This window comes from Zootoca vivipara, chromosome 13, assembly GCF_963506605.1.
Source record: "Zootoca vivipara chromosome 13, rZooViv1.1, whole genome shotgun sequence".
In the NCBI taxonomy this organism is placed as follows: domain Eukaryota; kingdom Metazoa; phylum Chordata; class Lepidosauria; order Squamata; family Lacertidae; genus Zootoca; species Zootoca vivipara.
The window spans coordinates 12028948-12150843 of record NC_083288.1 but is presented as its reverse complement, the minus strand read 5'-3'; the positions used below and the strand labels follow the sequence as shown (position 1 = coordinate 12150843).

At 47.1% G+C, this 121896-nt stretch overlaps 4 protein-coding genes and 1 non-coding gene across 10 annotated transcripts; 3 read left to right on the top strand and 2 right to left on the bottom strand.

Moving 5' to 3' along the window:
* The first annotated feature begins 262 nt into the window (after window positions 1–262).
* On the top strand, window positions 263–10084 carry CWC25 (CWC25 spliceosome associated protein homolog). Its single transcript, XM_035136560.2, has 10 exons — window positions 263–369; window positions 2664–2836; window positions 4185–4421; window positions 5181–5250; window positions 6144–6259; window positions 6810–6879; window positions 7002–7165; window positions 7935–8021; window positions 8669–8833; window positions 9651–10084. Exons 1-10 carry the CDS (start codon window positions 352–354, stop codon window positions 9763–9765), a joined length of 1215 nt encoding a protein of 404 aa, XP_034992451.2. The 5' UTR covers window positions 263–351; the 3' UTR covers window positions 9766–10084.
* Window positions 10085–13103: 3019 nt separating this feature from the next.
* On the top strand, window positions 13104–44734 carry PIP4K2B (phosphatidylinositol-5-phosphate 4-kinase type 2 beta). 3 transcript variants are annotated; one of them, XM_035137252.2, is made up of 10 exons: window positions 13104–13832; window positions 20482–20579; window positions 24117–24213; window positions 26388–26540; window positions 27940–28086; window positions 29022–29060; window positions 31757–31870; window positions 33506–33764; window positions 36436–36539; window positions 37970–44734. In XM_035137252.2, exons 1-10 carry the CDS (start codon window positions 13656–13658, stop codon window positions 38048–38050), a joined length of 1269 nt encoding a protein of 422 aa, XP_034993143.1. In that variant the 5' UTR covers window positions 13104–13655; the 3' UTR covers window positions 38051–44734. The 3 variants fall into 3 exon arrangements, with proteins under 3 accessions (XP_034993143.1, XP_034993146.1, XP_034993145.1); XM_035137255.2 differs by having other exon boundaries at window positions 13747–13855; XM_035137254.2 differs by lacking the exon at window positions 13104–13832 and adding an exon at window positions 15986–18122.
* Window positions 44735–46476: 1742 nt separating this feature from the next.
* PSMB3 (proteasome 20S subunit beta 3) lies at window positions 46477–52722 on the bottom strand. Its single transcript, XM_035137251.2, has 6 exons — window positions 52598–52722; window positions 51188–51372; window positions 49853–49960; window positions 48649–48826; window positions 47107–47201; window positions 46477–46694 (listed from the first exon to the last, which is right to left on the bottom strand). Exons 1-6 carry the CDS (start codon window positions 52598–52600, stop codon window positions 46646–46648), a joined length of 618 nt encoding a protein of 205 aa, XP_034993142.1. The 5' UTR covers window positions 52601–52722; the 3' UTR covers window positions 46477–46645.
* A 4003-nt stretch (window positions 52723–56725) lies between these two features.
* On the bottom strand, window positions 56726–56799 carry TRNAN-GUU (transfer RNA asparagine (anticodon GUU)). The gene has a single exon. It is a non-coding gene; the product is annotated as a tRNA-Asn (tRNA).
* Window positions 56800–65112: 8313 nt separating this feature from the next.
* On the top strand, window positions 65113–105034 carry PCGF2 (polycomb group ring finger 2). Of its 4 annotated transcripts, none has more exons than XM_035137248.2 (10): window positions 65113–65266; window positions 88875–89017; window positions 89860–89956; window positions 95084–95139; window positions 95594–95644; window positions 95780–95888; window positions 99833–99881; window positions 100733–100831; window positions 102398–102478; window positions 104391–105034. In XM_035137248.2, exons 2-10 carry the CDS (start codon window positions 88906–88908, stop codon window positions 104748–104750), a joined length of 1014 nt encoding a protein of 337 aa, XP_034993139.1. In that variant the 5' UTR covers window positions 65113–65266; window positions 88875–88905; the 3' UTR covers window positions 104751–105034. The 4 variants fall into 4 exon arrangements, with proteins under 4 accessions (XP_034993139.1, XP_034993141.1, XP_034993138.1 ...); XM_035137250.2 differs by having other exon boundaries at window positions 65113–65393; window positions 100736–100831; XM_035137247.2 differs by having other exon boundaries at window positions 65113–65393.
* Window positions 105035–121896: the final 16862 nt, after the last annotated feature.

Here is a 121896-nt window from a genome sequence, read left to right as displayed (position 1 = left end):
AAGAAAAGACTGCCAGAAACGACAGTGAGGAAGAAAGCAAGAGAGAGAGAGAGAGAGAGAGAGAGTTGTGCGCTTAGAATTCATAGAATCAGAACGGTAGAGTTGGAAGGGACAACCAGGGTCATCTGTTCTAGCCCAACCCTCAACAATGCAACAATGAGGGAATCGCGCGCCTCTGCGTGTGTCCTTAGCGTCACCTTGCGGCCAAAAGCGCAGGGCCGATTTATTGGAGGCGGGGGGGGGGGAGAGGCGAGTTGGGCGACGTCATCACGCCGCGACGGCTGAAGAAGAGATCGGAAGGGGCAAGCGGCGAAGAAGCAGCCGGACGGTGCGGCCTCCTCCGCAGTCGACATGGGGGGAGGCGACCTGGTAAGGACGGGGGTGGGTGGGGGCGGGGGGCGGGTGAAGAGGGGGAGGGTGGGGGGAGGACATTGGGGATAGTTCTTCCTCCCAAAAAAGCTGTGAACTGTTGACAAGGAAGGGTGGTGTGGGAAGTTCGAGCCCCAGTGGAAGCACTGAAGTGTTGTGGGGTTTGTTTCCCCCCCTAGGGGTCGGACTGGATGACCCCCGGGTGTCCCTTCAGACTCTACAGTTCTGAGTCTATGATGCGAAGGCCCTGGAGGCCAACGCTCAGATGGGGGGGGGGGAGACCCAGCTTTGAAAGGGAAGTGAGGTATTATTGTAAGACGCTAGGCGTTCACACTGGGTCACAGATGAACGGCAGAGCACCTGCTTTTGTCTTGTGTGTAGTTATCTAAATCTTTTCATGTTGTAAGTTGTATTTTTATTATTTAAAAAAAAATATTTAACTTACAATTTTAAATTTTATGAATTTCAATAATTTCACAATCATTTTAACATTTCAAAACTTGACTTGCTGCCAGTGTGGTGCATTCTCTGGTTATCTCCCGCTTGGACTACTGCAATGTGCTCTACGTGGGGCTACCTTTGAAGGTGACCGGGAAACTGCAGCTAATCCAGAATGCGGAAGCTAGACTGGTGACTGGGAGCAGCCGCTGAGACCACATAACACCGGTCCTAAAAGGCCTACATTGGCTCCCAGTACGTTTCCGAGCACAATTCAAAGTGTTGGTGCTGACCTTTAAAGCCTTTAAAGGCCTCAGCCCAGTATACCTGAAGGAGCATCTCCACCCCCATCGTTCTGCCCAGACACTGAGGTCCAGCTCCGAGGGCCTTCTGGCGGTTCCCTCACTGCGAGAAGTGAGGTTACAGGGAACCAGACAGAGGGCCTTCTCAGTAGTGGCGCCTGCCCTGTGGAATGCCCTCCCATCAGATGTCAAGGAAATAAACAACTATCTGACTTTTAGAAGACATCTGAAGGCAACCCTGTTTAGGGAAGTTTTAATGTTTGATGTTTTATCATGTTTTTAATATTCTGTTGGGAGCCGCCCAGAGTGGCTGGGGAAACCCTGCTAGATGGGTGGGTTATAAATAATAAATCATTATTATTATTACCCCCTTTTTCTGTGGTACCTTAAATTTATTTTTAATATTTTCTGCATATCCAAATTAATTCATTTACTTAAAATATATATTTACTCATTTATCCAAATTTACTCATCTACTTTAAATATATACACATAAAACTGCAGGCTATTTCAATAATCCTGCCAATTTTCTTATCTGTTTACAGTTTATTTGTAAATATTCAATAAACCATTTCCATTCTTTTATAAAAAGTTTGTTATCTTGATTTCTTATTTTCCCGATAAGTTTTGTCATTTCTGCATATTCCACAAATTTTTGTATCCATTCTTCTTTTGCCAGGACTTTTTCTTCTTTCCATTTTCGGGCAAGTAACATTATTACTGTTGTAAGTTGCCTTGAAGCATGTTTCTAACTATGGAAAGGTGGCATACAAACAAAACGATGGTGGTGGTCTGCCTTGCTTTTAGAATTGCCCAGGTTAGAATGATAGGATCATAGAATTGTAGAATTAGAAGGCACCACGAGGGTCATCTAGTCCAACCCCGCGCAGGGCAGGAATCTTTTACCCAATTCTGGCAATTACCCATGACTCTTGATAGGAAGAGTCTCCTGCTGTACCAACTGAGCTATGCCAAGTTAGTTGTTGTTGTTGTTATATATTTATTAATACTGTGCCCCTGCCTTTTCCCTGACAGGAGTCAAAGCAGCTTACAGATAAAAATAAGAACGGCTAAAAGAGAAAGCAATCTTAAAGCACAATTGAATATTGATGGAATTAAAACTCTCTCTTGTTTTAATTTTATCAATATTCAGTTGCTTAAATTTTTGTGTGTGTGGGAGATGCGTGCAAGCCATGGCAGCTGCAGCTAGAGCTGGGAATGCCTCCTGTCGGGAACCCTAGAAACCAGCTGTCAGTCAGTGTAATAATAATAATAATAATAATAATAATAATATTACTTATTCCCTGCCTATCTGCCAAGCCTCCCCAGCCACATTGGGTGGCTCCCAACAGAATATTAAAAATGATAGTGAACTTACCAGTATTTGAGGAAGGGTCATTCCGGCCACTCAGGAAATCGGGAGAAATCTGCGCTTCAGTGGTTTCTTTCCCCTTATTGTTCCCGGCAGCGTTCGCGGTTTTGGTACACCATTGGCAAGGGAAACCATATCACCTGTTGTGTACCTCAATTCAAGGGGCTCATTCTTGTTTGCAGAACCTCAAGAAAAGCTGGCACCCCCAAACCCTGCGCAATGTGGAGAAAGTCTGGAAGGCAGAACAGAAGCATGAAGCCGAACGGAAGAAAATCGAGGAGCTGCAGCGGGAGCTACATGAAGAACGAGCGCGGGAGGAAATGCAGCGTTATGCGGAGGACGTGGGGGCAGTCAAGTATGTGGGGCAGGATTTCCTTGGCCGGCGGGCATATTTAGGGCTTAAATTGAGCAGGTGCTTAGGATTGCTTCTCCAAGCAGCTACCCGGGTGACCGAAACACCACAGGAATATGAATCAGTTAGTAGAAACAGCCTCATAGGATGATAGTTTCTCAGGTTCTTTGGGGAAAGTTTGGAGTGAAATTATACCTGTTCAGGGTCAGAAACTCAGATATATAAGGTAGGCAACCCCCCCCCCCCGGGTGAGGCTTATTATTTCTATTCATTTCATTTCTATACTGCTTTAAATATTTTAAAAAAACTCTCAAAGTGGTTTACAACACATTGAAACGTCAAATAAAATAATCCAGAATAAAACAAATTCAAGCCTCAAGGAAAATATTTCAGATCCCTCTCTAAGTGACATTTTGTTTCCCCCATATCTGTTTACTCACTTAACTTATATAGCAGCCCCATAACAGAAGTACTCTAGGACGCCAGTGTGGTGTAGTGGTTAGAGCAGGCATCCCCAAACTGCGGCCCTCCAGATGATTTGGCCTACAACTCATGATCCCTAGCTAACAGGACCAGTGGTTGGGGATAGAGTTAGAGTGTTGGGTTAGAGTGTTGGACCACTACCTGGAAGAATTGGGTTCAAATCCCTACTCAGTCATGAAGCTGACTGGGTGACCTTGGGCCAGTCCCAGCCTCTTAACCTACCTCACAAGGTCATTTTAGGGATTAACTGGGGGTTGAGGGGTGAACCATGTACTCCTTGGAGAAAAACGTGGGATTTAAATGCATTAACTAAGCTCTTCTGCATACCTGCTTAAGAAAACTGGCCAGCCAGATGGAAATGTCAGTTACCAGCCTGGCATCCAGAGATCTCCATGTGGTTGCAACAGTGCTATTTTTCTAGAAAAAGATGTGCCAGAACTCACCAAGAACGCCTTCCTCGTTCTCTTAGAATGATAATGGCGCCTACCTGAGGTGTGCCGGAACTGAGTTCCGGTGAATCCCAGCTGAAAAAAATAACAATCCTGGGTCGCAATTGGACCAGTGCCAGTAGCAAAATGCACCTGGTGCCCAGCTAATGTCTAACACTGGCTTGTGTACCCGTGTCTTTATTTCTGTTTCTAACATGCACGATTTCTAAACAAAGCACAGACACAAAAACGTATTTTAGAAAGTTTAAAATTACCCCAGATCTGCTTCACCTTCCTTGGTCAACTCTTCCTTATAACGGTTTGAGAAATGCTTCTGTTGTAGAGGAGACATCTTTTGCTTTTCTCTCAGCTCCCACCCACTTTGTCTCCTGCCTTGGTCTGAAAAATATGTTTAATGTCCTTTTCCGCCAATGAATTAGGAAAAAAGATGAGAAGCTGGAGTGGATGTACCAAGGACCAGGAGGCATGGTGAGCAGAGATGAATACCTTATGGGCCGCCCAGTTGACAAATACGTCTTTGAGCCCATGGAGGACAAGGAAATGGGCTGTTCTTCTGAGACCGGCCTCCTGCCAGGCTCTATCTTTGCCCCAGCAGGTGCCAACTCCGCCTTGGATATGGCCAGCAAGATCCGAGAAGACCCGCTGTTCATGATAAGGTAGGAAAAACTTTAGCTTTATATGGAACCAGTTGGTGCTGTGTATGTTTTGTAAAGTACAGGGGAGTCAAGGCCTTTTTACAGTGGGAGGATGCCGACTTACAGTACTGTTTTCATTAGCGTCACCAGTTCCCCACTTCAATATGTATTTATTTAAAGTGGGGTTTTTTACCTTGCTAAAAAGACTCCCAAAAGTGGCTTTAAAACACCAGTAGTAGCTGTGGTCTAAACCACAGAGCCTAGGGCTTGCTGATCAGAAGGTCGGCAGTTTGAATCCCTGCGACGGGGTGAGCTCCCGTTGCTCTGTCCCAGCTCCTGCCAACCTAGCAGTTTGAAAGCATGTCAAAGTGCAAGTAGATAAATAGGTACCGCTCCAGCAGGAAGGTAAACAGCGTTTCCGTGCGCTGCTCTGGTTCGCCAGAAGCAGCTCAGTCATGCTGGCCATATGACCCAGAAGCTGTACGCCGGCTCCCTCGGCTAATAAAGCGAGATGAGCGCCGCAACTCCAGAGTCGTCCACGACTGGACCTAATGGTCAGGGGTCCCTTTACCTTTCTAGTAAGACAAAGATGTAAGAAAAATGTAAAGCTGAGACATTACATTACATTGCAGAAACCTGCAGTTATGTAACCCTGCTGTTAGGTTTCATTGCAATGTTGGGATAACAGTGCTGTGCATGGGGAAATCTCATCATAACCTTGACATCTCTCTTCTCCCTCTCCCCCTCCCCCTGCACCCGGTTTTTAATGTTGTTATTTAGGAAGAGGGAGGAAGAGAAGAAGCGTGAAGTTCTGAACAACCCTGTAAAAATGAAGAAGATCAAAGAACTGGTATGTTAAGGCTGCCATTCTATGTATCCTTAGCTGATATTCCATGGAACGTGTATAGAATTGTGCTATTGTCTGTAATAAATCCTTATAGCAAGGATTAACATTTAAAATGTCTTCTGTCTTTGGGTGTGTGTGTGGGGGGGAATAGTATTTTAATTCCAATGCTTGGGTGTGAAATGTTTGGGTGTGAAGGCAGTGTGGACCCTGGCATTATATTGGTGCTGATATAAATGTATTGAGGATAAATGTAACCTTCATCTTTTAATTGTGTGCTCACAACCAAGGTGGTTTAAAGACTGGTACAGGGAGGGGTGACTTTCTACCCTGCCCGCTTTCCAATGCTTGATTACGGTTGTTGGAGCAGCAATTTTTACCCGTATATTATCAGGAGGTAATTATTCCAACTTTATCTAATGCAGAATAGGACAAAGAGAGGTGGTTGGAAGAAGTCTTTTTCCTCGCACTACAGGTGAAACTCGGAAAATTTGAATATTGTCAAAAAGTTCATTTATTTCAGTAATGCAACTTAAAAGGTGAAACCAATATAGGAGATAGATGCATGACATGCAAAGCAAGATATGTCAAGCCTTTATTTGTTGTAATTGTAGTTATTTGTCGTTAGGCGGGTCAATTATAAATGGAATGTAATTAATGAAATGTAATAGCGATGTTTATTTTTGTAACTATTTGTTTTATTACTGTGGAATTTCCAAAAGAAAGCATTTGTAAAAATAAAAATAAAAAATAATAAGTTGCATTACTGAAATAAATGCACTTTTCGACGATATTCTAATTTTCCGAGTTTCACCTGTACTTCACGAGATAGAACTGCGTTATAAATCACTCTGTCGTTTGATACGGAGCTGGCATCTTTCTCCTTCCCCCACCCCCAGTTGCAAAGCAGTTTGGAGAAGAAGAAGAAAAAGAAGAAGAAAGATAAGAAAAAGAAGCACAAGAAACACAAGCACCACAGCCCCAGCAGCAGCGAAGACGAACAGGCGAAAGCCAAGTACGTTTATACGCAGTGCAACCTTGTTCAACATTCATTTCCTCTTCTTTATTAGCAACGTGTTTTCCACTCTCAGTTGGCCTTGTGAGATAGGGCTCTGTCTCTCCTTTAGATGTCGATAAAGGAGGCTAAGAAGAGAGTGATTTGCCCACAACTGCAGAGATAGGACTTGAACCTACTCTTCCCATGAAGCAGCAGTGGATATTCAGTATCTGCTAAAGCGATGACAGGCAGAATAGTTTCCTTTCTCCCTTCAGAAATTTCCTTGTGGGAGGCAGAAGCGCCTCCTTTTCAAGCCTATGCACTTGTAAATCTTTCTCCTGCCTCAGGCAACTTGTTGGATCCCCAGGCTTGCCTTGTTTTCTTTCCCCTTGTCTATCTGTTAGCCTGGGTTCCTTGACAAGGCTTGGGGTCTACAGGTTAGGCATTCAGAATTAGGTGCCATGTAATATCTGAAGGCTCCGTAGCTATCAGACCACCTGGAGAGGTTCAGTAATAACCAGGCTGACAAAGAGGCTGGCATAAATTTTGCCTTTGTCTTTTGCTTTAGGTCACGGGAGAAAATGGACCGCTCTTCCTCGGAGCCTCTTCACCCCAAAATACCCGGGTATGGCTTGCAGGTACGCCCAAGCTGTCTACCCTTAATACTCCCCCCCCGGGGGTAGCAGAATGGAAGGGGTGGTGACCTCGGCTGGCAAGCACGGTTGCCTCCATCAGCAGTCGCACCTTTCTCCAATTTCAGATCCAAAACGCCAGCCGCGAAAGCACATTTGGCCACAAGGTCCAGCAGAGTTCCGGGTCGAAGAGCCGAGGCCTGTCGCCAGAGAGGACGTCTGGCAAGAAGAACGCTTACGAGGCGGAGCTGAGCAGCCACAGAAGGTCAAGGTCACCTAGGCACAATAAACAGTAAGCAAGGAGAGGGGGGGCACCTGCTTCTCTTTTCTGTTGCTGGGTGCCTCTTGATAGTGCTGTGGAAGCTAGGCTATTTCTGGCTTAGAATCATTAGAAAGCAAAATGGGGTCTGAGCAGGCCCGGCTCTAGGCCAGCAAGGGGGGGGGCGCTGCACCGCGAAGCCGTGCAGAAGCCGTGCTGCGAGGGTGGGGGCGCGGCGTGATCTCAGCGCCAGGGCGCCCGACCTGCTTGAGCCGGCCCTGGGTCCGAGTGTACTTGAAGGGAGATAATCCCATCTCTAGCATGTCTCACCTACCCTGTGTTCATCACCCGAGACCCTTCTTTGTGTGCCTCCTCTGCAAGAGGTCCAGAGAGTGGCAGCAGAAGAAGGGGCCGTTTTTGCCATGGTTTGTGGAATGCTCTCCCCAGGGAGACTTGCCAGGCACCTTCATTATATATCTTTAGGCACCAGACAGAAAAAGTTTATTACCACTTCCCTGGCTGATTTAACATTATGTGGCCTTTTTGTGGGAGGGGGGGGGATATTGGTTTGTTCATTTTTTAAATATGTATTTTATGTTCTCATTTTGTATTTTTACCTTGTGACCTGCCCTGTAATTTTTGGATGAAGGGTGGTGTACAAATTCAATCAATCAATCAATAATAATAGTAGTAACAGTACAAGATTGGGAAGGGGCAGGAGAATGAAATAGGTCCGAAGACTCATTGGGACCAAATGGTTATTTTCGTGGTGGAAATAAAAAAGGATCTTCCTGAATTGCAGCCACAAAATCAAGGAACAGAAGGCAAAAATGGGAGGCAGGAGTCCTTCGCCAAAGCAAGAAGTCTATAGAAGACCACAGACCTCAAGGTATGTTTAAGTGGGTACAGTCCCAGGGGGTACATTGTGAAGAAAGGGAAAGAGCTGTAGAAAGAGCTCTAGAAAGCAAAGCAAGGCGAAGATATTCAAAGTCCTGCACTTTGTGTTTAATTCAAGTCCACCTTCCTGGATGCTGAAGATTAGAAAGCTGTTCTTAGGGTTTTTTTTTTAATAAGCAAGTTTTAGACTTCAGTTCTGTGCCCTGGGTGGTCCAATGTACTCAGCAGACCTGGTTAAAACCAGATGAATCCTGATGTGGGTGTGAAATCTAGATCCCTTAATGCCCATGTGCCATGCCATGCTCTTCTCTGACTTCCTTTTCATTTCTGGGCACATTCAAGATTGCCTATGTGCTCTAAATGAGCTTGACACACTGCAAGTAGCCAGAGGCAGTTTGCTGTAGCTAAGAAAAATCCATTTGCTCGGAGTTCCCCAGTTAAGCAGGGATTTGATTTGAACCCAGGTCTTCTCATTTACCCTATTTGTATGACCGCCCATCAACCCATGTTCTCCTTGGCTCACCAAAAAAAAGACCAAGCAGTGTTCAGATCCGATAACACGGATCAAAGTTATAACATTCTGCTGTAGCTCTCGCACTGGAGGCTGGGGGGACTGTAACTGCATTTGACCTGCTTTAGGAGAAAACTCTCTGCGGAAGAGCTGGAGAGAAAACGTCGAGAAATGATGGACAATGCCAAGTGGCGGGAAGAGGAGAGAGCGAAGAACGTGAACAGACACAGAAAAGAAGAGGAGCGAGAACTCACACGGGATAAACTTGACAATGGCAATGGGAAGTTCATACAGTGAGTTTCCTTCCTTCCTCTGAAACCTGGGGGGGGGGGGAGCTATAGCTGAGCAGGTGCATTGAGTTCAGTCTCTGGCATCTCAAGTTAAAAGGACAGTGATGGAAGACCTTGGAGAACCACTGCCAAAAAGATTAGATGTCACTGGGCTACATGGATGTGGGTGGCGCTGTGGTCTAAACCAAGCCTCTTGGGCTTGCCGATCAGAAGGTCAGCGGTTCAATTCCCCGCAATGGAGTGAGCGCCCATTGCTCTGTCCCAGCTCCTGCCAACCTAGCAGTTCGAAAGCATGCCAGTGCAAGTAGATAGATACTGCTGCGGCGGGAAGGTAAATGGCGTACCCGCGCGCTCTGGCTTCCGTCACAGTGTCCCGTTGCGCTAGAAGCGGTTTAGTCATGCTGGCCACATAACCCGGAAAGCTGTCTGTGGACACACACCAGCTCCCTCAGCCTGAAAGCAAGATGAGTGCCGCAACCCCAGTTGCCTTTGACTGGACTTAACCATCCAGGGGTCCGTTACCTTACCTTTTAATTATTATTATTATTATTACATGGACCAGTGGTTTGATTTAAACACCTTCACACGTTCCTATAAAATGTCAGTTCCAAAACTACAGTAAGGGTTGCACGTGGCTGAGGAAGTATACCATATGCAGCTGGTATGTGGTTTAAGAAGAGGCATTGCCTCTTCTGAGCCGATTTCCACCTCTTTCCTTCCTGCCTAAAATTCCTTCTGGTGGGAAACACACTTGGGGTACAAGGCAGGAGGCTGCTTTTCCCAACTCATCACGTTTCTTTCTCTCTCTGTTTTCCTGCAGCCACATAAAGCTTGAGAGTGCGTCAACCTCCTCCCTTGAAGACAGGGTCAAGAGGAACATTCACTCCATCCAAAGGACAGCGGCAGCCCTGGAAAAAAACTTCATGCAGAGATGAGACTTGCTTCTGTCTTCCTTCACTGGACCAGATAGGGAAACCTTCGTATAAACTCCACCGCTCAGGCCAGCTATCCTCTCACTGTGTGAGAGGTCTTGTACCTGGGCATCCGGAGGAGGACGTTCTCTTTGATGCTTTGCTATAAGGGCCGTTTTTCCAAACTAGGATATCGTAAAGGCCTGTGGGGTCCCAACTTTCGGAAAAGTTTTATGTACTCCTGGCAAGGCTTTTTGACAGTAGGCCCTGCCTTGAAGCTCCATAGAGCTATAACATTTAGGCTAGGGAGTATCAGCTAGAGGAGTTTTGCATCCACAGTGAATGAAACAGAAAGAAAAAAGAGGTGGTCCTTTCGCTTCTGATTATGTCACCACTTCTTACAAGGAGCACAGCTGCCAAAACCATGTGTATTTTATTGGCCGATCATAATTCCTTTTCAGTTTCTTAAATAACTTAATATTATTGGGCACTGGACCCGTCCAAAATGTAGTGAGGCAAGTGGAGAATGCCAGGGATTTTAGTTTCCCTTTGGATTCTGTTTCTGTTTTGTTGAGTTATTCTCCCCCCACCCCCCACCCCAAGACTATGGTGTTCCATCCAGTCTATTTTTTAAAACAACTTTTAAATAAGATTTTGTGCCGGGTGGCTAATGCCGTAGAGACAGGGGTGCCTTTCATAAAACGAGGCTTTATTTTACTCAAGCGTTTTAGTGGGGACAGATGCACTTTCTGACGTGGTCAACCCTTAGCTTTCTGAAGAATAGACAAAAAGTAACACCTGACCAAATGGGAAAGCCGTATTTGTGTAGTCTGTGATGTGTAAATGCTGATCTTTGTATACAATCCAGCTGGAATAATAGATATTGTTCCTCTTAAGCATCTGTTTTAATGTTTTTGTGGTGATTTATCTTAATAAGCAGTTCGCATTCGCAGGTGATTTGAAATATTGTTGTGTTTTCATGTGGAACTGGAGAAGAATGTGCGGTGGTTGCAGGGGTGGGGGAAGCACACAAATCCCCATTTTGTAGCAACTGGCTTTGGAAACAGGCCCTTTTTAGAGTGTAAAGAGGGCTGTCAACTATGTTCCCAAAACACTCTGCTTACAAGGACAGTGATCACCCCCACCCACAGGGCTTTTAAAACAATCCTGGGAAAGGTACAAAGAGCTATATGAGAGGATGAAGGAGCAGCACATCCCGTGTGCGCGCTTCTCTGTGCCTTGCAGCCAGCTCCTCAACTCAAGGCACAGTTTAGAACAGACATGGCCAGACTTGGCCCGCCAGCTGTTTTGGGACTACAACTCCCATCATCCCTAGCTAACAAGACCAGTGGTCAGGGATGATGGGAATTGTAATCCCAAAACAGCTGGAGGGCCATGTTTGACCATCACTGGTGTAGAAGAAAGACTACTCACTCTTCCTGTTTTTTTACCCTTTCAAATTATTCTATATTTGTAAAGATGTGTTAGCTGTTGTGCCAGAAAATTTCTACTAAATACGAGATATTATTTATTTACTATCTACTTATCATTGTTTATGGCACAAAATTTCCCCTTCTAATTGAAGGGAGATGGCGGAAACTACTTGGCTGCTTTTGGCTGTGTACTTATATTTTTAATGGTGATAAGGGGCAGTACAATGATTGTATAATTCACAGGAGTAAATGCCCATAGCCCTGTATGAGATTTCTGTTTCCTGTTCTTTCCTTAGCTTCTTGTTTCTGATCTTCAGACTCTCTCCTTCTCCTTTCCCTCAGGATCCTGATTCTCAAGCATCTACTTCTTTGCTTCCTCCTCCTTAGCTACTGCACCCTCTTTGAATAATTATTACCACTGTCTACTCCCACCTCAGCCCAGTTATTTTTAGGCCTTTGTCCCATCCAAACTGCTCTTTACTTTGTGAAACTAGAAATAAAGTGGACCAGCTTATGAATATGATATGATAGTCATCTTCAAATATCTCAAGCACTGTCCCATGGAAGAGGGAACAAGCTTGTTTTCACCTGCTCTGGAGGGTGGGACTCGAACCAGTGGCTTCAAGTTACAAGAAAGATTCCGACTAAGCATCAGAAAGAACTTCCTGACAGTGAGAGCTGTTCGACAGTGGAACGGTTGCAGACTCTCCTTCCTTGGAAGTTTTTAAGCAGAGGTTGGGTGGCCATCTGCCATGGATGCTTTAGCTAAGATTCCTGCATTGCATGGGGTTGGACTTGATTGATTGATTGATTGATTTCAGTTTTGTATGGTGGGATGAGGTTTACCTGGGAGGAGTCACCCTTTTTCTTTAGGCTTCCTTGAAAGCCCTAAACAGCCTCAGCCCAGTATACCTGAAAGTGTGTCTCCACCCCCATCATTCAGCCCGGACACTGAGGTTTAGTTGTGGGGGAGACAATGCTTAATTGAGAAGAAAAGAAACAAGGGCTGAAATTTACCCATACACTGATGGCACTTTTTTCTCTCTGGGTTGGCAAATGGGGTGGAGGGGCTACTGAAGGCATGACAGCTATGAGTGAAAAGGGAGACATGCCTCTACAATAATTTCGTGAGGTTCACTCCAGCCACAGGCGGCGCTGTCTGCAAAAACACCACGTCCCTGACGTACCATCGCAATTCCCCCATTCATAATTCCAGGCGCCTCTCCGCTGATTGGTCGTAAAACGTACGTCCCACCTGTACGTCACTTTCTCTTTACCGGAGCGTACTAATACTAAAAGAAAGGGATGTGGAGGAAATCTTTCTGGTTCCGCTGCACGAATCTCCCTTTAACCTGCCTCAGATTGATATTTTTTCTCCCCTCCACAAGGAGTACCCCCGCGTACCTTGACTTTAACTATCCTCACAGCACTTTTTCCCCCACACTCAAGCGCAAATGGTACATCCCGCTCCGTCGCCCGCCCGCCCCCCTCCCTCTGGCCGACGCCATCTTGACGCCTCTGCGCAGGAGCCGAGTGCGCGGGGTGCTCGTTCCGCGGTGGAGCAAACCACCGAGGAGGAAGCGCGGGGGGGAGGGGTGGAAGGGAGGTGGGCAGGCGGGGCGGGGCGACGTGTTGTCCGCGGACGAAACTACTTCTGGCGGCCGCGAAGGGGTGTCTCTGTGTGTGAGGCGGGGGGTGGGCAAGCGCCCAGATTCGGTTCGCTACGGAGGCGGGCGGCGCTATTCGGCAGCTGACAGCGGGTGGGTGGGGCGCGGGCGCGACCATTACGCGGACGGCGGGGGTGGTAGCGCGGCTCCCGAGTCTTTGAGCGGAACCACTTGGTAGCACTCAACGGGGGGGGGGGGTCTTCTGCAAGCCAGCGGCTCAGGTAATACAGGTGCGGCGGCGGGCGGTACCACTCTGAATGCTCTCGCGGGGGGGAGAGGGCAAGAGAGCGAGGGAGGGCGTGCTACTGACGGGCTTGGAATGGTAACAGCTCTGAGGAGGCGTGGCCGGGCGGTACCATTTGGGGGAGGCGGGCAGGGACGCATGCCACAGACTTGACGTGTGCGTGTCTGCGAGGGGGGGAATGTTCCATTGTGCGTGGGTGAGGAAGGCTCCATGTGGTGCTTCTGGAGGATCCTGTCGAGGGTGATACCACTGCATTCAGCAAGGGGGGGAGAGGGAGGCAGGAGGTGCCACTTAAGGGACTGAGGGGGCGCCAACTTTTGGTTTTTGGGGTGCCTCTCCGGGGAATGCCAGGCAGTGATAGCGCATGGGGCAAGTGGTGCCATTTTAAGCTGTGGTAGCGGAAGGGGTGTGCCCTTCACCTAAATAGCATCAATAAGCGGGTATTGAAAGGGGCCATAGCCGCATCAGTTGGTGGGACCATGCACGGGCCCCACTACTCTTAGGGGGCTGTGAGGGGTGTGCGGTGGTGTTTTTTGGCAAGCCAGGAGTCTGGAGGATCCCCTCGCTGCCATGGCCTCGAACTGCACCGGGGGCACGGCCTCGGCGAACGTCGGCGCGGCTATAGGAGCGGCGCTGAGCGCTTCCAAGACCAAGACGAAGAAGAAGCATTTTGTGTGCCAGAAGGTGAAGCTCTTCCGGGCCTCGGAGCCGCTCCTCAGCGTCCTGATGTGGGGAGTCAACCACACGGTGAGCAAGAGAGGCATGCAAACGTAGGTAGTTCCCTAATCCCACTTCCCTTTAGTCACGCACAGGCAGAAGACGAAATATGGCACCCATCCATCTCCATTAGGAGAGGTACACCTTATCATGCCATGAGTCTTAGTGGCAGATCTTTTGCATCACCTGTTTGTTTGTTTTCAGTGACTAAGCTCGGAAGAACCAGTTCTTACAGGTTCTGTTGCCAACATGGATTAGGATCCATATTCTGCAGGAGAACATGCTTTGCGGAAAAGGGAATTAAAAAGTTCCCATCTTTTGAAATGTGCGGCCTGTCAGTTTTCGTTGCACTGCAGTTTCCATCAGTCCCAGCCGGTGAGGCCAATGGTCAGGGTTGATGGGAGATACCGGTATAGTCTAGCAAAACCCCACCTCTGTATTAAAATAATCTGGTAGTGTGCAGAGCAGGATATAATACTCATAATACAAGAACTTGGGGTCATCCACTGAAGCTGAATATCGGAACATCCAAACGGATGGACTTCACACAGCAGCACATAGTTAAATTCTGGAAGAGGCCACCACAAAATGTAGTGGTGGCCACCATCTTGGATGATTTCAGAAGGGGATTAGGTAAATTCATGGAGGATAAGGCTATCAGTACCTACTAGTCATGATGATTATATACTACCTCAATTTGGAGGCAGTAAGTCCTCAGTTGCTAGGGATCATGAGTGTGAGAGGGCTATTGTGGTCATGTTGTGTATGGGCTTCCCATCAGCATCTGGTCAGCCACTGTGAAAGCAGAGTGTTGGACTAGGTGGGCCTTTGGTCTGATCCAGCAGGGCTTTTATGTTCTTGCTAAATGCTGTGTGAAGGGGTAACAGCACTGTGTTTAATGAACTTGAAGGAGGACCCTTCTACGTAGATGTCTTTCACATCGATTTCACACAGTGTGATAGGTAGGTACAAGTCTACCTCCCAGTTTACCTTTTCTAGGGTTGCTTTCCCTGTTGACCCTTCTCTTCAGCTGTCATGGGAAGAAGAGACAAAAGGTTTTTCAGCCACTTCAACAATTAACTCCGCAGCCCTACATGTTTCTGCTCAGAAGTAAGCCCAATTTCCTGCAGTAGCACTTACTCCCAGATAAGTACAAGTAGAATTGCACCCTAAATCAGATCTAAGCAAATAAGTTTCCACTTTTATATTGGCTTGAATGTGTCTGTTTGGAGTAAGCTGAACACCACAAACTTGTTTCTATAAATACATTATTTTGCCGTGATGAATTCTGAAGCTGAACACCACAAACTTGTTTCTATAAATACATTATTTTGCCGTGATGAATTCTGATTTCTTGGGTTTAATCATTCACAGTTTAAAACATGCATGCATACTTTTGGATGGTGGTTTGGCGCTTGATGAGGCTTGTAAAATATTCCAAATATTTTTCCAACTATTATTGGTGACCAGGCAAATGAGATTCTGTCAGCCTTATTCAAAACCCCTCCTTTTACACCAGGTAACGGAAACGAGTGGTGACTTCCTCTCTTGAGGACAGAGCTGTTTTGCTGAATCTGGGTTTCAATCCCCATTCATCTTGAGCTCGCTCTATTGCAATTTTTTGCTACTCTATTGGTCGCTTGTGTAAAATGGGAAGAGTACCTTCCTGAGTTTCTGGGTGGAGAGTGAGAGAAGATGGCAACATTTTCAATATGCAACAGTGTGCCGGATAAATGCTACACAAACATCTTATCAAATGTTGCAATTTAATAGTCGTTTTGGTTGCAATCATTTGTACACCAGCCACCCACGTGTTGTGGAACTCCAGTCCCCATGAGCCAACGGGCATGGCCAGGGGGTTGATGGGACTTGTTCAACATCTGGAGGACTGCAAATTCCACGTTTCCCACCTGTGCCCTATAGGTGTTTGCTAGCTGTGATTGATAACATGGCCCCAGATAACTGGCGGGGCTTTTATTGAGTAGCAACAGAGCCCCCCTCATACCTGCCAACTCCGGGTCGTAAATATCCGGGATCGGCAGCGCGCGCATGACCGGAAGTTGCGTGACGCAACTTCCGGTGGCGCTTCGCCCTTCTATGGGCACCAGAAAATGGCGGCGCCAGCGCCAGAAGTCACTTCCGCGCATGACCGGAAACACGTAAAAGCGACTTCCGGCGCCGGCGCCGCCATTTTCTGGTGCCCATAGAAGGGCAAGCGGCACCAGAAAAATGGTCGGGTAATTAGGGTTGCTAACAATTGCATTCTCCTCCACTCATAGCTGCCAAGTATCCCAATTTAAGGGACAATACCGGGATTTTTCGCTAAACGGGAGACCGCCGGGAAACGGTAAGAAAAAAGGGGTTTTCCCGGCGGATACGGGATACTTGGCAGCTATGGCCCCCCTCCTGTGGACTGGGAACAATGCTGTCTGTTCAGGAATCTTAAAACCCAATTGTGTGCAGGGGTCAGCAAACTTTTTCAGCAGGGGGCCGGTCCACTGTCCCTCAGACCTTGTGGGGGGCCGGACTTGTTGTTGTTTAGTCGTTTAGTCGTGTCCAACTCTTCGTGACCCCTTGGACCATAGCACGCCAGGCACTCCTGTCTTGCACTGCCTCCCGCAGTTTGGTCAAACTCAATAGTCTGGGGGGCCGGACTATATTTTGAAAAAAAAAATATGAACGAATTCCTATGCCCCACAAATAACCCAGAGATGCATTTTAAATAAAAGGACACGTTCTACTCATGTAAAAACACCAGGCAGGCCCCACAAATAACCCAGAGATGCATTTTAAATAAAAGGACACATTCTACTCATGTAAAAACATGCTGATTCCTGGGCTGTCCGCGGGCCGGATTTAGAAGGTGATTGGGCCTTAGTTTGGGGACCAGTATATATGCATGTGAGAGGGGGATGGATTATTCAATGGTGTGAATATTTGCACCATGCATAATTTGTATTATGCATGGTGCAAATATTCCCCAGGACTTTCACATTCCATGTGATCAATATGGTGGTGTTGTCTTATGTGTCATACATAAACTCTGTGAAACCACACCCCACTCTCGACAAAATGCAGTAGCAAGTTGAGAGAATGTCAACTTCGGCAACGTGTCTTGGTCAGCAGGAAACTGGAGGGCAAAGGAGACCTGCATTATGATTTTTTTGTGTGTGTGTAGGGCTTGATGAATTGAGTAAAGAAACTGGGCGGCTTGAATTTACAAGCAGTGCTTTTGCTTGCTGCAGCCGACCTGTAATTTTGTAATATTGATTTAATGGCGCGTTTTGTTGCAACTGCGTTATTCAATTTGTTTCAAGTTGCCTCAAGTAATAGGAAAGTGGCCAGGCAAATGCAGTGAAGAAAAAGGAATCGCTTTGACCAATCCTGCCAGATCAGTTGGGTAGGTTTGGGTTGGACGAAGGGTCACATAGTTGTTAATCTGTGGGGTTTCTTGTTGGCAGGGGAGGCTTAAAGATAATTAGATGCATTTATGGGACGAATGGCTTTATCTGCAACGATTAGTCCCAACAGCTCAATGGAGCCTCCACGTGGCAGGGGTAGGATACCGCAGATTGCTGAGAGCAAACCACAGCTCTTGCCTTAATGCCCTGCCTCTGGCCTTCTTGGAGGCACCCTGTCAGACATGGGAGAGCTTTGCTAGTTGCCCCTTCAGTGTGGCTCAAAGTTGGCAGTTCATGTGTCCTCAGAGAGACGGTTTGACTTCTTAGTCATTTGGCTCTTCTCTGAAAACAAATTGTGTGGATTTCTTTATTGTAGTTATTATTATTATTATTTTGTTGTTGTTGCTGTTGTTATCATTATCGTTATTAATAATTTGGTAGTTTTCCTGTTGTCATTCTGTCTCTCACGGCTACAATAAACCTACCATTAAAATTATGGACCGGTCAATTCTTCATCAGGGGGCAAACAGGCAAATTTAGCAGGAGATCAAATACTTCTCCCCCCCCTCACTGTATGCCATGTTGAGTAGAAAGGATCAATTTTTGATGAACCACTGAGGCCTCTCTGGTTATATGTCAGATGTTCCGACAATGCAATGTCCCATTCTTTCGCTAGCCACTCTTCCTGAGAAGGAAGTGATTTGGACTCCCAATGGGCAGCCACTGGCTGTCGCAAGAAGCATGAGCACAAGAGATTTATGCGTGATAGATGTGTTGGTCCCACACTCCAAGGATAGCGGTGCCAAAGCTGGGTCTGAGAAAAGTACCTGTGAAGTAATTATGGAGATACAGTGGTACCTTGGTTCTCAAACGCCTTGGTACTCAAACAACTTGGAACCCAAACACTGCAAACCTGAAAGTAAGTGTTCTGGTTTGCAAACTTTTTTTTGGAAGCTGAACGTGCTCTGTTTTGTGTGTTATGCTGACGATTTAAGTGCCACATTTCTGTTTTGAGTGTTATACTGAGGTCTGTCTGTTTTTGCAATTTATTTTGCATTTTTGTTTTTGCGGATCTTTTTGTTTACTTTTTGTGACTGTGTGGAACTCAGTTCAGCTACTGATTGATTGATTGTGTGACTGCAGTACATGGTTCATAGCTTTCATTTTATGGATCAATGGTCTCGTTAGATAGTAAAATTCATGTTAAATTGCTGTTTTAAAAGTCTGGAACGGATTAATCCATTTTGCATTGCAGTGGTACCTCTGGTTGTGAACGGGATCTGTTCCGGAAGCCCGTTCGCAACCTGAAAAGGCCGCATCCTGAAGTGCCGCGTCTGTGTGGGCGCATGACGTAATTCGGCACTTCTGTGCATGTGCAAAGCATGATTTAGGGTTCTACGCATGCATGCGCGCCAAACCCAGAAGTAACCCGTTCCGGGACTTCTGGGTTCGGTGCGTCCGTATCCCGAAAAGACACATCCTGAAGCGGATGTAACATGAGGTATGACCAGGCATCCCCAAACTCTGGCCCTCCAGATGTTTTGGCCTACAACTCCCATGATCCCTAGCTAGCAGGACCAGTGCTCAGGGATGATGGGGATTGTAGTCCAAAACATCTGGAGGGCTGAAGTTTGGGGGTGCCTGGAAAGTGCACCTTGGTTTTGGGATGCTTTGGTTTTGGAATGGGCTTCCGGAACAGATTAAGTTGGAGAAGCAAGGTACCACTGGAGTGTCAAAAGTTTGGATCCAGAATTTCTGAACTATGCAACAATCCCATCACATGTGAAGCAATGGTTCATTGTGTCCACAACTCTGCCAACATCAACTGAAGTAGCCTTTGCCAATTCTAAGTAGGCGGAGTGGAGTCCAAGGCTATCTTAGCAATGTTTTCAACATGGCTTCCTGTATTCTTACAGAGATGGCTTTAAGTGGGGGTTATTTAGACCACAGGGACCCAGGTGGCACTGTGGTTAAACCACTGAGCCTAGGGCTTGCTGATCAGAAGGTTGGCGGTTCGAATCCCTGTGACGGGGTGAGCTCCCGTTGCTTGGTCCCAGCTCCTGCCAACCTAGCAGTTCGAAAGCACGTCAAAATGCAAGTAGATAAATAGGAGCTGCTACAGCGGGAAGGTAAACGGCGTTTCCGTGTGCTGCTCTGGTTTGCCAGAAGCGGCTTTGTCATGCTGGCCACATGGCCTGGAAGCTATACGCCGGCTCCCTCGGCCAATAATGCGAGATGAGCGCGCAACCCCAGAGTCGGTCACGACTGGACCTAATGGTCAGGGGTCCCTTTACCTTTTTATTTAGACCATATTACTTCCCATACTTGATCCTCTATCCAAAGGCCCATATTACTCTCCCACATTGATTGTAGCCCCTGGGAAGAGCCCGATACTTTACTAAGTAGAATTTTGTAGCTATTGGAAGCCCTACCCTTATTATTTAAAGGTAAAGGACCCCTGACAGTTAAGTCCAGTCGCGAATGACTCTAGGGTTGCGGCTCTCATCTCGCTTTACTGGCTGAGGGAGCCGGTGTTTGTCCGCAGACAGTTTTTCTGGGTCATGTGGCCAGCATAACTAAGCCGCTTCTGGCGAAACCAGAGCAGTACACGGAAATGCCGTTTACCTTCCCGCCAGAGCGGTACCTACTTGTCTACTTGCACTTTTTTTGGCATGCTTTCGAACTGCTAGGTGGGCAGGAGCTGGGAAAGAGCAACAAGAACTCACCCCATCATGGGGATTCGAACCGCCAACCTTCCGATCGGCAATCCCTAGGCTCAGTGGTTTAGACCATAGCACCACCCGTTTCCCACACACCCTTATTATTTAGGATCTCATTAATACAAAGTAGTTCAAAGGGAGGAATCATGGCTTGCTGCAAAGGAGGAACAAAGCGGTTTCCTATGTGGACAACGTGTTTGTTCACATCCCAGCTTTATACGCCAAGATATAACCATCCAAGCTTGGCCAATGCGTTCATAAGGCTGGATTCCAGTTCCCACAAATGCGTGGCACAGGCAGCTGTAGCCTCAGGATTGTACCTGCTCAGTAAACGCAGCCGGGAATTCAGTGTGGCAATGCATTAAGTGTGTGGTTGAATATAAATCTGGTTTCTGTTCTGTACAATTCTGCAGGTCCTTACTTAGTGCTGACTCTCCCAGTGAAAGTTTAATGGGGTTTCTTGGCTCTGCCAGTAAATACAAGTGCCAGCAGTACAGATGGTTTTCTTTTCCCTCTCTCCCTTCACTGCCTATTTAGATTTTGTCTTTCTTTTTTCAGATTAACGAATTGAGTAATGTCCCTGTCCCAGTTATGTTAATGCCAGATGACTTTAAGGCCTACAGCAAGATTAAGGTGGACAATCATCTTTTCAACAAGTGAGTAATGAACGTAACTTTTGATCTGATCCCTCCCTTGATAGAGGAACTTCAGTACTGTATATAAATAGCTGGTTTCTTTTTACCTGATGTACAATGCTGTATCGTCCATGATTTCGCAGGAGTCACTTTGCAATTGAGGTGAAAGAAACGAGATGCATAGACCGGAGAAGAACGTAATTTTATATACAATTTCCCACGTGTCCATCTGTGTACTCTAAACCCTGCAGGTGTATGGATATGGCTTGGAAGCTGCAGCTCATCTTTTGAAAAAGACAGGCCATGGGAAACACTACAACTCTCCGATTCAGGCCCAGCTGCATAGGGCTACTTACACATTTTTATGCTTTCAAGCCCAGTTTGATGTTCTGATTACATTTTCAGCCTATCATGGCTTGGGACCTGCATACCTTAAAAGGGGCACCTCCTTCCATGTGTTTATTTTCACTTAGCAAAATTTATATATCAGTTCATTTTATAAGGAAAGCTCTCAAGCGGTTTGCAAAAATGTAAAATGTAACTTCTACAGGTCTGGATAGGCTTGCCTGCACAAAAGTGCTTTAAGCAGAAGCCGAAAAGAATATGCCACAGGAAGCAATTGGCAAAACCCTAAAACTCATGATTTTTTTATTTCTGGGGGAATGAATGGATTTTAAGTGAACAGCACCCGATGTGTATATGTGTGTTCTTGGGGTGTTTGTGAAGTTCAGTGATATAAATAAACACCCTATATGCAAATGCTATGGTTTTGTGTGTTTCAGATTCATTCCATCATTCAGCAGTTTAAACCTGTGTTAACAAGAGACAGAGATTTGTATGCAGAAGCATCTTGTATTGCATACGGAAAGAGCTCTTACCGCTTTAGCTCAAGATTAGCTTGCCCACAGTTTCCCCTCCCTGCCTCTGGACAGCTGTTATGAAACCAAGGAACACTTTGATTGTGCATTTTGTGGCTACACCGTTCATTAACCTTGCAATTTTTAGTGCTTAGTGCTTTTCAACTGCTTCTGTATATTTTGACCATGATGTTTTGGAATCTGATTTGAGGCCACCTCATTCTCCTTCAGGAGACTGATATATTCAGGGTAGCATCTACCGTACCTTGCGTAAAAAACCAAGAACAGAATAACTTCCCATAAAAGAAAGGACAATATTTGTTTCTGTCTAAATGTAGCATTTGGGGTGCAGGGAATTCATTTGCCTAGCCCAGACATCCCCAAACTGCGGCCCTCCAGATGTTTTGGCCTACAACTCCCATGATCCCTAGCTAAGAAGACCAGTGGTCAGGGATGATGGGAATTGCAGTCCAAAACATCTGGAGGGCCGAAGTTTGGGGATGTCTGGCCTAACCTTTTAACATAAGGGTGGGGAACAAACCAGCTGGGGTTAGTATCCTGTGAGCACTTACCTGGGAATTTGACCTGTTGAACACAGTGGGACTTCCAAGTAAAGAGGCATAATACTGTGCTGCAAATTGATACCTTGCCATAATATTTGCAAAAATGTTTCATAGATGTTGATAAAAGGGAAGGAGAATTTCCACTGCACCTTTTAAGAACTCTTCAAGGGGTTATGCCTTGGTCTTCTGCAGCAGGACACTAGCACTATGTTAGTTGTACAGTCATACCTTGGAAGTCAAACAGAATCCGTTCCGGAAGCCGGTTCAACTTCCAAAACGTTCCAAAACCAAAGCGCAGCTTCTGATAGGCTGCAGGAAACAGTCACTTCCGGATTGGCAATGTTTGGGAGCCAAAACGTTCAGGAACTAAGCTGTTTGACTTTCCAAGGTACGACTGTACTCTTGTACTATTCCAGAGCAATGGAGCAGCTATCTTCGGAAATACTTTCAACGTTTGTGCATGGGGAGCATGTAATGATGTAATGCGCCCCAGTTCAGGTTTATGGGATGGCATCTGGTCAGACATGCGCTGGTATAGGTGCCATAACTTCTGCAGCACGTTAAGATATCTGGCTGGCACATACCCACCAATGTGACTCTGCAGAGACACAAGGGGGAAAGGCCTTTACTTGGTACAGATGTAAATGGATCTGGTTGCTATATAACATTAAGCCAGTGTCTTCTGAAAAGCTGGGGGCTATGTCTCTACAAACAGTGCCAGCACCTCTAAGATACGCCTGCTGGGCAGAGTGAAAATACAAGTCCTAACAAGGGTGTCACAGCACACATCAAGAGGAATCACCCCCTTCTCTTCCATTGGATTCGATTGGCAGGATTAAAAATCAGGGAGAGGCTGAACTTTATCTGTTGGTCAGATCAGCTGTAGAGAGTCTTGCTGTGGTGCGATAGTAAACATTGTCAGAGAAAATCTGCCAAGAAAGGAGGTGAACAGGCATGATGTAATCGGGTGGTGGTAGTGATAAATGCAAGGTTATGGAAGGCTTTAACAAACGGCTATCTATAAAAAGGCACAGTAATGAAAACCACATTAAAAGCTGGAGTTGCTATGTGGTTTCACACCGATCCAATTTAGTCCAGGGGTCTGTGCTCTTACGGTGGCCTATGACTATTGCTCCGTTATGAGCCGGCACCAATACTAACATAATTGGGTCACAAGTACTACAGTGACAATGTCAGCATTAAAAATACAGCTCTGATTTGAACCAGGTGGCGCTGTGCATTAAACCACAGAGCCTAGGGCTTGCTGATCAGAAGGTCGGCGGTTCGAATCCCTGCGACGGGATCAGCTCCCGTTGTTCGGTCCCAGCTCCTGCCAACCTAGCAGTTTGAAAGCACATCAAAATGCAAGTAGATAAATAGGAACCGCTATAGCGGGAAGGTAAACGGCGTTTCCATGTGCTGCTCTGGTTCACCAGAAGCGGCTTTGTCATGCTGGCCACATGGCCTGGAAGCTGTACGCCGGCTCCCTCGGCCAATAATGCGAGATGAGCGCGCAACCCCAGAGTCGGTCACGACTGGACCTAATGGTCAGGGGTCCCTTTACCTTTATCTTTGATCCAGCAGAGATCTCCATCAACAGAACAGAGGGGTGGGCTCTTTTTTGCAATCTTGAACATTGCCAAATGCACCAGTTACTGCCATGAATGGTTGTTCTGTTCTTTGGGTGATCCCTCAAGTGTCACAAGGTGTGATACGGATTTGTGGCATTCGTTATTAGGATAAAAGCTAAACGTGAACTAGCATGTCAAGCCACTAAGTGATAGAGCCTAATTATGCAGACCACACTTCCTCCTCGGAAGCCTGCACATGCCCAGGTTGTAGAACTCGTTTGCTACCTGCTTTCGATCGAGTTATAGCAAAAGAACAGTGACTGTCCACCACACAAAATTATATGAATTAAGAGGATTGACATGAGTTTTTGCCATCTTGCGAAGGGGAGATCTCAGGACTGCTCGTGAAGAGGCAGAAGTAATAATTCCTTTAAAAAAAGGGGGGTTTAATATTAGAGAACAGTTTTCACTTGTGCTCCATCAAGCATGGAGACGGTGAGTTAGTGCGTATATAAAACCAAATTACATCTTAATGCTGAAAGACAGCTTCTCTGCATCTGCTTCCAGGGAGAACCTCCCAAGTCGCTTCAAATTCAAGGAGTACTGCCCACTGGTGTTCCGAAATCTCCGCGAAAGGTTTGCGATTGACGATCAAGATTATCAGGTACGGAGCTTGGTGGCAGCACTTCAAGCAGTTGGATGAGTAGAAACAAGAGGTTGCAATATGTTGGGAGTGGTTTTTGCAAAGGTGGTGTTTTTTTGGGGGGGGGTTGTTCAGGGGATTGGGGTTTGCTTGCAGGGTGATGCCACTGGGGAAGTCCTTGCAGGAGGAAGCTTGCTTAACTGAAAGTAAGACAGATCTAGAGTGAAGGGTGCAGGATGAGCCAAGGGCGAAAGAGTAGTCCTTGGGGCCAAGATAGGAACTAGCAGAGTTACTTTGTGTGGGGATGAGATTGGGAAGTGGGGAGGTTCAAGGAGGAGGAGGAAGAGGAAGATAGCAATAGCTGACTGTGCAAGCAATGGAAAGGAAAGCCTGCAGTACTGTGGCAAATTCAGAAGTGCAGAGCCCCTTTATGATAACCACTGCCACGCCTCTTCTGAGATTATATACAACTTTCTAATATTGTACAATACTCTTAAAATTATACAATAATAGTAATTAAGGACGCTGTGCAATGATTGGTGCAGATCTCTGTGTGTTTCCTTTCGGCTAAATCTACTGTTTTCTGCGCACGTACATGGGCAATTGATTTAGAGTACTTATTTTGGAGTGACTTAAATTGTGTTTTCTGTGATATCCCATTGTCTGCAACAGAGCTCATACACCGTTCTCTTGAAATGGAATCACCTTGTGTTTTCGGTGCCCCTAAATGCTTGGGCTTGGGGCATACAGGGGCTATAAATCTCCCCTTTTGTGCTGTCCGGGTGGCTCTCTAAGACATCAGAGACAGGGGCCCTGCTGCAGAAATGCTAGCAGGTCTTTGGCCCCCCTGTCCCTGTCCCCATGACCACTACACCGCTAGACACAGTGAAGATCTGTAGTAGATGTGCAGCCCAAAACTGGCATAGTGCAAAGTGCCAGCCTCTTCCCGGAAAGGCTGGTGTTTGAGTGTGTTTTCAGGGGCAAAGGTCTGGTCTAGAAATCGATCGCTACTCTGGAATGCAATCCTGGTATATGAGCTGTTATACCAGCTTTTATCAGAAAACAGAAGAGGTTTCTACACCTGCAGCTGTTTCAAGCAGCTTTGGAAATATACTGAATACCCAGAAGGGGTGTGTGTGTGTGTTCATGCATGGTGAGTGAGCTTTCAGTGAACAAAGGGACATGGTGTTTGCTGTCCATGTGCTTCCCTCTGTTCCCTTTCCCCAGTGTACTCTAGGCACCCCTTTGCACACTCCCCACCCCCAAACCTTAGCTCTGTCGGTCATCAGGGAATGGCTTCAAATGCGGAAAGCAAATAGGACTGCTAAAACTAGATCGAGGTATAATTAGAGAACTGATTCCGAAGAGTTAGCTACTTCGATATTTTATTGCTAACCTTTCCCCTTGGCTGAGCAGTTAGAATATTCATAAACATTCCATCCAGTGATTAGTGGGGTTTCCTAAGGGGCAGCCATTTTTGGATGTTCAAAATGCATTGGTTACCTTTTAAAGTCAGCAGCAACAAACAGACAGCAACTCTTGGTTTCAATTGCAAAAAAAAAAAGTTTAAAAATGGGATGATTGCAATGCCAAGGATCTGAAAGATGAGGGACGTAGTGTTTTGCTTTGTTCACAGTGCTCTATGTTAAGGGGAGCGGGTGGCGCTGAAGGTCTGTGGTGCGAATCCTCACAGCGGGGTGAGCTCCCGTTGCTCTGTCCCAGCTCCTGCCAACCTAGCAGTTCGAAAGCACACCTGTGCAAGTAGATAAATAGGTACTGCTGCGGCGGGAAGGTAAACGGCGTTTCCGTGTGCTCTGGTTTCCGTCACAGTTTTCCGTTGCACCAGAAGTGGTTTAGTCATGCTGGCCACATGACCTGGAATACTGTCTGTGGACAAACGCCGGCTCCCTCAGTGAGATGAGCGTCGCAACCCCATAGGCGCCTTTGACTGGACTTAACCGTCCAGGGGTCCTTTACATTGACCTTTTACCTATATTAAAGTTCAGGCATGCCAACGTAATGGAGTTCTGTCGTGCACAAGGCCCTGCACCCTACTGGCATGGCACGATGTGCTTCTGATGCAGCCTTCAATGTGCTTCTTACTCCTGCATCAAGTGAGGTTCAACTTTCACAGGGCTGGTCTGAAGAGGCGGCTGGGGCATCTCCTACTTGCTCTTCTGTTTTCCTCTTTGTAGAATTCCGTGACACGGAGCGCCCCGGTGTACAGTGACTGCCACGGCCGTTGCGGAGTCCGTTTCCTCACCACCTACGACCGGCGGTTTGTCATCAAGGCGGTGTCGAGTGAAGATGTCGCAGAGATGCACAACATCCTGAAGAAGTACCACCAAGTAAGGGAGCACTAACTTAGCATGACTGGGAAGCGCTATTTCTGTTGATGCCTGTATTCTGGGTCATTTCTATGGGAGCTTCCTGCCCTCCCAGCATTGGCCAAGAAAGCAGTTCTGATTATCTGCTTTGCTAGGTTCCCACAGTAGAGGCAGGTTGTTCTCCTCAGTCCCACTGCAGTCTAAATTGACATTTCTGGTACTGAATTGAACTAGTTCCTACTCTGGTTTTCCAATGCAGGGTAAGCAAGGCTTTCACCATGGAAACCCAAATCTGTACTAGAGAATGTATCCCTGAGTGTACGACAGTTCGAGGAGGAGAAATCAATAATAATAATAATAATCACTTTTCTTTAATAACAACTACTGCGGTACTACTACAACTTCGTGGGGTCACGAAGAGTTGGACACGACTAAACAACAACAACTACAACTTTGGGCGACTCCCAACAGAATATTAAAAACCTGATAAACCATCAAACATTAAAAACTTCCCTAAACAGGGCTGCCTTCAGATGTCTTCTAAAAGTCAGATAGTTGTTTATTTCCTTGACATCTGATGGGAGGGCGTTCCACAGGCCAAGTGTCACCACCGACTAGGCCCTCTGCCTGGTTCCCTGTAAGCTCACTTCTCGCAGTGAGGGAACCACCAGAAGGCCCTTGGTGCTGGACCTCAGTGTCCAGGCTGAACGATGGGGGTGGAGACGCTCCTTCAGGTATACTGGGCCGAGGCCGTTTAGGGCTTCAAAGGTCAGCACCAACACTTTGAATTGTGCTCGGAAACATACTGGGAGCCAATGTAGGTCTTTCAGGACCGGTGTTATGTGGTCTCGGCGGCTGCTCCCAGTCACCAGTCTAGCTTCCGCATTCTGGATTAGTTCTAGTTTCCGGGTCACCTTCAAAGGTTTCTTTTACAGTGGTGCCTCAACTTACAAATTTAATCCGTTCCAAAGGCACCTTCGTGGGTCGAAAAATTCGTAAGTTGAAAAGCGCCATTGGAAACACGATTCCCCACAGGAATGCATTGGAAACGGAAAAATTCGTAAGCCAAAGCAACCCCATCTAAAAATTCATAAGTTGAAAAAACCCTATCTAAAACCGCTGTGGGTTTCCGTTCGGATGTCGAGAAATTCGTAAGCGTGCGGCCATTTTCCCCATTCGTAAGTCGAAAAATTCGGTTGTCGAGTCGTTCGTAAGTTGAGGTACCACTGTATCTAAAAAGAAATAATCCTTTCGGGTTCCAAACTCTTATTGTGAAATGTTTCCTCTTTTTTTGTATGTTGGTAAGTGTCTCAAATATACTTGCAAGATTTGTCCCTTTTGATCAAGCTGTGCTGAAAATCTGTGGCCTGATGCTGACGGACTCCTTGTTCTCTTCTTCTCTGCCTCCCCCCGTCTTTAGTTCATTGTGGAATGTCATGGAAATACACTTCTCCCCCAGTTCCTTGGTATGTACAGGCTCACTGTAGACGGCGTGGAAACATACATGGTGGTCACCAGGAACGTGTTCAGCCACCGGCTGACAGTGCATCGGAAATACGATCTCAAGGTGAGGGACATTATAATACAAGCCATCTTGCATGGAGCCACATTCTGCTCATCTGACCACATGAGAAGAACAGGATGTTTGGCCACATGAGCTTGATCCAGTATGCTGTTAATACATTTTATTACATTCCAACTTCTTTCCTGCAGTGGAAAGCCTGACAGTTTTCTTCCTGAGGAGATGGACATTGGTGATGTTTTGATTATTTTACTGTATACCACACGAGAGAGAGCATAGTTAGAAATGCTCAAATAAACAAACTGGAGGGGGAGGAGGGGGAAAGTGGCTTTCAGATATTTCACAGGTTACCCGCTTGCATGTGGATCCTGTCTCTCGCCATGGGAGTGTGGCATCCTGAGAATCTCAGCTTTCGGGGGTTTGGCTGTTGGGTAGTTTTGTACAATTGCATCTGGTGTGCCAGAAGTGCTTTCCAGACACCGCATGGTAGAGGTTATTGGGGACCGCTTGAGGGAACCGGATATTAACGCTGCAGTGTTATTGTGCTCTGGCTCTCTTAGGAATTTCTACATTAGCCTTCTGGGGCCCCTCTGGGCAGTGTGAGAGAGTCTCCTGACCGATGCATAGAATATCTGCCTGCATAGAATTGCTACATGTGTTATGCACGTGGTAGCCAGAAGTTAAATATTTGTGTACTAAGTTCCTGCACTTGTGTGTCACATGTGCAACCATCTTTCACATAGCCCCCCCCAAAAAAAACTTTTAAGCAATCTTAAAATCCGAATTTTCATGTATACTGTGGGTTTGCTTTTTTTGTTGTTATTAATGCTGTGAATTTGGATTTAAGTCTCTCTGTCTCTCACTGCTGGAAATCTCCAAAAAGGCGCTCGGCTATCTAAGGTTCAACATTGCAGGCTACCTTTTCTTTAAATGCTAAGTTCATTGGCTCTAAAATAGGTCTCCACCCCTTTTCTTTCCAGGGTTCAACGGTAGCAAGGGAAGCCAGCGACAAGGAAAAGGTAAGAGTAACGGTCGGGGAAGGCATTCTGAATAAATCTACAAATGTTGTTGCTGTCACTATCATTCTGGTAGGCTTATAGGAAAAGGGAAGCAGTTCTCCCTTAGCTTTAGAAGTGTGTGCTGGGTGTTGGAGAGGTGACTGAATAGCTATAGAGCTTCATCTCCCCATTTAACTCATAACTTTGCTTGCCAATGTTAGAGAGAGCAGGGAGCAACAGTGGCCCCTGCCTCTCTTGGTGTTTCATTCTGTTGATTTTAAATAAAAGAGTGAGAGACAGAAATGGGTATAGCAGAGAGAGAAAGAAGGAGAAAAGGGGAAAGGGGGATATATAGCACAGAGAAAAATGGATGAGAGGGAGGGACGGGATGCTCCCATCTTTGGCTGTGGTCCCACCCACTGTTACCATGTGGTCCCTGCTGGATTCCTCCTTAGGATATGCAGCCCTCGACAGTGGGGAAAAAGGCGGCTTAGCCCTCTGTTAATCACCAGACTAGCCAACTAATATTTCAGCTCGTTTAATAAGTGAGGACCCCTTTTGATGGGTGTCAGAGAAAAGGGCACCCTAGTTTGGTTATCGAGGCTGTTCAGCGCGGGTTTCCTGGTAATCGTGATTGCTGGATATACAGTGGTACCTCGGTTTAAGTACACAATTGGTTCCGGAAGTCTGTACTTAACCTGAAGCGAACTTTCCCATTGAAAGTAATGGAAAGTGGATTAATCCGTTCCCGACGGGTCCGCGGAGTACTTAAACTGAAAGTACTCAAACGGAAGCATACTTAAACCGAGGTATGACTGTATGTGGACTGTGCAGCTGGTACGCTTCTAGAAAGTTGCTCCTCCCCAAACCAGAGGATCTGATCCAGTTTGGCTGGACTTGAGAGACTTGTTTGAGCCATAGGATTCAGCGGGGGGTGGGGGGGAGTAAGTGAGCACAGTGGGTCAGGTGGAGATCTCCAGTAACTGGATAGTCCAATGGGCAGCTGGTTGCCTGCCCCGCCTGTCCAGGCCTTTCAAACTGTGTGTGTGTATATCTCATCCAGGATTATTATTCTTTGTAATTATAAGCAAACATAACGGCAATTCCTATGGCTTCCCTTCCACCTCCCAAATTATTCTAGATATATGTTTGTCTCTAGTGGGCGGGGTAGGTGGGTGTCTTAAACGGCTTCCTTCATGTTAGAAACGAGAATCTTATCAAATACCTGAAATGATTTCTTTTTTAAAATGCAATGTTTTATTTTTTCCATTTGGTTATTTAAGAAGTATTTTAATTCTCCTCCCTCATTCTGTCCTGTTTTTCGTACTAATCCGGAAAAGCCAGATGGCTTTTCTCCTATTTTAGGGATTGCCAGTTGATTAGATATTTAGATTACCGAATATTTTTAACCTGGCGGGAGTATAAACCTTTCAAACTGTGCATCAGAGCCCTAAAAAAGTCGTACCAAAATGACTTTTGGGACCGGCCTTTTCTGCTGCTCATACCCATCGTATTGGTGGTACGTCCAAAAGAGTGCCTAAGAATCCAGAAGTGTTTTTTTTGGATTTCGATTCTCAGTTGGTTTTGAAAATCAAACTTTTGTGATTGCAGGTTATTGAAAATGGCACTTACCCTGCCAAATAAGCAGTAGCCCCAGAAGACCACAAGCCAGTGCAGTGGGGAGAAGTCTTTTCACTCACACATAAGGAAGTTGCGGAAGAAATAAAATGGCAAAAGTCCCATTTGGCTATAGTTGTTAGCGTACCTGCTGACTTTTGAAAAATGCAGAAGAGGAAGATCTAGGCTTCCGCCCATGATCTTGAGGCCCTCGTCACCGCTAGTACTTGAGCCCACCATAGATACAATATTCATGTTTGGTGAATATTGGTGATGAAGATTCAGATGAAGAGATATATGTGAGTAAGAGAGTCAAATGGGTCACATTCCTCAGTCTGTACCAAGAGCAATTAAGATGCTCCATATAAGGCCGTAGGATTTTGATATTCTGCTTTGTGCAGATTTTGACCTAAGAATTCTGAACAGCTGAGCCCATTTAGCTGTTCCTAATATCTGATCGCCAGGCGCCTAGACAGATAACTCCAGGAAACTCCCAAGCAGAGCATGTTCCCTTTTTCCTTGTCTCCAAAATCGGATGATCCAAGAGCTTTGTCCCTAAACAGAAAAGTTCTGTTTCTGGCTAGCGTTTTTGGCTAGCCAGAATTTTGTAGACAGGCCCCTTTGACCCGTACGCAAGGCTACACTGTCATTCTTGAGATGGGTGAGAGAGAACTGCACCCGGGACTCGTAAGTGTGGCAGCACTGTGGCCTTTTATAGTCCCAACAAACCAGAGGAAACCAAAAATTTTCCCAGGGTTGGAGAAGTCACCCTGCAGCCTCAGAAGACATCACAGCTCTTGGTGCCTTTCAGTCTGCTGCCAGAAGAGTTGTGCCATAGAGAGAGCATTGTTCTGGGTGTTTGAGCTTTAGCCCCCAGTAACCTCCGGCCGATAATTCCCGTTGTATATATTTCATCCCCTCCCTAAACACTTCCAGCATCGAATTTGCCTTTCCTATAACCTCAGAGAGCTGACATTTTTCCGTGAGCATCCTGTTATGACCAAAGCCTCTTTCCTGGACCTCTTTGGATCTCATCCAGCCTCGACGTGAAATTGAGGGTTGGTTTTTTTGCACTTATTCCAGTTCCATCTTCTCTCTAGGCCAAGGACCTGCCGACCTTCAAGGACAACGACTTTCTGAACGAAGGCCAAAAGCTCCACGTTGGAGAGGAAAGCAAAAAGAACTTCTTGGAGAAGTTGAAGCGAGACGTCGAGGTAGGGTTTGCTTGAGCGGAAATGCGAATGAGCGGAAAGCTTGTCCACAAACCTGGATAGGATAGGTGGGGGATCTTTGCAGACTCATTTCACCCCTGTAAGTTAGAATGCTTGTGGACATGATTTGAAATATGTTTGAATTAGAGCTTTGTGTGAGCCAAAGTGCCCACTCACACAGGGTTTGGCGCTCAGGTGGACAAGTGCCTTTGGCCGGGGATTAATTGGCGGCAGGATGACTGAAAGCCAGTAGTCAGGAGCACAGAAGGTGGATGCAGTGGTCTCCATCAAGGACAAATAGCCCGGGCTGGACAAACGCAGGAGTTTTGTATCAGCCAGTCAGTGGTGCTGGATTGGTTATCTGGTGTCACCTGACTTCTTCAATAGGAGTATAGCATCTAGATCAAGGGAAGTAATAGTACCACTGTATTCTGCTCTGGTCAGACCTCACCTGGAGTACTGTGTCCAGTTCTGGGCACCACAGTTCAAGAAGGATACTGACAAGCTGGAACGTGTCCAGAAGAGGGCAACCAAAATGGTCAAAGGTCTGGAAACGATGCCTTATGAGGAACGGCTTAGGGAGCTGGGCAGGTTTAGCCTGGAGAAGAGAAGGTTAAGGGGTGATATGATAGCCATGTTCAAATATATAAAAGGATGTCATATAGAGGAGGGAGAAAGGTTGTTTTCTGCTGCTCCAGAGAAGCGAACACAGAGCAATGGATTCAAACTACAAGAAAGAAGATTCCACCTAAACATTAGGAAGAACTTCCTGACAGTAAGAGCTGTTCGGCAGTGGAATTTGCTGCCAAGGAGTGTGGTGGAGTCTCCTTCTTTGGAGGTCTTTAAGCAGAGGCTTGACAGGCATATGTCAAGAATGCTTTGATGGTGTTTCCTGCTCGGCAGGGGGTTGGACTGGATGGCCCTTGTGGTCTCTTCCAACTCTATGATTCCCAGACTTAAGAGGATTGTGGGCTGTTGTGCGACTGTTCCAGCCAGAACCGTGTGCAGTCCTGACCAGGTGGCAACAATAACTCTGTTTTTGATGCACGGGGGGCTCCCGGTTTGATCCTGGCAGCTCCCGAGGGCATGATTCTCTGCCTCTTTCCTGTCAGCCTCCTCTGGGTTCAAATAACTGCCCTTTCTCTGCACTCCCGGTAGGATTGGGCCCATGCAAAAACGCAGCACAATTTCCTGACCTCAAAGAGGAGGAGCCCAGCCTCTCCTCTGAGTTTGCCTCCTTCCAAACAGGAAGCATTCCCAGGGCAAACACTTGCACAGAAAAACTGGGTGTGTGGAGGCAATTTCCACCCTGGAAGTATATATTTTGAGGGTGTGTGAACGAAGTGTGCCTCCACTTCCAGAATAAAGTTTGCGTTTGTCATTAGCTGGTATGGAGAATGGGGGCTTTTGGAGCGAAAGGGTGAATTTGGTAGATATGTTCTGAATTGATTCTAGAGAGTGAAAACAGGGCTGAAGGAAGGATTAGGAAGAAGGGAAATGTATAGGAGTATACAGGAGTCCAGGGTAAGATGACTAGAGTCTTGAACCTGATGCAGGAAGTTTGAGAGGGATCAGAGCTTGAGATCAGAGCAGCCAGAGACTGAGAGAGAGAGAGAATGTCTTTCTGTTGGCTTCTAGTTTCTCGCTCAGCTGAAGATAATGGATTACAGTTTGCTGGTGGGGATTCACGACGTGGACCGTGCTGAGCAAGAAGAGATGGAAGTGGAGGACCGGGCAGAAGACGAAGAATGCGAGAATGACGGCCTTGGTGGGAACCCCATCGGCTCTTACGGGACCCCGCCTGACAGTCCTGGCAACCTTCTCAACTTCCCCCGGTTTTTTGGGCCGGGGGAGTTTGATCCCTCCGTGGATGTCTACGCTATGAAAAGCCATGAAAGTGAGTGTTTGGGTTCGGGGTGGGCGAATAGTGTGGAAAGGAGGAGATGGGAAGCCCAGTCTAAAGTCCTCTGGATGGAAGCCAGGGTGTTGTGTTGATAGGTTCCCGAACCACAGGCATTTTGTAACAAAATTGTGGCTGGCTAGCCTGAATGAAATTAAAATAATCTGAAATACCTCTTGCAGTGTTTCTCAAACTTGGGTCCCCAGCTGTTCTCGGACTACAACTCCCATCATCCCTGATCACTGGTCCTGCCAACTAGGGATGATGGGAGTTGTAGTCCAACAACAGCTGGGGACCCAAGTTTGAGAAGCATCTCTCTTGGGTATCCCGAGATCCTTGTCTCCCTGAACCACCCCCCCCAACCACCAAAGCTCCCTTGCCTGCCCACTCTTTTCATCCCAGTGCATGACAGCTTGCACCAAACCTTAGTTGTGCACACATTGCCCTCTTAAAACATAGTGAGATAATTTTCCCCCATTGCATTTCATATCACATTTGCACATCATTGTACGCATCGGTACAGTTCGGCGCATTTCCAAGTTGCCTGCTGTTTGTCCACACCAGTGGGTGGAGAGGACACATGGATGCCTTCCAATGGAACACGTTTGCAAATCAGATTGAAACTGGTTCCAGGGCGACATGCATCGGAATATAGTATTTCTCAGAAAACTGCAGGATAGATATAGATTGTGGCTAACATCATCATCATCATCATCATTTATTATTATTTATGCCCCGCCCATCTGGCTGGATTTCCCCAGCCACTATGGGCAGCTCCCAACAGAATATTAAAAACACGATAAAACGACAAACATTAAAAACTTTCCTAAACAGGACTGCCTTCAGATGTCTTCTAAAAGTCAGATAGTTTTTTATCTCCTTGACATCTAATGGGAGGGTGTTCCACAGGGCGGGCGCCACTACCAAGAAGGCCCTCTGCCTGGTTCCCTGCAACCTCACTTTTTGCAGTGAGGGAACTGCCAGAAGGTCCTCGGAGCTGGACCTCAGTGTCTGGGTTGAATGATGTGGGTGGGGACGCTCCTTCAGGTATACTGGGCCAAGGCCATTGAGGGCTTTAAAGGTCAGCACCAGCCCTTTGAATTGTGCTCAGAAGCGTACTGGGAGCCAGGTAGGTCTTTTAGGTTATATGGTCTTGGCGGCTGCTCCCAGTCACCAGTCGAGCTGTCTCATTCTGGATTAGTTGTATTTTCAGAGACACCTTCATTTTTTTAATAAACATTTTTATTAGATTTTCCAATTTAAACATCTAATCCATTTTCAAATTACAGCCATACCTCGACATCCGAACGCTTCGACTTCCGAAGGTTTCGACTTCCGAAGTCGACAACCCCCAGAAGTCTTTTGTTCTGCGCCTGCGCAGAGCGGCGCGCGCGGTTGGTGCATGCGCAGAAGTGCGAAATCGTGCTTCGCGCATGCGCCGTAGCGGCGCTTCAACATCAGAAAACCTCGACTTACGAAGATGGCCGCGGAACGGATCATCTTCGTAAGTCGAGGTACCACTGTATACAAATTATACAAATATCAATTAAACAATTAATCCAAATCTTCTGCCGAATTATACAAATTTAAATTTCACTTCCCATACTTCCGACTCAGAAAGCCTAGTCCTCTTATATTCACTGCTTTCTAATCAATCAAGTCCAGATCTTATCCAATAGTCTATTAAAATCCTTTCAGAGTCACCTTCAAAGGTAGCCCCGCATAGAGCGCATTGCAGTAGTCCAAGCGGGAGATAACCAGAGCATGCACCACTCTGGCGAGACAGTGCGCAGGCAGGTAAGGTCTCAGCCGGCGTACCATCATGTGGACATGTCTTCACAAACCAGTGGTGGGAGTGCACTGGATAGGAAGCAAATTTTATGTGTATGTGTGCACATAGCCCTGGCCTTCCCCAGCAATGTGCAACCACAGCAGGGAGCATTGGGTCTGTTTTGGGGCACACTTGCAGTGCTTATGGATCAATCGTAAGGCCCAGCAGGTCTGGCCAGTGTCCTGTGGGCTAGACTGTTTCCCAGAATCCTTTGAAATGCACACAGGTTTCTGTTTCTTAAGGCTTCCCTAAAAGTTGGGAAATCACTAATCTTGATAACATGAGAATTCCTTGGAGAGAACTCCTGTCTCTTAACAGCTGTTGGTCTTTGCTAGGTGTGTCTGAGCGATGCTTGCTTTTCATTTATTTATTATTGTGGTTCTTTCCCTTGCTTGTTGAAAGCCAGGGGGGCTGGTGCATTGGCAGTGGGAAGGCCCTTTTGGGGGGGGGCGAGAATCAAAACATAACTACCAATCAGGCATAATGAAGCCAATTGGAGAGGTGCTCTGCAGATGCTCAGAGCAGATGCTGACTTCTGGTCATGCTCTGCCACATTGAGATTGTCAGCGAGATACTACGGTCGCCACCCCCTCTGCATCTGTTGGGCTGGAACGGTGGCCTCAACTCACAGATCTAGCCACAAAAACATTTGGCATACTTGGAACTGTGCTTGCCAGCCAAAGAGTAGGCAGCTTGCCCTAAATATGGCTCTTTGCCTGGATTAACCAGTTTCTCTCTCTCTCTCTCTCTCTCTCTCTCTCTCTCTCTCTCTCTCTCTCTCTCTCTCTCTCTCTCTCTCTCTCTCTCTCTCTCCCTCTCTTATTGTAATCTAATCAGGTGCCCCTAAAAAGGAGGTCTATTTCATGGCCATTATAGATATCCTCACACCGTATGACACAAAGAAAAAAGCGGCGCACGCTGCCAAAACTGTGAAACACGGGGTAAGACATTCCTTTTGCTCGTTCAGAACCTATTGCTGGAAAGTTTTGTGGAATGCCATTCTAGTGTTAAGCGGGGGGTGGGGGGGCATTTTTCTCCCGTCTTTATCCATTAAACAAGTTGTGTCTGTCATTTAAATTCCACTCAGTATTGATCCAGAGTAGATTCCAGTGTCTAGTTAGCAGGGTAACAACTTAAACACGCTGCAGGATTCCCAAAAATAGACCAGAGGCATTTCATCCAGCAGAGCTTTGCTGCTACGGAAGGCAAATGAGCACAATGGTCACAAATCCAATACATTCAGGATTGGCACTGTCCATAAGAAATCCGGTTGTAGCAGACTTAACTTAAACTTTACAATAACTTGTAATAAGTCTAAACCAGGAGTCGGCAACCTAAGGCCCCATGGGCCAGAAGCGGCCCACAGAGGCCGTTTAACCAGCCCACGAGCCGCCCCCGAACTGAGCCACCGAGTTTGCCCTTTTCGTTTTTCAGTGAACTCTCAAGAGTGCTTCCTTCCTTGCCTGGAATTGGCCTGTTTGCGCCCTGTTAATCAGGGCATGTGTGGCGTTTGGATTTTTCAGACCACAGGGGTTGAAGAAACATCAAGACTAAACGAGTGACGTGTTCAAGAAATGTTTGCTAGCTCTACCACTAACCTTAACTCGTAATGCAGGGGCTGTTGTGCCTGTCTTCTGAGCCCCACCCGTATGTCAAGGCTAATCTCCGTAGGGGAAAGGGTCAGCGTACTGGGACCTTGCGGGCCTTTGTAGGTGTGCCTTTGAGCACCATCTTGGTGACCCATGGCCTGGGCCCCATCTTCCAGCTGAGCATTCATTCTCGCTAGTCTCCCATGGGTATTCCTGCCCAGAGCTCACAGAGTAACTGAACATGCTTGAGGAAGCAAAACTCCAGCTTCTTTCAGTGGGTGATTGATGCAGGTCAGTGGGGGGGGGGAGGCGCGGAATTAGGGGTCAGGCGGAAACATTCCTCTTCCCCCAGATCTTTAGCTAATCATACAATTTATGGCCTTTTAAATTGTGTGTGTGTGTGTGTGTGTGGGTGTGTGGCAGGAGTTACTGTTTTCGTTTGTTACTATGGTGTGTATTTTTGTATTTTTATATTACAAGCCGCCCTGCGATCATCTGATATTGGGCAGTATAGAAATTAAACAAGCAAGCAAGCAAATAAATTGCTAGTCTTCCAGACTCTTATCTTTTAAAAATAATAATAATAATATTTTATCCCTTTTCCCATATAGAAAGTTTCATCTGTAGTCACAGTTATATTCCAGTTCCACAAAACTGGTGACTTCCGGCTTCCAAACTCTCAAAGCGATGCACGTTTGGTGGCAACATAGAATTTGCTATAGCACCAACCTTTGCCTGTGAAGGGGGTTTCATTGCTTTAATCTGTTTGTTTTGTTTTCCAGGCCGGAGCAGAGATTTCCACAGTCAATCCAGAGCAGTATTCGAAACGCTTCAACGAATTTATGTCCAATATCCTGACATAGTTGCCTTCCCATCCTTGGCAAGAAAGCGGAGGGAGAAGACAAAGTGGGGGGTGGGTGCAGGATGCGACTTCCAGAGCAACAGGAATGCACCCCACTTTGCTGGGGTGTGATGTTCAGTGAATGTGCGATAACCGTGTGACCTAGCAGAAAACTAACTCATAGCTGTAGGCGTCCAAATACTCTGCTTGACCTGGTGGAAAAGTGGAGGTTTCTCTCTCTCTCTCTCTCTCTCTCTCTCTCTCTCTCTCTCTCTCTCCCTCCCTCTCTCCCTCTCTCCCTCCCTCCCTCCCTCCCTCTCCCCTCTCTCTCCCCCTCTCTCTCCCCCTCTCTCTCCCCCTCTCTCTTTCTTCCTTTCTCCTTCTCTCTCTCTCTCTCTCTCTCTCTCTCTCTCTCTCTCTTTCTTTGGTTGCGAAAAAAATCCAAACATAAACCTGAGGAATTATCTTTGAAGAGTATCACAGTCTCCTGAAGGTCAGACGCAAATGTGAATAAATAGCAGAACTCAACAGACCATTGTCCCTTCGATTGGACCTGCTGTTCTTCACTCCCAGCGAGGAGAAAAACAAACCCCTTGTTGCTTCTTTCTCTAAGAACTGGACGGGAATAACCGTTTGCCGTTTGGAGGGGAAACTGTTACAGCGATGTGCAAAAGCCATTTTAAGTCAATTGAAACGGAGGCTTTCCCCTTTGGGCTACATTTCCCCATTATTATTATTATTTTGCACCAATGTTCATTTCAAAAGAGATGGGGGGTGGAATATGATGACAAGTTGGCTGCTTAAAAATTCATGCAAGTCAAAGGGAGGAAAGCAGTTACAGAAGAATTCTTACGCCTGTCATTCTGGACCACGACAAAGGCCCTTGGCGAAGAGACTGACTCCGAAGTGGGTGTGGCAACATTAAATCATTCTCTGGACCGAGTTGGAAAGACATTTCTTTTGGAGCACCTGGACTCAGTTGCCTCTGTAACATAACTGATGTTCTGCCAGTGTTAAGCTAATCATGGTTCAGCCAACCTTTTTAACCCTGGATCTGGTTGCGAATCCCATAAGACGGTGCTTGCCGTGAAAAGGCCGCCACTTTTTAAAGCAACGTATTGTGATGTGAATCAGTGTGTTGGAAATCTGTCTCCCTGGAGTTTTGGGTAGTTCCACTTTGGGAAGAACCCGATCCTAGAACTTTGGGGGGAAAAAACATTATAAATCGATGCAGCTGACTGTTCCATAACCACTAAGTCTGTGTGCTAGGACAGAACGTTGGAATAATTTGTGCTAGGTTGGTTTTCTTCAAGAAAGCAAACTGTGCTTGCCCCATTTGAATTGCAACTTTTTCTCCCCTTATGGCTGCAGACAGTAACATTGGATTGAACAGCCACGCTTGTTGAAACTGCCGAAGATTTGGAATGCAACGCATTGATTCCATGTTTTAAATCTTATGTGGGGTGGGGTGGGTTGTTTGCGGGTTGTTTTCTTTTTTAAGATGGATATAACAGTTTTTGAGCCGTCACCTTGCAATCAAGACACTTTGCTTACTCTGCCTTGAAACTGTTTCTCACATAGGCCTTTCTTACCCTGAATGTGGTTGTTGGGAAGTTTTGTGTCTTGTGCTGTGTAGTATAGTTCTTGATTTGTGGATTCTGTCTTGTTGAGAATGTGGTGAATGTTTTCTTTCCTTCTTTCCCCGTTCCCTTGTAGTATATGCCCCTTCTTCTCTGACGGGATCGCCCCCTCGCCCGATTATAAAAAGAAAAGTGATTCCACAATTGTAAAGACATAGAAAGTTTTGCAAAACTTGAAAATCGTGGAGTATGCTGTAAATAGACTGAGGTTTCCGAAAAGCCTAAATGAAACCTTCCATTAGGAATAGGATAAGAAAGTCCCTCCTCTTCTCACTTGTGACTTTTAATTTCTCAGATCAGCTGCAATCCGTCTGCTGTGTTTTAAGCATCCAGGGGGCAGGTCTACACTTGCCATTTATAATGTTAAAAATGTGTTATGAAAATGTGACACCAGAGGGCGCTGCAGAGCAGCACCCCACCGGCAATGGGAAACTGCCATTAAGAGTTATAGAATGTTTTATTTAAAGGAGATCAGTGTAGATCCAGCCCAGCTGACTACACCGTAAACTGGTTGTGAATATGTGAGCATATTTTTCAGAGTGGGAATGTGGATGTCGGCAGGTTGCAAATGCTTTGAAAGGTCACCTTTCTTCTCCAGAAGCATGCACTCGAAACCCATTGTGAAATAAGAGCGTACGGCCTGCCTTTGGCCTGGGGAAAATCTCCACTCTTGGATCCATTTCTTTGGTGCTTGCTTCTCAAGTTCTTACTTTCCGCCATACTTTCCGCCAAGTTGTCATTAAAAATACACAAGCATCCGCGCCAAATACTGGTGACGATATTCCTACCAACGTCCGTCCTTTTTGAAGCTTGGCAGTACAGTACAGTGGGGTGGGGGATACATTTCCTGGTCATGCTGGGACCCAATCAAAAGGCCCATCTAGCCCAGCTTCCTGTTTCTCACAGTGGCCAACCAAATGCTCCTGGGAAGCCTGGCAGGAGGACACGAGCACAGCAGCCCTCTCTTGCTTGTGTGCCCCAGCAACAGGCACCCGGAGGCTTGCTACCTCTGATAACCAGAGGCCATATTTAGCCCACCATGGGCTAAATATTCAGTCTATCCAACTCAATCGGTGTACAGAAGCTGGCCCCCACACGCATCGAATGACCGTCCTGGGAGCTCAAGGCACAGACCCTAAACTTTTTGAAGTATCTGTGGCCCACTCTATCCTGCTGCCCTTGTCTCTTCCCATTGCATTCCCAGTGACCCCCTCTCTCCTGCCTCTGCCCCCCTGAAAATCCCTTGCTCTCAGACATTTTTGTCAGTTCTGTTCTCGATCTACTTTGCTTGAAGCTCCCTCCTTCAACACATCCTGGCCAGAACCACCTCTCTTTCTCTTTTTCCCAGTCTCCTCCTTCAGAAGCCAATTCTTCCATGACGCTTTTGGCTTGATAAACCCCTTCGTTCTCTTGTAAAAGGGGAGGAACGCGACCCATGGATATGGGTTGTTTCCGCCCATCTCTCCGCTGGCAAAAAGCAAGATCTTTCCGACAATACACCCTTGGGGGCTGAGACAAGCCCCTCCGGTTCATCCCTAGCCCAGCTAAAGCCTGAGTAACATAATCGTTTCCAATTTTGCTAGCCTTATTTTCTCCCTGCAGTCATCCTTTTGATTGTATGCCCTGGGGGGCGGGGGGGGGGGCAAGCACTGACATTTCATTTTCCTGTCAAAGCCCATGAGCATTCACATTGCTCTTTAAAATAAGCATGCTGCTCCCATTAGGAGTGAGTGCAGGCAGCCAGTTACCCCTCTAACCATTCAAGCTACCCCAGCTCCTAAGTGTCGTTCACCTGTAGGCAAAACTGCAAGCTGTTTATCGGATAGCGTTTGGAGACCTAAATATGAGAAGTCTTAAGCCTGGAGACTTTAGCTCCAGGGGGAGGTATGAGCAGGTGCTAGGTGACTTATCCAAGTTTCTCCACTCTGAACCTCTTTGTCCATCCTGCGCCAACCTCTTTGTTTAGACTGTTTACCTTCACTTCTCCTAAATTCGTTTTCTGCTCCATGGCTATGCGGCCCCTGATTTTGGCTTCCTGTCAAAGTCTACCCCCAACGCTCTGCCTCTTCTCCCTAATCGCACCCCATCAGCAAACTCATAGCTCTCATAGCTATAGCCTTCTGCTGTGTCCCTCACCTGGTCCCCTTCAATCTCCCATTTTTGTCTCCTCTGCAAGTCCCACTTCAGCAAAGCTTCTCCCCACTCATTCTCGCCCCCAACTACCAAACCCTACCCTAAGTATGGAGCCTCTGAGCTCTGCTCCCAACCACTGCGTGTAGATGAGGACGCAGTCAGGTCTGCAACACTTCTGCATATTGCACCAGATTAACTATTGGCCATTCAAGCTGAGTCTTTTGGGATAATTCCCGGGCTCAACAGGACGGTTGTGTGGCTGGCCTTGTCTCCTCTCCTGCTAATCTTGGGTTTGATTGAAAGGTCAAGTTGGGTTTTCCCTTCCCCACAAAGCATGCTGAAGGCTCCTTTAGAGCCCTTTACTCTTCCCTTAGATTTGCCTCCCCTCCAATTTAAGAGATGGAAATCTTGAAAATGGGTGAAACCAGGGCAGGAGACATGAGAGGTCCAGCATGCTGGTCTGCTTCTGGCCCTAGAAGTCTGCCCGCTGCCAATCTTCATCTTCCATGCCGGATTTGTATCAAGCATTTCCAAATTCTTCTTCCGATGAATATTGGAAGTATAATATATTATGTGAAATAAGCGGAAAAGTGCGGAGTTAGTTCTAGAATGGCAGGATATTTATTGTTCATGGCAGAATTTGAGTCACCATAGTACAGAACTAGATCTCCTCCCCCTCCATGGAACGTCAGACGAACCTGGCAATTCAGTAAACATGAATTAGGTGTAAAGGATATTCCGATCAAGGCAGTTGCTTCTTTTGGTGCTGTGGAAGTACCCCCTGCCATCATGACTACGATGTGCTGCTGAATTGCAGCTGCTGAACAGCCTTTTATTTCCCCCCCCCTCTAGCTTCTCCCCCACTCCATCAAGAACCATTTGCTTTCCCTCGGATTTTGGGACCTCTGGGTTTCCTTTTCCTCGAGCACCGACATTAAAACTTTCTGCATCCATAACCGTAAGGTGTTGTGGTGTATTTAAGTTTTGTTGTGTAGCCCAAGGTGATGGCACTGATGATGCAACTTTGCATCCACATCAAGGGTGCTGCTTACATTTTCTCTGGAATCGTAACTTTTGCACTTGCCCTGATGTCCTTTTCTAATTGTGAGCTGTTTCCACGAAGGGTGCAGCTTATCTGGGCTGCTGGCTTACTCTTGAACCTAACGGCCACCGGACACTTCTGTTGTCACTGAGCAATTGAACATCACCTGCAGGTTTAGTAGTAGTGATTTATATGGTCATTTCCCCCCAAGATCCTTAAGACAGAGAGAAGTGTGGATAAGTGCAAGGTGGAGAGAAACAACATCTGCTTGCCTGGGCAGAACGCCTTTTTCAAAAGCCAGCATCGGCCATATTCGGTCCACACAAGGAATTGTAAACAGCCAACACTTTTCCCGAGCAAGAGAGGTCAGCTAAGAGCCATCTTTTTAATCTCTCGCACACGTGCACTACAGAAGCAAAGTATTTTCTGGCTCTTGGAGAATGCCTTGGTGGTGCTGTCTCGAAAAAGAGGGCAAAAGACAGCCTAATTGCCATTTCAGTTGGAAGGATCTCTATGTGTTAGTTCTGCTCCTGTGAACAGGCTGTTTCTGTCTGCTCTCTTGCCTTGGGTATATGCTCCCTGGTGATGCCAAAGCCTGAACCCTAAGGGATTAGACATATTTGTTAAGGAATCTTATCGGTGGCTACTAGCTAAATGGTCCTCATAGTTTAAACCTGCATGCTTTGGTCATCACAAAAGGAGAAGATGAGGTCATCTACTCAGGAGAAGAAATTCTTGATGAGAGTTTGTTTCTGTGCAGAGTGAGGGCTTATCCACACTTGACTTCCTTCCTCTCTTTCCAGGCACAGCCCGCACCTTAAAGCTTTATGTCCAAGCGCTTGTTTTTCTTCCAGAGCTTTCTCCATGAAAACCTCCTCTTTAAAGTTCAATCGGAGCAAGCAGCAATCCATAGAAAATCAGAATTAACCTTTGCTCTGATTGAGCACTAAAGAGCGAGAGTTTTTGCGGTGAAATCTTCAGGGCAAAATTAAAAAACAAACAAACGCTCGGACAAGGAACTTTAAACCACCTGGAAATAGCAGGGAATAAAAGGTAAATTGGATAAGCCTGGTGTTTGACAGCCATTATACACATCCATCCCATGCTAACTTTTAATGATTTGATGGGAGGTGGGTTATCTTCAGGCACTTAGCACTTGAAAAAGATACTGTTGTGGGATTTTTAAGGGCTGGTGTTGGCAACCAAGTTTGTTTAATCATGTCTGCCTCCTTCAATTGTAAAAACGGGTTGGGGCGGATCGTAATTGATTATTGCAAAGGTCATGGGTACCACTTTGTGCTCAGTTGTTTCAGCCACACCTTTTCCAGCACATCTGAGCCAGCCTGGCAATGGTTTATGTTCGTACCCCTTGTTCTTAGGCTCCTGTTGTTAAAAACGCACACATGCACACACACTTTGTATGCGAGCGAGACAACCAACAAGCTGCTATGCAGTCTCACTTGGCCCCGAGAATGAAAATTGTAGAGCAAGTCTGCACAGTGTCACCACAGGTAAAAAAAATTAATTGTATGAATTGCAAATGCAGCTCCTGTGTTCCTAGTCAGGGTGAAGGAATCATGAGCCAGTTCTTCTGAGCTACATTTTTTTTTAAGCCTGTTTTTTGCGCTGCATATGCAGTGGACTCAAAGGTGTTTTGAAAGACGTATCCCAAAAGGTTCAAGTAGCCGGTGACAAAAAAAAAGTAAACAAAAAACTATGAGAAAATGCACCCGTTTCAATTTTCACATTTTTTTAAAAAATAGAGATCTAAAGTTCAATGTGCTTATCTGTTTGCTAGAAGAAGTATGAGACACTTAGTGTTTTGAAATGCATGCATGTTAACAAGGTGAAGTCTCCCAGGTGGGACAAACAAAATAAAATTGAAACTTTGTGTACAGTTCTTTTTTTTAAAAAAAATGCATTTCCAAGGCAGGGGGAAACTGGGGAGGTGGGTCTCAAAAGGGAGGCAGGGTGGGAAGAACTCATTTTCACATTGATTCAGCATCACACAGCATCACTTGGCTGCAGGCCAGCAATGGAGAACCTCTATCCTGTTTACCCCAAGCCGCACCCAGGAAAAGCCACGGTGCCCTGACCAAAGCAGGGTTTGCAAGTGCTGCTGAAGCTGTGAAAGTTGGTGCCTGAAAAGCCACGGTGCCCTTTACCCACAGATTGATTTCAATTCCTGCAGGCGAAAGAAAAGTGTTTCGTTTGATGTCACCCAGTGACTGACAGGTGACCAGTCACTCTCGCTGTCAAAATAGTGAGCAAGGGGCTGGGAAAGGTCTTGGCCCAGTATACCTGAAGGAGCACCTCCACCCCCATCGTTCAGCCCGGACACGGAGTTCCAGCTCCAAGGGCCTTCTGGCAGCTCCCTCACTGTGAGAAGTGAGGTTACAGTTACGTACCGTCCTCCTTGCGAACGCTGCGGGTTAAGAGCTCCGCCAACCTGGAAGTGGGGATGCGGCTGTGGTCTAAAAACCACTGAGGCCTGGGCTTGCTGATCAGAAGGTCGGCGGTTCGAATCCCTGTGAAGGGGTGAGCTCCCGTTGCTCTGTCCCTGCTCCTGCCCACCTAGCAGTTCGAAAGCACGCCAAAAAGTGCAAGTAGATAAATAGGTACCACTCTAGCGGGAAGGTAAATGGCGTTTCCGTGCACTGCTCTGGTGTTGGTGTTCCGTTGCACCAGAAGCGGCTTAGTCATGCTGGCCACATGATCTGGAAAAAAACCGCAGAGCGGGCAAGTGCCGGCTCCCTCGGCCTGTAAAGCGAGATGGAAACTCTGCAACCCCAGAGTCGTTCACAACTGGACTTAACTGTCAGGTGTCCCTTTACCTTTACCTAACCCAGACGTAGATGCTCCCGGTTGCGAATTTTGCCCCAGGATGCAAGCGGAAGTCGTGCGCCGGCAGCGCAGCAGCAACGGGAGGCACCATTAGCGAAAGTGCACCTCAGGTTATGAACGGTTTCGGCTTAAGAACAGACCTCTGGAACAAATTAAGTTCTTTACCGGAGGTACCACTGTACAGGGAACCAGGCAGAGGGGCCTTCTCAGTAGTGGCGCTCGCCCTGTGGAATGCCCTCCCATCAGATGTCAAGGAAATAAACAACTATCTGACTTTTAGAAGACATCTGAAGGCAGCCCTGTTTAGGGAAGTTTTTAATGTTCGATGTTTTATCGTGTTTTTAATATTCTGTTGGGAGCCACCCAGAGTGGCTGGGGAAACCACATCGACAGCCACATCGAATGTTTGGCTTCCAAAAAACCTTTGTAAACTGGAACACATCCGGGTTTTCGGCATTCGGGAACCGAAATGTTTGAGAACCAAGATTCCACTGTACAGTAGTACCTCTACTTATGAATTTCGTAAGTCGAAAAAATTTGTAAGTCGAATCCCATAGGAATGCATTGGAAGAAAAAATTCGTAAGTAGAAGCAACCCTATCTAAAAAATCGTAAGTAGAAAAAATCCTATCTAAACTGCATCCAAGATGGCGGACAGAGCTCCATTCGTAAGTAGAAACATTCGTAAGTAGAGGTACCACTGTAATCATCTTAATGGCCATCTACCCTATTGCTTACTGTTTTCAGAAGTGATGAAGTTTGTGTACTATAAATGAAAAACTTAGTAGAATTCTTAGTGAAAACATTTATTTTGCCAACAACACATCTCATTTCCATCATATATAATTTTGAGCTCCGACGACAAAATCATATACGGTTTTCTTAACACAAGAGCATTCCAGCCGTTAAGATAATGTCAAGTAAAATACTGAGCATCCCAAAACAACTGTGCCTTTTGCTTAGTCCATACGAGCTTTCAGTGTTCGGGTAGTAATCTTGTCTTTTTCACTAGTGAAGAGAGAAAAGAGGAGGAGAAATGTAGGTGAAATCTCACACTGATGCGCAGTAGTGTAAATCATATTTTTACCTCTTGGGCAATTTCCATCCAGCATCGGCCACTCACTAGAAAAACAAGGGAGCTTCCCTAGGTTAGTCTAGCTCCCTTTTCCTTGTCGGAGATGCTGATCATTTTCTCACTGGTGCAAGCAGGAATGCCTGTTCTCTAAACCTACCCCCAACCAGGAAACTAAATTAACTTCATCCCTATCATGGGACTCATTTTTCTGGGTCAGCCTTGCTGCTGGTAAGTAGAGAGCTACTCTCCCTGCAGCTAAAGGTCAATCAGCATCTTGGACATGTTTTGCAGCAAACGTACTAAAAAAAGAGACCCAACCGCAAACCAAACCAAAAGCATACTTACATGACATGAACTATCACACCCATGCCTGACACGGCATCTCTGTCCACCGCATTGAGCATGGCTTGGCCTATGGTTTCAAAGAGGTCGTCTGGTTCCTGCATTGAAGAGGGAAAGAGAGAAACCCTTGCCTTGTACTTGGAATTCCTCTAGCTGTGTTTTATCTAGAACGAGCTTCACATGAAGAGGAATTAGATCACGTGGCATCTTTTAAAGGCCCTTGGTTTGTAATTGGACTGCGTGAGGTGGGGTGGATTGCATTATTATTATTATTATTATTATTATTATTATTATTATTATTATTACAGTGGTGCCTTGCTAGACGAATTTAATTCATTCTGCGAGTCGCTTTGTATAGCAAAAAATTCGTTTTGCAAAGCGGCTCCCATAGGAACGCATTGAAATGCAGTTTCCCATAGGGTTCCTCGCAAGACCAAAAAAAAGAGAGAAGTCTGGTGAGGCACCCTATGGGACAAAAAAAATTCGTCTTGTGAAGCGCGCCATAGGAAACTTCATCTTGCGAGTCTCCATTGAAATCGCAAAACGCTTTTGTTTTGCGAGTTTTTTGTCTTCTGAGTTTTTCGTCTAGCGAGGTACCACTGTATTACTACTACTACTACTACTACTGTAGCCTTATCAGCTACTAAGGGTCCTTTAAGCTGCGCCCAGGCAGGACAGAGATAGTCAATAATGACACCGGGGGTTGAATTCAGAGAAAGAATTTAATTTCTTATTAATAAGAGACTCAAGGTGATCAGCTCACAACAAGAGTAGAGAAACACAAATTGCAAAGCTTCTTATACACCTCTTTGGGCTCCTTTCCCCCTCCTCTGCAAATGTGCGCACGCAAGGGGGTCACAAGTACACATCCATATAAGGAAGATCCGCATCCGGTCCTGTGCATAAACACATGCTGACTCAACAAAGCCCCCAGCCTTCAGTAAGCCTTCAGCAAGGTTAGTCCACGCATCAAGCCAGCAACTTCCTGCGTCAGGCTGGAAGTGCATCATTGCTGATAATAAGCCCCTCTCCGCCTCCCGTTGTGTCCTCCAGACAAGGCCAACCACTCGTCCCTGACAGCAAGCTGGGCATTCTGTTCCTTTTGCTGTTCCACTTTGGCACACAGAGAGAGGCAAATCATAATTATACAATGCAACTATATGATCAGATTTAGCTCAATAATACAATTGGCAAACCTCTCTCCACACTACTACTACTACTACTACAATTTGTATACCGGCCTTCATCCAAAGATCACAGGGTAGTTCACAACATAAAAATACTAAATGACAGCACAAAATACACAACGAAACAAAAACAAACCAATCACACCCCACAAACACAGCCCAAAGGTGATAAAATGTTTAATCAGCCAAAGCCCCGGTTACAGATGCCCCGTTAGGAGACACTGTGCATTGGCGAAAGCAGCCATTTTTAGAGGTAGCCCCACAAAATCTTGCCCTTGCCAACGTAATGAAAGCAGAAACCGCAACACTCATGCCCATACTTCTTGAGTGCTCCTGGCTAAGACGCCATCCCTCTTACCATGTCTGGCTCCCACAGGGACTCGCACATGCCGTACATCTGCTCTGCGCAAGTCCCGCTGACCACAAAGTCCTCCGTTGTCATTGGGCAGCCGATCAGGTCTAAGGAGCAGATGAAGGGCTCGTACGTGACCGGGTCCAACCCGGCTATCACTGGCTCTGTGTAGTAAGGTCCAAACCTGAAAACAGCAGGAAAAGGCGTGTTAGCTATGCATTCAGTATTTTCATCCCAAACACCATCTAAATATGATAAAGCTATCCTAAAAAAAGCTATTACAAACCCGGGGGGGGGGGGAGTGGCAGAAAAACACAATTTCCCTGGGATGCCTAAGCAGACAAGTTCAGGTTATGCTTAGAATTGGTCAGATTTTCAAATATCTGGAGAGAAGGGCAGAATTCCCCCGCCCTCCGATTCAGGTGTAGCTTGCTAGAGCTACCCAGAGCACTTTTTGCGGTACATCTGCTTTTGGCTCGTCGTCTGGATTTTATATGCATTGATTTGCGTCAGGCATGGAGAGTCCTCCCCTCCCTTCAATAACAAGAATTAACGAGAAGTTTATATTTTTACAGTCCTTTTTATTCAGTCATCTGCAAGCAAAAATCCACATCTCTCCACACAGAGAGCAGTTGGCTACTCTAAATTCTCCCACTTCCATCCCCAGCAACATCCTGAATGCCAATGGGAAGTTACTCTTCCTCCTGTCTGTATTCTTTGTTCTCTAATGCGGACGGACCTCCTAGTTCTTGGGGAGGGAGGATCCTCCTCACTCTCTAATGACGTCTCTGCTAGCTGTTCCCTCCCTTCTGTTTCTCTGTCCATTATCTCGTAACTAGGCAAGCTGCTCCGTGTCTCTCTTTGCTCCTGAAACGGCTGGAAACGGGGGAGGCGAAACTTCCCCCTTCTCCTCCTCTTCAGAGACAAGCTGATCTGCCTGAGTGAGAATGTATTCCCCCATCCTCTAATTCAGACCATTCCCTGACAATTTGAGGGGGCTGGCAGATGATCCTGTCTTTGAACAGGAGGGATGGGCCACACGATCTCGTCTCTTCCAAATCAAACTGGCGCTTCAACAGAACCCACCATCCAGCAGAGATTCCAGGAGTTCAATTGCAGCTAGGATTTATCTTCAATTCAATCCCATGCATTCACATCCCCCATGTTACTGAACTTCTTAGCTGAAATGCAATTCTTTTAAATCATTTACCGTCTCTCATACAGCAGGTTAGACACCATACTCATCAGGGTCTGTGGTTTGATTTGCCTGCCTTCTTTCAGCTCATAAAGATTCAGCCGGAACTTGAGCCTTTGAGCGCTGGTAAGAGACAAAAACTGGTGTTTATTCCATTTTAAGGCCCTAAATCCATTTTCCACTTGGTGGCTGAGGAAGCACAATGTAGGTATATCAGGACATTCTGCAACTGCTCCCCATGGCATGGCGGATAGTTATTGGATAATTTTGGACTAATTTGAGGAATCTCCAGTTGTTTCCTTTATGCTTGCTTGCTGGTTTTTTTGTGGTTTTTTTTTTTAGACCAATATCATAGTTTTAGTTGTTGCAGGATACAACACAGATCTATCTATGCAAAACCTGCACTGGCTGGAAGCCCAGATTCCTCTACTACTCACAATTTGATAACTTCAGCTTAAAATTTAGAACTTCGAACCTATTGTCTCTATGAATTGGGGTGGGGCGGGTTATTTAATGCCAATGTGTTATTGCTCTTAAACACACACCCTGTGAAAAAAATTAGGCAATGTCATTTAATAAGTCATTCCTAAAACATGTTTGCATTTGATCTGATTTGAGTTTCAATTCAAAATTTCATTGTTCTAAGACAGGCATCCCCAAACTTCGGCCCTCCAGATGTTTTGGACTACAATTCCCATCATCCCTGACCACTGGTCCTGTTAGCTAGGGATCATGGGAGTTGTAGGCCAAAACATCTGGAGGGCCGCAGTTTGGGGGTGCCTGTTCTAAGACAAAGATGTTGCTGGACTACAAACCCCATCATCCTTGACCATGGGCCATACTGGCTGGGGATAATGGGAATTGGGAGTCCAAAAACATTTAAAGTGCACAGGTTTCCCATTTCTGTTTTAAGAAGGGAAAATGTAGCTTCATTCTTTTAGGAACTTGGCTTCTGTTTTCTAAAAAAAAGCAAAGCAAAAACAAACCCTCAAGGTACTGAATATTTTAACCATCAGTTCACAGGATGTGTGTGTTGGTGATCTATAACATGCTCAGCTGCAGGGAATTTTTGCCTCTGGAAAAAACTGTCCCTCTCCAACAGCACAGGTGATGAGAAAAACTCCAAAACATTATCTGTATTTGTTTTCTATTTTCTGATATTCGCAAATTCCAAGCAACTTTGCCAAGAGAGCCACTCTTCCCATTTTGGAAGAGTTGGGGATACCAAGACCAAAAGAGCAGCAATTCACAAAAATCTACCCATGAACCTCCCAAAAACAGTTCCCAAGGCCCCTAGCACTGGACAACACCGATTTTCTTGCTTTGAGCAACTCCAGAACAAATACTTACACTGTCTGAACATCAGTGGCAAGTCCAGCCAAACCAATGAATAATCTGTCTCCCATTGGGAAAATTTTCTGGAAATCCGTAGTCACCATCTGAGCTTGAATGCCAAACCTCCGGTCAGCAGCAATGGCAACACAGTTTTTCCCTTTCATGGCCATTACGGCCCCACCGTTATAGGACATAATAGACTGGGAAAGGAGGGAGAAGGCAGGCTGGTCAGTCAACATTATTAAGAAACCAATTTGGCAACACTTTTTCAATGGGATGGAGATTCTCCAAATCAGACCACTAAGTGTGAGCCTCTTCAGTAGGAAGGTCAACTACACATATGTAAGGAAAGTGTGGCTCCAGTTGTTGTTATAAAGAAGCATACAACTGTGTTAGGGACCCCACTCCAGATTTGTGCACTCCTCAGTCTTTTCTTCTCCCAAAGGTATCCCCACAAGGCAGCAGACACTTAGGATCAGAATCTTCCTTCTTTCTCAAACATGGGCCTCCAGCTGTTTTTGGACTACAACTCCCATCATCCCTAGCTATAAGGTAAAGGAAAGGGACCCCTGGATGGTTAAGTCCAGTCAAAGGTGACCATGGGGTGCAGTGCTCATCTCGCTTTCAGGCCGAGGGAGCCGGCGTTTGTCCACAGACAGCTTTCTGGGTTATGTGGCCAGCATGACTAAACCGCTACTGGCACAACAGGACACCTTGACGAGTGTCAGGAGTGCACAGAAACACTGTTTACCTTCCCGCCAGAGCAATACCTATTTATCTACTTGCACTGTTTTGCTTTCGAACTGCTAGGTAGGCAGGAGCTGGGACAAAGCAATGGGAGCTCACCCTGTCACAGGGATTTGAAATGCCAACCTTCTGATTGGCAAGCCCAAGGGGCTCAGTGGTTTAGACCACAACGCCACCCGCATCCCTAGCTATAGCAGGACCAGTGATCAGGCATGATGGGAACTGTAGTCCAAAAAACATACACCAGCTGCAAGCCCAAGTTTGGGGAAAAACTTTGGCTGTCCCAGATGCACTGCCTCCCCAGATGGACAAGCCCCATCTGCCCCTATGCAGACAATAAAGAAAGCCTCGATTCGCCTGAAACCAACTTTCGCTATCGCTTCTACCAGAGCCCGGGGACGATCCCGGCTGGATCAGGCCAGAGGCCAGCGCACCCCACCTTCCTCTTTCCCACGGGATCTGCGGGAAGGGGAGCCGCCACTCCCCGGCCTCTCCCTCCCTAGTCCCTCGGCGATTCGAACCCACAGCCTGGCGGAGGGCTCCCATCTTGGGAGAGGCGGGATTCAGCCAGGAGCAGCCGATCAAGCGCCTCGGCCATCTCGGCCCAGTTGCACCCCGTTCCGCTGGTCATTTTTTTGCCCCCCGCCCCTCCAATCGCAGCTCCCCTTTAGAACCCACCATGATGGACGCTGGTAGGAAAACGAGCCCTTTCCCCGCGCTACTCTCGCTTCCTGCTGGTCTCACTGCCGCTAAACCCCGCCTCCGTCTCCCCGCCACTGGCTAGCGTCGCCACTCGCGCCGCTTCCCATTGGGTAGCTGGGCGCCGTCAGTCAAGGCTCGGCCTCTACCCTCGGGGTGGCCGGCAGAAGGATGTGAAGAGTCATGGTTCCTCCTCCTTCGCAGTACACGCACACGTAGAGATTAAAATAAAATAGAGAGACCCATCTTCTCTCGTGGAGAGATAGCTTCCGGGTTCGCAATAGATGTTCCCCCCCCCGAACTTTTTTTTATTATTTATATTTTACAAGTGCAGAGTTATAACAATACAAAATACATACCGATATTTAGAGATTTCTCCGAATCTCTAGACTTCCCACCTTCCCCTCCCATGGGTCCTATTATAAATCTTTTCAATTGCATTTTATTTCGTCGTCCAAATTTTATGTCACTCTATTTTATCCATAATATCTTCTGCATTACAAGTGTTATTGCAATCCTGCTAATGTTTTTATCTGTAATGGGTGTCAGTTTTAGTCCCCAGCCCCAGGGGGAAATTCAGGATCACATTCTGCGCTTCGTCTGAAATATTTTCATTATTGCCTGCCTATGATATTATGCCCATATTGCCTTGTGTTCCATTCGCTGGCATACACCCACAATGTGTTTTTACATCTAAAAAAACTCAGGTATAAACTGTCTGCAAGGACTAAGGGCTGAGTTAAGAAAGAGAAGAAACACGCGTTGCCATCTAATTGCACGCTAAAATTAAGGATTTCTGCAAACAAAAACCTACCAGGAAAAATCGCTTTTTTAAAAAGTGGCAGAAAGGAGGCTTAATAATATTTAAAATAAATAAGGAATCGGGATTCGGAAATGATGCGCGACTCTTCTATTGCCTTTGATTCCTATCTCTATGAACAGCAACCGGAAGTGGCGTAAGATCCAATTGTAAGCCTGGATGCTTTATGTTTTCTTCAACCAAGTACCAACAGAGGTAAGAAATGAGAGAGATACCTCATGGTTGGTTGGCTAAACGGCAGCAAATCAGGAAGGGTTTCTGACTCTCGACTGGTTAAAAATGGCAAATTTGTTGTCTGTCTTGTATTTTGACGGCCTACCGAAAGCCCTCCTTCTACAAGGCTTGTAATTCGAGAACTTTCCCAATTTGCATCTGCATTCAATTGCTTTCTAAATATATTTTTAAGACTACTCTGTAGTTTTAGCTCCGTGGTTTGGTACCCTGGGCTCCTTTGAGAGGAAGGGTGGTACAGAATTAAATTAACTCTCTTTCAGACCATAATCCAGTTACTATAGACATAAAATTTTAAAAAACCAACGAGAGGGAGGTGGAGGGTGAATGTTGAGGTTTGGAGAGATGAGCAAAAGGTGAATAAAATGAGGGAATTCTTGAAGGATTTTTTTAAATAACGAGATACATGGGAGAGACCGGCAAATCATTTGGGATAACGGTAAAGCCTATATCAGGGACGCGGGTGGCACTGTGGTCTAAAACACAGAACCTAGGGTTTGCTGATCAGAAGGTCAGTGGTTTGAATCCCCGTGACGGGGTGAGCTCCCGTTGCTCGGTCCCTGCTCCTGCCAACCTAGCAGTTTGAAAGCATGTCAAAGTGCAAGTAGATAAATAGGTACTGCTCCAGCGGGAAGGTAAATGGTGTTTCCATGTGCTGCTCTGATTCGCCAGAAGCGGCTTTGTCATGCTGGCCACATGACCCGGAAGCTGTACACTGGATCCCTTGGCCAATAAGGCGAGATGAGCGCCGCAACCCCAGAGTCTTCTGCGACTGGACCTAACCATAAGAGTCCTCACTCACCACACGCAGGAGGGAGGAGGAACCCATAACAATGGTGCGCACAGCCTTATATAGACTTTTAAAATTGCCACCCTGCAGCCCAATACCACCCCCAAATATGTCATACATACATCACAGAAGGGGCGTCTACAACAGAATCCTGTCTGGTAGGAAACCTGTTGATGAGTTTACCTAGCTGTTAATGGGTTTACATGGAGAGCCTGTTGTTTTTGTCCATGGAGACAAAATAAAAAAATTCCTTCCAGCAGCACCTTAAAGACCAACTAAGTTTTTTATTTTGATAGAGCTTTCGTGTGCATGCACACTTCTTCAGATACCATGTCCATGGAGTTTATCCATGGAGTTTGAGACAAAGACAACATCCAAAAAACTAAGATCATGGCCACTGGTCCCATCACCTGGCAAATAGAAGGGGAAGAAATGGAGGCAGTGAGAGATTTTACTTTCTTGGGTTCCATGATCACTGCAGATGGTGACAGCAGTCATGAAATTAAAAGACGCCTGCTTCTTGGGAGAAAAGCAATGACAAACCTAGACAGCATCTTAAAAAGCAGAGACATCACCTTGCCGACAAAGGTCCATATAGTTAAAGCTATGGTTTTCCCAGTAGTGATGTATGGAAGTGAGAGCTGGACCATAAAGAAGGCTGATCGCCGAAGAATTGATGCTTTTGAATTATGGTGCTGGAGGAGACTCTTGAGAGTCCCATGGACTGCAGGAAGATCAAACCTATCCATTCTTAAGGAAATCAGCCCTGAGTGCTCTCCTGAAGCTGAGGCTCCAATACTTTGGCCACCTCATGAGAAGAGAAGACTCCGTGGAAAAGACCCTGATGTTGGGAAAGATTGAGGAGAAGGGGAGACAGAGGACGAGATGGTTGGACAGTGTTCTCGAAGCCACCAACATGAGTCTGACCAAACTGCAGGAGGCAGTGGAAGACAGGAGTGCCTGGCGTGCTCTGGTCCATGGGGTCAGGACACGATAACTGACTAAACAACAACAACATGGAGAGCCTGGCCTTCCTTTTGTGATGATAAATACTTAATTCCTCCTGAGTCCAGGTCACAGGCTCGCCCTATTAATATCTTTAATGTGCCCATAAGGCAGGATTTGTGAGCAAAGAGACAATGGGGAGGTTTTTTCATTTCCTCACGAATTTCTGGGTTGAGCATATGCTCAGAGACACCCTGTTCCTGAATTATTTGCACGTGTCTGTCTACTGAGCCACTATTTTGCACCTGACTCTGGCTGATGTATCTCATGATTTTAGATGAGTGTTTCCCAAACTTGGGCATCCAGCTGTTTAGGGACTACAATTCCCATCAAGCCAGACCACTGCTAGCTAGGGATGGTGGGGACCCAAGTTTGGGAAACGCTGCTTTTAAAAACATACACAAAGCAGTTCCTGCAATCCTGAAATCTTCCCACCATTCCCTCAAACGAAGGGTAGAAATTCAACAAGTAAAGCCTCTAATCATTGCATCTCTAATGCTATGAGGCATTTAAAAACCACTGGGACCCAATCAGGAAATAAACAACAACATCTTTGTCTAGGATTGGGTTTATTTGTTGTGTTTTGGCAGGTTACTTGATTATTGCAAATTGGTTAAACGAAAGGAAGCATTTAAACCTCCCTGGTGAATTTTACTTTTCAGATTAATTCTGCAGGCTTCCACCCTCTTGTGCAGCAAAAGGAAGATTCTACCTACTGCATTCAGGAAAGCAGGGAATAGGGATTGCTAAAAGGAATGCCAGAAAAGGCCAATTGGGGCAGGATGAAACCTTGCACACGCCTGACCTGCAAGGCTCCGAATAAAAGGGCTGAAAACTCATTTTCATTAAATAACAGATGAGGCAGCTAAGGGAGGAAAGGATCGACATACTGTATGTTTGCAACAGGAGCGGGAAACCTGATGTTAAGAAATTGTATTCAATTCAATTAATTTGGTTTGATTTGTAATGATTTGGAAAATTAATAAAAATAATTGGGGGGGGAGAAAACTCATTTTTCCCCATCAGGACCTCCCCCCCCCCCAATGTCTCAAAACCGGCATCTAGAGAATGGAAAGTTCCAGGTTATTCTTTGTGGCCTCTACCACCTTTTATGCCAAATTGAGCAGGAACGGTTAAACTAAAAATGCAGGAATCGTAGAGAAGCGGCAGGACGTGCCCTGGGATCAATGGGAGAGCTGCGTTTATGGGGGCCCCTCGCTTTGCAAACGGATGGCGGTGGGAAGCCAGAAACAAAAGACTCCGTCCCTGGGTGGGCTCGAACCACCAACCTTTCGGTTAACAGCCGAACGCGCTAACCGATTGCGCCACAGAGACCGGGTTGCGGTTCGGCAGTGCTTGCCCTGTATTGCTAACTCGGAAGCCTAGTTTTTTTAAAAAAACAACGGTTCTAGATTCGACCGCTGGAGGCGGAGCGGAGGAGCGAGATTGGAGAGGCTTGGAAGAAAAAGCCGGCGCGCAACACTATCTTCAGGTTGTGGCTGGTAGTGCAATGGATACTAGGTAGACTGCAGAAATAAAATGCATGCCGAAAAATTGGCATACCATATTCTATTCTTCCTTTTCTGAATTTTTTTTTTTGGGGGGGGGACATGGCTTTCTTTTTTAAAGCAATCTTAATATGCAAGAGCTTAGTCCGTGGTTGTGCCTGGCAGAGCTGCAGACTGCAAAATAAGCTTCCTTCTCTACCGCTGTCATTCACACGCCATGCACTGCGCTTGCATCGCTCTTGCAGAGATAAAGGCTCTCTCCACGGAAGATCCTGCTCCACGCGTGTCTTGTTCTGTCATGTGAGTGGTGGGCCAGCAGAGGGCGCGCCTCCTTTCTGCTCTTTGAACAGCATCAACAGAGCTGGCGCAATAGCAGGTCCCTATGTCTTGGTAAGCGGCGAGGAAAAACTCCCCCGCGTAGCTCAGCGTGGAAAGCCTATTTTATAAAATCCTCTTCCATTGCTCTTTGTCCCCCTCCTAACACCAACCTTTTCTTTTCAGTTTTTGCCCTATTATTTTGTTTTCATTTCCCTTATTCCTCCTTCACCACCTTTATTTTCTTTGTTTGCTTTTGTTTAAATTAGCATTTGTTGGGGATTTTCTTGTGTTGCTTTATTACCCTTGGATGATTCTCAAAGTTTGCTCACTCTCAGAGCAAAAATATTCAAAAACAAAAAGGTTGGGATAGCTCAGTCGGTAGAGCATAAAGATTCTTAATCGCAGGTTCGTGGGTTCGAGCCTCACTCTGGGCAAAAGGTTTTCCTGCGTTACAGAGGGTTGGACTAAATGGTCCTCGTTGTGTCTTCCAATACTACCATTCTGCGTTCCTGAATATCTGTTGGCTTAGGTTATTTTCCTGTGTAGTTGCTGTTCCTCTGGGTATTTTTTATTATTGCATTGTACCTTTTCGACAGCCCCCCCCCCTCCAATGTTTGTTTGTTTAAATATCCTTTGCGAGTTGTGCTGTTTAACTTTCTTGTTCTAGGTAGATAAATGTAGGCGGTGTCTTTCTTGGAGTCAGTTTTTGTTTGGTTGGGGTTGTGGGAACCTGTAACGGTGAGCTCCGGATGATGTTAAGACTCCATCAGCCCCCAGTAGGGTGGGAACTGTAGTTCCCTAACGCGGGTTGGTATGCAAGCTTTTGTGTCACACAGAATTCTTGGTCAGGCAGAAGAGAAAAGACGGTAAAGACGGCTGTCCCTAAACTGTCAGTCTCTGCACCAGTTGAGGATGCAGAATTGGAGCGATGAAGAGTCATTCTGAGCTGTGCCACAGACCTGGATAAAACGAGTTCACTTCCCCACGCCGTTATTTGAAAGCGACCTGTCTAGCCAAAGAATTTCGGCAATGATCTCAATTCATAAAGTGGAGCGCCCAGTCTTTGGAGGTGACCTGTATGTATCACCAACACAACCTCAATCGGTTAGAGTCCATTGCGGGGTGTGCACATCAGCTACAGACAAGCCCTTTGCTTTCAGCTGTCAGGCGACAGGCAAAAATTCAACGGGTGCAGCTGTTCCCGTTGCAACGTGGCAAAAGGTGGCGCTTGTCCCCCAAGGAACAAGAGCCTCTGCATCAAAAAAATGTTTTAAAAATAAGATTGCCGATTTAAGGGAGAAAATGAAAACTTCACCCTGGTGTGGCCTGCCTTAGATTAATTCAGCTCCTCTCCGACTTCTGCATCGATCCCCAACTGTTCTGCTCCTGTCGTTTTCTTATTGCACATAAAAGAGTATCATAATAACCACAATTCCAGCCTTTCAATGTACTGCCGTTCCCCATAATCGCCGAGGAGTTATGCTTTAGTCACAGTCCCTCCTATTCAAAACGCCAAAAAAAAAAAATCAAATCTCCCCTTGGTGGTTGCACGGAGAGTCTGCAGCTTCAGAATCGTGTGCAGCGCCTGACATTCAAAGCCACGCGGAGATTACTGTGATCTCTCATCGATCTGCTCACCCAGGGGCTCTAAAAAATGGTGTTGTTATTCTTGCGCTTGTGTGTGTGTGTGTGTGTGTGTGTGTGTGTTTGTTATTGACAAGACCGAGGACGAGAGGAGAGAAAACTGGAGCCTCATTGCTGAGCTTCAGAAAATGAAGTTATTAAAACTTTGCTAGGACTCTACCACTTCGTCCTAACGGTGTGGAGAGAAATCGCCTATTTTAAGGGTCCGTCTGCCATCGTAGAACACGCCCTCCCCCGAAAATAAAAAACACTCTCAGAGAGAGAGGTCGGGCGATCCCTTCTCCTGGCATGCAATATTTTTCTCTGTTCCGGGAGCTGGTTTTGCAGGCAAGCATTTATTTGGTTGTTGTTTTTTTATGCGATACCTCTCGCCAGTAAGTCGAAGTGGTTAGGCGTGATTCTGCTGAACGTGTGAATCGGCCGGGTTCCTTTGGGGAATTAAGTCTGAAAAGGGCTTATGAAATGAGCGAAGAGAGTTAAGATACCGCCCGTGGATGTATATTACAGTATTTGAAATATGGGGCTGAGGGGAAGACGGGGCAGAGACCTTTTCAAAAGTCTGGCTGGCAGCCCTGCTTCGATGCACATCTGGCCAGACAGAAGCTTCTCCAATGCAACTTTGCCCAGAAAATAAAAAGTCTACTCAAAGTTTGATAAAATAATTGACTCAATAAGGGTTATGGGGTGTTGAGATGGGTGGAATCCAGCCCTCAGAAGGCTCTCTTTCCCCATAATACAGTACCCTGTAATTGACCTTAAAGTAGCCTAGTCATATTTGAGGTTTTGCGCTACTGCTGATGGACTGAATCGCGCCAAAGGGTGTGCTAATTTACTTACCAATGCCAGAATGCCTGTGGTATCAACAGCTGTTTTGCGAATCCCCACTGCTCAGTAAGTAATTCTCACTCTCTCTGCACTTTCCATATTTTTTATTTTTCGGTCTCTCACCTAGCTTCTTACAGACCCCACCCCGACCAACGTGCATTCTGTGCCTCAGGGGGAAAAAACTTAATGCATCTGGTGATATACTGTGGCCCATGGTATAATACTGTGGTTCATGATACAGTATAATAAATCGGTCCGTCTTCAAGGTGCGCCAATTCTCCTTGTCGCTTTTCCCTCCAAGAGGAAATCCGGTTTTATGGCCGTTCTCAATCAGAACGTCTTGCACGAGTCTTCCCTTCCCCGCATCTTGAGGGTCGTGGGAATGGTATCCAATCCAAAATATTACTCCTCTTCAAAGAATTGCGCGTCTTTAGCCAATGAGAGAATTATTGTTAGCCAAGGATGTGATTGTAATGCCTTTCCTCCCTCGGTCTTTAAAAAAAACTGAAAGGCACGCGTCGCTTTGTTAAAAAGGTCCCCATCCTAAATCGGCGTCCCCATTTGCGTGTGGCCGTTATCAAACCCCCAAGGAGCGTCCAGACGAACTTTTACTGAGCGAAGCTGATTAGTACCTAAAAGAGACGAGGGAGGAGATCAGCTGGTCTTCTGTGGGAGGTGGGTTGTTGTTGCTGATACAAAAGCTGAATAATTGCATCTAGAGACATATATTCTCCTATTTCTCCTTTATCTTCCTAGTCCTATCAATAAACTGCTGGGTTGTCTTTGTGTGAGACAAGAGCTCAGCTTATTCACACAGTATAGACAAGCACATAAGTGAAGAGGTTAGTATGCAGGGAGTTTTAGCTGGTTGAACGCTTGTCGAGATCCACACCCCATTTGTGGTTTCCATTGACATATACTGGGTCGTGTGTGTCTGTGTAAAGACAGGAGACTGCGTTGGGCTGCACTTTTATGCTCCACTTTCTTGGGAGTAAGCCAGTTCAAAGGAACTTACTTCCCAATAGCCAGCCTTCTGCTGCGCGTTCTGTTGCATGCAAGCAAGCTTCCAAGTTACACAGCATTCTTCGCTGTGCGGTGAAAGCAGAGTGCTCACTTCTGCTGAGGCGACTTCCGAAATCATTTCCTCCCACCCATTCTACTCAGCACAATTTTAATGGCATTCAGGTGCCACACGCCTCTGTATCATTTGCCCTTTTAAATTTAGCAGCACCCCCTATTTGAGGCTTCTCACTCCTAGAGACTTAGATGGGTGTAAAATGCAAATGGCTTGTGGGTGCTACTAGACCGGGAGATCAGCGCCCCTGCAAGGCCGCCACCAGCAAGTCGCCTACTCTAGAGTAAGTACCACCAAACCACAGTCAGAGGAAGTCCGGTTTCAGCACTTTATTCCAAGAGTCAAGTTAAGTCAAGCGGAGGTGTTGGGTTTGTGTGTGTGTGTGTGTGTGTGTGTGTGTGTGTGTGTGTGTGTGTGTTTTTAAAATCTTACTTCTGGATCTCTTTATTCCCCCCCCCCATCTCCATGAACGGCCTGAACCGGGACAAGGCAGCTTCCTGATGCTTTCTTAGCTCTTTCCCCTCGCCTTCCTCGCTTTGAAAAGAGCCGAAGAAGTTGCTTTTGCAAGGCCAGAGCCCCCTTTTCCAAAGAATTATACATTGGGGTGTGTGAGTCCTCTGGTGCGGTCCTTCTGGGGCGGTTTGTCCACCTTTGGTCCCCGTCCCCACCCTGCACTCAGCTCTCACCTGTGGCTCCCAGAAGCCGTCAGCATGCGACAGCAGCATCCTGGGAAGATGGCTTCAACTGGCTAGGTAAACCAGGTGAGGGCAGCTGAAGGGTCTCAAACCCTGGGTGAGTTAGGGATTTCCCCTGCGTGTGAAGACGGGCTCTGGAGGAGCGGACAGTGGGTCCAAGGGTCAAGAAGGAGGTTTCTGCACATGCCGTAGAGGGAGGTGAGGGGCAGCTAGGGGTCGCCAACCCGGGAAGGAAGCCCACATGGAGAAGGGAGACCCTGATCCTTAACCTCTGCTGCCCTACTGGTATCTTGGGGAGAATAAAAGGCTCAGGAGCAAACGCTACACAAATCCGGAGTGGAGTCCCTAAGACGGCTGGAAGGCGCCTTCCGGCAACTCCTGCTGCAGCCAAGCAAGCTGGTGCCAAACGTATTGCTCTGCTTGCCTTTGGACCACATCAGTGAGGCCGAGGGGAAAGGGTGCCTTTTCTTCTGGGCATCCCAGCACCTCCGTATCCACCGCCCAGGCTTGCACCCCAGGGAGATGCTGCTACCCGTAGTACAAATTGCAACGACTTCTCTCCCGGAGGCGCGCTCCATTGTCTCTCCAAGCAGACGGATGACAACAGCAATACCGTGGGGAAGGACAGGTCTCAATCTGCTCCGGATCCTGAACAGGCAGATAGATGTGGTTCTGCAGTTTTCGGGGATGCAGACTGTTTGCAGACTGTACCCACTGCAAACTAGTGTCTCACCCCTGTCTTGCTACTGGACTCCGGTGCTTGCATTAAATCCAGGCGTTCGCATATTCTTCCCCTCTCCAAATACTTTCCTTCTGTTGCGCCCTCCCAGCCATGTCACCACCTGATTTCCCCCCACTGTTGCTGCTGGCACCTGCCCGAAGGGCCATAACACCTCCTCGCAAACAACCCCCTTCCTTCCGTCGCAATCCAAAAAAAATGCTCTGCTAGGACGCGAGGTGAAGTTGACGCGACGATTCGTTAATTCGCCGCTCGATCCGGATTAGGCGCGCGTTGGTTTCACTCTGGACTGCCACGAGTTTAGGCTCTCCATAGGATCCGGCGACGTTGGCGACGACCTTGCGGCTTCGGATCCTCACCTCTGTGAATGGGAAGCTGGAACGCGCCACTTAATCCGTGGTTCACCGCTTGCTAAAAATCTGGATCAATAAATTTATCGCGTATCATCTTCCTCCACTGCATTATTAGCCAGGTTTCTGTGCCCGAACCGTTTTGCAAGCCTGCTTTAACCAGGATTAACTCATTCCGCAGTAACCACCCCCCTCCTCCTGGTTCTGGTGGCATAGCTGCCAAGTTATCCCTTTTTTACAGGGATTTTCCCTTATGCTGAATAGGCTTCCTCGCGAGAGAAGGGACAACTTGGCAGCTATGTCTGGTGGCAGCATAGCCACGAGCGCGACCCAGAGGGTTCACACGTGACGGCCACCACGCCATAGCGATTCCTAGGGATTCTCATCGTCTGTCCGCACATACCGGTAGACGTGCTTGCAAAAAAAAAAAGCTGGGGGAAATGCGATTGGGCTTTTTAGTTACTAGAGCTTAAGAACTACGCGCTGGCCGCCAGGAGGTGGCTTTTGCAGCCAGTCTCGAATCGCCACCGTCACTTTGACGTCCCTGTCCCCAGCCAGTGAGCTTAAGCTTTCCTGAACTAGACATAGCTGCCAAGTTTTCCCTTTTCTCGCGAGGAAGCCTATTCAGCATAAGGGAAAATCCCTTAAAAAAAGGGATAACTTGGCAGCTATGGAACTAGAACAGGGGTGCCACAAAAAAAAATCGCTTAAAACTAAAACTGGTGGGAGAAAACTCGCGGATGACATTGCTGCAGACTAAGCCCACTGCTGCTTCTCGGGAATGGACGTTGTAGTTTTTCGGATCACTTTGGGAGAAAGGACTACTGTACTGTACTGTCATCTGTCATGGATGTACAGTATTAGCTGAGATCCCTGCATTGCAGTGGGGTGGACTAGATGACTCTAGGGTTCCCTTCCAATTCTATGATTCTGTGACTTTAAACCGGTGGCGCCACGGAAGAACTCGCCCTTCTCCAGAACCACCTAAAAGGTAAAGTGCATGTGAAAAAGGAAAGCTATCACCTCAGAAAGGTCTAACATTGCGAAGCAAATTAGGGCTTTGAATCTCCCTCCTCCCTCCATAGAAACAGTTAAAGTATTTTAGAAACTATTGACACCCCCCAAAAAAAATTCCTTGGTGCAAATTCCATGGGCGACGTCTCCGAGAGAAGCGTGTTCTCGTGCTTGAAAACACGCGGGGAAAGGAGGCAGCTTTTAGATGGAGTCCAGCTTGTCTTGTTTAGTCACGAAACGGTTGGTTTTGACGCCCTGCGTTTTACCGTAATTTACACGCTCTTTGTAGAAAAGTGGGTCATTTCCCACTGTAAAACAGAAACAAAAAGCTGCAATATTTTCTTAAAGCAACAACAACAAAGCTCCGTTTCCATTATCTTTTTTGCACGCGTCTTTAATTGGTTCTTTGGGATTCGTTATACAGATTGCAAACTTGTAGCGAACTCTTTATTCTGTGGGGAAGGGAGGACGTTAGCCCCTCCATGGTGTCCGAAAGAAAGTGCCTGGTACAAGTCACGGTTATAAAGTCACACACACAAACACACACACACGTACACCTGGGAGAAGAAAGATAATGCTCGTTTTCAGATTGTCCATATTCTCTCTCTCTCTCCCTCTCCCAAGTTCTGCATTTTAAGGGCTGCATCGAACTGCGTCGTGGAACTGTTTGGAATTCGAATTCTTTTATACACGTGACAATTCCGCAAGCCTCCAACCAATGCATGCCTTCTTATTGGAAGGCTCACAGATCTATGCATCTCCCCTCGTAGCTCATGGAAGAGCAGAAAATCGGAGAACTGCAGTACTATACGGTCCTTTTATATATTCCAGAGATTAAATACCAGGGTTGTGTTTTTTTTTTAAAATTAAACTTTTTTTGGAGGGTGTGCGTGCGTGCGTGTCCTTTTGCCGGCACCGGGTGTCTTTTTCACTTTCCCTTCTGCGCGTCTTTCCCCCCAGAAAAAAAAGACTCCGGGCCGACCGTTTGTGTTTCTGGGTGTGTGTGTGTATTTGTGTCAAACGGTCCCCACGCCGTCGCTTTTGTTCCCCGCACGATCACGGGCTTTTCTCTTTCAAATCGTGGGTTTACAGTACTTCGCTCGACGCGTGTGTGTGTGTGTGTTTTTTTGCAGTCTCTGGTTAGAGCTTCCTTTTTGTTTCTGGACGGGTGGCAAGGTTGTTTTTGTATTGTCTGGATGCAAAGTCTGTCTGTCTGGAGACAGAGGCGGAAGGGAAACCCGCACATTTTTCTTTCTCGCCCCCTTCCCCCCCCCACCCCCATCCCCAGCTCCAGAGTCTCTCCTCCTCCTCCTCATTTATTTATTTATTTCCAGGGACTTCGCTCTTTTGCAAACACCCCTGAAGGAACGAAATCACGTGAGGCTCCCAAAAGGGGGCGGGGCTTTTTGTCCGGAGGAAAAGAGGTGGGGGAGGAAGAGGAGGAGGAGGGGGAAGGGCCATTTTGTAGATTTCTCCCTCCCTCCCTCTTTCAGTAGCCCGGCAGAAAAGAGAGAGAGAGGAGACGAGAGAGACACGGTTGCCCAGAGAATCTCTCTGCCTTTGGAGAGAGATATATATTTATCTATACTGTGTATATTTATATGCATATATTTAAACATTCCAGTCTGATCAGTGTAAGTGAGGCGAAAAGGGGGGGCGGCGTCGGTTCCTCCCCCCTTTGCTTCTCCTCTCTCTTTTCTCTCTCCCCATCCGGTCTTTCGCTGCCTCGGTGCGCCCCTCTAGAAAGGATCCGGGGATCAGGTAGGGCTCGTATACTTTCCCTCTCCGAAATCTGTGTGTGTGTGTGTGTGTCCCCTTTTTTAATTAGCATTATTTGCTCCTGGGAACTCCCCCGCTTGCTTTCCCCGGCGCCTTTTCCCTCCTTTCCCTTTGTCACTCCTTCTCTCTCTCTCTCTCTTTCTCTCCCTTTCCTCTTTCCTTCTCTTCTCTCCCCCCCCCCCCTCACCCTGCCTGGCTTTCAAGATGGCCGATCTTTTCTCTCTCTCTCTTTCTCTCCCTCTCTCGAAATTTTGCCAGCCCCTCTCCGGCTCCGAGGAGCCCGCCTTTGTTGTTGTTGTGGTCGCGGGTTACTTCCCCCTTCCCCAAACCGGGAAAGGGGGTACCTCCGGAGGCTCTCCAAAGAGGTCTCCTCGGGGTTCCCCCTTTGGAAAGCCCAGCTGCCCCCCGGGACCCCCTTTCCCTTGTGTGTGTGTGTGTGTTTGTGTGTCTGCGTCGTCGTCCCCCATCGCAACTCAGGAGGCCGGCGGCCAGCGTGGCTCCCTTCCCCGGCCCAGGGCTGCCTCTCCTCGGCTGCTGCAGCCACCAGCTCCGGCTTCCCCGGAGAGGCCTTTTCTCCTTCGCTTGTGCGTCTGGGCGGCGTGTGGGTATGTTTTTGTGTGTCTGTGTTTGTGTGTGTGTGTAAAGGGCGATCGTGGTTTTGACAGCCAGCATCTTGCAGGCTACGGTGGAAAAAGACTCTCCCTTGGTGTGGAGCTCGAGAGATCCACTCCTTTAGATCTCGAGAGATCCAAATGTCAGGCGATCCAGGGAGCCCCAAAGAGAAATGCGCACGCGATGGCTGCTCCGGGCGCGCAGCAGCAGCAGGCCCGGGTGATTTGGAGAGGACTGGGATTTATATTGTAAAAAACAATCTATCATATAAAAAAGGGGGGGCAAGAACCACAACATGGCGCGCAGGATGTTGTGGAGAGCGTTGTTTGTCTGGTGTGTGTGTGTGTGTGTGTGTGTGTGTGTGTGTGTGTGTAAGTAAATGGTAGGGGGGAAAAGGACATATTTCTTTTGCCTCGTGTTTGAACCAGCAAGGTGAGGACGTTGATGGTGCTTCCTTTGGCCCCAGACGGAGGGGGTTTAAAAGTCTGATCTGGGGAACTCTAGAGCCAGAAAAGGGGTGTGTGTTTTTCTGTCATTCCCCCAAATCACATGGGAATATGGTTTATTTTGCGGGGTGTGTGGGGGTGGGGTGAGGTTCGACAACATAGTTGTTTCCAAATGCGGGGAGGGGGTGGGAAAGCTGATCGGGCTGGGGCAGTTTGAGCCTGGAGATGCCAGAGCTACATTTTTGTTGTTGTTGGTTGTTGTTGTTGTTGTTGTTGTTGTGGTTAGCTGTCGCGATGTTTGGCGAATGGACGAAATAAGGGAAGTAGGTGGGGATTGTGTGTGTGTAAAATATGAATGAGAGAACAGCTGTAGTGGAAAAGCCATACCACTACATATTTTTCACTGTGTGGCTACATATATAAGAGCAGAATCCTATGGATGTCTGCTAGGAACACTTCAGGGTTTAATGTCTGCTTAGAACAACACCTAAACTCCCACCCACCCCACATCAAACCCCCCCCAATTACTGCCTTTATTTTCTTTTTAAAAAGACACCTGGTAGTACTGTAATTTAATTAGCCAGTTGCTCTTTTACGCCCTTACAAAAATAGGATGCAATGTCAGAACAGACATGAGAGTGGGCTTTCAGAAAAGTACCTTCTCCTACTCTCAGCTTGTGATGGTTCATTCATTTCTGCCCCACTAAGGGTGGTGGGTGGGAGGAACTTCTCCTTGGTCATCGGATCAAAATCGTATTTCCCTCCAAAATTCTGATTTCCTCTTTGTAAGCCCCTTCAAAGAAACTTCTGGTATGTAGCTCCAGAATTCAAGGAAGGAAGGCGTCCCATTGTCTTCTCTGGAGTATAATAAAAGCAGGCCTTTTCTAGAGGGCTGGGAAGAAGCACTTTTCTGGATTTTGCATTCCGTATTAGCTTCTAGAATGCAAGGAGGAAAGGATGGTCACCACCTCTATATTTTACTCCAGAATGGAAAAGACACCGTTTTCAATGTGGGCCTTTAGACGGAAGAAGTGACCTTCCTTCCAAGTAATTTGCCTCTAAATTCTGGGAATCCAAAACGGGAATTTCAAAAAACGGGAGGTTCTAGGATGCAAGGAAGGGGAGGGGGCCATCCTGCTTCCAGAAATGTCCGAGGAAAATTAAGGATTGGATTTCCATATGTCTAATTTGCTGGGGGTTTCAAGGACAGGTTTCTGTTCCAAGCCTTCATATAGAACATTCCCCTCTAGCAGGCATGTCAAATCTGCGGCCCTCCAGATGTTTTGGACTACAATTCCCATCCTCCCCAACCACTGGTCCTGCTAGCTAGGGATCATGGGAGTTGTAGGCCAAAACATCTGGAGGGCGGCAGGTTTGACATGCCTGCGGCCTCTAGCATTCCAAGATAAGTTCCTGGAGAACTCGAGAGAGGGGTAAGATAGGGATCAATCCAGATAAAGTTCAGCACCGCTCAATGTCTGTTTAAAAATGCTTAATTTATTGCTCGGAACTTTTTTTTTAAATAGAAATGCTTCTGCCTCAAAAGTCTAAAGAGAGAACCGCTTTCAACCTTCCTCGTGCCTTGTCTCATTTTTCTTCCTTTAAATGTCATCGGAAATCTTTGGCTTAAAAATGATAATTAATAATTCCCCACCTTCAGATTGCTTAAAAGTCCTTCGCGAAAGTGGTGGCAAGGGGAATAGGAGGAGAGGCTGTTTTATTCCTCCTTTACAGTATTATCTTCCTTTTCTCTGTTCTGGAACAAGGTCATTCTCTCAATGTCTCCTGACGCCTGCCCGTCGTACTTAACCCTAACCTTGCAGTGTAGGCCACACAAACGGAGAGAGAGAGGCTGGCGTTTAGGCGGAGAAACGGTGCCGGGCAAAGCTTGTGCGTTTTTCTCTGTTTTGCCGTTGTGTTAGCGCGACGAGGATGGAGAGTCCTCTCAAGTTCAGATCTTAGGTTATAGACTGGGCTTTGTCGTTGAAAAGAGGATTCCTGCATTGCAGGGGGGTTGGACTAGATAACCCCCCCCCAAAAAAGCTGCAATTCTATGGGAAGGATGGAGTGAAGGATCAGTTCAAAGCGCTGTCCTGGGAGCGGAGCTTCTTAGTCTCTCTGCCGGTGGATTTCACCCTCCAAGCGTCCCCCTCCCGCTTCGCATCTCAGCTCCCAGAAGTTGCCCAGGGGTAGGGTGTCGGCAGCCCGGGGTACCTGGCGCCCCGCCCCCTTTCTACGCTTCCCAAGAGGCATCTGGTTCGGCACGGTGAGAACAGGCTGCTGGGCTCGATGGCGGGCCTTCTTTGGTCGGATCCAGCAGAGGTCTCCTCAAGTTGCCTTCCTTATGAAGGTGCTTGGATTTGGGGGGCGGGGCGGGGCGGGTCGCGGGACAAGATGGGCATCTTCTGCCCCCACTTAAGATTGAGCACCGTCCGCTGATGGCGAAAGGGTCGCCGTTTTCCCTGCGCAGCGGCCGTGCGAATCCTAAGCGCCTTCCTGCCCTGGCCTTTGGCCGCGCAAGAGCGTTTCCCGCAGGATCGCGTGCGCTCTTCTTATTCCATGTGGTGCTTGCAGGAGCGCCTGTGGCAGCGCAATCCTATGCACAGCCCTACACAGAAGTACAAATTGGCTTACTCCCAGGCCAGAGTGACATTATAGTGTGACATAAAGGATGCCAGCCCAGCGCTCTCCTCCTTCCTCAACCCATTGACATGGGAGTAAGTCGCGCTGCGCACAGGGAGATTTGCTCATGAGGAAACACTGGCCAGGATCGCGCCGAAAGCAGCCACCCTCCCTGCCCATCAGAGAGGCGAGGGTCGGAGCTGATTTTGGCTTGGCATTTGGGGGGGTGCAGTCCAAAGGAAGAGGGCGCCCCTCCTTTTCCTGCTCCTTGGACTGGCGTGTATTTAAATCGGCGCCGAGACCCAGTCTTGCTCGCGATGGGGGTGGGTGGGTGGGTGGGTTTGTTGTGTCTCGCTGGCGGTTTGTTGAGTCTGCTTTGGAGAGCGAGTTGCCTTTTGAACCCACGTGGGATCGAGAGAGCTGATGGCTGCAGGGAATCCTCTTGGGCTCGAGGGAGATCGCTTCTGAGAGCGCGTGCAGCGGGGCTAGGGTGGCGCGCGTCCCAGCTGTGGAAAGGTTAGGATTTTAGGACCTCTCTCATGCCTACAGAAGGGAAGCATCAGACTCAGGTATTTCCCCTGCTCCCCGGAGGTCAAGGCCATCGATTCAATACAGGCTTAACTCCCAATCTTTCCAGATTGCAATTTTATAGTCTCAAATCCCACCCCATCCTTTGAAATCCACTTGGGAGTTTGTTTTTGTTTTTTGAAAGCGTCTCCAAGATCTAGCCAAAGTTAGGCGTTTTAAAACACCCCATTGACTTCAGTGGGAGCGTATTCCTTATTTTTGTTTTGGAGATTTATACGCCGCCTTTCGATGGAATGATGGCGGGTTGTAATGCGAAGTAATGCGAGTAGCTGGAGCTGCGCAGGCTGGTCTAGATGTTCGCGTCTAAGGCATCAACTGGGAATATCCCAATAGCTTTGATTCAGGGCTAAAGGGCATGAGTTTTGCGGATAGGTATTCTGTTCTAGGTTGTCAATTCGCCTTCAGCTTGGACAACAAATCCCAGTGCTCCAGTAAACCGGGAGGCCTTGACTGGAGAGCGCAAGCTTAGGAATACATCTGGAGATGTAATGAACACCCGAATCTGTTTCCTTCGCCGAATTCTAGAAGCTAATAAAATGAAGGGACTGTCCTTGAATTTCTATGTGGTGCACAGAAAACCGGCCTCTTCCCAGCGCTGAAATCAATAAGAAGATCTAGAGAAATAGATTGTTGCACAGGGATAGGGGTTGCGTCGTGCAGAGATCAGTAGAATCTGGAATGGACGGGTTCTAGACTGGATTACTGGATGCTAAAGAAACATTTGGGGGGGGCGCGTGGAGTGTTTGCCACAGTTGCCTGGTGAAATATTACATACACTCTCACGGGGAACCTCGGAACTTGTTTCAAAGGGCCCTTCTTGGGTCCCTGAGCATATGAAGCAATGAAGAGTGGCTCTGAGCACATGCAGAGTGCCCGTTGACTATTGAGTAATCGCTGTCCGCATACATCTTAGAGGAAAATGTCAGGCAGTCTGAAACCCTGGCCAATTTAAAAAACAAAAACAAAAACAGCAACAACTAGGCAGTGACCAGGAGGCATTAAATAAACCATCTGAAAGATCCTTTCACTCCACCCGCTTGTTTTCTCGTTTATTTAGGGATCTAAGTATTATATATTTCGCAAACGGCTCGGTGGTCCTCAAATTTCTAGAGGCTTGCCTTGGAGTTGGGGGGCTGCGGGTGAGAGTGACAAGGGGGCGTTGCCCTAAATTTACAGATCTGAATCTAAGCTCGGTATGGTTTCTTACGTTGCCCCTCCAGACTCACTTTTCCAAGAGTCCCGGCCCCGATGGTGGGAACTGTATTCCAAACCACCTGGAAGAGGCACCAGGTTGGCGCAAAAATAGTAGTAACCTTGACCGGGATTAGGGAGAAGAGTTTTCGGGCTTCGGGGAAGTCGGAGCCCCGGGGAAAATTTTAAAATAAAAGGAGGATTAAAGACATGTGAATGCTAACCTTTATACTGGGGAAGAGACCAGTGTATTAGGATGCAATTCGGTGCATAGGTAGGACAACTTGGAGCCGTTGATGCGCAGCGCAATCCTATGCCTCTCTACTCAGAGGTAAGCCGGAATGAGTTCAGACACTCTTTCCAGCTAGGTGTATAGGATGGGAGCGCAAAAACCCGGATTGCAGCCAGGGCTGGCTGCAGTCTTATGCACACTTACATGCGTTGCTGGGTCCCCCCCCTTTTGAAATAGACCTTCGTAGGATCTGCTACGCCTCAAGCGCTGCGCTGTTCTGAAGATCCCTCCGTTTTCTCCCTTCCTGGTTGGCTGCATCGAGCAAAACAGGCTTTCCAAAGTTTGCAGGCTTATAGAAGGAGGCTGCCTCCCGCCCATTCACCTGGAAGAAATCCTTGCTATTTTATCCGAAGGTTGCCTTTTTAGAGCAAAACCCCACTTTCTTTAAACTCAGCGGGACGTGCTTCGGAACGGGGGTGCAAACTTGAATTAAATATTGTGGGGGCCCAGGTAAGCCCCGCACCGCATAATCGATCACATGATTGTGGGGGCTGAAGTTGGCTGCTATGCTTCGGAATCCACAGCTGCGCGCTGTCTGGCAGCGTTTTCTGACCGATCCTCCTGTCCTTTTTTAAGCAAATAAATAAATGCCCAAATGGAGCCCCTTTTAAAGGATTAACAATTGCAGGAAGGCACGATCTGTCTGCAGCTGTTCCCCCCTGCTAGATTCTGCAAATGTATTCGTTGAATGTATAGCTTGACTGTGGAGCTGACCGGACACAGATCTGTTCAGCTTCTGCAATGTTACAAGATGATGTTGGACTGCAACCATCATCCTAGCCCATTGGCCGTGTTTGGTTGGGGATGCTGGGAGCTGGTGGCGGGGGTCAGAGATTTCCAGTCCCTAGCGGTGCAGTGATAATGTCCCCTCGCCCCCCCCGCCCCCCCAGTACCCACTGTTTTGTCTGTCTCCGCCGCTGGATATTTTCTCGAAGCGCTGAGCTTCGTTTTCATAGGGAGTAGTTCTAGTAGAGTAGAGAGTGCTTCTGAGCACGTGCAGAAGGCCTTTCCTTTCAGGGCCCGTGTAACCAGACCTTGATTGTAGCGCATCAAGAATTAGAATTGGACCCAAGACGAACGATCCAACTTTGGGGGATCATGAGCACTCCTTGGAGGGAAGCCGTTTTTAAAATGAAAATTGACCACTGGTGACCCCAAAGGGAGGGTTCACCTTAATTTCCACACCCGCACCTCCATTGCCCCTGTCCTCTGGGGAGCATAAAATCTGCGATGGTGGCCTGTTTGCAAAAATTTATTGGTTTCCCCCGACACACGGACCGATTTCATTTTTCATGTTTTCATTTTTTGCCTGTGTAGGATTTTGGCTTTCTTCTTTTCTAATCTTGAGCCGTTTGCCTGTTTCAGGAGCTAAATAATGTATTGCAAAGTAGGTGAAAAGGGCGGGCCAGCAATATTTCACTAAAAGTCCCTTCTGTAAATCGGAAGAAAACCCAAGTCTGTGTAACGGGACTTTAAGCGGAAACATAAGCATGTTTACTCAGAAGTAAGCCCCCTCTGAGTTCAATAGGAGTTGCTTTGCAGGCTTCCTTTGGGGGTAATAAATCTGCAGCAAAAGCCCCTACCTGGGGGTGGGGGGTGGGGGAAGCCAGTGTGGTGGAGCGGTTAATGCGCTAGCCTAGGAGCCAAGAGATCCGGGTTTCAATACCCATTTGCCCATGAAGCTCGCTGGGTGACCCTGGACCTGCTACAATCTTTCAGTTTAACCAGATTTACAATGTTGCTGTGCGGGGAGAACCAAGCGCCTTGCAAGAAAAGCCGGGTATAAATGTAAATAAATGTAATAATAATAATAATAATAATAATAATAATAATAATAATAATAATAATAATGGCAAGCACATACTTTTCGCATTGGAACACGAGGAATTCCTAGAGCAGTTGTGTGCATGTCTATTTAAAAGTGAAGGCAGCGAGTTCAATCGGTTACGTATAGCCTGTTAAGCGTGTACAGGATTGCATTTCTTAAAAGTGCATAACTCTGGCTGAGCTGTCAGGGAAGTCCCGGCGCAGGCGATGTTTGTGAGAAGGTGCGCCAGCTTTCAGGCTCTGCAGAGCTCCTCTTCAGGCAGTCTGCGGTTAGGGGACTGTACCTGTTTCTCTCCCTTGCTGGTGCTCCTGCGCTTTCAGCAGTACTTGCGCAGCAGCACATCAGGTGGAAGGAAGCTTTCTTCATTTCTTATTCTTCCTGACAAAAATTCCTTCCCTCTAAAGCATTTGGGGAGCGGAAGTAAATCAACAACACGCGATCCCTCAAATCAGGGTGCACAACTAAGGGTTTGCCACCATGCAGTGTAACCCCTAAACCAAGGAGACGCAGGGGTACACCCACCCACCCAAACATGTGTACAAGGGACCATTTAAAGGAGCCCGATTTATTAAATAAATATCCTATGCACATAATTACTCCGAAGCCCAATTGTGGCCAGTAGGTCATACTTCCGGGTAAGCGTGCGTAAAATTGCGTTGTTAGGATCCGTTTTCCTGAGCGAGCGAGATCCTGCTGAGATCCGCCCTTTTTGGAGCGGCAGCAGTCGAGACCTCCTCTCTGCCCATTTTATTGGGAAGGAAATCTCATTGCCTCCTCTCCGATGGGACGTTTCTCCCTGCCCAGGAAAGTGGTCGTGAGATGGTTTGCAAACTTGAGTGGGTGGCGTCCGTCTGCATCGTCCATGAAAGGCTGGCTTGGTGACTTGAGGTCGCCTTATTCTTAGCTAGCCAAAAGTCAAAAAGAAAAGACCATTCTGAGCACCGACAAAAGAGAGAGAGAGAGAAAAGTCGATTGATTTTAAGCTGCTCCACAGCCCATTCAACAAAAGAATCTTGCCAGAAAATAAGATGGGAATGCGTTCTCAGGTTTAAGCGTAAAATGATAGTTTAGCCTGAAAAGACGGTTGTTTGTCTTTCTAAACGTCTGGCTTTCTAAACGTTAAAGCAAGTTACAAGTTTCATAAGAGACAATTCTGCTCAGCTTTCCATACAACTCTTTCTCGTGGGCTGCAGCTAAACCCTCCACCCACGCCCCCTGAAGTCTGGGTTGTAAAACAGCCTTATTACTTGGATTTCCTTTCTTTCCAAAGGGAAAAAAATGCTCCTGAGATCCCTTCTCAACAAATTGTCCCCAAGATACTGAAATGCGATTAGGCTGTAAATTTCAAGGATCCTTTGGATGCAGGTTCCCAGCCTGATGCACTTCTAGTTAGAAGCAAACCCCTTTAAGTTCAGTGGGGTTTGCCTCCAGGTAAGTATGCGTATAAGATTTCAGCCTTTAAGCGAAAGCACCTCTGGGAGTTGTGCAAAAGCCTAAGCAATAATTTGGGAGGTTTTGGCTACACATCTGTGCAAATATTTTCCCTGGTTCCTAAGCAAGTTGGGCGAGGGGAGGGGAACCTGGTGCTCTCAGTGACCTAAGAGTAAAACAGCAGGTTGGGGAGAAAAAGAGCATCATTTGGATGGATGCCTCCCAGGCCAGGCGAGTTGATTCACGGGTCATTGATCTGTCTAGCCAAAGGCTGTTTGATCTATCCATTTCCATGCTGGAAAGTCGTGTGGGCTGAAGCACATCTGAAAACTATACAAAACTGGAAGGCTGAGGAAGTGGGGAAGGTGGTTTGTTTTTTTCCTATTTTATAATTTGTGCGCCACAGGCTGGGTGGGGAGGACGCTCTGTGCTTTTCACCTGCACTTTTGTAAAATATATTCCTACGGTATCTCAAATTGTCTGTGCAATCAATTCTCTGAAATTATCTACTCATCCCTCAATCTGATAAATTTATTTCTTTATGTCTGTCTCTTTTCCATAGTCCCATTTTCCACAGATTTTTTTTCTGTGTGCAAAGGATCTGTTTGATTACTTTAAGATGGGAGCATCACTTGTAGTTTATAACCGTGTGTGTGTGTGTGTGTGTGTGTGTGTCTGAAGAAACAAATGAACTCCACATCCCAATAATAGACTGGGTGGGAAATCAGCCAAGCTCCTCCTTTTTCTTCCTCTCTTTTGTCTGGAATGAGATTAGCCCTTCCTTAAATATTGTCTACATATTCTCATCCTTGATCCGGGATATGCAGTCTTCGGCCCTGCAGATGTTGCTGGTCTCCAACTCCCATCAGCTCCAGCCAGCATGGGATGATGGGAGTTGTAGTCCAGCAACATCTGTGTGGAATAACAGCGGCGATACGTCTTAAATGCATTACAGTAAGCCTGCAATTTATGCAGGGGGTTGCGTTCCAGGGGTTGCACCTAAAGCAAACATTGCGTACAGCAGGGGTCAGCAAACTTTTTCAGCAGGGGGCCGGTCCACTGTCCCTCAGACCTTGTGGGGGGCCGGACTATATTTTGAAAAAATAATAATGAACGAATTCTTATGCCCCACAAATAACCCAGAGATGCATTTTAAATAAAAGGACACGTTCTACTCATGTAAAAAACACCAGGCAGGCCCCACAAATAACCCAGAGATGCAATTTAAATACAAGGACACATTCTACTCATGTAAAAACATGCTGATCCCCGGACCGTCCGCGGGCTGGATTTGGAAGACGATTGGGCCGCATCCGGCCCCCGGGCCTTAGTTTGGGGTCCCCTGGCGTACAGTATAGTCAAAACACATTGGTTCAGGGGCGGGTGGGATTGCCCAAGTCACTTTTTCGAGGAATCTTGCTCCTTTTTTAAAATTTATGTTGCCACACGGGCGAGTTAAATGCACATAAATTGCGGGCTTACTATAATCGAATGCAAGAGGAAGGTATCCCTCTGTAGAGAGGAATGCGGAGGTTGAGAAATGCTCAGTTGTTTTTTTTTGTGTCAGTTAGGAATGGATCAGGCTGATTCCATGGTTGTGTAAAGCTATTTCCACTTAGCCTAGAATTGGCTGGTGCAATGCAGGCAGCGGTGGCAGTCGACTGGGGTGGGGACATTCGCCATTCCTCTTTCTTCTATTCCCTTGGTCCATCTTCCTTAACTCAATCAGTTGCACAGTTAGGTAATGCTAGACTTCTGGATTTAAAGGTCTTGTGGGCCACAGCTCGTCTTTAGATGATCGTTGCGCTAATTTCACTTCCTGCAAAATGTGATAAGCTAGTCCTGCTGCATTTTTTTTGTTGGGGGGGGGAATGAAGTCCTGCTTCTCTTTCCTCTGAGTGGGGCCTTGCACCTCTATCACAAAGTCTTATCCTCATGGCACCATCGAACCTAACTCCTCCAGGTCAGGAGATAGTAAGTAGCTCAAATTAAAATATTCAACTGAACTAGGTCAGGTTGGTGAAGTATGAGAGTCTCCTGGTTTCTCAGTGCTCCTTAAGCAGTTCTTTATGGTACAGGTTTGAAGGGGAGGGTCTTGGACTAGGGGTTGTGAGATTCAAGTTCACATCCCTGCTCAACCGTGAAGGTCACAGGGTGATTTTGCGCCCCCCCCATCTCATCTAATCTATTGTGAGGATAATATGCATGGAGGGAAACACCATGTACATTGGCCCTTAGCTCATTAGTTTTATATAGTTTTTATTTGATTTTACAGATATAAACTTATAGCAAAGTCAATTACAAATCTATATAAAGAGATTACTCTGAATCTCATGACTCCCCCCCCTCCTCTCCATGGGTCCTAATGTCAACATTTACAACTACATATCAATTCATTATCCACATTTTTTCTATCCATCTGAATTATCCATAGTCGTCGTTACCTTACAAGTGAGGTTAAAATCCTGCTAATGTTTTCATCTGCTTACAATGGTCTCCTAAATAAATTACAAATTTTACCCATTCTTTTTAAAGTTCTTGTCCCTTTTGGTTCCTGAGCCTTCAAGTTAATTTTGCCATTTCGGCATAGTCCATCAACTTGGTTTGCCATTTCCCCCTGGTTGGAATTGTTTTTTCTTTCCATCTCTGGGCTAGTAACATCCGTGCGGCTGTTGTCACATATATAAGTATTCTTTTCTGATCCTTTCGAATCTCGGTACCTATAATTCCTAATAAAAAAGCTTCTGGTTTTTTAACAAACATTATTTTAAGCTCTCTCCCCCCCATTTCATCTCCCAGAAAGTTTTTACTACCTTAGATGACCACCACATATGATAAAAGGTACCTTCTTTTTCTTTACATTTCCAGCAGGTATTTGTGCTTGTTCTATACATTTTTGCTAACTTACTAGGAGTCAAATACCACCGGTACATCATTTTCATATAATTTTCCTTCAATGCACAACATGCTGTAAATTTCAAATCTGTTTTCTATAACTTCTCCCAATCTGCCACAAAATTAATAAATAAATTAATCCAATACATTAACTGAAAGATATACAAGGCTAGCTGGATTGTAAAAGACTGGGGTGAGGAGATCCCATTGGTGGAAATGGGCTATTTTGCAGAGCTGCCATCATATGGGAGGTAATAAAAGGGCATGGTGCCATACAAAGAGAAAACGTTCTTGAAAAGGAAAGACCAGATGGGTGTCACTGGAGTAGAGTTGAAAGACTTCTCTTCCAAAACCCACTAGTATCTGCTAATTAATTATCTTTCAAAGAGGCTTTCACAGAAATTAATTTCTTTTACAGGATTAATCTGTAAAAAGGGCTGTTGATTGATTAAAAGATTTTCAGTTGACTTATCTCCTGGCTTCCCATTAATTCATTTAAAGGAAGAAGCATATTGCAAAAGTCTTGATAGGTTTCTTCTTGAGGAGACCTGCAGTGTTTCTCTGAAGTGTGAGAGAGATTGATAATGCTGTAAATAAGCTACTCCTTATTGCTAGAGAAAAGGGACCCAGGTGGCGCTGTGGGTTAAACCACTGAGCCTAGGCTAGGGCTTGCTGATCAGAAGGTTGGCTGTTCGAATCCCTGCGACGGGGTGAGCTCCCGTTGCTCGGTCCCAGCTCCTGCCAACCTAGCAGTTCAAAAGCACGTCAAAATGCAAGTAGATAAATAGGAACCACTACAGCGGGAAGGTAAATGGCGTTTCCGTGTGCTGCTCTCGTTCGCCAGGAGTGGCTTTGTCATGCTGGCCACATGACCTGGAAGCTGTACACCGGCTCCCTCGGCCAATAATGCGAGATGAGCGCGCAACCCCAGAGTCGGTCACAACTGGACCTAATGGTCAGGGGTCCCTTTACCCTTTACCTATTGCTAGAAAGGCCGTATTTAGTATTTTCAAAAGAAACTAAAGGATTTGAATAATTCCCCCTCTTCAGAATATTTTTACTGGTTTTTCCTCATTTATCTAAAATCTGAATGATTTAAATCTCTGCAATTAAAACTTGTCATTGCTTGTTCTGCCAGTTCAAGTTTGCAGCTCCACAGAGGGAGGTCCTGGGACACTAGACGTTGTGGAAATCCAATTCCCCTTGCTAAAGAAGTTGTGTTTTTTAATTCCAGATATGTGATCTGTTACACCAGTGATGAATAGTGTAGGGCAGGGGTTCCCAACAAAATTTTCTCGAGGACCCCTCATCGAGCCGTTATTGTGACAAGGACCCCCATTAATTCCTAATCCTAAAATTAAAAAGTGAGAGCCAAATTAAGAGTCTTTTTATATTTTATATTTATACGTTTTTTACAGTTCTTCCTCTTCATCTGTAGGCCTTTGTCATTTTAACGAACCACTTTTTAACCAACGGTCCATTTTTAACTACGCGAACTGTAGCTTCCGCGAAAAACAACGCTTTGTTTACAAACACTACTGTTTTGCAAAGAGGCAGAGCGCGCCAGGGAGGAGGGAGGGGAATGGAGAAGACAGGGTACCTGCGCAGTAGCGCACAAATGAAGCTGACGCGCGCAAAGCATCTTGGGGAGGTGAGCGTTAGTAGAATGTGCGCGCTGCCTCTTTGCAGAACAGTAGTGTTTGTAAAGCGCCACCTAACGGCATACAGCAGAACTACTGCCTCTATCTAATTCTAGTTTTGCGTTAGACTCTGCTCATGCAGGAAGCGGCCAAAACAAAAAATCTGTTATCATACGAAATATATTTAATATATTTTTTATTCTAATAGCATCTTGCGGACCCCTCTGGCATAGCTCGCGGACCCCTGGGGGTCCCCGGACCACCTGTTGGGAACCACTGGTGTAGGGAATTCATTCTGCTTATGTTAAAAGATGCGTTTGTCTATCAAGTTGTGTTTGAAATGTTGGCACAGGGAAAAAACTCTAGGAGAAAGCTCAGATCAAACTGATTCTGATTCAACATATGGGGGGCAATGCTATGGCAAGATCCGGACTCAGCCAGACTCAACCAGGGTTAAGTCCTCAACCCTGGTGGAACACCCAAAGATACAGTGACATTGCTGGATGGTTTAAATATCAGAAAGGGTGGTGGTGGAGACAGGAGATAGGGACTACAGTGGAACCTCGGTTTATGAACACCTCAGTTTACGAATTTTCGGTTTACGAACGCCGCGGACCCATCTGGAACGGATTAATTCACTTTCCATTACTTTCAGTGGGAAAGTTCGCTTCAGTTTATGAACGCTTCAGTTTAAGTACTCCGCGGACCGTCTGGAACAGATTAATCCACTTTCCATTACTTTCAATGGGAAAGTTTGCTTCAGGTTATGTACAGACTTCCGGAACCAATTGTGTCCATAAACCGAGGTACCACTGTAGAGAGGGAGAACTTAGGCTAGATCCTAAGGCCATTCATCTTGGTTACATAATCTGGCAACACATAAGCATTTTGAAGTCTTGTTTTCCCTCTGCGAGGCTTAAGCAGAACAGCAGCCCCACTGCTGAAGTTTGGATCTGGCTTAACTTTAGACTGGCTTAACTTCCACGGTTTTTCTTTACACCAGCTTCTTGTACATAGGATTGTACTAAAATAAAAAAATTCCTTCAGTAGCACCTTAAAGACCAACTAAGTTTTTATTTTGGTATGAGCTTTCGTGTGCATGCACACTTCTTCAGATAGTTAGTTGGTCTTTAAGGTGCTACTGAAGGAATTTTTTTATTTTACTTCGACCCAGACCAACACGGCTACCTACCTGTAATAGGATTGTACTGTATATGCACATAGCAAAGGATGCGTTGGGGCTTCAAACCGAAAGGAAAGATAATTCGAAGTGTTTTGTTTTGTTTCGATTTGATTTTTCTGCGGGCAGCAGAAACTGATGTAATTTTTCCTAGGGTGAAAAAGCTAACTGAGGGAATTAATTAGTGTAGGGAAAGTCTCATAGACTCGAAGTTATGTCATGTATGTATCATGTGGGTTTGTAGCATACAGTGGAACCTCGGTTTATGAACACCTCGGTTTATGAATTTTCGGTTTATGAACACCGCGGACCCATCTGGAACGGATTAATTCACTTTTCATTGGGAAAGTTCGCTTCAGTTTATGAACGCTTCAGTTTATGAACAGACTTCCAGAACCAATTACACCCATGCTTCGGGTTAAGTACGCTTCAGGTTGAGTACTCCGCGGACCCGTCTGGAACGGATTAATCCACTTTCCATTACTTTCAATGGGGAAGTTCGCTTCAGTTTATGAACGCTTCAGTTTATGAGCAGACTTCCGGAACCAATTGTGTTCATAAACCGAGGTACCACTGTATATGTATGTATATGTGACGTGTAATTAATGTTATTTGTTGGGTGTCCTTACGGAGAGAAACCGATCTTTCCATGTAGCACGAATGAGGTCTTCATTTCTAGCATGAGGATTTTATTAAAACTAGCTTGCGCTGGCTGGCTGGCTGGCTGGCTTCTTTCCAGCGTTTAATTTCCATTTAAGAAATAAAAGAGCTGTGCTCAGGCAACATGCTCTTAAGCCCCGACCCCTAATTCCAGATGTGTGAGGGCTGAGAAAAAACAGTCTTCACACGCAAACCTCCTTCTCCCATGTATTGGGAGAAAGAGTCGTTCTCCCCCCCCCCAACAATAAAAGGACTCTTGTTGACATCAGTCTGTCTCGAGAGACAATGGAGTACGCCTCCGGGGGTGAAGTCAATCCGCCGCAAAGTGGGGGCACAAGCCTGGGCAGTGTGTATGGAGGTCCTGGCTTGCCCAGACGACAAGACCCCCCCTTCTCTTCTTCACATGCAGGGGAAATCTAACTCACTAAGGGTTTTGGGACCCATTGCCTACCCTCACCTGGTTTAGCCAGCCAGTCGAAGACATTCCCGGGGTACGGCTACTGTCGCATGCTGACGGCTCCCAGAAGCCGCAGGTGAGAGCTGAGTGCAGGGTGGGGACCAAAGGTCGACAAACTACCCCCCAGAGGAGCACAATGTGTCCTCCACTATACTATCCCTCCCCTAACACCTCACATATCCCCATAGAAGTTCTAAGCCTAGTAAGCTGGATATCTCAGTTGGTTAGAGCAGGGGTCAGCAAAAGCAAACTATGTCAGCAGGGGGATAGTCCCTCAAACCTTGTGGGGGACCGGAGTATATTTCGGGGTGTGTGTGGAATGAACGAATTCCTATCCCCCATAAATTAACCAGAGATGCATTTTAAATAAAAGGACACATTCTACTCATGTAAAAACACGCTGACCATCCGTGGGCCGGATTTAGAAGGCGATTGGGCCGGATCTGGCCCCCGGGCCTTAGTTTGTTAGAGCATGGTGTTGATAATGCCAAGGTTGCAGGCTTGATCCCCGTAAGCGACAGCTGCATTTCCCTTCATTGCAGGGGGTGATTCTCAGGGTCCCTTCCAACAATGCAATTCTATGTTCAGGGCTCACTTTAAAGCCCATCCCCCCTGAATTTGAGATAATGGGGAGCTAGTTATGATAATCAAGAGTGGCATTCTGCACATGTTCAGGTACGTTTTTTCTTTTAAGTGCATCAGTTGCAATTGCATGTTCTTTGTCGCAATTCCGGCGTGTCAACGGTTCCGAGAACTGATGGGCTTTTACTAAAACTCTTTGCAGTAAACCGGACCGCCCCTTCGCAGTTTCCTTGCCTGCTACCTTTGACAACATTTGCAGACGGAAGGAGCGAATTTCTTGCCGTGGAGGAGGAGAGGAAGGGGGGCTGCGGGGAAGAGAATAGATTGCAAAAGCAGACCTCTCCCAGAAAATAAAAATGAGGAGGGAGGGAAGGGGAAAGACACACAATCTAGAGAATAGGGGGGGGGGGGCTCCCAAGGGTACCAGATAGGGGAATTGCGTTTCAGGACCACAAAGATGCAATGTAATCGGCTGGATTTCTCTCCGGTGCTGGCATCCTGCCATCTGGAGCAGCCATGTAACTATAGAAACTGGCTCGCTGCCTTACACCAATCAGGAAATGTAACATCACCTGAGAATGCAATGGAGAGAGCCACTTTGTTGATGCTGTGATGGGAGGGAGCCAGCCAGCCCGCCATTCCTTCTTTGCTGTTCCTATTAAGTGAAATTAGGGGAAAGCTGGGGGGGGGGAGAGATAATTGTGAAGTGGGGAGGGGAAGAGCTCATGGGCGAGGTGGGGTGTCTCTGTCCCCCAAGGAAATTGTGGAATGGAATGTGTGTGTGTGGCAAGTAAGATTTAGCGGGTTAGAAGCAGGAGAAGCAGTAGAGTTGTAAGGGAACCCGAGGGTCATCTAGTCCAACCCTCCGCAATGCAGGAATCTTCTGCACAATGTGGGGCTCGAACCCATGACCCTGAGATTAGGAGTCTGCCAACTGAGCTATCGCAGCTTCCAGTCTTAGGGACCTTTGTGGCTGATAGGTTCCCATGAAACAATGGGTGGTATTCAACTGTTTCCATCAGAGTAGACCCATTGAAAATAGTGGACAAAATGAATTCCTGTGGAACTACTCTGAGTAAAACTTAAGTTTGAATACCACCCTCTGAAACGAAGATGGGTTTTGATTTTTGATTCCCCCCCACCAAATTAAATCACTGGCTGTGTGTCTCTCTTTCTCTGTTTCCCCTCCAACCCTTCAAGTTAAGTTATTTTTTTGTGCTTGTTAAATTTTTTTAAAAAATAATAATTTTAAAGCTAGACATTGGAGGGAAAAGAGGGATGAAAGCATGTGTGCTTGTAGCAGAGGGCAGAGGGCCTTCTTGGTAGTGGCGCCTGCCCTGTGGAACACCCTCCCATCAGATGTCAAGGAAATAAACAACTATATGACTTTCAGAATGTATCTGATGGCAGCCCTGTTTAGGGAAGTTTTTAATGTTTGATATTTTATCGTGTTTTTAATATTCTATTGGGAGCTGCCCAGAGTGGCTGGGGAAACCCAGCCAGATGGGCAGGGTATAAATAATGAATTCTTCTTCTTCTTATTATTATTATTACTCCTCCTAAACCTGGGAATGCATGTGGCAGAGGTGGAAATAAGTGTGTCTATATCAGGCATCCCCAAACTGCGGCCCTCCAGATGTTTTGGCCTACAACTCCCATGATCCCTAGCTAACAAGACCAGTGGTCAGGGATGATGGGAATTGTAGTCCAAAATATCTGGAGGGCCGAAGTTTGGGGATGCCTAGTCTATATTGTGTTTTGCAGACTTGTCACAAAACCCCTAACTCCCTGCTTTTGGGCAGTGCTTATATCATAGGGAAGGCACGGAGAGGGACTCTCTGTCCTTTACGGCCCCTTAATTTTTATTTTTATGGGGATTTAACTTGTTGATCTGAAATCTGTTACCAAGATCACTTCTTTTTAAAACACACACACACTCACACTCACACTCATCCTTTCCCCTCTCTTTGTCATGAAAGTTAATGTCTCTTTATAAACTATTTCCAATGGTTGTGGGATTCTGCTAATTCCTATCCACCCCAGCCTACGGTTTACTCTGAAGAAGACAATGCCAACTTTCTTAACATGGCTCTTATTTTCCTAAGGGAAAGCAATAAATAAGGGTGCAGGAAGCATAGAATGTGATTTCCCCCCAAAAAAGCACCATTTCTTCCTCCATTTTGTGGCGGACTTTGAGCACAGGCCCATGCAGGACCAGCCCTAACAGGCAACTCCCTGGGCAGATGCCATGCATGGAATGTGTTGTGGGTGCCATTTTGTTCCTCACCTCAGGTAGCAAAATGTTGTGGGCTAACTCTGGGCCCATGGCACAAATGTACATTAAATGTACATATACCAATTTATGTGTACGGAAGAAAATTTAGACCAGGTTTCGGTCTCCTGTGAGAAAAGTTTTTTTTAAAAAATGTAAAGGGGAAAAAACCCCCCAAAAATGTGGAAGGGCAAAAGATCCATGTGGGAAAGACCCTTTGAGGAACTTCTTTAAGAAGCGGAAGGGACTACCATGGAACCAGTGACGATATCTCCTAGATTTAGGCTCCGGGAGGGGGAAAGGACGGCAAATTCCCCTGCACCTTTTCTTGGGTGCTCCACACAAAGTGAAAATGGTGGTGCTGTTGGGCCAGAGGGGTGCGGTTGGGGCCTGGCAAATACTAAGTTCCCCCACCCTCTGGAAGCTGCAAGGGGCAGTTTAATAGCTATAAGTGAATGCCAATAGCAAGTGAATGGCAAGTAAAAGGCACATAAGGAGTTTCTCCCAATGGTGTCCTCTATGTGCCCCAAGAAAATTGCGGAGGGGAAAAAAATGAGGTTGGGGGCGATGAGTAAATAAAAATGGAAGCGATATGTGTATCCTAATGGATCAAAACAAAAGGCGTGTATGAGGGAGAGACTCAAAACATCCTTTCCTCACCTCTCTCCCCTAAATTAGCATGTGCGGCTATGTTTGTGGCAATGTTGGCTTGTTTGTTGGCAGTTTAAAGAATCCCAAAACTTGGCTTAACAGGAGTGGTGTGGAGGGGAAAGGGGAGCTTTTTTTAAAACAAGCTGGTTTCCTTGATGAAACCTGAGACCGTCGCCTCCATCGAATTTCATATCTAGACCTTTTGCTGTTGAAACAGACAGAGCGAGCGAAATAATTTCTCCTCCATGCGTACGGCTGCTTGCCTCTTATTCAGCTTTCCTTTCTCTTATGCCTCTCAGGATACGCCCCCTCCCGTATAGGGAGAAAAGGTTGACTTCTGTCCCGAGCTGTTTCTGCTTTTCATCAGCAGATCCTGCGCCCACCTGAAAAGATTTTTTAAAGCAATACAAGAATGGTGCGCCCTTTTTTTTTTTTTTTGCAAAGAGCTGGGGTATCTGAGGAATCTGTGACCCTCCAAATATTTCTCGATTATGCCTGGGCCTGACGGTTGAGACCAGCAAACATCTGGAAGCCTTGAAATGAAATAGGGCTTCACCTTTTGCAGTTATGTTCTGCCACCATTGCTGATGTAAAATTCAACTAGTTATCTGGCTGGTTTCCATAACATGGATCTGAGGGGGCATTTTATCCTTTGCTTTGGGTGGTGGTAGGAATTGCCCAGGCCCAGAAACGATGCAGGTCTCAAACCAATTTGCAAACACCACACGCTGGTATGGCGTTTCTTTCTTTTTCTTTTTTTCGTTGCCTGCTTTCCCCATCTTCCTCCTCCTCCTCCTCCCTTCCTTCCCCTCTTCCCCCCCCCCCACCTCCACCTTTGGTAGTTGCAATAATAATCTGGCTTCTTGCCAAGTATAGGCGTTACTATGGAAACAGAAAAGCTGCCTCCGTGAGCCAGGAGGGGTTGTGGCTTCTAATGTCTCCTATTGTATATATTCAGCTGTATATAGTAGAGAGAAAAAGAGGGAGAACTATGATCACAGGATTCCCCCCTTCCTTTAAACCCTTCCTACATTTGATTGTATAAAAACGAGGCTGCATTTCCTGGAAGAAACAGAGAAGGGACGGGGGGGGGGGGGAGAGAGAGAGAGAAAGAAAAGGCCCACACCCCTTTTCCCCATCCTTGAAAACACCCAACATGCTGCTAAATTTCCTCATCAGCCACAAAGGAGAAAGCAACTTATTTTCTTCTTTGCATTTTAATATCGAGAGGGAGGGGATGCTTTCGAAAATGTTTCCCCACCCCTGTTGTTTTCCCCTTCCCCATTTTAAAATGGAGGCCTTGATCCAAGGAGCTGCAAAGGCAGTGGAAGCTGTGGCTCCCCCTTGATGTGCAGAAATAGAGCCTAATTGTGGCACATGAAGGGGGTCCCAATGTGTGTGTGTGGGGGGTCCACCCGTGAAGTTGTTATTGAGGCGCCTGCCATTGCAAGGTGCCATAGAAAGGTTATGGCAGAAGGGGAGGCAGACCCTACCCAGAGGCTTAAATGTTAATCTGGTAAGGCTACATACATGAGCCTTATGGGACCCTTCCCTCCCTGCCCCCCCCAGCAGACTCTGTTCAGGAGATCCACATGCCTTATTTGTTTCTGTACAATTATTCCACTATGTTGTGTTGACTGGGCCCAGGGATGGCCCAAGACAGTTGGCTGCCTGAGGCAAAGGGCAATACAATGCCCTCCCCTCTCTATTTCACGTAGAGAAGCCAGTTGAATATTTCCTTAACGCAGATGAGGGGGCAGGAGGCTTGTTTAGGATGGGCAATACAGCCTGGGGGGGCACAAACAGCTGTATAATTACTTTGAGACTTGCTATAGGGTTTTGTTTTAGTCAGTATTTGGGGGGGGGGAACCGACTCTCTTTTTCAAATACATTTTAAAAAAAGATAGGAAGACTACGAAGAGAAGTACGGCAGAAGAACAAACAAAACAGCAGACTCGAGACGGGATCAATGTATCTATCGGTCTGAATCAGGGGAGCAATGGAAGGCTATGTCATTGTTACTGTGCCTGACAGCCAAACTTAACAAATGGCCCAACGTTAAGTCATCCTCTGTTCCATATGCAGGAATGAGACGCGGGTGGTGCTGTGGTCTAAACCACTGAGCCTCTTGGGCTTGCCAATAGGAGGGTCGGCGGTTCAAATCCCCGCAACGGGGCTCCCATTGCTCTGTCCCAGCTCCTGTCAACCTAGCAGTTCGAAAGCATGCCAGTGCAAGTAGATAAATAGGTACTGCTCTGGTGGGCAGGTAAATGGCGCTTCTGTGTGCTCTGCCTTCTGTCACGGTGTTCTGTTGCACCAAAAGCAGTTTAGTCATGCTGGCCACATGACCCGGAAAGCTGTCTGTGGACAAACGCCAGCTCCCTCGGCCTGAAAGCAAGATGATTGCTGCAACCCCATAGTCACCTTTGACTGGACTTAATTGTCCAGGGGTCCTTTACCGTTACCATATGCGGATGTGGGAAAGAAACGCAGCACACAATCTGAAGTTGAAGCCACAGCATCTGACAACATTGCAGGGTCTTCTGGGGTGTGTGTGCGCACTTTTTTGCCCTTATGGTTGCAGAGGTGATCTTTGAAAAGGTGTGGCACAAGACCTGGTTGCATATCAGCAGTGAGCTAGTGCCCTTGGGTTAATATTAATGGAGCACCAAAAATCCATCAAGGATGGATTTTTCACCCCCATTCAGTTTAGCTAGGGATCAACTTGACGCTCTAGAAAAAGCATCTCATTGTATTCAAAATTGTGCCAGATCAGCTTTAGAATAAGTATTTTATGATACTCTTCATCTGGCACCTTAATGATGCATTGGAGTCGGGAAGAGAGGCTTCCCTAGTCTTGCAAATGCTTACAAAAGTTAATTTAACTTGCTGTCACCTAGACTACCCCTCACCCATGCCAGTGAATATGGCAAGCTACTTTCCTAGCAGGAAATATTGCTTAGCCTGAACATGTTTGGGGCTTGCAGTTGGTGTATGTTTGCAAGTCTGCTAAAGAATAGTGTCCCAAAAGTCAAAATTCTGTCAGATTATATACTCTCTGCACTGCATTTTTTATTTTATGGATTTATTTAGATTCCTTGGGCTTCCTTTTTTGGAAGAAATGGTAGGATTTTAAAAATAATTTTCTATGATACCATTACATACTGTATATATACACTGACTTTTTGTATTGGTCCTCTGGGAATTGAAAACCCCCAGTAGTTTGCATGCCCCCCCCAGCAGTTTGCATGCCCCCCAGCTCTGGGGGCTGCAAAGATATCCCGTCCCCATTGTATCTGATGGCACTACTCAGGATATAATATGGAAAGAGCTTGTTTGTTCCCCAGATGGCTTGCAATCTGCATTTGATAGGCAAGTATACTGAGATCAATGTACAGACTGTGACAGCCCTATGCATACAGGTGTACAGAAGATAGCATCCCAAGTCAAGATTGAAAAAACCTCCCCTTTTCACTTCAGGGTGTGGGATTGCTCTGAAAGTGTATGAGCAATATCGGGTGAGGTCTCCAAAAAACAGAGAACGAGGAACTGAGCAAGCTTTTTCTGTGGTCAGAGTTTCAGTGACTCTGTCTTTTATGTGCAGAATTCCTTTATTCTTCTTCAGAGGCAGCTTAATAAATGATGCAACCTGAATAACCTGTATAGGGCACAAAATTCATTTTTATATGTGCATTAAGAAAAGCACAGTTGATACCCATCACTGCCCCTAGGAGAACTCCAAAGCACACAGTTTCTTGCAGCCTGCTCTGGTATCCCGGAATGGATTCAAACTTCAAGAAAGAAGATTCCACCTAAACATTAGGAAGAACTTCCTGACAGTAAGAGCTGTTCGGCAGTGGAATTTGCTACCAAGGAGTGTGGTGGAGTCTCCTTCTTTGGAGGTCTTTAAGCAGAGGCTTGACAGGCATATGTCAAGAATGCTTTGATGGTGTTTCCTGCTTGGCAGGGGGTTGGACTGGATGGCCCTTGTGGTCTCTTCCAACTCTATGATTCTATGATTCTATGAAATATTTGGCTATTGCCGCAAATTTTCAGCATGACTGAGGCTGTCTTATTTACCCTGGGTCTTTTTTCCCCTCCTTCCTCTTCTTCCAGAGAGGATCTGGTCAGCTTCTCAGGATCCAAAATGCACAGGACCACCAGGATAAAAATCACAGAGCTGAACCCTCACTTGATGTGCGCTTTGTGCGGAGGCTACTTCATCGATGCCACAACCATTGTGGAATGCCTACACTCTTGTAAGTTTTAAAACCATATCTGGAAACTCCTGAGGATTAGTGGGATACGTGCCTCATCCCTGGGCTCTCTTTTCAGAGCTGTTGAAAGATGCAGAACAATAACCACCCCCCCCCAGCATATGAAAAGGGCATTGTAAGGGGGGGGAAAGTACAGAGAACCGCCCCCTTGCATCAGAAGTAGCTCCTTCCCAAGTAGCGATGGAAGCGAGGGCTCTGAGGAAGCTAGTGAGGGAATGGAGAGAGAGGGCCAGGGCTCCAGCAACATGAGAGAGCCCCGGCCACACAGGAGTGAGGAAAGGGAGGGGGAGAAGGGAAAAAGTGAAAGCCTGGAGCGTAGACCCCTTCCTCCGGTTCTGGAATTACGCAGGAGAAAGAGAGGGAGGAGATTCACTGTCCCGAGGCTTCTATGTTGGAGAAGGTCACGTGGGGGGGGGGGCAGTGCCGGATTCTGCATTGGACTGAGCAGATATGTTGTACATACCCAGCTCACTGTAAATAGCCTGCACTAATAAAAACTGCTGAAAGACAAGCATGCGGAGCGTTGTTACTCTAGAGTAGTCGCAAGAACCTCTGACAGGCATTTTCCTCACTATCGACTGCCCCCTCAGCCACCTGCCACTAGGGCATTTCTCCCCAAAAGTCCAGGCAGTGGCAAGACACGGGCGTTACCTGAGACCATCAAGCCCTGGAATTTTGGCACTCCATGTGGCTTCCTAAGTTCAGTTCTGTCAGTCTTGTGAGGTTTTGCCTCGTGGTAGGACCAGCCATGGCTGTTGTCCGCCGTGTCGTAAATCTCCCACTGTGGTGACTTTGTCCTCCCACCCCTGTTGCCTTCTTTTCAGTCTGCAAAACCTGCATCGTCCGTTACCTGGAGACGAACAAATACTGCCCGATGTGCGATGTCCAAGTGCATAAAACAAGGCCACTCCTCAGCATCAGGTATGTCATATTCATTTATATGTCAGCTGGGGCGGATATCTGTGTCAGGCAAGTAGCCGAGCGATGTGCTCATGTCACCTTGAAAATTTCAGGGCGGGGGGGAGGAAAGGTTCCTTGGCTCGCCCTAGCTGGCACCCCTGCAGCCAAGGATGGGTTCATATGGATGGGAGCAGCATGTAGCGGCTAGAGCAGGGGTCAGCAACCTTTTTCAGCCATGGGCTGGTCCGCCGTCCCTCAGACCATGTGGTGGGCTGGACTATCTTTTGAAAAAAATATGAATGAATTCCTATGCCCCACAAATAACCCAGAGATGCATTTTAAATAAAAGCACACATTCTACTCATGTAAAAACACCAGACAGGCCCCACAAATAACCCAGAGATGCATTTTAAATAAAAGGACACATTCTACTCATGTAAAAACACCAGACAGGCCCCACAAATAACCCAGAGATGCATTTTAAATAAAAGCACACATTCTACTCATGTAAAAACACCAGACAGGCCCCACAAATAACCCAGAGATGCATTTTTAATAAAAGGACACATTCTACTCATGTAAAAACATGCTGATTCCCGGACCGTCCATGGGCCAGATTGAGAAGGTGATTGGGACGCATCCACGCCCCGGGCCTTAGGTTGCCTACCCCTGGGCTAGAGCCTGTCCTGTAATGTCTGTAACTCTGTGGAGAGGTTGTCCCTTGGAGCCAAAGAGACTTGCACAGAGCTAGGCAAAACCTGACGGTTAGCTTGAACCGCCGGTGAGGGCAAAAGCAGGTCACCTGGTGTTATTGGGACAGGTGATTGCCAGGTGGGTAGCTCCACCTGCCTATCAAATTTGGCACACAGGAAGCTGTTGGACTGTGCTGAAATGGCAAAACTGACCGGAAAGCTCAGGAACCAAGAAGATCAAAACTTCAATAAGGAATGGGGAAGATGTATAACTTAATCTAGGAGACCACTGTAAGCAGATGAAAACATTAGCCTGATTCTAATAATGCTTGTAATGCAGCAAATACTATGGGCAACATGGAGAGATATAAAATTTGGATTATGAAATAATATGCAGTTGAGAAGGTGTACAATAGGGCCCATGGAGGGGAAGGTGGGAAGTCCAGAGATTTGGAGAAATCTCTAGATATGGATATGCAATTTGGATTGTTATAATTCTACATTTGTAAAATCAAATAAAAATTATTATTATTATTTTTTAAAATTGGCATGCAGGGTGTGAGGGAGTTAAGAGTCCAGCCTGCTGGCAAGATCCATTTCCTCCCTAGCGAACCCACAACACACCCTGTCTTATTAGGATTCAGCCTCAGTTTTTTGACACGCACCTAGCCTGTCACTGCTTTCAGGCACTGATCCAATACATGCACAGCCTAACGTGGCTGTGTTTCTCTATCTGGCGACGAATGGCTGCGTTTCTGTATGGCAAAGCTGCAGTGCTAATTAATGGGCCCCGATAATGTCTTCGGACCACAGTCTTTGGACCACAGATGAGCAACCTATTGAAGAAGCTCTAAGAACTATTAAATCTGAGTATGATTGTGGTTTATGATGTATCGATCCATTTGTCTTGGAGCTCTTGCATTAACCTCCTGCCCGAGGCATGCACGCGTTTCCCAATTCTGCGTCAATTTAAACCCGCCGTGCGCCACAAAGAGCCTGCCTCTAATGCAAGATTATAATGCAGAATATTTGCACACGTTCCCCGATTTTGCACAATTTATCCAGCTTTTGCAAGTCGGAAAGAGAGCCAATCGGCTATGAGGCCCACCCCCATCGCCAGCTCTCCTGTCTTTGTGGCTTTACCTTTCTTTTTTTTTGATGAAACGTTTCTTTTCCAAAACTAAGCCCGCCCAGCAATGCTTGGCTTTGAAGTGGTTATCCGGCTGCTTCCTTGTTAGTCTGGATTTTGGGGGAAGCCAGACGCACCTTACTGAACTCTGCAGATTGTTGGCATAGAAACCAAGAAGGCGACTTCTCACAGATGCATCTCTCCGGTTGTATTTTTAGCTCCTGCGCTGTGCAAATTAATTTCTCTAGTAACACTTCAGGCGTTCTGCAAAATATTTACAAGCCGAGCTCCCACCAGTCTCTCCTCGGGGGCCCCCCAAACATCCATGTGCCTAGACGCATGCATGCATGCGCCCACCCATCCACCCGGCAGATGTGAGCTGCCAGTGCAAAGAGGCATGCGAGAGGGGAGAAAACGCACCAGGTTAAAAGTGCAGTGAAATGTCACTGGGGTTTAGCGACTCCATGGCAAGACCGCAGTCTCTGATTGATTTCAAATGTGCCACGGAGAGCAGGTGTACTGGGTATATTAGTTGTGATTTCCTCTCCAGCTTCCCTGAATGTCCCCAATCTCCAAGTAGTTTTATGATTTTTAGGGAGGATTTTTAAAAAGCCATGTGTATGCCTCAATGCTGGAGCACACGGCAGTATTTTACTTTACCTCCGTTTAAGTACTCAATTGGTTCCAGGGTGCCATTCACTCCCCGAAAAGTACTTAAACTGAGTGCCGATAGCGTGTGTGTGCAAAGCACTGATAGAGCGCTTCTGTGCATGCGTTGAACCGCTCAGATCGCTTCTGCGCATGCGTGCGTCGCGGAACCCGGAAATAAACACTTCTGGGTCCGCGGAGTACTTAAACTGAAAGTACTCAAACCGGAGCTTTCTCAAACCGAGGTATGGCTGTATTTCACAAGGAAACTGACAAGGCACTGATCGGTGAAGCAGGTATGTTTCACTGCTATATGCAAGCGGGTTGCTTTGATGTTCTGCTAGGGGCAGAATGGCCTCGGCCCAGTATACTTGAAGGAGCATCTCCACCCTCCTTCGTTCAGCCTGGACACTGAGGTCCAGCTCTGAGGGCCTTCTGAAGGTTCCCTCATTGCAAGAAGTGAGGTTATAGGGAACCAGGCAGAGGGCCTTCTCGGTAGTGGCGCCCGGCCTGTGGAACACCCTCCCATCAGATGTCAAGGAAATAAACAACTAATTGACTTTTAGAAGAAATCTGAAGGCAGCCCTGTTAGGGAAGCTTTTAACATTTGATGAATTACAGTGGTACCTCGGGTTACAAATGCTTCAGGTTACAAACGCTTCAGGTTACAAACTCCGCTAACCCAGAAATAGTATCTCAGGTTAAGAACTTTGCTTCAGGATGAGAACAGAAATCGTGCTCCGGCGGCACGGCGGCAGCAGGAGGCCCCATTAGCTAAAGTGGTGCTTCAGGTTAAGAACAGTTTCAGGTTAAGAGGAGACCTCCGGAACGAATTAAGTTCTTAACCAGAGGTACCACTGTATTGTATTTTAATATTTTGCTGAAAGCTGGCCAGAGTGGCTGGGGAAACCCAGCCAGATGTGCAGGGTATAAATAATAATTAATATATTATTATTATTATTATTATTATTATTATTATTATTATTATTATGGATTGGAAGAATGGGGTGGGTTTGCAGCAGTATGGCAAAGTGCATTGACTCAGTGGTTCAGGGTTGGTCTTCCCTTCCCACCAATGTTTTCTTAGAATGTTTGCATTTTTTTGGGGGGGGGGAAGGCTTTTAATATTTTATTTTACCAGGCCCCTTGGTTGCAACAGGTGGCTTCAGGGCTCTGTTGTGGAGACCTGACTCGTCACCCTTTGTAGCAGCTCAGGAATAACAGGGTGTCCTGGATCTCTTAAGTGTCTTATTGACTCAAGCAAATATAATGGCTTTCCTTGTAACCTAGCTGCCAGTCACGCAGCCCTCGGACAAAGCTTGTTTTCATTAGCTTGGCCATCAATCACAAAACAAAGTCAATATGCATGTGTAATAAATAACATGACCAAATTGGATTGGTAGGGGGTGCGAAGATTGTGACGCTGTAAATTAAAACGAACGCTGCCTGGTATATATACACCTAAGCAGAGCCTTTTAAATCAAACTCTGCATGCTGTTCTACACAGAAATAATTGTGTGTTGCCTCCCTTACCCCCAGTAAATCCAAATTCAGAAGGGTTTTGACACATTTATATGTTTCATCAATAGATCAAAGCAGCAGTATTGCAACACTGGAACTGTGCGTAAAATGAAATCAAAACTTGGTGCCAAGAACACCTGAACTCCGGCACCCCTGCCCATTATGTGTCTTGTAACAAGTTTTCATTATGTGCTTATTTTGCATAATTGTTTTCTCATGGCAGGGAGGGGTGAACTCTGAATCTCCCTGACTGGCTGGTATGGGGTGTGGGCTGGGCTGTAAGTTCCATTACCATGAAGAAAAAGCTTTGGCTAAAGTGTAGGTCAAGACTGGGAAACTTGTAGCTTTTGTTGATAGCCACTCTCTTAACTGATGTGCTGAAATATTCAGTTCTGAATTTGGTCCTGAATTGGCTGCATGAGAGATGCTGGGGCTCAAGACTTATCTTCGAAAGTTAGGCACACTTCTGTTCTCTTGGCACTAAAATAATAATACAGTGGTACCTCAGTTTATGAACACAATTGGTTCCGGAAGTCTGTTCATAAACTGAAGCGTTCATAAACTGAAGCAAACTTTCCCATTGAAAGTAATGGAAAATGGATTAATCCGTTCCAGACGGGTCCGCGGAGTACTTAAACTGAAGCGTTCATAAACTGAAGCATGGGTGTAATTGGTTCCGGAAGTCTGTTCATAAACTGAAGCGTTCATAAACTGAAGCGAACTTTCCCATTGAAAGTAATGGAAAATGAATTAATCCGTTCCAGGTGGGTCCGTGGCGTTCATAAACCGAAAATTCATAAACCGAGGTGTTCATAAACCGAGGTTCCACTGTAATAATAATAAAATTTTGCAGCAAGTGTTGGAACACCCTAAGTCCGATTAAGCAACAGAGATAGCGAGCGCTGTGTTTTGAAATGTCAAGTCTCTTCTTCCTGCCATTGCTGCAATGCCTCCTGTTCAATTTGCGGAGGGGATTGCGCTAGAGTAGCTATTCATTTTAATAAGCCGTATCGTGGGGCTGGGGCAAGAGAGGCTTGCTCTATGTTTTTGTTGTTATCAACAGCAAAAATGAATTTGAATCGGGATTTTAATATTCTCCCCCACTTTCCCCCTTGCAATTGACCATTGCTAACCCATCTTTTCCTCCTCATGTTTCAGATCAGATAAAACCCTACAGGACATAGTCTACAAGCTGGTACCAGGACTTTTCAAAGGTGTGAATGTGTTCTGATTTTGTGGCTGTTTTTCTGTTTTGTTTTTAAGAAGTTGCTTCCGTTGACTTTGATGCAGTTAGAAAAAGAAGCCATCTGATTATTTTATAGGGCTGACGAACAGTATACGAACAGTATATAAATAACTTGAGCCAAATATTCAACTATAATATTATAGTTGGGCCAAATATTCAACTATAGTATTACTTCATTAAGTAATACAAATAGTCTTCAAAACTATGGCTGTTGTGCCTTTGGTCCTAATGCAAATTTAATTCCAGTTCTTTTATTTGTTTTCCGTTCAGTCAGCGATTTAAAATGTATGAATAATTATTTGATAGCGTGTTGCTAAACATGAATGCATTTATTTATTCACTGTGATGTGTAGACCCACCTGCAGAATAAGTGAAAGATAAAAATGCTAATAAATGAATTAACTGTTTGCTTTTGCCTGCAGATGAAATGAAGAGGCGACGTGATTTCTACGCAGCATACCCTCTGGCAGATGGTATGGGGTCTCTCTCATGAATTTCCCTCCTACATGTCAACAGTGATGCATTAAAAAAAAACCAACCCCACAAAAAGGTGTGATCTTTATTTTTTCTCTGTTTCTTCCTCTCCTCTCAATTGCTTGCTTGTCTAGTTCCTAATGGATCCAATGAAGACCGGGGAGAAGTTTCGGAACAGGAGAAAGGGAACCTGTCAGACGATGAAATTGTCAGCTTATCCATAGAGTTCTATGAAGGAATCAGGTAATATAGAAAAAAAATATGAGAGGAATAATTTCACTTAATTTTCTTAATTTGCCCTGGGTTGTTTTTTTCCCCTACACATATATTTTAACAAATTTTATATACCGTATTTTTCGCTCCATAAGACACACTTTTTTCCTCCTAAAAAGTAAGAGGAAATGTCTGTGCGTCTTATGGAGCGAATGCATGGTCCCTGGAGCCAAATTGCCCAGGGGTGAAAAGCAAAGCAGATCGTGCTTTTTTTTTTTAAGAAAGAGCTAAAGGTTAACAAGAGGGAATGAGGGTGTTTAAAGGAACCCGCTCAGCAGCTGATTGCAAGAGATCGGGGGGGGGGGAGATAAGAGACGCTAGCTCCCTTCCCGTCCCCCTCCCCTTGCCCAGGCCTCCATTGTTGTGTTTCCTCAGCTGACATGTGACTGGCTGATTAGATTCATAGCTGCCAAGTACCCCGTTTTCCCCGGGAAACCCCCGTTTTTACTTACCTTTTCCCGGTGGTCCCCCGTATCACTTCGTCTCTCATTTTCCTCCGTTATTTTCTCCTGCCGGAGGCCATTTTTTTCCTTTCTGATTTGCCCTTCTATGGGCACCAAAAATGGCCGCCGCTGGCTTCAAAAGTCGCATCTACGCATGTCCGGAAGTGCATAGACGCAACTTCCAGTGTCCCATAGAAGGGCAAAACGACACCGGAAGTTACGTCGACGCAACTTCCGGTGTCACACGGCTGCCGGTCCCAGATTCTGCAGTCCGGGACTTGGAAGGTAAGATTAGATTATCTGTCTGTAAACTGTAGAAATGGCTCCCTTTCCTTTCCTAAGGAAGCTGCAGAACTGTGAGTTGAACCCCATAAAACAGGATTTTTTTCCCTTTGCAAGGTAAGCTCAACAACTTTGAGCTGATCCTCAAAAATGGAGCTTTCCCCCTTTGCAAAAAAGCTGCACAACTTTGAGCTGATGCTCAAAAAAATGGAGCTTTCCCCCTATGCAAAAAAACCTGCACAATAGTGAGCTGATCCTCCCCAAAACGGGGCTTTCCCCATTTGCAAAAGAAGCTGCACAACTTTGAGCTGATGCTCAAAAAAATTAGGTGCGTCTTTTGGTCAGGTGCGTCTTATGGAGCGAAAAATACGGTATTTATGCTTGGTTAATGTTTTGAAAGAATGTATGCCTTACATGCACACACTTATGTACAGTTGTACCTTGGTTGTCGAACAAATTCTGTTCCGGAAGTCCGTTCTACTTCCGAAAACATTCAAAAACCAAGGCGCGGCTTCTGATTGGCTGCAGGAGCTTCCTGTACTCAATTGGAAGCCGTCCGTGTCAGCTATTCAGCCATTTGGCTTCCAAAAAAAGTTCACAAACTGGAACACTCGCTTCTGGGTTTGCGGCGTTCAGGAGCCAAAACGTTCGAGTTGCAAGGCGTTTGACAACCAAGGTACGACTGTATATTAATTGTATTTGTGGTGTAACATTACGTTTTGGCATTATATATGTCACCATGAGCATTCTTACTGAAAATGCGATGGATACATATGATTTAATAATAAACAAGTCTAGGCCCGTGCAGGGAACAATCAACGTTTTCATAATGTGATATTGCTTTTCGTTTGCTTGCTTGCTTGTTTGTTACATCATACAATAAGAAGGATGTGGCCAGGACAAAGAGGAGGAAACTTTGCTACTGAAAGACAGTATAGGAATCGTATGTGTGTGCATGTATGTATTATAATCCCCCAGGGTAGATGTAGTCTATCTGCACTATACTACTGTTGAACGATATTGCTGATGAAAACATGATTTTAATAGGCTGCGCAATGGAGATCAAGTGCAAACGCACATTGCAATAGTGGTGTGCATCTGATTTGCCCCGCACCCACCAGGAGACGGAATCGCCCTTGTTGTTTAAAAATCTTGTTGGGTGAGGTTAGGCTTAGGGAACACGTGCTGCAAATTAATTAATTTATTCCCTTACATCAGTGTTTCTCAACCTTTTTTGGGCCAAGGCACACTTGTTCCATGAAAAAAATCACAAGGCACACCACCATTAAAAAAGTTAAAAAAATTAACTCTGTGCCGCCCTATATTGACTATATAATTATGACTGTAAGAAACACTTGCCAATTGCTGTGTTGGTTGCAATCTCCTGTAATAAGGCTTCACAAGCCGCTGATTTCTCTGCCAGCACAATCCTTTGCTCAGCAAGGTGGTGGCTGTTGAGAGCTGCGCTCGCTCCGCGTCGTGACCCGGCCGGCTTCCTTTCCGGCGGGTTAGTGTTGGCTATTGGCGGCCGCCAGGCACGTGACAATGCAAATCGCCCTTCTCGTCGTCGCACGTCGCGGCACACCAGCCAGCGTCTCGCGGCACACTAGTGTGCCACGGAACAGCGGTTGAGAAACGCTGCCTTACAGCCTACACTTCTGTATTGCTCAGTCAGCGTTGTTCTTTGGACAGTTTACAATGAAGGCTAAAACCAAAATACAGTGGTACAGAATGCGTTCTGGGATTCCATTCGGCTCCCGGAACCATTTGAAAACCAAAATGCTGCTTCTGATTGGCTGCAGGATATGTTCGGCTTCTGAAAATTATTCAAAAACCCCAACGCTCACTTCAGGGTTTTGATTGCTTGGTAGCTGATTTCTTCGGGAGCCAAGGTGTTCAGCTTCCAAGGTACGACTGTACAGAACAATACCTATCACAGACAGGGCCGGTGTGTCCATTTAGTCGAACTAGGCAGTTGCCTAGAGCGCGTAAATGGAGGGGGCGCAAAACCCCCGTGCCGCCGCCGCCATCCCACGGCGTGCGCTCGCACTCCTCCCGCCTATGGAGGAGCAACGAGTGAGCGATGGGCGCTGTTGCAGCCGCCGCCGCTGTTCGCTCGCTGAAGAGCTCACAGTGTCCCCTCCATAGGCAGGAGGCGCGTGAGCCAAAATGAGAGCTCAGCGCCCTCCCGCCTATGGATGGGACACAGGATCGCCAGCGGCGTCATGTCGCATGTGCGGGGGTGGGGCGCCAGAAGGTGATTTTGCCTAGGGCGCAAAAAGCCCTAGCACTGGCGCTGATCACAGAATAATAATAAAAAGAGCAATATGAAAACAAAAGAGAAACAGCAACAGAGAATCAACAGTGTAGAAGACCTAAGGAGCTCAAACACTTTCTAAAGGCTCAGTGGCACAGAATGTTGGTTGAATGAGGGAGCTGCTGGTGGTGGTGGAAACTGACAGCAGAGCAGGAAAGGGGACAGAGGGAGGAAGGGAGACACAGAGATAAAACAGAAAGAACTATCTCATTGTCTGGAGAGGTCCTTTTCTGTTTCGTTCTGAGAAGTTATTGTAAAATATAGCTGGAGAAGGAAGTCAAACCTACCCCCAGAAATACTGGAGAACTCCAAGAATTTTTTTAAAATGTGGCTGGTACTAGTGCCCAACAACCTGCGCTCTTCAAATATTAGCAGAAAGAGAAGAAGCCCTGCTCTTTCTGAGTTCTAGTTTAGTGTCAAGCAACATTTTTTTATTATAAAAACAAACACCCTACCGATACAAATTCCCAAGCAGGCTGGAAGTGATTGTTGCTGGGAAAGAATCCTATTCCAACCATATCTGGAGGAGAGGGGGGGCACACAGGTGTGCTCAAGTTGCGCTGCCAAGCTGCTCACCTGATAACAGCACTGCAGAAGCAGTGAGTGAGGTTGGGGCTGTGCAGGTGCAACAGCAAAGCCAGTCTGGAGCCCAGGTAAGTTGCAGCAACACTGCCGACAGGAGGAGGGCTCTGCCCCAGTGTACTGGCTGCTCCTGGGACCTTGCTTTTGATTGTGATCTTCCACATATGGCTGAAGTGTGCAGAAATAACCCAAGTTCTGGACCCACAGAGGCCTGGATAATCTGGGTCGTGCCCTTGTGTGTGCGTTTTTTTTATTAATTTCCCCTATTTCTCTCTCTCTCTCTCTCTCAGAGAAGAAAACAAAGGGACTGTTGAGAATGGGAACATGGAGAAAGACAAGGTGAGCTATGTAGCTTCTGTCTACCTGTATACCCTTGAACAATGCTTTAGAAATGTGGGAGAATCCCATGCGCCCTCCATCCCCTCAAATTAAAGCCAGCAGCATTGAATTCATAAAACAAGAGGTTATGGGGCTGCCTGGAAGCCGTGTCCTGTGAGCTGGGATCCCAGAGTTGTGCCATAGATGGTGATCTCTAAAGTGAGAGGTGCAGGGGCTCGAGGTGGTTGTCCTCCAACTGGGAGGCCCTTTCCTTTAATATTTCATATTTAGGAGCCAATTGCAAGGCACCCCAATCTTAATTGGGATCTTTATGTGCTCTGGGCTTAAATCATGATGAATCAAGTTAGCGCTCAAGGCCTCAAAAGCCCCCCTACACCGCCTCCTCTTGCTTCCCACCTCCAACCTTTCTGCTCAATTCATATTTCAATTTTCCTTTCTATTTAGTCCATGTTTCTTTCCTTCCTGCTTTCACCTTTGCTGTGTCCCTTTCCCTGTTTCTTTGGCTGTGCTCGGATAGACTCCAACTTTCTCTTTTCCTCTTTTTAAATTTTGGATTCTCCTTCCCCCCTCCCCGGATGTTGTGCTTTCCCTCCCCCCTCCAACAGTATATGGATTGCAAGGGTGTCCTTTGCCTGTGACCTCTGACCCTTCCTAGACTCCTCCCCCTGCTCCCCCCCCCCGTAGCCTTGCCTTTTGGCAGATTTGCAGCTGCTTCAATACATATTTCAACGACTCAGCCCGCTCCGGCTGCCCAGCCCTCTCCCAATAAAACCTTTTCTCTCACTTTCTCTCTCTCTCTCTCTCCCTCCCCTCCCTCCCTCCCTCCCTTTCTCTCTCATATTCCTCCCTAGAAGAACAGCATGAGATTCCTCCGCTGCCCTGCCGCTATGACGATCATGCACCTGGCTAAGTTCCTCCGCAACAAGATGGATGTTCCCAGCAAATACAAAGTGAGTTGCTATCAAATGCTTCCACACTTTCCCTGGGCCAAGGTTGATGCTGCATGTTCAAAACTTCCTGACAGTAAGAGCTGTTCGGCAGTGGAATTTGCTACCAAGGAGTGTGGTGGAGTCTCCTTCTTTGGAGGTCTTTAAGCAGAGGCTTGACAGGCATATGTCAAGAATGCTTTGATGGTGTTTCCTGCTTGGCAGGGGGTTGGACTGGATGGCCCTTGTGGTCTCTTCCAACTCTATGATTCTATGATTCTATGAAAACTATTTGCACATCAAGAAAGCTCCAGTTCCACACTCATGATAAAATAAGCAAAGAGCAAAATGTGCAGATCTACCTGCGTTTTAAGTGTGCATGCTTTCTCCCTGCTGAAGAACTGACTTCACTCCGAAGGCTTATACAGTGGTACCTCTACTTATGATTTAATGCGTTCCGAACGCACATTCGTAAGTCGGAAAAATTTGTAAGTCGAATCCCATAGGAATGCACTGGGAGAAAAAATCCGTAAGTCGAAGCAACCCTATCTAAAAATTCGTAAGTAGAAAAAATCCTATCTAAACTGCATCCAAGAGGGCGGACGGAGCTCCATTCGTAAGTAGAAACATTCGTAAGTAGAGTTATTCGCAAGTACCACTGTATAGTTTTTTTTAGCAACAGAAGTTTGCCAAATTCTGTACCAAGCCAACTGTGCAGATTGAGAAAACGTGTCTCTGTTTGCTTGCTCTGTGTAATTTATTTTACTTCTAGTCAGGGGAAGGGACAGATGCTTTCAAGCCTTTCTTCACAGCTTAAGAGCTAAAAATTTGCTTCAAACAAACAAACAAACAAACAAACATGAAGATGCTCAGGAGCCTTTGGACCTGTAAAAGGGTAAAATAGTATATAAAAGAGTATATAATCTATAATGAATTTTTTAAAAAAATGTTTGAAAGTACTTTCCCCAAAAAAACAGAGTCCTTTTTGCTGGGGATAATTCAGACAGAAATTCCCAGGTGTCAAAAAAAGGTTATTTATGTAAGCCACTACTGCGGCCCGTGTTTTGTTAGCCCCCAAATGGAAAATGAGCGAGGTCCCAACTAAAGAAGGATGGAAACTTAAACTGATGGAATATGTGCAGCTTGTGGACCTAACACATAGAATAAGAGAACAAGAAGAACATATGTTTAGAGAAATTTGGAAAATGCTTACTGAATATATGGAGGGAAATTGTGTACACTTGAAAACATTGGCAGCATTAAGATAAGCTCAACAGTGTAAATAAGTTTTGATTGATATAATAATGGAACACCGATTGGTATAGTTTTTTGTAAAACATGCAGGGATTTATGATACGCAGAATGAACCATGGAAAGAGAAGGGAAGTCACTGATATTTTAAGATGGTTTAAATGAGTATTCTAAATTGTAAAACAGAAAATCAAAAAGTGTGTGTGTGTGTGTGTGTGTGTGTGTGTGTGTGTGTGTGTGTGTGTGTATGATGCTTAGGAGACTTAAATCTGTGTCCAAATTAACCTGTGCCTGCCTTGTAATTCAGAATTTCTTTAATTGTGTTATTAAATCTGTTAGGTGGAAGTTCTCTATGAAGATGAACCTCTGAAGGAATACTATACCCTAATGGACATAACTTATATCTATCCTTGGCGACGGGTGAGTGAGTAGAGAGAAGCGACCCCCGAGGGTCATCTAGCCCAGCCATAGCTGCCAAGTCTCCCATATTCTCCGGGAAACCCCCGTTTTTCTAGCTGTTCTCAGCTGAAAAAACAGATTTTTTTTGTTTCCCCCCTGGTTTATTCTGGCGCGGCGGCCCTTTTGGAACTGGGGGGAGCATGCCCAGAAGCGACTTTTGATGCAGCTCTGCCCAGTTCCAAAATGGCTGCAGTGCGACTTCTGGCGCGGTGGCCATTTTGGAACTGGGCAAAGCAGCATCAAAAGTCGCTTCTGAGCATGCTCCGCCCAGTTCCAAAATGGCGGCAGCGCTACTTCCGGTCGTCTACTTCCGGTCCGGTCCCTTATTTCTCCCACAGCAACTTGGTAGGTATGAGCCCAGCTCCTTGCAATGCAGGAATCTCAACTAGATCATACATGACAGGTGGCCACAGGAAGCTGCCTTGTCCCGAGTCAGACCGTTGGTTCATTTAGTTCAGTGTTGTCAGCACTGACATAGCAGCATCTCCAGTGAAAGACTCTTGTCTGAAACCCCAGAGAGCCGCTGTACCTTCGTATAGACCAGCGTTACCCAAACGTGGGTCTCCAGCTGTTTTTGGACTACAACTCCCATCATCCTTAGCTAGCAGGACCAGTGGTCAGGGATGATGGGCACTGTAGTCCAAAAACAGCTGGAGACCAAAGTTTGGGGAAAAACGCTCGTATAGACAGAGCAGGATGGACCAACGGCCTCATTCATGGTAAGGCAGCTTCCTGTAGATTCATAAGAGACAAAGGAAAGCAGAGGAAATTTGAGTTGCGACCCAAGTTGGCTCAAGGTCTGAGACGGAACTCATCTGATAATAAGGAGCAAGTGCATCTTCTGTTCAGAAACCTACCAAGTGGGATGGAAGGGCACGTCTTGTTTGTTACATCTTAAAACAACAATGAAAACAAATGCCAAATCAGCACTCGGGATTTAGGAGTTTGTAAGAAAAGAAAAGAAAATGTCACGTTGGCCCTCATATCTGGAGGAAGAAGTTGGAGCAGAGGAAAAGAAAGTTTGGGTTTTTAAAAATGTTATTAAGGTTTATAGAGGGGGAAAAAACCACTTGATATTGTCCCTTTTTTTAAACCAAGATTTTTATATAAATGCAATAAAAACACAAAAAAGGTGTGTGGGAGGAACAGGAGGAGTACGTCCAATTCTTCATCTGTCCGCTATATAAAAAGAATAGTCACTTCGTCCAATCCAATGTAACACTTGACAAAGCCACTTTCTATAATCAAACATTATCTTCAGTCGTCAAATACAGATGCTGTTATTTCATTTTGTTTTTTACGCAAACAGTCTATGAGAGGTTTCCAATCTTTTATTTTTATTTTATCAACATCTTTATTGAACAAGTTCAAAAAGTACATGATTATATGTGCGGTAAACATGATGAGACATGAATAAAAGAGAGAAAGAGAAATAGCGCCCGTGTAGAAGGGAAAATAAAGGGGGGGAGGGGGGAAACCCAAAACTCTATGCTTTACAAAGTTGTTATTGTACTTTACCAGATCTTGACCTATTACAGTATTTGCAAGAATGGATTCCAAATATCATTGAATTGGTCCATGGCAAGTCTGCGTTTATATGCAAGTTGTTCATTTGTTGCGAGTTTGTAGAAGTCTTCAATCCAATTATAGAAGGTTTCCAATCTTTAACAAATGTTAACAGTGACATTTCTCTGGTTAAACATGTCAGTTTTTGCCCTCTGGGCTAAGTCCCCATTAGTTTAAACAGCCATTTCCCCATCTATGTCTCCTTCCATCTTGGTGCATATAAAAAAGGGGGTTTAAAGGGGTGTAAAATGGTTGCAGCTAAGCTGTGAAGAGGATGAAATGTTACGTCTATGCTCTCCCTCTGCAGAATGGCCCTCTCCCTCTGAAATACCGTGTCCAGCCGGCCTGCAAGAGGCTAAAACTCTCCTCCCAGCTCCCCAACTCTGAATGCACCAACACCAGCGGCGCGTCAGAATGCGAGTCCGTCAGCGACAAGGCGAACAGTCCGGCCACCTTGCCGGCCACCACTTCCTCTTCGTTGCCAAGCCCTGCCACCCCTTCCCACGGCTCGCCCAGCTCCAACACCACCACGGTGAGCATCCCCGCCAACCCTGCGCCTGGGACCATGCTCAACGGCACCTCGAACTGCCACCAGATGCAACCCTTGGCCAGCAGGGGGCGCAAGGCAATGGTAAATGGCGGCCCCAGCATGTCGGCTTTGACTTAAAGGGACGGGACACCTTTTCCTTTTTCTTCCTTCTCCTTGGCTGGATCTCGAGTTTTATAAATAAGTATATTATGTGTAGATAAGGGCAGTGGAGGGGTGGAGTGGGTGGCGGGTGGGGAAATTATACATACTTATTTTCTATCAATCGACCTGATTTAATTTAAGAAGACAAAAAGGCAAAAAGAGAGAAAAAAATCCGATGTGTCCTCCCCCTTTTTTTAATTTTAAAAAAGCAAAAAAAAAAAAAAGTGCTCCTGTAACTGCATGATGTCATCTGTGTTAAAGCGGCAGCCCCTTCCTGTTAAAAACTGTTTTTTTATTTGTGCCGTCTGTTTGTAGTCAAATTTTAATGCACAGTCCCTGAGAGAGAAAAACGCACAGTCCCGAATCAAGCAGGCTTCCTGTCTTAGAAGCACATGTGGCTTTCTCAAGCTTTCTTCATCCTTTGACCGAAGCCTCTCCCCTTATGCGCTGTCATGGAATCTGGTTCCCTCCCAGTGTTCCTGGACTTCAACTCCCATGAGCCCTAACCAGCATGGGCTGAGGGAAAGGGACAATGGGAGTTTTAGTCCAACACCATTTAGAGGGCGCCAAGTTGAGGAAGGCAAGACGCCCTCCCCCTTCGGCACCCTTGCCCCCTACGCTTCCTTTCAGCCCCCCTCCCCCCCCGGCTACACAAGCACTATGCCTTTAAAGATGCGCGGAACCTTTGGCTCGCCAGGCGTCGCTGAACTATAACTCCCATCTGCCGCTGCAAGCATGGCCAATGGCCAGAGGCGACAGGAGTTCATCTGGAGGGCCAAAGATTCCTCTCCCCTGCTTGAAAGCATATCCGAATCACATTCCCCCACCCTCTCAAAGAATTCTGGGCACTGTAGTTTGTGAAGGGTTGCCGGGAGCTAACTCTGAGTGGCAAACTACAGTGCCCAGAATTCCTTGGGGGAAATAATGTGCTTCGAGGGTGTACATAGCTTTAGCCTCATATTCCCTCATCTATACCTTTCGTGGTCTTAGTTTCAGTCTCCTGCAGAGCTGAGATGCAGCTATAAAGGAGAGGTCTGGACAGGGGTGATGCCGCCGGTCTCCTTCCTTTAATGATGCGAAAGGCCATCAGCCACTGCTGGGTTTGCAAGCAGCCATGTGATGGAAACATGGCACCTAGGAACAGAGGGGCAGCTGAGATAGGGCTGAGGACCAGAAGCTTAGCCTCTCAAGGCACGAGGTTGTATCTGACGCTAGCCCTTCTCAGAGCAGTCACATTGAATGAAGTTGATGGACTGGACTTCACTCGATTTCATTGGGTTTTCTCTGAGCAGGACTTAGTAGAATACACCCCTCTGTGTGGATGTGCCATTAGAGATAGCTGTTGGCCGTTTACTGGCCTACAGTTCTCAGGGCTTGAAGCCGTAGAAGACAGAAGTGGAGCCCTCCATATTCAGGGGGAGTATACCGGGGAAGAACGAGCAGAGCATTTTCACTCCCAGGACGTGAACCTCCCAGGGACACCTGCCTGGCCATGGTCAAGAGCAGGGGTGGCAAACAACCTGCAATGACCTCTTGTTTGACTCCCAACTCCCATGAACCCCAGCCAGCATGACCTGCAGCGAAGGGTTGATGGGAGTTATAGACCAGCAGGTTCACCTCCACTGGTCAAAAGACAGGTTGTTACGTGAGGCGAGTTTTTCGGTCTTCTCCAGAAGACCAGCTTGCGCACACTTAATGATTTCTTGGCTGGGAGCGATGACAGTTGGAAACAGTTTAGATATGCGGTGTAGATCTAGCTAGCCCACGTGTGTGCTTCCAGGGAGTAGCTGTAACTTTGAAACCAGGAGTCCATAAAACCTGGTCATGGGAACTTCTACCCATCTTGGAGGCTGGGAGCATGCACACCTTGCGTTCGTGGGACCTGGGGCAGCCAAGACCCACATGCTTGCAGCTGTTTGCGTTATAGTTACGCAAGCAGATGCGCTGGGGGGCGGGGGGGCGGCGGCCCGAGTTGGCTCACGCCAAGTCTTTGTTTGAACTGGCTCTCGAGATGAGGCATCTCTCGCCCCCCCCCCAACCAAAAGCCTCCCTTTTCTCATTCCCTCTGCTTGTAAAACAAATTTTCAAATAAATAAATAAATACAGTGCCTTTGAAAAGGAAACCTACTGCTTGATCCGCTGGGGTGACAGAAGAGGGTTTTGTGGGTTTAACCGGGTGGGGTGGGGTTGGGGGGAAGACAATGTCTTTTCATTTGCCGACTTGTGTTTTCAAGACTGCCAGGTGGAAACGCACAACTTCCGGTGGGAAGAGTTCTATTCTTCCGTCAGCTTGAATCCTCTCACCTTTTTTTTCTGAATGGAAGAAAAGTGATCCCAGAGGGCAGCCTTCGCCAAGCCTGTTCGCATCCAGATGCTGCTTTGGACTACAACTCCCATCAGCCCCTGCCAGCACGGCTGATGGGAGTTGTAGTCTGAAGGGGGGGGCAGCAAGTTGGCAAAAGCTGCTGGAGTGATCACCTTCCTTTTTTTAAAAAATGTAAGTTAGGAAGGGCTAAGTTGACACAAGCACATTTTGTATTCCTGAATGTCAAAGGAACTTTTGATAAGCTTCCCCCCCCCCACCGGCTGGCTCACAAAAGTGGCCAACCTCACAAAGGCGATCCATCCTTGGAAGTTTTTGCAGGTGGATCTGTTGGGCCCGATGTGCACCGAGAATGGGATGTGCAGTGGAGAACACATGTTCGACAACTTGACGTCTTACCCCACGTCACCCAAACTTATCAGCAAGGGGTTGTACCCTATTGTGTGCCTGGGCTGATGGAAGGGTTCTTTGATCCATCTTGAGCAAAGGGGGGAGAGGAGGTGTTTATCTTATTTTATTTTTGAAATTCACCCTTTCTCTCGCATCCCCTTGCACTACCTCCCACACTGTTCTAAGGGGCTCCTCAACCATCTTCAGCATGATTGGGAGGCATAGGGAGGCAAGGGCTGTGGGGGGAAGGGGGAATAACAACAACAACAACAACAAAATATATTCCTCTTTCACTTCTGGATCAGAGAGTCTTCCATCAAGGGGAGGGACACACCTGGGATACAGGTCATCTGCCGGTGCAATAGGATGGGTGCAAGTCTGCTGTTGTTACCCTGCCGCTCTGCATCAGGACCGCTGTGCAGCAGAAGCCAATGCTAAGAATAGGAAGCTTTTCTAGGGGTATGTGGGGCCTTGCACAACGTGACATTTGGAGGGTGACTATAATAATAATACGTTTCCCCTTGCTCTTGCCATTTACATACTGCATTTGAAGTGAGGAGGAAGAATCATAGCCCTGGGAAGGACCCCCCCCAAACCCACCTCTCCAGTCCCACCTCGCACAGGGCCAGCACATCTGAATTGCCTTGCTGGGTCAGACTAAAGGTTTACTCGTCTCAACACTCTTACCAAAGGGCTGCTTAGGTTTGTGTGGCAGCCCAGTGAGATATTTTGGGTTAACTTTTCTCACTCTCTAAACAGCTGGCACCTCTGATTGCCCTCTTCCTGTGCCATGACACAGATCACTTCACTAGTTTCCCTTGCCTTCCAAAGCGGTTTGCCGCCTAGCGAGGAAGGCACCTGCCGGACAGAGAGAAAACAAAACCTTACTGCTCGGGTTCTTGGCATAGCTGTGGTCGTCAGAATCTGGTAGTGAAAGGGATGATGCCCCCTGGAGGTTCCAGTTTTGTAATTGTGGCTAATTGCCACTGGAAGGCACATCCACTTCCTCTGAAACCGAAGGCATGTCCAAAAGTTTAGCATCCCAGAGGCAACTTGTTCTGCAGCTGAGCTCCTCTTAAAGTGAGGAAGGCTCCTTTTCCTAATCTGCTCCTTGTAATTTCCCGCTCCTTGCTGCTTGTCCTGGCTGCAGGCTGAGCATATGTTTTCTCGAGATTCTTTATTAAAAAATAAATAAATAGAACCTTGCCGTTTTATCACACTGTGTTCTCAACAGCATTTGCAGCAGTGCCATAATGTCAAGGGGATGTGTGTGTGTGTAGGGCAGGCATCCCCAAACTGCGGCCCTCCAGATGTTTTGGCCTACAACTCCCATGATCCCTAGCTAACAGGACCAGTGGTCAGGGATGATGGGGATTGTAGTCCAAAACATCTGGAGGGCCGAAGTTTGGTGATGCCTGGTGTAGGGGGAAGCCTCGTAACAGTTACACCCACCCACCTGATTTGACAAGCTCTGTTGTGAAGGCGACGGTTCCTGCATTTGGGGGAACTGAAGTCATTGGGGAGAGGCATGCCTTATGCCACCACCTTGTAGGGAATAACAACCGTGGTCCTCCTTTAAAAATGGCTCCATGGTACAAGCATCCCCTTGCAGACAGAAGTTCCCAGATTCAATCCGCAGCATTTCCAGGTAAGGCCGGGAGATGCTTCTGCCTGAAATCCTGGAGGGCCACTGCTGGTGTAGACCAGTATCCATTCCACGGTGTGGACCCACGGTCAGTATAACAAGGCAGTTTCCTCTAACAGCCTGCTGGCAAAATGCCGCTTTATCTGCATTTCTTGCCTCAAGGTTGGCAACTGGTGTGTGTGAAGGAGGCACCTTCCCCAGTGGGCTGGCCTTTGGTGCTGGCGTCTACAACCGCCGACCCAGAAGATAAGCAGGGTTTTTTTTACCCCTTTACAAGGAAGTATAGGAGGCCCAGAGGGGCCAAAAGGAAGAATTTACAGAAACACATGCACATATTATTGACCGGTCCTGCTCCTCCTCTTTTTCTCATTGGCTGAGACCAAACTTTGACCTTGCTAATGGCGTTGCGCCATGTTTTAAGATTTGCTGGACTTCAAACACCCAAAAGGTGTTTCCCATCTGCGCATTAGCTTTGTACATACCGAGTGACATGACCAAGGCGACTGAAGGTCTCATGTTTTTCTCCTCTGAGCTCCCCACCCCCACCCCGACAACCTTTTTTGTACATTTTTTTAATATGGTACAAGCCAAATCGCTCCGTATGTTTGCAAACCTGTATGATGTTTTAATGTGCTGTAATATATTCTGATATTCATATATTGTTATTGGTTAAAACATTTGTATCAATAAGACAGTTTGTAAATGGTAATAAATGCTACAACTTTGTCCTTCAGCTCTGGTGTCTGGCATTGTTGTGCTTTGCAAGTTCTCTCTCCCCCATCGCCAACCTGCAAAATCCTAAGCTTTGCAAAAAGGGGCCAAAATTGCTTCACCCCAATGAAGAGCTGAAGCCTCGTATCAATTTAAAGACAATGGGGTGATGGATGTTGTTCCGGACTTGGTGGAGTATGAAATATCTATGGTAGCAACAAAGGGATTTATCTGATTATGATGCTACTTGCTTATTGCATCATGATTATCTTCCTAATGGTTTCGACACCTTAGGATTTACTGTTGTATTTGGTACTGTGTTTAGATGTTTTCAGTAGGCCGAAACCAGAAGTGACATTGAATTCATATTTGCCTTTAACAGGCACCATTTTTAATAAACCCGCAAATAGCAGCTGGGTGAGTGAGAGCAGCTTAACCCTTTCAATGAGAGGGAAGTTACCTTGGGCACCGATAGTAGCTTTCCAATCCCAATGTCAATAGTAGTTTCAAAGGAGGAATTTTCCTTGTGACTGAAACAGGGGAGACGTCTGTAAGGGGTAGAGAGTATAGAGAACCTCTCCCTATCATCAAGAGCAACTCCTCCCCAAGCAGCCATGGAAGCGCAGGGTCTGAAGGAGCGAGTCAGGAAGCAGAGAGGGAGAGCCAGGGCTCCGGCAGCATGGAAGAGCCCCTGCTACACAGGTGGGAAGAGAGAGAGATGGACGGAAAGGGGGGAGAGGGAAAAGACGGAGCGTAGACCCTTTCACCCGGCCCCAGAATTAAGGAGGAGGAGAAAAGGGAGGAGATTCGCTGTTCCCAGGCTCTTATGTTGGTCAAAGGGCCGAAAAGGGGCAGTGCCGGATTCTGACACGGAATAAGCGGACATGAAACCGACAGCTCACCACACTGTAAATAATGTGCACCAATAAAGACTTTGAAAGACAAGTATGTGGAGAGTCGTTACTCAGGAGTAGCCATAATAACCTCTGGCACGTCCTTCCAATTTGCTGTGATCCAGATAACAGCCAGCCCTCTCCTCCTTGCTTTTTAAAAAGCTGCTTGTTATATTTAACTTCATATCTAGTTTGTTCCTGGGTGTGCTCTCTAAGCATCCCCCCCCCAAACAACCTCTCAATTTCTTTCAAGTTCATCCCTACCAGTAACTGTGCAAAAACATTTAATGTAATTTTAAAACTGCCAAGAAAAGATGGTTTGTGATCAAACAGAGCCCATCTGCATAACTCCTCCTTTTGCAGAACGTTCTGATTCTGTTCAGATGCATTAGAATTTTGTTCTGTCTGGGCATTCCAAGGAGGTTAAAGCCCCATTCACAACCACCCAAAATTTAATTTAGTAACCTGTCTGTTGCCTGGGATTTTATCAGGCGTTGTCTACTGTCAGGGAACCACCAGGGGTCAGCGGAGAGCCTGGTGGATCGGAGCGAGGGCTCTCGGACTCGACACTGCCAGAGCCCCAGCGCCTGGCAGCTTCCTCCAGAAGGTGGGACTGAGGCTCGGGAGGAGATGCAAACCCTCAGGAATGTTGTGGAGATGGGAGCTCCAGAGGGAGAGTCGCAGAGGGCAGACCCAAGCACTCAACAGGTGGCGACTCCAGGAGCCACAGTGCTGGTCCCTTAACTGAGCAGCTCTAGTGGAGAGGGTGCTCCACCAGCACCCTCGTCCCAACAGAGGAAGGGGGAAAAGAGGAGGGACCAACGGAGGAGGTTCAGGGTGCCCCGGGTTATGCTGGCGAAAATCACGAAGGGAGGCCCTTCCGGATTCTGAATCGGATTAGTACAGTCATGCTTTTTGATGCTCTGTCTTGTACATAAAAAGGGACCCCTGACCATTAGGTCCAGTCGTGACCGACTCTGGGGTTGCGCGCTCATCTCGCATTATTGGCTGAGGGAGCCGGCGTATAGTTTCCAGGTCATGTGGCCAGCATGACAAAGCCACTTCTGGTGAACCAGAGCAGCACACGGAAACGCCGTTTACCTTCCCGCTGTAGCGGTTCCTATTTATCTACTTGCATTTTGACGTGCTTTCGAACTGCTAGGTTGGCAGGAGCTGGGACCGAGCAACGGGAGCTCACCCCGCCACAGGGATTCGAACCGCTGACCTTCTGATCAGCAAGCCCTAGGCTCAGTGGTTTAACCCACAGAGCCACCATATGTATATAATAAAACCCTGCACAGGGTTGGGAGCTGCTTACTCGTGGTGCTTTTGAATTATGGTGCTGGAGGAGACTCTTGAGATTCCCATGGACTGCAAGAAGATCAAACCTATCCATTCTGAAGGAAATCAGCCCTGAGTGCTCACTGGAAGGACAGATCCTGAAACTGAGGCTCCAATACTTTGGCCACCTCATGAGAAGAGAAAGACTCCCTGGAAAAGACCCTGATGTCGGGAAAGATTGAGGGCACTAGGAGAAGGAGATGACAGAGGACGAGATGGTTGGGCAGTGTTCTCAAAGCTACAAACGAGTTTGACCAAGCTGCGGGAGGCAGTGGAAGACAGAGGTGCCTGGCATGCTCTGGTCCATGGGGTCACGAAGAGTCGGACACGACTAAACAACTAAACAGCAACAACACTCGTGAGGAAGCTACACACACCATTACATCTACAAAGTTTCAAGTGTTTAAAGCCAATGAGGACTAGAAATTTGCCTTTTATTTATTTTTATTTTTAAAAAGGTAACATTAGCAGGAAGCTGGATTTTGTACCTTATTATACCTTCTGCAGTTTTTGTTGTTTTGTACATCAGTTGCAGCATGAACACAATTCTACACACACAACACCCCCCCCCCAAGACATGCTGTTTTAAAATCCCAATGTACCTGCCAGGTGGTGGTGTTTCAAAAACATCCCCGTGTACAGCAAGTACAACATACTGCATTTGCATCAAACCCCTGTCTTTTATTTTACTGTTCCCTATTTGAAGAACTCTTCATAATCTTGGGATTTCACTTTTGGTGGATTTCGACAACAATGTACTCTCAGCACTGGTAAGTACATGCAGAACTGCTGGCATCATTCAGAATCCACAAATGATCCTGCACAATCTGCAACTGCTTGATAAGTGTGTATGCAGACATAGAGCCAAATAATACCGTATAGCCACCAAGCAGTGCACAGTGAGTATCACACAACCACTTAAGCTGCGTAATAGCAATGGGTGCAAATCTGGGACAGGAATTCCAATTTCTCCATTGCATGCTGAACTCCAGAAGGTCAGGTGAACCTGGGTATCCCTGCAATTACCTGCGTTATCCCTGTGAGCTAACAGAGCAATTTAAAGATTTCTGGGCTGTGTACAACAGACAGAACATAAAAATGCAGAAATACACAGGTTCCTTGTTTGGGTTAGGTGCAGCCGTGGCAGAAACCTGTATCTCCACCAGCTGGCATGCTGCGCCTCCTTTTTAGTTGTTTTCTCGCTGCATCATTCATCTGTCTTGACATCCAGGTAATACAAACATCAACAGCTGGAAGCCAAGTCAGGAGAGTAGGGAGGGGAACAGAGATCCAGGATTCGGAAGGAAGAGAGACCCATTGGGTTGCCTCCTGAGTCTGGATAATGCATTATTTTTGAAGTGAATGCCTGAATTATAAGTACGCCAATTGAACACTCATGACCTGATGTGTTATTATCAAGCTGCGTTCTTGCTGGACAGAACTGCTTTCAAAATATCACTGAGGTGAGTAGCATAGCATTTTGGATCAGGGAGTCAAAATCTCAGAAGCGTCAATTCAGAAAGCTGAATTCAAGGGACACGATAACCGAAACCAGCTCTGGCCACATGGTGGTAGCAGAATGAAAGCATCTGCATTACATCCTATTGTCACTAAATAAAGGAATACTTGTCATTCGAAAGGTTATAGAAGGGCAAGAAGCAGGTTTTAATTTGCGCTGGGGATCTGTTAATACCAGCCTTGGATAAGTGGACTCCCTTATTTCACACCCACTTTTCCAAAGTTGTTCCACTAACTCTTTGAATTCTCTCTCCTTATTTGGATTTAATTTGGGAGGGGAGCTCATTTTTTGTTTGCATTTATAGAAAAAATTATTCATTGTTTTTAAAAGATGTCATGTCAAATAATCAAGCACAAGGAAAGAAAGATTAAACAGCAAATACCTAGGTTATACCGTGTTTCTCACATTTTAAGACACCGTCTTATATTTATTTTACTTAAGAAAATAAGCCTATGGCTTATTTTCGGGGGTGTCTTATTTTTTTTAAAATTACCTCCTCTTCCTGCTGCGGCTTGGCGCCTGGAACTGGCTGCTGCAGCTGCTGCGCTGCTGGGCGCTTTGTTGGCGCTTCAGCAGGGCACGCTGCTGGGTCCCGCCGCTGGGTCGGGGCTCCAAGCGGTGCACGCTGCGGCTCTTGCCGCGTCCCGCTGCCGGGTTGGAGCTCGGCAAAGCGTGCGCTGCTGCCTTTGCCGGCTCCCGTTCCGTCGGCTCCCGACCCGGCAAGGGCAGCAGCGTGCGCCGCGCCGCGCCCCAACCCAGCGGGAGCAGTTGTACTCTGTGTGCATCTGGGAACTGTTGCACCACACGCGAGCTGACACCGGGAGTAAGCCAGCGGTGGTGGAAGCCCTGTGTTGTCACAGAGGTTACAAATGAGAAAAGCTGGGGAACCCAGAAGTCTAAACTGACAGATCCTGGCTTCTGTCTTTCAGCAGGACTCAGGGACCACCCCGGACCCTCAGCCTTTCACTGTTGTATCAAATTAAAGAGTTTAAGTAACCTCTTTTTAAAGGGTCACGCACAGTGATGGTGCAAACCAATACAGTAATACAAAATTAATCTCGCTACGCTCCTGCCCCGTGCGAGCTAAAGACCTTTCCCTTGAGCCCACCATACATTTGGGGCTCATCCTCACTTCCCCTTCGGTCGTGTGCCCAGCAAGCTCAGGTGTGTTAACAGATGCTAGACTGGCCAGCCTGGTTTGCAAAAGTCAGCCCAGGGATTCATTGTCCGGCACAGTCCTGCAGCTTCTCCTTTCATCGAGATCCAAATTCATCAAAATCCTACCATTGATCAATTTCTAGCGTTTAGGGGTCTCCTGCAAATGTATAACAGTATTTTTCCTGCATACTTTTTAATGCTACTTGTGAGGGACAGGGGATATCGCGAAGTCCCTCCCCTCCTGAGTTCAAGCCCGTCCCCGAGCAAAGGGGAAAGCAGGGAGAGTTCCGATTCCAGTGGGGAAGCAGGAAGTCGTGTCCGAGGCTCAGGCAAGGTAGAGGAGCCAGGGTCCCAGGTGGGACAGGAAGGGGCAAGTAAGGGGGGAAGACCCATCCCCCCAACTCCAGAATTACGCAGGAAGAGGAGGGGCAAGAGGATGGGTCTGCCAAAGCTTTTGTGTTGGAGAAAGACGCGCCAAAAGCCATTAGGAGGTTCTGAAACCGACTGACAACATCGCTCCGTGTAAATAGCAATGACTTGAGCACTGTAAATACGCAGCACCAATAAAAGAATAAAATGCAGAGCTGCGTAGCGTCGTTACTCTGAAGTAGTCCACTCCGGCCACTGTGACAGCAACCTCCTAATCATTTTTGGGCTACTTTGGAGTTGCCGGGATGAGCGTGTCAGAGGCGGAGAAGTGGCGGCAGATCGCTGAGCAAGCCCAGCTAGAACTGCAACAGCTGTCGCTGCAGGCGCAGGGAGAATTGAAGGCAGCTAAAGAGGAGACTAAGAAGGTCCAGGACGACCGGCTACAACTTGCGGAACAGGTGAGAGAGCTCCAGGAAAAAGAGCAGCATTTAAGGGCGGTGGCGGTAGACCACCAAAACAAGCTGGATGCAGAGAAAAACAAGGCGGGAGGGGCACCCCAAGTCCAAGTGCTGCCAGGAAGGAGAGCCGGGACCCTAGTAAGCAAGTTCAATGGAGACCCGAAGGAGTTTCAGGGCTTTGAGACTGAGATTGTGTATGCTCTTGAGCTGCACCACGATGAGTTCCCTGATGATGAGCACAGAGTAGCGTTTATTGTGGAGCACCTTACAGGGGCGGCCAGGGAGTGGCTAAGACCGTTAATTGCAACAAGGAATCCTTGCATGAAGAATGTCAAACTATTTCTAGAAGGTTTGAAAACGATGTATTCGTCCGATAGTCATATGGACCAGACTAAGGAGGAACTTCATAATTTACGCCAAGGAAATATGACAGTTCGCGCGTATTGGGCGAAATTCACCATGCTGGTGCACAGATTGGGGTGGGATCTGGAGTCTGCCCCAATGCAAGCGGCGTTCTACTTGGGGTTGCATGAGGAGGTGAAGGATGAGCTCTCGAGAGGTCCAAAGCCCAGTAATATGGATCAACTGAGCAAAGCGGCTCTGGCGGTGGGGGTGAGGCAGGAATCCAGATGGAGCGACAAGCAAGCAACGCGCGCAAAGCGGGCTTGGTTCCCACGGTCGCAGGAGAAGCCACTCCCTCAACAACCCTTTCAAGCCACGCCTGGGGCCAGTCAGGACCAGGAACCCATGCAGATTGATAGCGCGCGCGCGCGCGGGCTTTTCAAACCCCAGCGGCGCCAAGACGCAAGGAGGGAAGGGGTGGGAATTGCTTTCTCTGCAACTCCCCCCAGCATCTCGTCAGAGACTGCCCACATCGCAGGGAGTGGCAAGGAAAGGCGGGAACGGTTGTGCCCTCCCCCACTGACGCAGCACCACAGCAGGGAAACGGGAAAGCCTGGCTGCAGGAGACAAGGGGCGGCAGCCAGGCACAGTCAGCAGACAACAGCCCCAGCCCACCCACCCGCACAGAGAGGAGCAGAGCCAGCCCACCCCTCCCAGAGCAGGAGTGGTTCTAGAAGTGACGCTCACGCTCCCAAATGGCTATCCATTGACGGTCCTCGCCCTAATTGACAGTGGTGCCTCAGCCAACTTCTTCTCGAGAAACTTTGCAGAAGAGCACCAGATCCAGCTTCTGCAGCTGGATTTTCCTCTGCACGTGGCAACCATTGACGGCAGAGAGCTGCTGGGAGGGGCCATCACTCATCAAACCCCCCCCATGAGAATGACGGTTGGAAGGCACTCAGAGACACTGGCATTCAACGTCACCACCATCTCAGACCCCCCAATCGTTTTGGGCATGAGCTGGCTGGCGCGCCACGACCCCTCCATAAGTTGGCATCAGAGATGCATCACTTTTGGATCGGACTTTTGCCTGGAACATTGCATGCAGCACCAACCAGGGGAGGGGCCTCCGATAGCCACGGTGGCCACCATGCACGTCAAAGGGGGTGAGGCGATACCCAAACCATACTGGGACCTGCAGGAGGTCTTCAGTGAAGCGGAGTCCGACCACCTGCCCCCACACAGGCCTTTTGACTGCCAGATCAACCTGGTGCCTGGGGCAACTATACCCCCAGCCAAGCTGTACGCCATGTCAGACCAGGAACTGGAGGATCTGCGCGCTTTTATCGACAAGAACCTCAAGCGGGGGTTCATCAGAGAAAGCAAGGCAGCAGGGGGCAGCCCGGTCTTCTGGGTGGACAAGAAAGACACGCAACAGCGCCGTCTTGTGGTGGATTTTAGACGGCTGAATTCGGTGACAGAGCCAGTGGCTTTCCCCATGCCCAGAGTGGATGATCTCCTGACAGCGGCACGCAGAGGCAAGATTTTCACCAAGCTAGACCTGAGGGGGGCGTACAACTTGATCAGGATCCGGGAAGGCGATGAGTGGAAAACCACGATGTTCACGCCTCTGGGCTCTTTTGAATATCTGGTGATGCCCTTCGGGTTGCAAGGGGGCTCAGCATGCTTCCAGGCCTTCATGCACCACGTCCTGGGGTCCCTACTCTTCAGGAAATGCTTGGTCTTTCTGGATGACATCCTTATTTACTCCAACGACCCAGTGCAGCACGTGAAGGACGTCAGGGAGGTGTTACAGCGCCTGAAGGAGAACCACCTGTATGTGAAGCTGGAGAAGTGCAAGTTTCACACCAAGGAGGTGGACTTCCTGGGCTACAAGCTGTCAGACAAGGGGCTGGCAATGGACAAGGACAAGGTGCAGACCATCCTGGACTGGCACAGCCCCAGGACGCGCAAAGATGCCCAACGCCTACTAGGCTTTGCCAACTTCTACAGGAAGTTCATCAAGAACTTCTCTCGAGTTACGGCTCCCATCACTGACTGCCTGAGAGGCAAGCAGAAGTTCAGGTGGACACCAGAGGCGCAAGCAGCGTTCGAAAGCCTCAAGAGGGTGTTCGCCTCAGACCAGAACCTGTTCCACGTGGTTCAGGACGCGCCCCTACGCATTGAAACAGATGCTTCTGATAAGGCTGTGGGCGCCATTTTGTTGCAACTGGACGCCAACAGAGAGTGGAGACCCTGTGCCTTCTTCTCCAGGAAGTTGACCCAGCCCGAGCGAAACTACACAGTTTTTGATCGGGAACTTCTTGCGATCCACGCGGCGTTCCAGCACTGGAGACACTTCCTGGTGGGCGCCAAGCACCCCATCCAGGTGTGCACAGACCACAAGAACCTGGAGTTCTGGAGAACTGCCAGGGTGCTCAACCAGCGGCAGATACGGTGGGCGGAGTTCTTCTCGAACTTCAACTTCTCCATACACTACATCCCAGGAGAGCAGAATGTCAGGGCGGATGCCCTCTCCCGCAAGCCAGAGTACATGGAGGAGGAGGCGCCACCAGCCCCAAGGCACATTTTCCCCCCGTCGGCATGGTCCTGCGGAGCAGCAGTGGTGAGCGAGGCAGAACTCACAGCACTGACGGCAGCGGATGAATTTGCCAACCGCATCTTCAGAGAACTGAGAGGGGGGAGGGAGCAGGCAAAAGACTTTGCAGAACGCAGAGGGCTGCTTTTCTACAAGGGTGCGCTGTACCTACCCACCACCCAGCTTCGACGTACGGTCCTCAAGCAGATGCACGACAACCCTACAGCGGGGCATTTTGGAAGGGACAAGACCACTCACCTAGTCATGAGACACTTCTGGTGGCCAGGGGTGAGGGAAGATGTTCGAGACTATGTAAGGGGCTGTACCACCTGCCAGCGGGCGAAGGTGGTCAGAGCAGCGCCACCAGGGTTGCTGGAGCCCTTAGCCACACCACACAGGCCGTGGGAAGTGGTGTCCATGGACTTCATCACAGATCTGCCTTCGTCCAGGGGTAAGACTGCAGTGTTGGTGGTGGTGGACCTCATGTCCAAAATGTGTCACTTTATACCGTGTGCCAGGGCAGTCTCGGCAGAAGAGACAGCCAAACTGTTTGTTGATCACATTTTCAGACTGCATGGATTACCTTTAAGGGTTATTTCGGATCGTGGCCGCCAATTTGTTTCCAGGTTCTGGCGGCGGCTCATGAACCTCCTGCAGGTGGAGGTCAGCTTGTCGACGGCTAGACACCCGCAGACCAACGGACAAGCGGAGAGGGTCAACGCCATTCTGCAGCAGTACCTGAGATGCTACGTCAGCCAGCGGCAAACGGACTGGGTGGATCGCTTGCCACTAGCAGAATTTGCCTACAACAATGCAGTGCACGTCTCCACAGGGGTGTCGCCCTTTAAGGCCAATTACGGGCGCGACCTCAGATCTTTCCCAGAGAGGGAGAGGGAGGAGGAGGAGGAGGGCCCACAGGCTGAGGATTGGGCAGAGGAACTGGAGACGGTGCACCAGCAGCTCAGAGAACACTTGGAGAGGGCCAAGGAAGCGTACAAAAAGGGGGCAGATCGCCACAGGCGACAAGGGGAGGTCATCAGGGTGGGGGACAAGGTGTGGTTGTCCTCGGAGGGCCTTCCCACCAGAGGGAGGTGCAAAAAGCTGGCACCCAAATGGCTGGGCCCCTTCACGGTCACGCAACAGGTCAACCCGGTGGCATACAGGCTGGCACTGCCAGAGGACATGAGGGTGCATCCAGTGTTTCATAGATCGCTGCTGTCGCCGTACAGGGAAAGCAGCAGGCTCAGAGACAGCGAACAAACCCCCGAGGGAGGGGGGGAGAGGGAAAGCAGGGAGCAACTCAATGAGGCCACGGCCATCCTGGATTCAAGGTGGGGGGTGGGGGGCCTGGAGTACCTCATGGCATGGGAGGATGCTCCACCGTCCCAGAATGAATGGGTTCCCGCCACTCAGATACAGGAGGAATTCTTGGTGGAAGAATTTCACGCCCTCTTTCCCCACAGACCCAAGCCCTGGCACATGGAAAGGGAGGGGGAGGAGGAGGAGGCACGGGAGAACAGCTCACCATGGCGCTGGGAAGCGGAGTTTGAGGAACCAGAGGATGAGGTATGGGTGTCGCCAAGATCCACCCAGTCAGAGGAAGGAGCAGATTGGCAAAACATTTTTACCCCCACCAGCTCTGACGCCACGGACTTTTTGGGATTCCCGTCCTCCCAGGCGGAAGGGGGGGGCTCGCAGGACTGGGGGGAGGTGTTCACACCAACGGGCTCGGAGAGCACCGAGTTTTTAGGCTTCCAGTCGTCACCGACACATGGGGGGGGCCTGGGGAGGGGTGAAGGAGAGCTTGGGAGGGGGGTGGATGTGAGGGACAGGGGATATCGCGAAGTCCCTCCCCTCCTGAGTTCAAGCCCGTCCCCGAGCAAAGGGGAAAGCAGGGAGAGTTCCGATTCCAGTGGGGAAGCAGGAAGTCGTGTCCGAGGCTCAGGCAAGGTAGAGGAGCCAGGGTCCCAGGTGGGACAGGAAGGGGCAAGTAAGGGGGGAAGACCCATCCCCCCAACTCCAGAATTACGCAGGAAGAGGAGGGGCAAGAGGATGGGTCTGCCAAAGCTTTTGTGTTGGAGAAAGACGCGCCAAAAGCCATTAGGAGGTTCTGAAACCGACTGACAACATCGCTCCGTGTAAATAGCAATGACTTGAGCACTGTAAATACGCAGCACCAATAAAAGAATAAAATGCAGAGCTGCGTAGCGTCGTTACTCTGAAGTAGTCCACTCCGGCCACTGTGACACTACTATTATTGTGAACCAATGCATGCTTATAAAGTAAAGTTTGTTTTTAAGGTTCCCCAGTTGATGCCTGATTCTTTCTTAAGTGGGACAAAGGGAGGGAAGGCAGCTAGCTTCAGAGCTGGACTTGCTCAAAACAAGGTTTCCACAGCCTAATTCCTGTCCTTTTAAGTTTGCTGTCCAGGATGGGATTTTAAAACCTGATTTTAAGGACCAGGTGGCAACCCTACTTCAGATATACAGGACCCACACTTCGAATGATGTTCACAAATATACTGGGAGCCACCGTAGATCCTTTAGGTGTTATATGGTCTCAGCAGCTGCTCCCAGTTCCCTGTCTAGCTGTTGCTACATCTGCTAGCTCCTTTCAGATCTGCATGAACCAATCTGATCTGAGGGGAATCCCTTCCTGTCCTCCAATGTATGGGACAACCCGTGTGAGCTGCTTAACCCTTTGGTTGAGAGGGAAACTCCCTTGGGCCCTGATGGTAGCTTTCTAATCCCAAAGGGGGAATTTTCCTTGTGACTGAAACAGGGGAGACTTCCTTCCCATCTGCTGTGAGCCTGATAATTTTCTTGCATTTTTAGAAGGTACCTTTTGCATTTAACATAATGTCTCCTTTGTCCCTGTATGTGCTCTCTAAGCATTTCCCGACACCAATCTCTCCATCTCTTCCAAGTGCAGCCCTACCAATGACTATTTAGCACTATTTTAGAACTGGCATGAAAAGATGGCTTGAGATGCAACGGAGCCCATCTGCATTAGCAGATTTGCATAACATTCTAATTCTGTTGAGATACAATGCAATTTTGTCCAGTCTGCGTGTGCCGAGGATGGAAAGCCAAACATCTTATTCAGTAGCCTGTCTCACAATAAATGCAATCGATTTGTAGAAAACACAACTTGAAAAAAGAGACAATGAACATACTTTCGTAAACCAAGAAAATGTTTATTGAAAATTATTTCGAACAAAGAAACAAACAAAATAAACAGACAGGTTCTAAGACCGAGCCTTGGTTTGGAAGGTGTCAGAACTTCAGCCTGCAGCGTGGCCACCTGGTGGTTTGGCTGAAAAGCAGGAGAAAAAGGACAATGGTCAAGGACAATGAAAGTTGTAGTCCAGCCTG

Excerpts from the sequence above, each read along its gene's own strand:
- CWC25 (XM_035136560.2), top strand. Across the intron at positions 4,422-5,180 it reads GACCCGCTGTTCATGATAAG|GAAGAGGGAGGAAGAGAAGA; the intron begins GTAGGAAAAACT and ends GTTGTTATTTAG. Across the intron at positions 8,022-8,668 it reads AGAAGACCACAGACCTCAAG|GAGAAAACTCTCTGCGGAAG; the intron begins GTATGTTTAAGT and ends GACCTGCTTTAG.
- PIP4K2B (XM_035137252.2), top strand. The coding sequence starts at position 13,656 with ATGGCCTCGAACTGCACCGGGGGCACGGCCTCGGCGAACGTCGGCGCG. Across the intron at positions 13,833-20,481 it reads TGTGGGGAGTCAACCACACG|ATTAACGAATTGAGTAATGT; the intron begins GTGAGCAAGAGA and ends TTCTTTTTTCAG. Across the intron at positions 36,540-37,969 it reads CCAAAACTGTGAAACACGGG|GCCGGAGCAGAGATTTCCAC; the intron begins GTAAGACATTCC and ends TTTGTTTTCCAG.
- PSMB3 (XM_035137251.2), bottom strand. Across the intron at positions 48,827-49,852 it reads AACCTGCTGTATGAGAGACG|GTTTGGACCTTACTACACAG; the intron begins GTAAATGATTTA and ends TGCTGTTTTCAG. Across the intron at positions 46,695-47,106 it reads GGTGTGATAGTTCATGTCAT|TGAAAAAGACAAGATTACTA; the intron begins GTAAGTATGCTT and ends TCTCTTCACTAG.
- PCGF2 (XM_035137248.2), top strand. The coding sequence starts at position 88,906 with ATGCACAGGACCACCAGGATAAAAATCACAGAGCTGAACCCTCACTTG. Across the intron at positions 89,018-89,859 it reads TGTGGAATGCCTACACTCTT|TCTGCAAAACCTGCATCGTC; the intron begins GTAAGTTTTAAA and ends CCTTCTTTTCAG. Across the intron at positions 95,645-95,779 it reads AGCATACCCTCTGGCAGATG|TTCCTAATGGATCCAATGAA; the intron begins GTATGGGGTCTC and ends TTGCTTGTCTAG.